Genomic DNA, 144,179 nt, shown 5'->3' with positions numbered 1-144,179 from the left:
AATGACAATAGTAGTGCATTTAATAAGAGAAATATTTCTATAATTAGATTAAAAAATAATTTGTGCAAACGCATGATGGAATTAAACAGATATCTTAGCTAGCAGAAATAAATATGTTGATCAACTAAATAAAAGGTTGATTGCAAAATTTTATAGTAAAAATAAAATATTTTTCTGTTTTTGGCTCAGCAGAAAATGATATAAATACTTAAATACTTTAATACCAAACAACCTTCTAACATACATGTTTATTGTCAAGTTTATTATTTCTTACGTACGTTAATGTCACTGTATATATTATAGACTAAGTTGATCTTCCATTGTATATAGGTTGATTTCGAAGAAAAATATGGTCGTCATGCTAATGAAAAACTTAAATACACCGAATAACTTATGTAATAGCACACAAATAGTATATAGAAGTTTTGATAATAACGTCACACATGCAAATTCGTGTGCTCGTCATGCTAATCATAATTTTTGCATGTGTGACGTTATTATCAAAACTTCTATAGACTATTTGTGTGCTATTACAAATTCGTGTGCCCGTCATGCTAATCATAATTTTTGCATGTGTGACGTTATTATCAAAACTTCTATATACTATTTGTGTGCTATTACATAAGTTATTCGGCGTATTTAAGTTTTTCATTAGCATGACGGGCATAGTTTTCTTCGAAATCAACCTATATACAATGGAAGATCAACTTAGTCTATAATATATACAGTGACATTAACGTACGTAAGAAATAATAAACTTGACAATAAATATGTATGGTAGAAGGTTGTTTGGTATTAAAGTATTTAAGTATTCTTCTTGGTAGTAATTATGTGTATCATTTTCTGCTGAGCCAAAAACAGAAAAATATTTTATTTTTACTATAAAATTTTGCAATCAACCTTTTATTTAGTTGATCAACATATTTATTTCTGCTAGCTAAGATATCTGTTTAATTCCATCATGCGTTTGCACAAATTATTTTTTAATCTAATTATAGAAATATTTCTCTTATTAAATGCACTAGTATTGTCATTGGGATTGATAATCAAGTGTTCATAAAGAACCAAATCATCTTTTATTGGATGCTCTTATTCTTTTCCTACACAAAGCAAGAAGACACTGAATACTGGATCTATTCTTACTTTATATTTCTTGTCAGTTGAATCTTTTCCATTTGAGGCCAGAAGTATAACTTTGACAAGCTAGATTTTACAGTCTCTGCTTTTGTCGATTTTGGAATTACTAGTATTACTTGACATAATTTACCTTCCAAATCATTAATTTTTTACTAAGTGGTTCATTAATGTCCAATATATCTCTAGAACTCCATTTGACACTTAGCCATAAGTGCTTAATCCCATGTAGAGGAAGCGTGTCAAGATAATAGAAGGAAAAGGATATTTAGGAGAGAAACAATAAATTGCATAAGACAAGACAAGACAAGATTTACGTGGTTCGGCAATTTTTGCCTACTCCACGGCCACACAAAGAATAGCTCTTTATTAATTGAAGAGAGAAAGAAGAAGTTTTGGGATGTTCTACAAATGAAAATGTAGACCCCTATTTATAGACATTTGAATGCCCTGCCGAGGTAAGCGCTTACATCATAAAATGCCGATGTAAGTGCTTACATCGTAAGAATGCTGAGGTAAGCGCTTACATCACAAGAATGTCGATGTAAACGCTTACATCATATTTTCATCTCTTTTTGATTTTTCTTTCTTTTGTTTTGTCTACTTTCACATACAATAATAGGTTTGGTCCTATCAATCTCCCCCTCAAACCTATGTTACATCAAGAAAGAAAATAAAGAAAGATTTGCTATTCTTTGGTGGCGCCTTCACTCTATCAGTCTTGAAGGCTAACTGAGGCAGTGCACAACCTCATTTTGTCAACACCGACAACTTTTGTCAACATGTCTGACGGGTTCTTTGATCCCGGTATCTTCTGTAGGGAAAAAGTTCCTTCATTTATCAACTCTCGTATATGATGATACCTCAACTGGATATGCTTCGATCTTGCATGAAACACTGGATTCTTGGCAAGATGAACTGCACTCTGGCTATCGCTGAAAAGCTCACAATTGTCCTGCTCTTTACCTAGCTTTTTAAGAAAATTCTTGAGCCAAATCATCTCTTTTCCAGCTTCTTAGATTGCCATGTACTTTGCTTTAGTGGTAGATAGAGAAACACTTTTCTGAAGTCTGGACATCCAACTAACAGCAGTACCACCCAAGGTGAACACGTAGCCCGTGGTACTTTTTCGACTATCCAGATCGCCGCCTAAATTTGCATCAGCAAAACCTTCTAAGATAATATTGCTCTTTTTAAAAACAAAGTGCCATACCTGAGGTGCCTTTGAGATATCGCAATATCCATTTTACACCTTCCCAATTCTCCTTTCCTGGATCTGACATGTATCTACTGACAACTCCAAATGCATGGGCTATGTCAGGTCTAGTACAAACCATAGCATACATCAAACTTCCTACTGCTGAAGCATACGGAACTTTGGACATGTACTTCCTTTCTTTATCTGTCTTAGGTGATTGGTCCTTTGACAGATTTAGATGGCTTCCAAGTGGAGTGCTACTGGCCTTTGCATCATGAAGACTGAAACTGCTTAGTACCTTCTGTATGTACTTTTCTTGAGACAACTTTAAGGTTCCTTCCGACCTATTTCTACTAATCCTCATCCCAAGAATTTGCTTAGCTGGTCCTAAGTCTTTCATTTCAAACTCCTCCGCCAGTTGTTGTTTAACCAAGTTGATCTCATTTATGCTAGATCCTGCAATTAGCATATCATCAACGTACAACAATAAAATGATGTAGGATTCATCAAGATTTTTGATATAACAGCAATGGTTCATCTCACATCGTGTGAAACCATTTTTATGCACGAATCCATCAAATTTCTTGTACCATTGTCGGGGAGCTTGTTTCAAACCATACAAACTCTTCTTTAACTTATACACAAGGTTTTCTTTACCAGAAACTTGAAAACCTTCAGGTTGTTTCATGTAGATGTCTTCTTCAAGGTCACCATGCAAAAAAGCAGTTTTAACATCTAGCTGCTCCAAATGCAAATTTTCTGCAGCTACGATACTTAGCACCAACCTGATAGTAGTTAATTTGACTACAGGAGAGAAGATCTCGGTGTAGTCAATTCCTTCCTTCTGCTGAAAGCCTTTTACTACTAATCATGCTTTGTATCTCTTCTTAACATCATGCTCTTCCTTGACTTTGTACACCCACTTGTTCTGCAATGTCTTCTTTCCTTTTGGTAACTCCGTAAGTATCCATGTTTTATTCTTTTGAAGAGAATTCATCTCTTCTTTCATGACTAGCTTCCACTTATCAGAGTCTATCACCTGCATTGCTTCAACAAAATGCTCTGGTTCTCCAGCATCAGTAAGAAGTAAATAGTGAAGAGAGAGAGTTAACCTATCTGGAGCATTCATGACTCTTTTAGATCTCCTCAATGTAGGTTCATGAGTAACAGAACCCGAATTTGATTTAGGTCCTGATTCCAAATTTGGTTCTGCATTTGATTCTATCTCTGGTTCCGGTTCTGGTTCTGATTCAGGTTCGGATTCTAGTTCTTCTTCAAATTCGGCTTCTGGTTCTTCATCTTCAATTTCAGAATCAGTTGTAATCCCTCTAGCCACTTCATTTTTTGAGATTTCTTCTAACTCAACTGTTTCAGACATTGTCTGTTTGCTGGTGTTGGTTGGTTCTACTTCAAGCTTGTCCTTGTACATCATATTTTCATTAAATGTGACATTTCTGTGTCTTAGGATCTTTCTATTCTCATCATCCCAAAACCGATAACCAAAATTATCATCACCATAGCCAATAAAGAAACATTTCTTTGCTTTAGGATCAAGCTTATCTCTATCATTAGAGTTTACATGCACATAAGCAACACAACCAAAAATTTCCAGATGTGAGAGAGTTACCTCCTTTCCTGTCCATACCTCCTCAGGAATTTCAAAATTCAGCGGTATAGAGGGTCCCCTATTTATGAGGTAAGCTGCCGTGTTAACAGCCTTAGCCCAAAAATACTTCGGCAATCCAGAATTTATTCTCATACTTCTGGCTCGTTCATTTAGGGTTCTGTTCATCCTCTCAGCAACACCATTTTGTTCTGGTGTTCTAGGAACTGTCTTGATCATTCTGATCCCATTCTCTGAGCAAAATGCTTTGAACTCTTGGATATCATACTCTCCTTTATTGTCAGACTTTAAACATTTTAACTTTAGACTTGTCTGATTTTCAACTTCAGCTTTCCATCTTTTAAAGGTAACAAACACATCAAATTTATTTTTCAGAAAATAAACCCATACCTTTCTTGTGGAATAATCAATGAAGGTGACATAATAGCGTGAGCCTCCTAGAGAAGTTACAGGAGCTGGTCCCCACACATCTGTATGCACTAGTTCCAGCTTCTGTTTCTTTGGCGTCCTTCCCACCTTTGAGAAACTAACTCTCTTTTGTTTCCCGTAAATGTAATCTTCGCACAAACCTAATTCAACATGTTTTAGGTTTGACAACTTCTTTTTGGATGCCAAAAGCTTCATTCCCTTCTCACTCATATGCCCGAGCCTCCGGTGCCACAATGTTGTATCACGACCATGATCAACTGTTGCTATAGTATCTCTTTCTATTGCAGTTGCATACAGTTTTCCCCTTTTAAAGCCTCGTGCTACAACCAAATTCCCTTTGGTTATCTTCCACGATCCGTTGCCGAATGTTGTTGTATATCCTTCATCGTCAATCTGACCCATAGATATCAGATATTTCTTGAGGCCAGGAACATGTCGTACATTTTGCAATTTCCATAGCATGCCTTGTGAAGTCTTTATATGAACTTCACCTTTTCCGGCAATGTCGAGAGGTTCGCCGTCTGCTAGATAAACTTTCCCAAATTTTCCAACAATAATTCTTTGCATGATGTAGAGTGAAAGGATGCACTTGAGTCCAAAATCCAAGATTTGACTGGACTGTCTGCATAACAAATTAGTGCATCACCGACTTGTTCAGCAATTACATTTGCTGAATTTTCTTCCTTCTTCTTCTTTGGTTCTCTACATTGACTACTGTAGTGACCCTTTTTATCGCAATTCCAACAAGTAATGTCCTTGCGATTTTTGGATTGTCCTCTTCTCCTTGACTTTGATCTGCCACGATCGTAACTCTGTCCTCTTTGGTTGATTCTCCCCCTGCTTTTGATATTAAAAGCAGATCCTGGGGAATCACTTGATCCTCTTCGGCGAATATCTTTGCTTAGAACCAAGTCTCTAATATCACTCAATTTGAGTTTGGTACTTCCTGATGAACTGCTAACTGCAGTTACTGTTGCAGACCAACTCTCCAGTAGAGATGATAATAGAATCAATGCCCTGATTTCGTCATCAATTGTTATATTAACAGAACTCAACTGAGTTAATATTGTATTAAACTCATTGATATGTTCCGTGACCGATCCACCTTCTGTCATTTTTAAGTTGAACAATCGACACATCAAATAGACTTTATTTGAAGCAGATGACTTCTCGTACATATTTGATAACGCCTTCATCAGGCTTGCAGTGGTCTTCTCGTTAATGATGTTAAACGCCACATTTCGTGTTAGTGTCAAACGAATCATACCAAGAGCTTGGTGATCTAATAGATCCCAATCCGCTTTGGACATAGTCTTCGGTTTTACCTCGGTCAGAGGTAAGTGTAATTTTTTCTGGTACAAATAGTCCTCTATTTGCATTTTCCAGAATCCAAAATCTTTGCCATTGAACTTGTCAATCTTAACCTTCCCTTCTTCCAATGCCATTTTTCACAAAAACAATTTATGTGAATAGTGCTTGTGAATAGTAACGATGATCAATAGTGTCGCATTATTCTTGTGAATAGTACCTGCACCAATACTGTACTTTTCTATCAGAATTACACTGTCTGTGCTCTGATACCAGTTGTAGAAGAAGCGTGTCAAGATAATAGAAGGAAAAGGATATTTAGAAACAATAAATTGCACAAGACAAGATTTACGTGGTTCAGCAATTTTTTGCCTACTCCACGGCCACACAAAGAATAGCTCTTTATTAATTGAAGAGAGAAAGAATAAGTTTTGGGATGTTCTACAAATGAAAATATAGACCCCTATTTATAGGCATTTGAATGTCCTGCCGAGGTAAGCGATTACATCATAAGAATGTCGATGTAAGCGCTTACATCATAAGAATGTCGATGTAAGCGTTTACATCATAAGAATGCTGAGGTAAGCGCTTACATCACAGAATGTCGATGTAAGCGCTTACATCATATTTTCATCTCTTTTTGATTTTTCTTTCTTTTATTTTGTCTACTTTCACATACAACAATAGGTTTGATTTTATCAATACTCATCCTTAATCAAGTCATACTTGAACACTTTGTCTGCAACACCATAGAGCTTAGCCAACTTAATTGGAGTTGTAGGATCCACATGTGAGGCGCCGTTGATGGTGTATCGACGTTTTCCATCGACATCCCCGACCGTGCTCACCAACCTGATCGTACGCGTGATGTTGATTTGGCCATAGTGGTAACTTCCTTGTGGATTAGGCCTAGCTGCACTTGCTGTCAAATTCCGACGGAATGATCAGAATTGGTTTAGAGACCATTCCCATCCTTCTGGGGCCTTTGGCAATTCGGCGAAGCAGGACCTTTACCTGTTGAAATATAGTATAATTAAGTAATTAAAATTATGTTATTTTAGATGTGGTTGTCACACATTTTCAACATTGTATTAGAGCAGGTATACAACATCCTAAATTCACGCTTTCACTGTCATCCAAAAGCAAAAAATATTTTGACGTGTTAGACTCACGGAAAAGAATTGAGTGTACACCTAAATGGACATATTGAGACATAATATAATTAAGTATTGGCAATGTCACAACTAGAAAACTTTGGATTTCCAACCAACGTCCTTGTTAGAAAGTAGTGGGTAATTTGGGATTCCTCGTGGCTATCCATTGGAAAATATTTCGACGGATTTTCTAAAAAATTCCATGGAAAAATTCACGTGTTTTTAGTAGTGTGTGTTCTCTCTAACATTTTAAGCTTTTATATGAGATGATCAGACAATTCAACATTACCATTGGTATAACGGATGGTGGCAGTGGAAACATGGGGCTCCTTAGTAAAGCGCGACGAAGCCACGAGGAAATAGTCCTTGGGTTCTTGATCTGCCGTAACAACAACAACAACCCAGTGTAATCTCACAAGTGGGGTCTGGGGAGGGTAATATGTACGCAGACCTTACCTCTACCCCGAGGGGCAGAGAGGCTGTTTCCAGGAGACCCTCGGCTCAAAGAGGCAACAAGAGACACTATATTAGTACTATCAATAGACTCATAATAAAACAACATAAAATACCATAAAATCCATAACATAACATAAATACCATAAAAACAAAGTAACAGCAATATAAGAGATATAGGAAATACGAAAATATGTAAGGTATTAATACACAGAAGATACAGCTCATCATCAGTAGTTGATCAATAGCATCCTAAGACTAATTCCTAACTGGCTAGTCTCACTCTAGCATGTAAAGAAGTAAAATGACAGTGAAAAATATTACTATAACATTTAGATATAATATGCTCAAACAATTAAGAAAATATCTTTCTGTGAGTAATATCTAAATCGAGTGGAGTTAGTTTGAGTATGAATGCATAGCATAATTATTTGAAAATGAGGTCCAGTTTAGAAAATAAAATGATAAAAATTATTTGAGTTTGAGATGAGATTGTTTTTTGAAAATATTACGTGAAGAATTAAAATGACAGTAAAAATATTATTACAATATTTAAAAATAATGTGATCAAGAAATTAAGAAATTTTTTTCTATGATTAAATAAATTTTAAAAATACAAAATAAATTTCTAATGTTGGTAATCTTAATGATGAAAATTAAAAATGAAATTTTATCTTATAGCTAAAAAAGAACAAAAATTTAACTGCATCTAATACAAAATTAATTATAATAGAACTCAATACATTCGGAACATGATAATCAAATAACTTATATATTAATATTTTATACTTATGATTAATATCTGAATCGAGTGCAGTTAGTTTGAGTTTAAATGCATAGCATAATTTTTAAAAAATATGGTTCAGTTTAGAAAATAAAATGATAAGAATTATTTGAGTTTGAGATGAATCTTTTTTTAAAAAAAAAACGGAAAAACATTGTCCCAAGTGAATATCCAATGATTCATACATGTTTTGAACTGTATGAGATCCTTCCATTTCTACCAATTTCATTGTATGGCCTTGGAATCTAACATTAATAGAATCCTTTATCCCAACATTGCAAAACCTATACCTATATGTCTCTCCTGAGACCATAGATAACATAGGCTCGTCCTTTCCATCTCCTTTGCCATTTTTACCGTTAATAATAATTCCTTCTGGCCTTCCTAGCGAACGTCCTTCATCTAAAATACTTCTCAATATTTTGTGACTTTTAGTATACCAATCACTAACAAAAACAGAGAATTCTTCCTCAGGGGAATCAAATGGGACGGGAATTAACAAGCGACTATGGATACTTATAGGACCATAGCCACCAGCCGCGCGATGTAACGCAGTGGTGGGGTAATAATAATAGATTCCAATTTGGTCCTTGACTTGGAAATGGTATGTGAAATTTTGTCCCGGGGGGATTGGACAATTTGTGCCTAAGGTGCTTTCTTGCCACGAGTTCTTCCTCTGTTGGATTCCGTTCCATGTGAGCAGGAATGGCTCGTCCAATTGGTTGAATACATTGACAACTATATTATTATTGGATGTGCAATTAATTTTAGGTCCGGGGAATTGACCGTTGATTAAAATGACTTGCTGAGGCACGCCAAGGGAGAAATAGTTCCATAAGTGACATTCCAATGGAAAAATAAGTATGGATCCTCTCCATGTACCTTCACCAAGCAAGAAAATAGCAAAAGAAGAACAAAATTTAGTTTATCCATGTTCTTCTTTTCTTGTAAATGTTCTCTCACTTTTTTCCTCGTTTGAGTCTAACATATAAAAACCATATAAAGTTTATATGTTGATGAGAGGAATTAAGGACAACCTAGGACAAGTACGTAGTTGACGTTTTATATTGGAAAAAAGACTGTTCTTTATATATGCGCTACGTTAGGTGACAAGAAAAAGACAGCCATCTAGTTTTCATGCGTAACCCGGAAGTACCGTTTGCTCTTGTTTGTTTTTTTTCAATTGCTCTTCTTGCGCTATGCCTTTCTTTATTGTTTATTTAAGAGCATAATATAATATTGGCTGGTCGGCCGAAATTAATTACATTTTCTAGCAAAAAAGTATATAAAATATGTATATTATATGTACATAATACACATATGCATAAAAATATATATTTGTCGGCTATTTTCTAGGAGTGACTAAAAATATAAATTTCTGCTTTTTTTTTTCTTAATCCTGGGGAGGATGCATATTGGAAGCTAAGGGTGAAGTCGGACATAGTTAATTTGATAAACTTCATATATGTGTTAAAGAAATCTATTAGATAAGTATAAATATTAAATTTTGAACCTTGATATCTCAAATGGTCATTGAGTTCCATGGCATTCCGATCCCACAAAAGTTCAAATCTTCATTACGCCTTTGATTACTGTCATACTAAAATTTAAAATTGAATTTTCCTTGCGTAAAAATAAAATCTATAATTACAAGGAAAAAAACAAAAGGTTGAATTTTGTACATTCAGAGCCTTGGTTATTTATCCGGGTTTTTGCAGAATGGAGGCTAATATGAGCACGATGATATGTTTAAATGAGAGCAATTATAATGTATGGAGAAGCATAACGAAAGCTTGTTGTTCGTGAAGAAGATGCATCTACCAGTTTTTGCAGCTCAAAAACCCGAGACTATATCTGATAAAGATTGAGATTTCGAGCACCAATAAGTATATGAATATATACGACAATGGGTTGAAGACAATGTTCGCAACCATATGGTGAATGAGACACATGCGAGATCGTTGTGGGAAAAGCTATAGATTCTTTATGCTTCAAAAACTAGTTGTTCCTACTAAAGCAATCGATGACCTTTAAATATAAGGAGGGAAGTCCTATCCTTGATCATATAAATAATTTTCAGGGCGTCCTTAATCAGCTGTCTAGAATGAGTGTTAATTTTGATGATGAGATACAATGACTTTGGCTTCTTAATACTCTGCCAGATTCTTGGGAAACTCTTCGTGTTTCTTTGACAAATTCATCTCCTGGTGGTAAGGTGACCATGGAATATGCCAAGAGTGGTGTGTTGGACGAGGAAGTAAGGAGAAAATCTCAGGGTTCATCCTCATGAGCAGATATCTTGATTACAGAAGACCGGGGGAGATAGAATAAGAGGTTCGAGGAATAGAGGTAAAAGCATAAGTAAGTCAAGGTCCAAATACCATAATATTACGTGCAATCACCGTGACAAGAAAGGTCATATCAAATGGTGTTGCCACAAGTTAAACCAAGACATTAGAGAAGGAAAAAAGTTGAAAGTAACGAAAATAATGTCGTTGCTATTGTTCGAGATGACCTTCTTTTTGCTTATGGTGAAAACGTCATCAATTTGGTATCCCATGAGACGAGCTGGATAATAGATTCTGGATCTACCTCATATGTCACACCAAAAAAAGATTTTTTCTCATCTTATACTCTTATTGATTCTGGAATGTTAAAAATGGGCAATGCCAGTGAAGTTAAGGTGTTTGGAATTGGCATAGTTTGTTTGAAAACTAATAATGGTTCAATGTTAGTTCTTCAAAATCAAATATGCTCTATGTCACACCTCCTTTTTCCGCGCCCGCGGGGCGCATGGGAGTTTTTTTTTTTCCAATTAAAGGACAATCGAAACGGGATTTATTTGTTTATTTCAGAGTCGCCACTTGGGAGATTTAGGGTGTCCCAAGTCACCAATTTTAATCCCGAATCGAGGAAAATAATGACTCTATATTACAGTCTGCGTACCAGAAATCTAGATAAGGAATTCTGTTAACCCGGGAGAAGGTGTTAGGCATTCCCGAGTTCCGTGGTTCTAGCACGGTCGCTCAACTGTTATATTTGGCTTATTTATCTGATTTTTTAATACACTATGAACTTATGTGCAAATTTATCTTTTAACCGCTTTACTATTATTGTTTTTAGGAGAATGTGAACATCGCTTAAAACACGTCTTTGGACTGCGTCACATGAAATGCACCCACAATCCGGAACGCGTTTTATTTGATGTTTTGAGATTTGGATTTGGGTCGCATGAAATGCACACCCGAGCTTAAGAAAGTAAATTATTAAACACGCGCCTAAAGAGACTATCGCGTTTATTATTTTTTTTGCGGAGGCCGCGAAATTCGCTAAACGGCCCTCCTGAATTCTAAGTAATTTTAAAACAAGTATTTACTGAGGGCCCCGCAATCTGTGTTTTTATTCGGCGAGGCTCATCTCATTCTTATTTTTAAAGGATATCCTATAGCAACTACGTTTCTTGTCGTGTTTGTCTCTATCAATCGAAAGCAGTAGATAATCCTAATTAATTAATGCTTGCAAGTTATTTTATGACAGAATTCGGAAATGCTAAAATCAGGAACAGGGCTGCGCGCACAGTCAGTCGAATAAGTAGTCATGGGCCCAAATTCGACCCATGCGTGATGGGCCAAACCTGGGCCACTGCTTGCTCGAAGCAGGCCGGCTAGGCCTGTTTTGGTCTGAACTCGACCTTTACGGGGTTGATATTGCAAGTTTGGTATTCTTTGTCTTAACAGGTGGTTTACTAGTTATATGAGACCATCAATCCGAAAAAGGAAGAACTTAATCCAGGATGTACAGTGTTCATACTTGGTATACATATCAACATATACTGCAAAGTAAACTAGAATCTGAAATGCAACATATCTCATTGAACATATTATCACCTATCAGCATACATATGTAAGCTACCATTTAGCTAACTTATATTAATATACATTAGGCATATAGGCTGCTTCGATTGTCAATACAAGAATGAAAATTATCATACAATACATGATATCTAATATAACAGTATATATATGAAAATCAACTTCAAGTCTTTTTCCTTTCTTTTGCATTCATGCTCAATGTTCTAATTACATTTGATAGTGCCTTGGTTGTGTACCTGATGTAGAGGAACAGAAGAAGAAGGAAAAGGGTCAGCTGAGTAGCACACAGCAAACAACAGCAATCAGCAGATTCACAGCAACAACACAGCAACAAACAACCAGCCAATAATGATGAAGCTCAGCAAAGAGTCGAACAACAAATGGACAATCCCAGTAAAACAGAGTAGGAAATAACAGCCCAGAATGTTGAATGTAACAGCAACAGAAATCCAATGACCACAAGAAAACTTGGCAAACGACAGAAAAAGCAAAGCCACGAAGACAACCTGATCAAACTGGATTCTTACACAGTTTCTTCTGGGCAATACTCCTTCACAATGTTCTGAAATTTATTCCTGTTTTTTCTTTTCCAGTTTTCTTACTCATAGACTCTCTCAAGACTCCAAAAATTAACCCCTTTTCTAACGGATGGTCTCCTCTTTTATAGCCTAACCTTCACACTTTACAGTCTGTTTTTCAACTCAAAATTACCCCCCCCCCCCATGTTGCTTTTCCACTCACTTGTTTTAAATAACCAAGCCCCCATGAAATCCCTGACAGCCCCTCTCTCTTTTTTGGTTGTTAAAGTGTACTGATCACTTGTTTGTTTAATCAAAGTATGGGCAGTAGGAATATAATCTGACAGCACATGCTGTCCGATTATTTTAATTCCTTAAAGCAGACCATACACATGCTGCCCACAGTCCAAACCAAATGGCGTTGTGTTTAAAAACCAAAATCTGAATCTGCCATTATAACCTTTCCCCCTAGATGTTCTTTTAATTTAATTTGAACAAAATCAATAGGCAATACAATTCAGTTCCTAATGGGACTCAAATAAGCAATACGAATCAAGTTGTTACCATTAACGATTGAAACTAATTGACGACATATATCGACTCGACTATATTAATCGTAACACATAACAATCAATCGTTCATATGAACAACACGTATAGAGTCCCGAATGACTTCAGACCAATTTGTTCAAACACTGGGAACTTATGTGAATTAAACTCGTTTGACGACTAATATATATCACAGGGTATATTCAGAACACAAACAGAAGACAATTGGCCAAATAAAAAGGCCTTTAACCGAGATGGAAGAAATCCGACTGAAAAATAACAAAATAACAAACAAACACAAAGAAATATGATGACAACTTAATTAGAACCAAACAAAGAGAAAAGGAAACTTACTGAAAAAGTTTGAAATCAAACGGACCCAAATCAAACTCGACTTCGAACTTTTGAGGCCGAACAAACTTTAATCAGGGTGTTCTCACATGAGAACACCTTGATTAAGGTCTATTAGACCTCAAACCTATGTCCAAACCGGCCGGATTCCCCAAGTGCATGTGTCCTAAAGTCTGGATATCCAGATCTGGATTTTTGGGAGTTGTGGGTAGATTCGGACCAAACCAAGTTTGGTTTGGTCACGAGGAAGGTCAGGGGAGTGTCTGGTATGAAGATGGGATGGTTTGGCATAGATCCGGGTTCGACTCAAATCTTCAAATGAAGATTCGAGACGAACGAAAGTGATTCGAGGCTCGTGGTTAGTGGATTCGTGTTCAGGTCAGTGAGGTGGTCCTAGGGTGTTCAGGAGGCGGCCATCGGCGTTCATGCCGCCGGCTTTAATGGCGAGGGATACTGGGGCGGCTGCTAGGGTTCGAGGATGAGAAGGGGTTGGGGAAGGAGATGACTGAAGGGGGGGTTCGGATAGGGGGTGCGGGGTAAAGGGCTGAGTTTATATATGGGGGGGTTGATTGGATCTGAGCCGTTGGATCATACGATCTCAACGGCTTGGATCTGAGGGTGAGAAACAAGACGGGGTCGTTCAGTAGTTAAACGGGGTCGTTTGGTTTAAATGAGGGGTTGGGTCGGATTGGTTATTGGGTCGGGTTTGAACACGGGTTGTTGAAAAAGGTCCTGAGCCGTTGGATTGGCCTGGACGGACGGCTCAGATCGAACGCCCTATACGGCGTCGTTTTGGGGGCGTGCCTGGGCAGGCCTGGTTTGGACTGGGTCTTGCCTTGGCTTTGGGCCTCATTTTGGGGCCCAATCCGATTTTCCCTTTTCTTCTCTTCTTTTTTTTTTCTTTTTCAAATCAACAAATTAAACTAAAAATTCCTAAAAATTATAAAAATTAAAATAAACTCACACACATATTGGTTAGCACCTATAACAATTAACACAAAATGAACAAAAATAAGAAAAAAAAAATAAAAATAAAAATGGTTAGCTCACAGCTGAGAATGAACGATGCACACATACACATTTTTGAATTTTCTTTTAACGACAGGCCCCTTTTTTTGTATTTTTGTTTGATAATGACTAGATGCAAAATGGACAGACTCACAAACGACTAACAAAACATGTCACGGAAAGACCGAAAAATTGTACAGCGAAGCCTTTTGCCACTATTTTTATTTTCTTTTGGAGCGATTGTCCGTGAAGCAAAAATCACGTGCTTACAGCTGCCCCTCTTTGCACGAAGACACGAAGGGTTTTCGCGCAAAGATAAAGCGAGCGATTTTTGCCCGTCCGAATACTCCGTGTGAAGCATTTTTTGAAAAAGATTTGACCGAACCTTTGCTTCAGGAGGTTTCCTACATATCCTGGGCTGAACAGGAATCAGGTCAATGTAGTTCGGGAAATTTTGGTAGCTGGGACTACCATGTGACTGTATTGCTTGCTGTTGTTGTGCGCTGTTGTATGCTGCTGTAGGATGCTACTGCTCAACCGATCTCCCTATTACATTGCTCTAAAAGGAAAACAAGAAGCTAAGTTAAACTGAGGATCCTGAAATTTCATCCATCTTCAACTTGTTCTTGTTGCCTTGCTTTCTTGTCGGCTAATGCTTTCCTCCGACGCCTTTATTTTGTGAACTTGGAGATGATGCTGGTCCTTCACCTTTTCTGAATGTCAGTTCTCATCAATTTGCTTGATTTGCTGGGGACACGGCTTTCTTCTTTAGATCTTCCAATGGTTTCTTCAGTGGTACGCCTTTTCATCAGAATTGTTATACTGGCATGCTACAACGTTCCCAAACTACTTCTTTTGAGACGCGTTCCTTCTTCCCTTTGAATGTGCGCTTGCTTTTGCAGTTGTCTGCTTCTTGGTGCTGGGGATTTCATTGTTTCCCGTTTGGGGATCTCTGTTGTACCCCTCCGTCTTCAGGTGGGGTGACTGATTCCAAAATCTAGAGCTGAATGTATTCCCGCATTATACTGGTGGGCGACCTAGAACTTAAAAGTATTCCCGCATTGTACTGGTGGGCGACCTAGAACTTAAATGCATTCCCGCATTATACTGGTGGGCGACCTAGAACTTAAATGTATTCCCGCATTATACTGGTGGGCGACCTAGAACTTAAATGTATTCTCGCATTGTACTGGTGGGCGACCTAGAACTTAAATGTATTCCCGCATTGTACTGGTGGGCGACCTAGAACTTAAATGTATTCCCGCATTGTACTGGTGGGCGACCTAGAACTTAAAAGTATTCCCGCATTGTACTGGTGGGCGACCTAGAACTTAAATGTATTCCCGCATTGTACTGGTGGGCGACCTAGAACTTAAATGTATTCCCGCATTGTACTGGTGGGCGACCTAGAACTTAAAAGTATTCCCGCATTATACTGGTGGGCGACCTAGAACTTAAATGTATTCCCGCATTATACTGGTGGGCGACCTAGAACTTAAACGTATTCCCGCATTATACTGGTGGGCGACCTAGAACTTAAAAGTATTGAAATTGTTTCCCCGTTCTTCCGAGAAAATTTTCGACAATCGGCAGAAAATTTTCTGCCCCGGTTTTTGGTAACTTCCATGGCATTGCATCTTGTTGCCGTCATCAATTCTTTGCTCTCCTGCAAAAGACAAAAGGATTTAGTCAGTTTTAATCGTGGTGGTAGAGGGTGCCTTTCTGGCGAGCAATTTTTCTCTCTTCCCCTTTTCTTGCTCTTTGTCCCCATAATTGGTTGGCAGGCAAAGTTGCCTGTTGGGGGTCTCTAGCCTGCTGGGGATTGGTTTTCAATTTATCCCCTTTTCTGCTTTCTCTTTAAACACATGATGTGGGAGTCTGCTTCTAACTCCCGAAACCACTCCCTTTTGGAGCTTACTTCTTCCAAAATTTCCGGGCACAATCCCTGCATTGCCTGGGACCGGCCTTTAAGACTGTTTGTATCATCCTGCATTGGATGAATTCTCCTTTGGTTTCTGGTAGTAAGCTTTGAAAAATCCTTTCAAGACACATTTTAGGAAAAGAAATAAAGACATGGAAAAAAGAAAAACTTTCTGAACCAATATTTTGTGGGAGGAGACAATCCAAAGAACTTATCTGGAGGACACAACTGGTCCCCGTGATCATGACGTGCACCATAGATTCCCGACCCAGTCTATTTGTATCAATCGATTTGTCCGACGGTCTGACTTGCTGGGGATGATAAATGGATGTTCATCTTGTTGCGAATGTGGTAGCTTTGCTGATCTGTTTCGTCGCCTCATAGTGCCCTTCGAGGGGTTTTCACTAATGAGACTCTCTCTTTTCTCTCATCTCCCGGCGCCTTATGGTGCCTGTGAAGGTTTTCACCAATAAGACTCTCTCATTTTATATCCCTCATCTTACATCGCCTCTCGGTGCCTGCGAAGGTTTTCACCGATGAGACTCTCTCATTTTATTTCTTTCGAGGAATCGGGGTGTTGTAGATACGACCCTCTTTTCTGGAGATTCCTTTGACTATCAATTCGTTCCCAATCTTACGATCCTCTTCTTTGCTGGGGCTTGGTGTATTATTCTCGGTCTTATTCGCCTGACTCGACATCTCTTGAACATTGATCGGGAGGTCTTTTGGACGTTGATGTTGGTTTTGGTGTGGGGTTAAAGAAAGGCTATGAGAGAAATGAAAATAATTTGATGGGTGATGTGCTACAACTTTTGGAATCGAACCTTTGTTGGAATTTTAAAACATAACTTCTGCCCCAGTTTTCTTGCTTGGGGAATTTATTATTTATACTTATGTTGCGCTATGTGCGTTACGCACGCTGTGCCTATTACGCACACTATGTACATTATGCATCGGATATCCCCTATGATGCATACTATGACCGAGCCGTGAGGCGCCTACGTATCCTCTTTGAGGAATCAGGTCAAACGTAGTTCCCACGGTTTTGTATTTCTTTATGATTTCATCTTCTTTTTCTTCTTCTTTTTTTTTTTTTTTTTTTTTTTTCATGTCCTTTCCATTAGTGATTCCAAAAGAGGGGTATGAAAGAATTACTTAAGGCTCAAAGGGGGAAGCAAGGGTTAAACAGTGTTTGGATAGAAGAAAGAATTGCCTCCGTCATCTCATTATCCATCAAATGCCAAATGCAAACAAATAAACCAAAAATTGCCATAATTAAAGAAATTACGCATAATATCTCTTGACTGCATCTGAATTGATAGCCATGTCGACACATCTACCCTCGATATCTGTCAAACACAGAGCGCCGTTGGACAATACTCTGGTCACGATATAAGGCCCTTGCCAATTTGGGGCGAATTTGCCTTTTGCTTCGACCTGATGTGGGAGGATCTTCTTTAATACCTGCTGCCCTACTTCAAACTTCCTGGGGCGCACCTTTTTATTATACGCTCTAGCCATTCTCTTCTGGTACAGCTGACCATGGCACACTGCTGCCAATCTTTTCTCATCTATCAGGCTCAACTGTTCCAAGCGAGCTTTGATCCATTCATCATCATCAATTCCGGCTTCAGCGACAATTCGGAGGGACGGAATTTCGACCTCCGCTGGTATCACGGCCTCAGTTCCGTATACCAACAAGTAAGGAGTTGTGCCTATGGAGGTCCGGACGGTAGTGCGGTACCCCAATAAAGCAAAGGGTAATTTCTCGTGCCACTGTCTGGACCCTTCCACCATTTTTCGCAGTATCTTCTTGATATTCTTATTGGCTGCTTCGACTGCTCCATTTGCCTTAGGACGATATGGGGTGGAATTGCGGTGTGTAATCTTAAATTGTTGGCATACCTCTCTCATCAAGCTGCTATTGAGATTCGCACCGTTATCCGTGATGATCACTTTTGGGATCCCAAATCTGCAGATGATATGGGAGTGAACAAAGTCCACCACTGCCTTCTTGGTTACCGACTTGAAGGTTTTAGCCTCAACCCATTTGGTGAAGTAATCAATGGTCACTAGAATGAACCTGTGACCGTTGGACGCTGCTGGCTCGATGGGCCCAATGACATCCATGCCCCAGGCCACAAACGGCCAAGGTGCTGACATCGTATGTAACTCTGTTGGCGGAGAATGAATTAAGTCTCCATGTATCTGGCACTGATGGCATTTCCTCACGAAAGTGATACAGTCGTGTTCCATGGTGAGCCAATAACACCCTGTTCGAAGGATTTTCCTTGCCAATACATATCCACTCATGTGCGGCCCACAAACTCCAGCATGTACTTCTGCCATAACCGTTGTTGCCTGTCCGGCATCTATGCATCTCAACAATCCCAAATCCGGGGTTCTTTTGTACAATACTCCTCCACTGAGGAAGAAACCATTCGACAAACGCCGAAGGGCTCTTTTTTGGTCTCCCGAGGCATGTTCTGGATATATCCCCATTCTGAGGTATTCCTTGATATCATGAAACCAGGGTTCGCCATCTGCTTCTTCTTCTATGGTATTGCAGTAGGCGTGCTGATCACGGACTTGGATATGCAGAGGATCAACATACATTTTGTCAGGGTGGTGCAGCATTGATGCTAAGGTGGCCAAGGCATCTGCAACCTCATTGTGAACTCTCGGGATGTGTTTGAACTTCACCGATCGAAATTGCTTGCTCAGATCATGCAAGCATTGTCGGTATGGTATGAGCTTTAGATCTCGTGTTTCCCATTCACCCTGAATTTGATGTACCAAGAGGTCCGAGTCTCCCAAGACCAAGACGTCTTGGACATCCATGTCAGCAGCCAAGCGCAGACCCAAAATGCAAGCCTCATATTCGGCCATATTGTTGGTGCAATAGAAGCGCAGTTGAGCCGTAACAGGATAATGCCGTCCTGTTTCAGAAATGAGTACTGCTCCTATTCCAACTCCTTTTGCGTTTGCAGCTCCATCGAAGAAAAGCTTCCAACCCGGTTCCTCAGGTAATTCCAAATCAGTCGTGTGCATCACCTCTTCGTCAGGAAAATACGTTCTTAAGGGCTCGTATTTTTCGTCAACGGGATTCTCTGCCAAATGGTCTGCCAGTGCCTGGGCTTTCATGGCCGTCCTCGTTACGTAGATGATATCAAACTCTGTGAGCAGAATTTGCCACTTTGCCAACCTTCCCGTGGGCATAGGTTTCTGAAAGATATACTTCAATGGGTCCAAGCGGGATATGAGATAAGTAGTATATGAAGACAGGTAGTGCTTCAACTTCTGAGCTACCCAAGTTAGGGCGCAGCATGTTTTCTCGAGTTGAGTGTACTTGACCTCATGCACTGTGAATTTCTTGCTAAGATAGTAGATGGCCTGCTCCTTCCTTCCTGTGTCATCATGTTGCCCCAGTACACAACCAAATGAATTTTCCAAGACTGTCAGGTAAAGGATTAGGGGTTTCCCGGGCTTAGGCGGGACCAACACGGGTGGATTAGACAGATACCCTTTGATTTGGTCGAAAGCCTCTTGACACTCTGTCGTCCAACCTTCTGCAGCATCCTTTCTCAGTAGCCGAAATATGGGCTCACAAGTTGCTGTGAGTTGAGCGATGAACCTGCTGATGTAATTGAGTCTACCCAGCAAACTCATTACCTCTGTTTTGTTCCTTGGCGGTGGCAAGTCTCGGATGGATTCAATTTTGGATGGGTCTAACTCAATCCCCCGTCGACTGACGATGAATCCTAGCAACTTTCCTGATGGAACCCCGAATGCGCATTTGGCCGGGTTAAGCTTGATATCATACCTCCGGAGTCTTTGGAAAAATCTCCTTAGGTCTGCCACATGGTCCTCCTGACGCCAAGATTTGATGATCACATCATCGACGTACACCTCTATTTCTTTGTGTATCATGTCATGAAACACAGCAGTCATTGCTCGCATGTACGTTGCCCCAGCGTTCTTTAAACCGAACGGCATTACCCGATAGCAGTAGGTTCCCCATGGCGTAATAAACGCTGTCTTCTCAGCATCCTCTTCGTCCATTAGGATCTGATGATAACCCGCATAGCAATCCACAAAGGATCCAATCTCGCGCCCAGCGCAATTATCGATCAGGATATGAATGTTGGGTAACGGGAAATTGTCCTTGGGACTTGCTTTGTTAAGGTTGCGGTAGTCGACGCACACCCTGATTTTTCCATCCTTCTTTGGGACTGGTACCACATTGGCCAACCACTCGGGATATCGAGTGACCCGAATGACCTTCGATTGCAACTGCTTAATCACTTCTTCTTTGATCTTTACACTCATTTCTGTTTTAAATTTCCTTAGTTTTTGCTTGACCGGAGGGTATGCCGGGTCAGTGGGCAATTTGTGAACCACTAAATCGGTGCTCAATCCAGGCATATCATCATATGACCATGCAAAAACATCTTTGAATTCCCTGAGAGTTTCGATCAATTCTGCTTTGACATTCGGCTCAATGTGGATGCTAATTTTGGTCTCTTGGATGATATCAGCGTCTCCTAGGTTCACAGCCTCAGTGTCGTTTAGGTTAGGCTTGGGTTTCTCTTCAAATTGGCACAGTTCTCGGTTTATTTCTTCGAAGGCTTCCCCTTCGTCACATTCGGATTCATCATCACAAAAGACCTCTTGTATCATTGAGTCAGATTCAGATTGATTTATTAGACTAGGTCGAAGATCCGCTGTGCATGCCATGTCATTAGGACCAGTAAAAAGAGAACTGTTCAGAAAGAAAAAGAACAAAACAAGAAATTAAAATGGGACAAAAGAAAAGAACTTTATTAAATTTGCAGGATAAAAAGGGTTCACACTTTTACAAAACGAAAGTAAAGTTGGGATTACACCCTTGAATAATCCGATCAAACAAACAAACAAACAAAACATTAATCAAAGCCTACTACCAAGACTCCCCTCGGACAGGAAGAGGAGTAACCGTCCAATTGTTGATCTTGGCCTCAGGCCCCACAAATTGTATCTCTGCTCTGCTGGAACCTTCTCCAGCTTCCACCATACTGACATCCGCAAATAGCCTCTCAAAACTCTGATTGAGGTCTTCATTTATACCGATCAAAGGTCCTCGAATCTTTGGGATCGCTGACCCCTTGGCACTTGCTTTAACAAAAGACCTTGAGAGGCGTGGCACTGGTTTAGGCAGAAACCAGACCCTCTTCTTCATTCTTCGCGCCTCCTTCCTGTCTGCTGCGGTTGGTTTGAACCCCAACCCGAAGGTTTCCAGATTCTTAGGAAGGGAAACAGGTTGGACTATCCCTTGAAGTTCAACTCCCAGGCCTTTTCCCGGCACAAATCCGTTGCCCAGCATCTCCGATACCATCATGACTGTTGCGGCAGCTACCCTAGGGTGCGGGATGATTTCTCCTTCAGAGATTTTGTTGGCCAACCCTGTATCGAGAATCTGGTAGACCCAAGGACCCTTGTCATCAGTGGTCTCTATGAAAGGCACAATGGTTCCGCCCATGGTGCATGTCGTATCCTCGCCGTGCAACACGACCTCTTGTCTTTCCCACTCGAACTTCACTGTCTGATGTAGGGTGGAAGGCACCGCTTTAGCTGCATGAATCCAAGGTCGTCCTAACAGCAAGTTGTAAGATACCGTGGCGTCCAATACCTGGAATTCCATGGTAAACAGGACCGGGCCAATGGTTAGTTCAAGTACAACATCCCCCACAGTGGCTGTTCCGTTTCCGTCAAACCCTCGGACACAGATGCTATTCTCCCGGATTCTTCCACGGTCAATCTTTAACTGGTCCAGGGTGGATAATGGACAAATATTGGCGCTTGAGCCGTTATCCACCAATACTCGGGTTACCACCGAGTCTTCACATTTGACAGCTAGGTATAGAGCTTTGTTATGCTCCGTACCTTCCACCGGCAGGTCATCATCTGAGAATGTCACTCTGTTCACCTCGAAAATCTTGCTAGCAATGGTTTCCAGGTGGTTTACAGAAATCTCACTGGGTACATGAGCCTCGTTCAATATCTTTAACAGGGCCCGACGATGTTCCTCGGAATGGAGGAGTAATGACAATAGTGAGATCTGGGCAGGTGTTTTTCTCAGCTGCTCAACCACAGAATAGTCTTGTACTTTCATCTTCCTCAGGAAGTCTTCAGCCTCTTCTTCTGACACTGGCTTCTTGGTTGCCACTGGGTTGGTTTTTCTTAACTCCGCCGGAGCAAAACATCGACCTGATCGAGTCAAACCTTGCGCTTCACAACTGACTTCTTCCACCTGTTTTCCTTGGTACGTTACCACTGCTTTTTCATATTTCCAGGGCACAGCCCTGCTGTCAAGCATAGGCAGTTGGACCACCGGCTTTATGGTCACCCGTTCTCTACATACCCCTTTCAACATGACTGCCGGTGTGGGCAGGATCCCTGGTATTACCAATTTGCTTGGCTCGGGTTTGCTTGTTATGACGGACGGGTTCTTCCCCCATATTACTACCGGCTTGACGCCTTCTCCCTGCGACTGTACCTTTGTTCCTCCACCGGTTAAGACTTCTTTTGGGGCAGCTTGGATCATCATCACTGTTTGTGAGGGTTTTCTTAATTCTCCTCCCTCACACACCAACTCAATCATGTGAGTTTCGTGGTGCGTTGGCAGTGGGTTTTGGTTGATGTTAGGAGCCTCCGGTGTCTGGACCTCGATCTTATTGGTGTCAATAAGATCCTGTATGGCATGCCTTAACTTCCAACACTTCTCGGTATCGTGCCCGAGCATCCCTGAACAGTATTCACAACTGATTGAACGATCCAAATTCTGAGGCGGGGGATTTGGTTCCCGAGTATGGACAGGACTAACCAAACCTAATTGCCGCAGCTTGTGGAACACAGCGGTGTAGGTTTCTCCCAGTTCGGTGAAGGTTCTTTGTTTCCGCAACCTGTCATTTCTAGCATCTGGATTTCCCCGGAAACCTGCCCCCGAAGGATTTCTATATGCCCTTGGTGGAGGGTAAGTGTTTTGTGGTGGTGCATATATGTTCTGGGGAGCCGGTGCGCGCCATTGTGGGCGAACCGGAGGCTGAGTGTATACCTGGGCTTGGTGTACGGAACAATGTGGTTCTCGAGGTGGATAGAAATTTTGTGGTGGGTTGTATGGGTAGTTTGACCTGTGAGGCCTGGGTTGGTTGTAGTGCGGCCTGCCAGCCCTGGACCAACTGCCTGCCTCGATCGTGGCAACCTCTTCTTTCTTTCTTCTTAGCGCACCTCCCGTGCCGCTTTGAATAGCCTGGGTTGTGGCCTTAAGTGCCGAATAGTTTAAGATCTTGTCCGACCTCAAACCTTCTTCTATCATGACCCCTATTTTGACCACCTCGTTGAAAGATTTTCCAACCGTTGTCACCAAGTGACCAAAGTAGGTTGGATCCAATGTCTGCAAAAAGTAGTCTACCATCTCTCCCTCTCTCATGGGAGGATCGACCCTAGCTGCTTGTTCTCTCCAGCGGAACCCGAACTCGCGAAAACTTTCCCCGGGTTTCTTCCCAGTTCTCAATAACGTGAGACGGTCAGGGACTATCTCTAGATTGTACTGGAAATGACCTGCAAAAGCCTGTGCCAGATCATCCCACGTGTACCACCTGCTGAAATCCTGCCTGGTATACCATTCCAGTGCAGATCCGCTCAGACTTTGGCCGAAGTAAGCTATCAAAAGCTCATCCTTGCCTCCTGCCCCTCTCATTTTGCTACAGAATCCCCGCAAATGTGCCATGGGATCACCGTGCCCTTCATATAAATCAAACTTGGGCATCTTGAACCCTGCCGGGAGTTGGACATCTGGGAAAGGGCACAGATCTTTGTATGCCACGCTGACTTGGTTGCCCAGCCCGTGTAAGTTCCTGAAGGATTGCTCCAGGCTTTTGAACTTTCTCAACACTTCATCCTGTTCAGGGGCCTTAACCGGCTTCTCAACCTCTGCCGGAACTTCCAAATGGGGATTGTAAGCCTGTGGTTCGGGTGCATGGAATGTAGGCTCAGGGGGATAGTATTGTGTATCGTGAGCCTGAAACAATGGCTCACTGGTCGTTCGCTGCAAAGGGGCTGATGCAGGTCCCACAAAAATGGGAATATTGGGTGTTGGGAGAGGTTGATGGGGTGGTGGAGCTTGGGAATCATGAGGGCTTCTTTCTTGATGATAGAGGGGATTTGGGCGGCTTGTGGAAGGGCCAGAGTGAGGGTACTCCGGCACGTGTCCCAGTGTCTCAGGGCTCTTTTGCGTTTTGGCCAGGGCTAGCTGCATTGCATGCATCTCTAGTCCCATCCTTTCAATCTTTTCCATTGCCTCTTTTAGCAACTGGCTCATCGGCCTTTCTTCCTCATTACTATTCTCAGAAGTGGTCATGCTTGTTGCTACCGGTCCTTTGGATCTGGTTTGGTATGAATGTGTTGCCAGAATTCTTTAACAACTAACTGTCTGGATATCAGACAACAACAAACTTTGTTAGTGTTAGAGCTTAACAGATTTGATCATAACACATAGAGGATGCAATGCACCTAGGCAGTTAACCGTTTCTACATGCTTTGCTTCAAACCACATGCGTCATCCCGGTTTGTTCATTCGTCTCTTTTTAGAGTATTCTGCGAAACCCCGCGTTTTATTTTATTTACATTTTCTTTTCTTTATTTATTAAAAGCGGTCGAATCTTATGGGGATTGCCTACGTATCACGTCCCCGCGTGAATCAGACCAGGCGTAGTTCTGCCCCAAAGTAAAGACACATAGAAATTCTTCCGGAGTCACTTAATTTCATTATCAAAATTTGCTATTACACATTGCTTCAAACAACATAGCAACAGTACAGACTCCACGGTTCTTTGACCCTATTTGATTGAAGGAAAAATGGAAAACAACATATGGGAAAACATCAAAGCTTAACTAAAACAAGACTCGACCAGAGGTTAATTTTCCAACTTAGGGACTCGCGAGGCATCGTTCGGCCTTTTCGCGGTTCTAGGTGCGAGATCCCTTTCGAGCTGCTCCAACTCGTGCATGGTCTGTTTGACATAACCCATCACTACTGGGAGAACGGTAACGCAGGTCATGTTTTCACACCGTCGACACCTTCTGATGATGGCATGGGCAATGGCCCTGATCTTGTCTCTGGTTTTTTTCTTCTCTATGAGTAGGTGTCTTATCTGATCACTGCACGTCTTGAATACCTGTGAGTCCTGTATATGCTGATCCCTCAGCTGCCGCACTTCTTCCTTCATTTGGGCCAACAAGTCGTAACAGTATCTACTCTCCGATTGGAAATCCCCGGCCTGCTTAACTGCTTTAAACTCGAGTGTAGCCATCTCCCTCTTTATTTTAGCAACAGTCTTCTCATGGTCGCTTTCCAATCGATTCAGGTACCTGCGATGCTTATCCGTTCTTGTATCCCACTGTGCTTTGAGCTCTGCTATGATGTTTTCAGATTTCTCCAAACCATCTCGCCATTCCCTGATTTCACCTTTTAGCCCTTTTATCAGCTGCTCGTCCGATCGACGCCTTGGTTGTCTATCTGCATCCAACCTTATCTGTTTGATCTGGGCTCTGAGCATTTCATTTTCTTGAATCAACCTGTTCCGCTCTCCCAGATCGGTAGCAACTTGCACGTTGTGTTCATATTTCAAGTTTTCCACTTGTTGCTTTAACCTGCTGATTTCGGTGCAATAGCCTCTTTCTTTTGTTAACCAATCCCACTGCTTTTGTGATGATTCGGTAAAATTCCGGATGTGGGGTCTCTTAGCTGGCCTTTCATGCTCGAGTTCCCTTCTGTACCATGCAAGGTAACCTGGCGCCGTTTCTCCTTTGGCTTGATCCCGCACGCAAGTATCTGATTTCAAATATTGACCCTCATTCCAGATTTGGCGAATCTTTGCTTCTGGGAACTGTCCGTTAGGACTTATCTCAATTGCTTGAGTGCTTAGATCTTCCTCATGAGGTACTGTCTGGCATTTTCCGAACTGTCTTAAAACTCGGCAGGGTGCGTAAGGTTGAATGCTCTTAAGCCCCATCAGCAAGAAATGAGTTTTAGCCGCTGACATATATAAGACCTCATCAACGGGCAACCATCCCAACTTCCATTGTATTTGGCTGGCAGTAAGAGCTTGAAAGAACGAGGTCCAAGCCAGGACTCCTTCGGGCAAACTGATCTCTTTGGCTCTCGCGTAAGATTCTTCTATGCGGGTCTTTTCCGGGGAACCATGGCTCAAAATCTCGGAATGATGGCAAAGGTGCTCGGTCATCCATATCTGCAAGAACAAGTTACAACCTTCGAAGAAATTTCCCCCAGCTTTACAAGCTGTGAGAGCTCGAAAGATGTCGGATACCACCATAGGCGCGAGAGTACTGTCACTTTGCGTGAGTAAAGTGCTGACGACCCCAGATATCTTCAAATCAATGTTTCCATCTTTCCTGGGAAATACCAGAAGACCCAGAAACGTTATCATGAACGCCACCCGTCTGTGCTCGTCCCACTTCTGACGAACTCCTTTGCTGCACAGTTTGTTGATTGGATTATTGAATCCCCCCTCGTGACCGTATCTATCATATATGAAGCATGGAGTACAGAATCCGGCTGCTAGATCCGGGTTGTGGACTGTTCTAGGTATTTTCAATGAATCCAGGAACCGATGTACCGTGACGACTCTTGGGGCGACCAAGTATTTTTCCCTCAACGGAAGTTCAGTATTCCCGATGTATCCGGCCATTTCTTCCAAAGTTGGGGTGAGCTCAAAATCAGAGAAATGGAAAACATTGTGCGCCGGGTCCCAATAGGTAACCAAAGCTCTTATGATATCTCCCCGAGGCTGGATTTCCAACAGACCCACAAGACCTTTCAGATTTTTCTTAACCTCATTTTGCCCTTCAACACCTAGATCATTCCACCATAGCCGTAACTTGATAGGGATTTTGGTCATTATTGAAAAATGTTCATTTTGCATCGTGCTCATCCTGCACATTTATTAAGGTGATTTTAACAAAAATGACTGACTCAAAATATTTTACAGAGGGGACCAAGCTTTGAACACGGCCTTTAAGCACTTCGGGGACGAAGATTTTAAGGCTGTGTGGGTCTAAAAATGCTAAGCAAAACCCAAAAGTGGCTATTTATGCAAAGTCAGCCTTCCGGCGTCCCTTTCGGGAACATTCGGCTATTCATGTCAAAACAGCATCACCTGACTTATTTATGACTCTTTAAAAATTTGAAACATATTTTTTTTGATTTTGGCTATTTTAGCAAAATGGGGGTTGAACCCGACGAGGGTTGCCTACGTATCTCACATCCGGTGAGAATCAAACCGGCGTAGTTCGGGGATATCGTAAAGTAGGGGAAAAAATCGAATAAACCTAGAAATCAAGAATGCGTATTTTTACATTTTTCGAAAAGAGATAAAGATTATGTTATATTTCTTTTTAGGAAAGTGATAAAAGAAAATTTTTATATTTTTTTTTTTTTTTTTTTTTTTAGGAACCGGTCGACATGCGGAATCGAAGCAAATAAATGCACAACACAGATAGGAATGCAGCATGATGGTCTTTTCCATTTCAGGTTGCCTGTCCTAGACGGACCCAACCCCTGTGTTGAGTCCCCTAAGTCAAATGCAATATGATGCAAATAAGCGTTCCTACTAGGGATCCGGCATGAAGTTTCGTTATACTAGGTTTAAACCTTGGTATTTGTTCTAGACTGTGTACCCGAGCGGACAACTCGAGTCGAGGAGGGGGCTACGTACCGGGGACCCGCGAGATCGTCCGGCTTTGTAACTTGTCCGTCCTCTTTCTTATTTTAGGTATTGACATTAACAGAATAGGGAGTCCCGACCAGCGAGCTTCTCCCCGGAAGTAAGAAGAGAAGGGTTTCGGCACAGTTTATATACAGTTCAGATAATATCAAAGCGGTAAAAGACAACATTTAGCACGTTATGCAAAAACATGTAATAAAGATCAGATAATAAAGCCAAATATAACAATTATTCTAAGCTCGAATTCTTGAACCCTGAACCGGAGGTTCTGGGTAAAAGGATCCCCAGCAGAGTCGCCAGAGCTGTCACACCTCCTTTTTCCGCGCCCGCGGGGCGCATGGGAGTTTTTTTTTTTCCAATTAAAGGACAATCGAAACGGGATTTATTTGTTTATTTCAGAGTCGCCACTTGGGAGATTTAGGGTGTCCCAAGTCACCAATTTTAATCCCGAATCGAGGAAAATAATGACTCTATATTACAGTCTGCGTACCAGAAATCTAGATAAGGAATTCTGTTAACCCGGGAGAAGGTGTTAGGCATTCCCGAGTTCCGTGGTTCTAGCACGGTCGCTCAACTGTTATATTTGGCTTATTTATCTGATTTTTAATACACTATGAACTTATGTGCAAATTTATCTTTTAACCGCTTTACTATTATTGTTTTTTAGGAGAATGTGAACATCGCTTAAAACACGTCTTTGGACTGCGTCACATGAAATGCACCCACAATCCGGAACGCGTTTTATTTGATGTTTTGAGATTTGGATTTGGGTCGCATGAAATGCACACCCGAGCTTAAGAAAGTAAATTATTAAACACGCGCCTAAAGAGACTATCGCGTTTATTATTTTTTTTGCGGAGGCCGCGAAATTCGCTAAACGGCCCTCCTGAATTCTAAGTAATTTTAAAACAAGTATTTACTGAGGGCCCCGCAATCTGTGTTTTTATTCGGCGAGGCTCATCTCATTCTTATTTTTAAAGGATATCCTATAGCAACTACGTTTCTTGTCGTGTTTGTCTCTATCAATCGAAAGCAGTAGATAATCCTAATTAATTAATGCTTGCAAGTTATTTTATGACAGAATTCGGAAATGCTAAAATCAGGAACAGGGCTGCGCGCACAGTCAGTCGAATAAGTAGTCATGGGCCCAAATTCGACCCATGCGTGATGGGCCAAACCTGGGCCACTGCTTGCTCGAAGCAGGCCGGCTAGGCCTGTTTTGGTCTGAACTCGACCTTTACGGGGTTGATATTGCAAGTTTGGTATTCTTTGTCTTAACAGGTGGTTTACTAGTTATATGAGACCATCAATCCGAAAAAGGAAGAACTTAATCCAGGATGTACAGTGTTCATACTTGGTATACATATCAACATATACTGCAAAGTAAACTAGAATCTGAAATGCAACATATCTCATTGAACATATTATCACCTATCAGCATACATATGTAAGCTACCATTTAGCTAACTTATATTAATATACATTAGGCATATAGGCTGCTTCGATTGTCAATACAAGAATGAAAATTATCATACAATACATGATATCTAATATAACAGTATATATATGAAAATCAACTTCAAGTCTTTTTCCTTTCTTTTGCATTCATGCTCAATGTTCTAATTACATTTGATAGTGCCTTGGTTGTGTACCTGATGTAGAGGAACAGAAGAAGAAGGAAAAGGGTCAGCTGAGTAGCACACAGCAAACAACAGCAATCAGCAGATTCACAGCAACAACACAGCAACAAACAACCAGCCAATAATGATGAAGCTCAGCAAAGAGTCGAACAACAAATGGACAATCCCAGTAAAACAGAGTAGGAAATAACAGCCCAGAATGTTGAATGTAACAGCAACAGAAATCCAATGACCACAAGAAAACTTGGCAAACGACAGAAAAAGCAAAGCCACGAAGACAACCTGATCAAACTGGATTCTTACACAGTTTCTTCTGGGCAATACTCCTTCACAATGTTCTGAAATTTATTCCTGTTTTTTCTTTTCCAGTTTTCTTACTCATAGACTCTCTCAAGACTCCAAAAATTAACCCCTTTTCTAACGGATGGTCTCCTCTTTTATAGCCTAACCTTCACACTTTACAGTCTGTTTTTCAACTCAAAATTACCCCCCCCCCCATGTTGCTTTTCCACTCACTTGTTTTAAATAACCAAGCCCCCATGAAATCCCTGACAGCCCCTCTCTCTTTTTTGGTTGTTAAAGTGTACTGATCACTTGTTTGTTTAATCAAAGTATGGGCAGTAGGAATATAATCTGACAGCACATGCTGTCCGATTATTTTAATTCCTTAAAGCAGACCATACACATGCTGCCCACAGTCCAAACCAAATGGCGTTGTGTTTAAAAACCAAAATCTGAATCTGCCATTATAACCTTTCCCCCTAGATGTTCTTTTAATTTAATTTGAACAAAATCAATAGGCAATACAATTCAGTTCCTAATGGGACTCAAATAAGCACAGCAGAAATAAGCAATACGAATCAAGTTGTTACCATTTAACGATTGAAACTAATTGACGACATATATCGACTCGACTATATTAATCGTAACACATAACAATCAATCGTTCATATGAACAACACGTATAGAGTCCCGAATGACTTCAGACCAATTTGTTCAAACACTGGGAACTTATGTGAATTAAACTCGTTTGACGACTAATATATATCACAGGGTATATTCAGAACACAAACAGAAGACAATTGGCCAAATAAAAAGGCCTTTAACCGAGATGGAAGAAATCCGACTGAAAAATAACAAAATAACAAACAAACACAAAGAAATATGATGACAACTTAATTAGAACCAAACAAAGAGAAAAGGAAACTTACTGAAAAAGTTTGAAATCAAACGGACCCAAATCAAACTCGACTTCGAACTTTTGAGGCCGAACAAACTTTAATCAGGGTGTTCTCACATGAGAACACCTTGATTAAGGTCTATTAGACCTCAAACCTATGTCCAAACCGGCCGGATTCCCCAAGTGCATGTGTCCTAAAGTCTGGATATCCAGATCTGGATTTTTGGGAGTTGTGGGTAGATTCGGACCAAACCAAGTTTGGTTTGGTCACGAGGAAGGTCAGGGGAGTGTCTGGTATGAAGATGGGATGGTTTGGCATAGATCCGGGTTCGACTCAAATCTTCAAATGAAGATTCGAGACGAACGAAAGTGATTCGAGGCTCGTGGTTAGTGGATTCGTGTTCAGGTCAGTGAGGTGGTCCTAGGGTGTTCAGGAGGCGGCCATCGGCGTTCATGCCGCCGGCTTTAATGGCGAGGGATACTGGGGCGGCTGCTAGGGTTCGAGGATGAGAAGGGGTTGGGGAAGGAGATGACTGAAGGGGGGGTTCGGATAGGGGGTGCGGGGTAAAGGGCTGAGTTTATATATGGGGGGGTTGATTGGATCTGAGCCGTTGGATCATACGATCTCAACGGCTTGGATCTGAGGGTGAGAAACAAGACGGGGTCGTTCAGTAGTTAAACGGGGTCGTTTGGTTTAAATGAGGGGTTGGGTCGGATTGGTTATTGGGTCGGGTTTGAACACGGGTTGTTGAAAAAGGTCCTGAGCCGTTGGATTGGCCTGGACGGACGGCTCAGATCGAACGCCCTATACGGCGTCGTTTTGGGGGCGTGCCTGGGCAGGCCTGGTTTGGACTGGGTCTTGCCTTGGCTTTGGGCCTCATTTTGGGGCCCAATCCGATTTTCCCTTTTCTTCTCTTCTTTTTTTTTTCTTTTTCAAATCAACAAATTAAACTAAAAATTCCTAAAAATTATAAAAATTAAAATAAACTCACACACATATTGGTTAGCACCTATAACAATTAACACAAAATGAACAAAAATAAGAAAAAAAAAATAAAAATAAAAATGGTTAGCTCACAGCTGAGAATGAACGATGCACACATACACATTTTTGAATTTTCTTTTAACGACAGGCCCCTTTTTTTTGTATTTTTGTTTGATAATGACTAGATGCAAAACGGACAGACTCACAAACGATTAACAAAACATGTCACGGAAAGACCGAAAAATTGTACAGCGAAGCCCTTTGCCGCTATTTTTATTTTCTTTTGGGAGCAATTGTCCGTGAAGCAAAAATCACGTGCTTACACTCTAGACTTTCCTTTTAATTTGATCTCCACCAGGAAGATTAGACGATGAAGGTTACCATAATACCCTCTTTAATGGCCAATGGAAGCTCACCAAGAGCTCATTAGTAGTGGATCGAGGAGTTAAGTCTTCTCATTTATATGTGACTTAGGGCTCTATTCTTCATGACTGCATAAATATGGTGGAAAGTGAGAATTTATCAGAATTGTGGCACAGAAGATTGAGTCATATGAGCGAGAGGGGGATTACATGCTTAGCTAAGAAAAGTTTGCTTTCTGTAGTAACACAAGCAAAGCGAAAAAGGTATATTCATTGTTTAGCTGTCAAACAGAAAAGAGTTTTCTTTCATAGCCATCCTCCTTCAAGAAATCTCAAATTATTAGAGCTAGTACACTCTGATTTATGTGGCCCTTTTAAAGTAAAGTTAAAAGGTGGTGCACTTTACTTTGTGACCTTCATTAATGATCATTCTCATAAGCTCTAAAGATCCTTTGAAATCTAAAGATCAAGCACTTGACGTGTTTAAGGAATTTTATGTCTTAGCCGAGAGACATATGGGGAAAAAATTTAAATGTATTTGCACAGACAATAGTGGTGAATATTGAATTTCCTTTGATAACTATTGCAAAGAAAAAGAAATTTGCCATCAGAAAGCTCCGCCCAAGACGCCTCAGTTGAATGGTTTGGCAGAGAGGATGAATAGAACTCTAGTTGAGAGAGTTAGATGCTTGCTTTCTGAGGCTAAACTTCCAAATATATGTTGGGCATAATTACTTAACACTGTTTTTTATGTTATCAATTCGTCTCCTGATGTTGCTTTGGATGGTGATTTCCCAGACAAAGTTTGGAATGCAAAAGATGTTTCTTATAATCACATGAGAGTTTTCTGGTGTTAAGCTTGTGTGCATGTTCCTAAAGATGATAGATCAAAACTGGATGTCAAAACTAAGCAATGCATCTTTATCAGTTATGGTCAAGGTGAGTTTGGGTATCATTTTTATGATCATGTTGACAATAAACTTATTAGAAGTCGTGATGCAATATTCTTTGAAGACAAGACTATTGAAGATATTGACAAAGCTGAAACGATAGAGTCTCAGAGTAATGAGAGCTTAGTTGATATTAATCCAGTTTCTATTGCTAAAGCATCCATTGCACATGAAGGAATCCAAGACAATAATAAAAATAGTGATCAGGATCAAATTGATTATCATTGTGTAGATGTTATGGATCCTCTAGTTGATGAAGTTGTGGTTGATCAACAACCAATTCCTGCTCAGGTAACTAATTCGAATGCTCCTGAAACCTCTCTTAGAAGATGTACAAAGGAGAAGCAAAAATCTATGTGCTATCCTCCTGATGAGTATGTACTCGTGACTGACATAGGAGGACCTGAGAATTATGATGAAACCATGCAAGATACTCAAAAAGATCAGTGGATAGAAGTCATCGAAGATGAAATGAAGTCATCCATAAGAATAGCAAATATGAGTTAATGAAATTGTCGAAATATAAGAGAGTTTTATCAAACAAATGGATATTTAGAGTAAAGCAAGATATCTATACCTTTGCGCCTAGGTACAAGGCGAGGTTAGTTGTTAAAGGTTTTGACTAGAAGAAGGGAGTTTACTTGATGAAATTTTCTCCCATGTTGTGAAGATGTCTTCTATTAGTGTGGTTCTAGACTTAGCCACGAGTCTAGATTTAGAGGTTGAGCAGATGGATGTCAAGATTGCTTTTATTCATGGTGATTTAGATGATGAGATTTATATGGAGCAACTTGAGGATTTTGTAATTAAGGGAAAAGAAAACTATGTCTGCAAATTGAAAAAGAATCTGTATGGATTGAAACAAGTTCCAAGGCAATGGTATTGAAGTTTGAATCTATCACAGAAAAATAAGGCTACAAGAAAACTTTTTCAGAGCAATATGTATTCTTCCAGAAGTTCTTTAATGATAATTTTATTATCTTATTGCTTTATGTGGATGATATGCTTATTGTCGGCAAGAATAAATTCAGAATTGCAGTCCTTAAGAAGCAATTGAGTAGATCATTTGCGACGAAGGACTTGGGGCCAACAAAGAAAATATTGGGCATTCAAATCCACCGACATTTGTTAGCAAATAAAGGAGTTATTTTTGTCCCAAATGCAATACATTGAGAAGGTAATCAAAAGGTTCAATATGACAGATACAAAAGTGGTTAGTATTCCTCTTGTTAAATACTTTAAACTAAGTATTAGTCAGAGTCCACGTACTGATGAAGAGAAAAAGGAGATATTTCGTATTCCTTACTCTTCTATCGTTGGTAGCTTGATATATGCTATAGTTTGCACCAGATCAGATATTGCACATGTCATTGGTACTGCTAGTAAATTTCTTTTTAATCCTAGAAAGGAATATTCGGATGCGGTAAAATAGATATTAAGGTATCTAAAAGGTATTGTAGATTTGAAGTTGTGCTTTAGCAGTGGCAAGCCTGAACTTGTTTGTTACACAGACTCTTGTTTAGGAGGTAGTCTTGATAATTCAAGATTCACTTCCGGTTATTTGATCACTTTTGCAGGGGGAGCTGTTTCTTAGCAATCTAGACTACAAAAGTGCATAGCTCTATCCACCACAGAAGTCGAATATATTGTTGTCATAGAAGGTGCCAAAGAACTATTATGGATGGAGGAGTTTATTAATGATCTTGGCTTTGAGCAACCAAGGTACATCTTATTTTGTGATAATCAGAGTGTTATCTATCTCACCAGGCACTTCACTTTTCATTCTAAGACCATATATATAAATAGAAAGTATCATTGGATAAGAATGACCGTGGAAGAGAAATTATTTGAGGTTGAGAAGATACATACTGATGAAAATCTTTCGGATATGCTGACAAAAGGTGGTTGCAGATAAGCATGCTTTTTGTAAAAAATTGGCAGGCATGAAGCCTATCAATAGTTCCTCTACTCGAAGACATAATTGACCCTTTGGCCGGAGGGGGAGTTTGTTGGGCCTATGCCCATGTTGTCCAGCCAAAGTTCCAATGGCGTAATCCTATTCTCTTTTGGTTTTCATTCCTATTCGGAATTGGATTCGATTTTTATTCCTATTTAGAGTTGATTTTGGCTTTAAGGAAAGCACAACTCGTTATCTATAAATAAGACAACCTTGGAGAATTGTTCTATATATGCTCATTGACATAAGTCTTTGAAAGACTTTAGCACATAAGAGTGATTTTTAAGAGAGCTTTCATCAAGAGAGAAGAGATAAGAAAAAGTGTTTGTCTTGCTGTAGATATTTTCCGACCAGCCAATTACAAATTATATTTTTCGATTCGTTAACCGTTGGATCGGGCTGAAATTTTAACTAAATATTTCTAACATCGGTATATTTTATTTGAACGGTGAGAACGGATTTAAAGGCCTTTAGCATCCTATTTCAAGCCCCCGAACAGCAGCTTTATTTTTGTGACTTCTCCTCTTTCTTCAATTGATTTGTTGTTGTTATTGTTGCTCCGTGTTTGGCACTTATTATGTAGTCAATTTGAAGAACCTTTGTAAACTTCTAATTGTTATAGTGGAGCTTTTTGGATCCTTGTGATCACATATTTTTACTTTGATTTGAAGGTTTTCCACGTTAAAACTTGGTGTTCTTTATCTTCTTTATTTTTGGGATTGCCACTTCCTTGACCTAACAATGGTATTAGAGCCAGCTTCGAGCAAGTTCAAGACATGTTCATTTTGGCGAGTTTAGTTCTAGCCGCAACCTATTTGATGGTAATCGTAATTTTTATCTGAGAAATTTGACTGGAGTGCTACTCACATTGAGATAAATTTTGTGGTGGAGATTTGGAGACGCGACATGTTGAAGGTTATGTGAAGTGGGTGGATCAAGTTTATTTTGGCAGAAAATTCAGGCCAAGAGGGAGAATTGTTAGGTGTTTGTCCTAATTTCCTTACCATATTTGGTTTTCCTATCTGTTGAAGGAATGACAACATATTTACCATAACTATTTTTTTTCCTTTTTAAGAAAAGAAAAATATAATTCTTCCCTATTTAGCTAGTCCTTTTTCTTGGAGGAAAAGATTTTGACTTTATAAGTTAAGAGTACTTCCTTCTCATTCAGTAGTATCCACAATATAGCCATATGGGATTTGAGAGACTTGTGTAGGGGAAGAACTTTTCGGGACAAGTGTTAGTGTGTCACTTGTATTTGCCTCTTTGTGAGGTTATTCTCTCAATATTTTTGTACTCTTTTTTATATAGTGGATTGATCATCACTAACGTGGATACATGTCAATTGATCGAACCACATTAAATGTTTGTATCTCTTTTGGTATTTTTATATTGTTATATAATTTATCATCGTTCAAGGTTTGCTTTGCTTGCTTCTGCATGACACCTGATTATTTCAATCCTAACAAGTGGTATCAGAGCGAGGTTCAAGACAAGTTCATCTTGGCGAGTTTACTTCTAGCCGCAACCTATTTGACGGTAATTATGATTTTTGTCTGACAAATTTGACCAGAGTGCTACTTACGTTGAGACAAACTTTGTGGTGGAGATTTGGAGATGTGACCTATTGAAGATTATGTGAAGAAGGTGAATCAAGTTTATTTTATCAGAAAATTCAGGCCAGGGGAAGAATTGTTTGGTGTTGTCCTAATTTTCTTACCATATGTAGTTTTCCTATCTTTTGAAGGAGAGGACAACATATTTACCATAATTGAGTTTGTCTTTTCTTGGAAGGAAATTATAAATCTCTCATATTTGGCTAGTCCCTTTTCTCGGAGAAAAAGGCTTTATACTTTTATAAATTGAGGATCCTTCCTTCTCATTTAGTAGCATCCACAATATAGCCATAAGGGGTTTGAGAGTCTTATTTAGGGGAGAACTTTACGGGACAAGTGTTAGAATCACTTGTATTTGCCTCTTCGTGAAGTTGTTCCCTTAATATTTTGTACTCTCTTTTATATAGTGTCACGACCCGGATTTTCCACCCCCGAGAGTCGTGATGGCGCCTACTCGTAGAAGCTAGGCAAGCCATGAAATTTAGAAAATTCTTTACTTCTTTGTTTTAATCCTTTTAACAACTTGCTTTAACAGGTGATAAACATTTAAATAATAGCGGAATATGAGATTAAGCGGAAGACTTAAACAAAATAAACCAAAATAATACGGAAATCAACATATGCCTCTACCCAGAAATCGGTGTCACAACATTCACGGACTATCTATGATTACTACATACAAATGTTTGAAAGAAGGAACACTGTCTATCTCGGATACAATAATAATAGAACAAAATAACTGATAGAAGAGACGTCAGGCCTGCGAAACGCCTGCAAGACTACCTCGAAATCTCGGTGGACTAAAGGTTGGCTCCCAAGCTACTACTGCTGACCCAGTGCTGCTCCGATATCTGCACATAAGTGCAGAGTGTAGCATCAGCACAACCGACCCCATGTGCTGGTAAGTGTGTGGCCTAACCCTGGTGAGGTAGTGACGAGACTAGGACCAGACTCCAAATAAACCTGTGCAATTATATATATATATACAACGGAAAAATAAACTAGAACAAACAAATTAAAGCTGGAAAGGGGAAACATGCTCCGGGGAATGACAGATAAAACAGAATCTTAAAAGAATTTTAAGGACCAAAAATCCAACTTTTAACCAGAATAAGAAAACAAAACAAAGACATATTTAACTTTCGATTCGCATCTTGTTGCAGGCGTGCAACCCGATCCCATCTCTCAAGTCCTGTGGTAGGCATACCACCCACTCCCATTTCATTTTATCTTGTGGTAGGTGTACCACCCATTCCCATTTCACGCATCTTGTGGTAGGTGTACCACCCGTTCCCATTTCATCATATCTCTTGGTAGGCGTACCACCTGTTCCCATTTCATGCTTCTTGTGGTAGGCGTACCACCCGTTCCCATTTCATTACATCTTGTGGTAGGCGTACCACCTGCTCCCATTTTATTTTATCTTATTGTAGGAGTGCAACCTGATCCCATCTCGCAAATCCTGTGGTAGGCGTACCACCTGCTCCCATTTACAAGCCAACACAAAATCACAAGGAATCCCGGCAAGGGAACAAAAGCAATATAATAACTTTCCAGCAAGGGAACAACAATATCAAAACAAACATCCCGGCAAGGGAGAATCAACTATAACAAATCCTAACTCAATTTCTACTCAGCTCAATTCATACCAATACTCAATCATAAATGAAATACACGAGAACAACTAACTTTGTGCCCAATATCGAGAATCATCAACTAAAGCATCCGTAGTAACATTTAAGAACACGACAACTATCAATTTAAGACTTACAGTCATGCTTGACACCAACGTATAGATACTCGTCACCATGCCTATATGTCGTACTCAACAAGAAGCAATTAGAAAATAGGACACAACTCCTAATCCCTCAAGCTAAGGTTAGACCGGACACTTACCTCGATGCCTCGAACACAACTCAAGTTTCAATTATAGCTTTACCTTTTGATTCCTCCACCAATTCGCTCGTATATAGCCACAAATTACTTAATTACATCAATAAACGCTAAATGAATCAATTTGAATGCATGAAAATGAGTTTTTCAAAGTTTTACCCAAAAAGTCAAAATCGCCCTCGGGCCCACGTGGTCAAAACCCGAGGTTCGAACCAAAACACGATTACACATTCCCCCACGAGCTCAAATATGTAATTTGTTTTGAAATCGGACCTCAAATCGAGGTTCAAATCCCCAATTTTTGAAGAACCTAGGTTCTACCCAAAACACCCAATTTCCCCCATGAAAGTCATTGATTTGAAGTTGAAATCATGTTAAAAGATGTTAATGATTGAAGAAAACTAGTTAAAAATGACTTACAATTGATTTGGAGAAGAAAGGTTGTTTGAAAAATTGTCTCTTATGTTTTGGGGGTCTTAAAAATGAAAAATAACTGAAAATCCCGTATAAATATACTGCACTCAGATGTCCTGTGCGTACCGCACAAAATCAACCACGGTCGCACAGGCTTCCTGTGTTCTACAGTGATAGGTCTTAGTATTTTGGTCAACTTTCCCTACAGATTTCCAAATTATTATTTCTTTATTTTTCTGGAAACTAGACACAAAGAGCTAAAACTTTTGTTTTTAAATCATCTCAAAATTCCTTGTAGATCAAAAGATGTAGGCTTTCAAAGTCGGACCAGTGAATTGTTCTTCACCGCGGACCGCACCAAAACTAGTGCGGCCACACAGGCCTCTCCGCGGCACCAGTCCATATCATGCGGACCACACTAGCCTGTTTAGAGGTCCTCCACCTCTCTGAGCCTGCAACAACTCTGTTTTTAAGCCTAAGACACCCCAGAACCTACCCGAAACTCACCCGAGACCTCAGAACTCCAAACCAAGTGTACACAAAACCTCAAAAATATCCTACGGACTTATTCGTGTAATCAAATCATCAAAATAACATCATGAACATCAAATTAAATCTCGATATCAATGAATTTTTTTCAAAACTTCTTTAAACATCAATTTTGCAATTTAAGTCCGAATCACGTCAAATGACATCCGTTTTTCACCAAATTGCACAGAAACGTCTTAAATCATATATAAGACATGTACCGGGTGCCAGAACAAAAATATGGGCCCGATACCATTATGTTCTAAGCCAATTTCATTTCAAATTTCTTTAAACAATTTCAGAAAATAATTTTTCTTTAAAAATTCATTTATCGGGCTTGGGACCTCGGAATCCGATTCCGAGCATACGCCCAAGTCCCATATTTTCCTACGGACCCTCCGGGACTGTCAAATCACGGGTCCGGGTCTGTTTACCCAAAGCAATGGCCGAAGTCAAATTTATTCATTTTATAGTCAAGACTTATCATTTTTCAAAGATTTTCACATTTTCCGGCTACGCGCCCGGACTGCGCACGCAAATGGAGGGGTGATAAGGGAGGTTTTTAAGGCCTCGGAACATAGAATTTCATTGCAACACAAGTGATGACCCAAAAGGTCATCACATTCTCCACCTCTAAAACAGTCGTTCGTCCTCGAACATACAGAAGAAGGAAGTACCTGAGTTGGGGAAAAGATGGGGATAACGGCTCCGCATATCGGACTCGGACTCCCAGGTCGATGCCTCAGGAGGCTGACCTCTCCACTGAACATAAACAGAAGGAAAACTCTTCGATCTCAACTGACGAACCTACCGGTCTAGAATAGCCACCGGCTCCTCCTCATAAGATAAGTCCTTGTCCAACTGGACAGTGCTGAAATCTAACACGTGGGATGGATCGTTGTGATACTTCCGAAGCATGGACATATGAAACACTAGATGCACGGCTGATAAGCTCGGCGGCAAAGCAAGTCTATAAGCCACCTCTCCCACTCGATCAAGAATCTCAAACGGGCTGATGAACCTAGGGCTAAGCTTGCCCTTCTTCCCAAATCTTATCGCCCTTCATAGGCGACACTCGAAGCAATACCCGCTCACCGACCATAAAATTCACATCTCGAACCTTGCGGTCTGCATAACTCTTTTGCCTGGACTGAGCTGTACGAAGCCTATCCTGCATAATCCTAACCTTGTCCAAGGCCTCCTGAACCAAATCTGTACCCAACAACCGAGCCTCCCCCTGCTCAAACCATCCAACCGGAGACCGACACCGCCTACCATATAAAGCCTCATAAGGATCCATCTCAATACTCGACTGGTAACTGTTGTTGTAGGCAAACTCTGCTAAAGGAAAAAACTAGTCCCACGAGCCTCCAAAGTCAATGACACAAGCTTGGAGCATATCCTCCAAAATCTGAATAGTCCGCTTGGACTCCCCATCCGTCTGAGGATGAAATGTTGTGCTCAACTCGACCCACGTGCCCAACTCTCGCTGAACTGCTCTCCAGGAACGTGAGGTAAACTACGTACCTCGATTAGAAATGATAGACACAGGCACGCCATGAAGACGAACAATCTCTCGGATATAGATCTCAGCTAACCTCTCGGATGAATAGGAGACTGCCACAGGAATGAAATGCGCTGAATTTATCAGCCTATCAACAATGACCCATACTGCGTCGAACTTCCTCCGAGACTGCGGAGTCCAATAACGAAATCCATAGTGACCTGCTCCCACTTCCACTCGGGAAGCTCAATCCTCTGAAATAAACCATCAGGCCTCTGATGCTCGTACTTAACTTGCTGACAATTCAAACACTGAGCCACATATGCAACAATATCCTTCTTTATTCTACGCCACCAATAATACTACTACAAATCCTGATACATCTTCATGGTGCCCGGATGAATAGAGTACTAGGAGCTATGAGCCTCTTCTAAAATCAACTCCCGAGGCCTATCTACATTAGGCACACAAACTCGACCCTGCAATCTCAAAACTCTATCATCATCTAAGGTAACCTGCTTGGCACCTCCGCGCTGCACCGTGTCTCTAAGGACATACAAATGGGGATCATCATACTGCCGATCACGGATACGCTCCAATAAAGAAGAACGAGCGACCATGAAAGCTAATACCCGACTAGGCTCAAAAATATCCAACCTCACGAACCGATTGGCCAAGGCCTGAACATCCAAAACAAGTGGCCTCTCACCGACCGAAATATAAGTAAGACTGCCCATGTTGGCTGACTTCCTACTCAAGGAATCGGCCACCACATTGGCCTTTCCCGGTAATATAAGATAGTGATAGCATAATCCTTCAAAAACTCCAACCACCTTCTCTGCCTCAAATTCAACTCCTTTTGCTTGAACAAATACTGAAGACTCTTGTGATCCGTGAACACCTCACATGCCACGCCATATAGATAATGCCTCCAAATATTCAATGCGTGAACAATGGCTGCCAACTCCAAATCATGAACCAGATAGTTCTTCTCATGAATCTTCAATTGCTGCGAAGCATAAGCAATGACCTTGCCGTCCTACATCAACACTACACCAAGCCCAACACGAGATACATCACAATAAACTGTATAAGGCCTTGAACCTGTGGGCAAAACCAACACCGGTTCCGTAGTCAGAGCTGTCTTGAGCTTCTGAAAGCTCGCCTCACACTCGTCCGACCATCTGAACTGGGCACCCTTCTCGATCAACCTGGTCATCGAGGATGTAATAGATGAAAACCCCTTTACGAACCGACGATAATAGCCTGCCAATCCCAAGAACACTGAATCTCTATAGCTGATGTTGGTCTAGGCCAGTTCTTGACTGCCTCAATCTTCTTCGGATTAACCTGAATACCCTCTGCTGACACAACATGACCCAGGAATGCAACTGAACCCAACCAGAACTCACATTTCGAGAACTTAGCATATAACTGACTATCCCTCAGAGTCTGAAGAACCACTCTGAGATGCTGCTCGTGCTCCTCCTGGCTGCAGGAATATATCAAAATATCATCATTGAAGACTATCACGAACGAATCCAAATAAGGTCTGAACACTCGGTCCATCAAATCCATACAAGCTACTAAGGCATTAGTCAACCCAAATGGTATAACCAAGAACTCATAATGCTCGTACCGAGTACGGAAAGCTGTCTTAGGGACATCAGATGCCCTAGTCCTCAACTGATGGTAGCCAAATCTCAAGTCGATCTTTGAAAATACTTTGGCACCCTGAAGCCAATCAAACAAATCATGAATCCTCGGCAATGGATACTTATTCTTGATTATAACCTTGTTCAACTGCCGATAATCAATACATATTCTCTTCGACCCATTCTTCTTCTTAACAAACAGCACTGGCGCACCCCAAGGAAAAACACTTGGTCTAATGAAACCCTTCTCAAGCAAGCCTTGTAAATGTTCCTTCAACTCTTTTAACTTAGGCGGGGCCATACGATACGGCGGGATAGAAATGGGCTGAGTGCCCGAAGACAAATCAATGCAGAAATCAATATCCCTATCTGGTGGCATACCCGACAGGTTTGAAGGTAAAATCTCAGGAAACTCACGAACAATGGGCACAGAATCAATAGAAGGAACCTCGGCACTAGAATCACGATCATATGCCAAATAGGTCAAACACCCCTTCTCGACCATACGACGAGCCTTCACATAAGAGATAACACTACAGGTAGAATGACCAGGAGCCCCTCTCCACTCTAAATGAGGCAAACCCGGTAAAGCTAAGGTCACAGTCTTGGCATGACAGTCCAAGATAGCATGGTAAGGTGATAACCAGCCCATCCCCAATATAACATCGAAATCGACCATATCTAAAAGTAATAAATCTACACGAGTCTCAAGACTCCCAATCACCACAATATAAGAACGATGGACTCGATCAACTATAATAGAATCACCCACCGATATAGACACATAAACAGGAACACTCAATGAATCACTAGGCGTGATCAGATACGGTGCAAAATAAGATGGCACATACGAGTATGTAGACCCTGGATCAAACAACACTGAAACATCTCTATCATAAACCAGAACCGTACATGTAATAACTACATCTGAAGCCTCAGACTCGGGCCTGGCTGGGAGAGCATAACATTGGGGTTGGGCCTCACCACCCTGAACTACATCTCTGGGACGGCCTACAGCTGGCTGGCCTCCACCTCTAGCGGCCTGAGCTCCACCTCTAGCACCTCTACCTCCACCTCTAGCACCTCTACCCCCACCTCTAGCTGACTGGGTGGCCTATGGGATACCTGGTGCCTGATCCATAGCACGGGAACCCTGATGCGGAGAACTGCTCAAAGCTCTAGGGCAATACCTAGCAATGTGCCTCGTGTTACCACAAGTAAAACAAGCCTTTGGCTGCTGGGGTTGACGACTGTGGAAACTCTGAAGTGGTGGTGCACTGATAGGTGTTGGTGGTGCACTGTAGGATTGCTAATCAGAATAATGCATTTGAGGACCACAACTACCTGAAGCACCGTGAGAAACCTGAAGTGCTGACTGGAAAGGACTAGGGGGATGACCTCTACCATATGAATCTCTACCTCCAGACGAGGTACCACTGAATCTACCTGAATAATGGGGCCTCTTATCCGACCCATGACCATCTACTTGTGAAAGAACCATCTCCACTCTCCTGGCCACATTGGCCACCTCCTGGAAAGATATCTCACTCCCAGTCTCCCTAGCCATCTGAAGACGAATCGGCTGAATAAGACCATCAATAAACCTCCTCACCCTCTATCTCTCTCAGTAGGAAGTATGACAAGAGAATGATGAGCTAAGTCAATGAACTTGGTCTCACACTGGGTAACAGTCATGGAATCCTACTAGAGGTGCTCAAACTGCCTCTGATACGCCTCTCTCTGATTAATGGAGTGAAATTTCTCCAGAAATAGCTGTGTAAACTGCTCCCAAGTCAAGGCTGGCGATCCGGCTGGCCTGGCCAAATAGAAATCCCTCCACCAAGTCTTGGCGGATCCAAACAAGCAAAATGTAGCAAAATCGACCCCATTGGTCTCAACAATCCCCATGTTCCTGAGAACCTCGTGACAGCTGTATAGATAATCCTGGGGATCCTCAGAAAAAGCACCGCTGAAAGTAGTAGTGAAGAGCTTGGTGAACCTATCCAGCCTTCACAAAGCATCGCCAGACATAGCCGCTCCATCACTGGTCTGAGCTACCACACCCGGCTGAACTGCTCCAACTGGTTGGACCGCTGGAGTCTGAATTTGGGGAGCTACCTGCTCCAGAGTGCGAGTAGTAGGAGTCTGGGCTCCTCCTCCAGCCTGAGAGATGGTTGGTGCTATAAGAAGCAAGCCTGCTCGGGTGACACTCTCCATGAGGCCCACTAATCGGACCAGAGCATCCTGAAGAACTGGGGTAGCAATAAACCCCTCTAAGACCTGAGCTGGGCTCACCGGAACTGCTGGGGCCGGAACCTCGTAATCAAAATCAACCTGAGGCTCCGCCACTAGGGCTGCTGCACGGGGCTGAGCTCTGCCCCTACCTCAGCCTTTGGCACGGCCTCGGCCTCGCCCTCTTCCCCTCGTGGGAGCTGCTGCTGGGGGCTCGGGCGACTAAGTGGTGGATGAAGAAGTGCGTGTTCTCGCCATCTACAAAAGAACAGAGTAGAAAAGCAATTAGTATTGAGAAGCAAAACCGCACGATAAGAAAGAACAAATGTGAAGTTTTTCCTAACTCTGTAGCCTCTGAGGGATAAATACAGACGTCTCTGTACCGATCCCTCAAACTTTGCTGAGCTTGTTCGTGAATTGTGAGACCTATGTAACCTAGAGCTCCGATACTAACTTGTCACGGCCCGAATTTCCCACCATCGGGAGTCGTGATGGCGCCTACTCGTAGAAGCTAGGCAAGCCACGAAATTTAGAAAATTCTTTACTTCTTTGTTTTAATCCTTTTAACAACTTGCTTTAACATGTGACAAACATTTAAATAATAGCGGAATATGAGATTAAGCGGAAGACTTAAACAAAATAAACCAAAATAATACGGAAATCAACATATGCCTCTACCTGGAAACTGGTATCACAACATTCACGGACTATCTATGATTACTACATACAAACGTTTGAAAGAAGGAACATTGTCTGTCTCGGATACAATGATAACAGAACAAAATAACTAATAGAAGAGACGTCGGGCCTGCAAACGCCTGCAGGACTACCTCGAACTCTCGGTGGACTGATGGCTGGCTCCCAAGCTACTGCTGCTGACCCAGTGCTGCTCCGGTATCTGCAAATAAGTGTAGAGTGTAGCATCAGCACAACCAACCCCATGTGCTGGTAAGTGTCTGGCCTAACCCCGGCGAGGTAGTAACGAGGCTAGTACCAGACGCCAAATAAACCTGTGCAATTATATATATATATATATATATATATATATATATATATATATATATATATATATATATATATATACAGCAGAAAAATAAACTGGAATAAACAAATTAAAGCTGGGAAGGGGAAACATACTCCGAGGAATGACAGATAAAACAGAATCTTAAGAGAATTTTAAGGAAACCAAAAATCCAACTATTAACTAGAATAAGAAAACAAAACAAAGACATAGTTTACTTTCGATTCGCATCTTGTTGCAGGCGTGAAACCCGATCCCATCTCTCAAGTCCCGTGGTAGGCATACCACCCGTTCCCATTTATAAGCCAACACAAAATCACAAGGAATCCCGGCAAGGAAACAAAAGCAATATAATAACTTCCTGGCAAGGGAACAACAATATCAAAACAAACATCCCAGCAAGGGAGAATCAGCTATAACCAATCCTAACTCAATTTCTACTCAGCTCAATTCATACCAATACTCAATAATAAATGAAATCCACGAGAACAACTAACTTTGTGCCCAATATCGAGAATCATCAACTAAAGCATCCGTAGTAACATTTAAGAACATAACAACTATCAATTTAAGACTCACGGTCATGCTCGACACCAACGTATAGATACTCGTCACCATGCCTATACGTTGTACTCAACAAGCAACAATTAGCAAATAGGACACAACTCCTAATCCCTCAAGCTAAGGTTAGACCGGACACTTACCTCGATGCCTCGAACACAACTCAAGTTTCAATTATAGCTTTACCCCTTGATTCCTCCGCCAATTCGCTCGTATCTAGCCACAAGTTACTTAATTTCATCAATAAACGCTAAATGAATCAATTTGAATGCATGAAAATGAGTTTTCTAAAGTTTTACCCAAAACGTCAAAATCGCCCTCGGGCCCACGTGGTCAAAACCCGAGGTTCAAACCAAAACCCGATTACCCATTCCCCCACGAGTTCAAATATGTAATTTATTTTGAAATCGGACCTCAAATCGAGGTCCAAATCCCCAATTTTTGAAAAATCTAGGTTCTACCCAAAACACCTAATTTCCCCCATGAAAATCATTGATTTGAAGTTGAAATCATGTTAAAAATGTCAATGATTGAAGAAAACTAGTTAAAAACGACTTACAATTGATTTGGAGAAGAAAGGTTGTTTGAAAAATCGCCTCTTATATTTTTGGGGTCTTAAAAAATGAAAAATAACTAAAAATCCCGTCTAAATATACTGCCCTCAGATGCCCTGTGCGTACCACACAAAATCAACTACGGTCGCACAGGCTTCCTATGTTCTGCAGTGATATATCTTAGTATTTTGGCCATAACTTTATCTACATATGTCCAAATTGTGATTTCCTTATCGTTCTGGAAACTAGACACGAAGAGCTACAACTTTTGTTTTTGAATCATCTCAACATTCCTTGTAGATTAAAAGATATAGGCTTCCGCAGTCGGACCAGTGAATTGTTCTTCACTGCGGACCGCACCAAAACTAGTGCGGCCGCACAGCCCTCTCCGCGGCAGCAGTCCATATCGTGCGGACTGCACTGGCCTGTTCAGAGGTCCTCCACCTCTCTGAGCCTGTAACAGCTCTGTTTTTAAGCCTAAGACACCCCGGAACCTACCCGAAACTCACCCGAGCCCTCAGAACTCCAAACCAAGTTTACACAAAACCTCAAAAACATCCTACAGACTTATTCGTGTAATCAGATCATCAAAATAACATCATGAACATCCAATTAAATCTCGAGATCAATAAAATTTTCTCAAAACTTTTTTAAACATCAATTTTGTAATTTAAGTCCGAATCATGTCAAATGACATTCGTTTTTCACCAAATTCCACAGAAACGTCTTAAATCATATATAAGACCTGTATCGGGCGCCGGAACCAAAATACGGGCCCGATACCATCATGTTCTAAGCAAATGTCATTTCAAATTTCTTTAAACAATTCAGAAAATAATTTTTCTTTAAAAATCCATTTCCCGGGCTTGGGACCTCAGAATCCGATTCCGGGCATACGTCCAAGTCCCATATTTTCGGGTCTGTTTACCCAAAGCGTTGACCGAAGTCAAATTTATTCATTTTATAGTCAAAACTTATCATTTTTCATAGATTTTTACATTTAAGCTTTCCAGCTACGCGCCCGGACTGCACACGCAAATTGAGGTGGTGCTAAAGGAGGTTTTTATGGCCTTGGAACGTAGAATTTCATTGCAACACAAGTGATGACTTTTTGGGTCATCACATATAGTGGATTGCTCATCTCCATCCGTGGACGTAGGTCAATTGACCAAACCACGTTAAATATTTATGTCTCTTTTGGTATATTTTTCTTCTGTTATTCGATTTATCGTCATTTAAGTGTGACTTTACTAGCTTCCACATGGCACTTGATTATTTCGATCCTAACAAACTATATAAAATTTTGAAAACATTGATTATACTATTGAAATTATGCATCCGAAATAAAGTTATTCTGAGCTACAACTTTTTCACTCCAACGTCATGTTACTTTCTTGTTTTCACTATGTGCAAATTAGGGATGTACAATAAAAATAGATAAATCACACCAAATCGATAATTCGGGTCAAATCGAAAATAAAAACTCGATTGTGGTTTTAGTTTAATTTGGTTTGGTATTGAAAAAAACCCAATCGTAATTGGTTTTTGGCTTGGTTTTAACTAAAAATGTCAAACCGAAACCAAACCAATCCAATAGTACGTTTTTAGAATTTTTAAAAATACTTTATATATATAAATATTTATTATAATGTAATTTATAAACATTTCTTAAACTTTTTCACAATTTTATATTTTAACGTATTATTTCAAGTTTGGACTTAACATTATTGAATGGTAAATAAATGAGAAATTTTCATAAAGCACTATCTTTTAGCAGTAATTAGACATCTATAGATACCATTTGTTATATTACGGATTATAGATACATTTTCTGTGGTTATAAGATGTATTTGATGTATTTAAGATATTGTATTCACGAATACAGTAGCAAAAATAGACTTGAATTAGGGAAGTCTAGCTAATCAATTGTTGTATTCAAGTGTATTCGATTGTATTCATAGAGTGAAACATGGGATTACAGCTGGATAGATTATTGTATTCAACTGTATTTACGACGTGAAATAGGGGATTACACTATTTTTAAAACAGAAAGTGAATCAATTAACATAATGGACTCCTAATATAACTCAACAAACTCAATTATAACACATAAATTTTATATTTCCAGTTATAAAAAAGATTCTCAACCGAAAAATACCCCAAAAACATAGCAATCTTCAGAGAAATTATATAATACATCTGAATACATAAATTATATTAATTAAAAAAACATATGAATACATTCATGGCATATAGCGAGACAATGAATACAATGAAATACATAAAATACAGCGGGATACATTGAAATACAATGAGAAAAAAGACGGTGAATACAATGAAATACATGGAATACAACGAGATACATTGAATTACAATAAATAAAAAAGGACAATGAATACAATGAAATACATGAAAATACAACGTGATAGGTTGAAAATACATTGAAATATATTAACATAAAATCAAGTTGCTCAGCCCCAAAATCTATCGTCTTTGTTCAAGAACAAACCCTAATTTTCGACGAATCTGTCGTCAAGCAAAACCCTGAATCTCACTATTCCCACGCATCCTGTAAAACTATTAAACAGAAGAATTCAGCAAAAAGAAAAAAAGCCCAACATGGAGACTTACAGCAAAATTCAAGAGTCGATAAAAAAGATTCCAACTTGACAAATAGATTCTGTTGCACTCAACCCCCTTTCTTTCTGGACATGTGAATTATATTGACTTCAACTTTTTCTCTCTCAGAAGCAAAGTTGTATTACTGATTCCTTTAGCTGATATACTTCGAGTTTTTGACCTTTCTCCCTGTTGCCTTATTTTCAGAAGTGGTTGTAAGCCCTTAGCTTTGATTCGATTCGCAATTGCCTTTGCGGTTAAGAAATCGTTTTTCCCCATTTTTGAATTTGGGAATTGAGATAACCAAGTTCAAATCTGACAAAAAATCTAGGAGATAAAAGGAGAGAGAGAGAGCCGTATAACTGGATTTCGCCGGAGAGGAGGAGGTTCCCAAATCCCAGCCAAGAGAAGTGGTGGTCGGTCAATGAATCCGGTATTATTTGGAAGAGAAAATGACATGTATCAAATTAGAGAGAAAAAAAAATAGTGTAACTGAATAGCGTATTTAGTAGCTTAGGCCTTAGGGGTAGGATGTACCAAAATTAGATATTTTGCTATAAACAGTAAAAGGTATCTATAGAATATAATTATTTTTTAAATGATATTTATTTAAAATAAATAAGGTGTTAACTTTTGCTATAGGAGGTAAAAATTCCTAAATAAATTTTATAGCCCATAAATATAGTAACTCAAACAAAGTTCAAATTAATATTAATTCTAACAAAAGAAATTCAATTCAACACTAGGAATGATGATAGTATTGGATATTTATTTCTTTGTTTAGCATTGATTTATAATGAAAATGCATAACTTAATTTATCTTTTTTTTAGTGCTTAGTTATGTAATTAATAGTACTTATTAGCTATACTTATTTTAGCATGACCTATATAGTATTTTTAGATTATGTTAATTTTTGTTATGCCTTATTAATTAGCAATATTTTCTTATGCAATTTTATTATCTTTGTTATAGAATATTTTATAATGCTATGACTTATCTCATATTATTGTGTTATTTTTTCGAAAATACATCATATAGTTGTATCTTACTAGGACTAAAGAAATATTTAGAGCACAAGTTACATATTTTGTGCTATGAAAACTTTACCGAAAAAATCCGAAAATCCGAAAACCCAAGAAAAACCGAGACTGAAAAACCCGACTTTGTTGGTTTGGTTTGGTTTATACATTTAAAAATCCGACACCATTAGTTTGGTTTGATAATTGAATAATCCGAACCAACCCGACATATGTACACCGCTGGTGCAAATAATAGATGATGCCAAAGAAATTAACAAAAGAAAACAAGAATATAATCAAGTTTTTGTCTTTAAATTATTTAAGAACTGCAAATTAGTCTGTATTGAAGTTACTCTTTCTATTTAGAATCAAGTTATATATTGAACGTAATGTCTTGTTTTATCTTGTAAAAGTTGAACTTAATGCATATTGATAAAGGTTATTGATGTAGGTCTCGAATCTCAGCAAAATCCTTCATCTTTTCCCCATTTCCCTTTCTCGCTTAGCTCATTCTGACTCCATAAGAAAATAAAATAAAAATTCATGGTCATACAAGTCCAAAAAATTTCAAATTGTGTTATTAATATTTGGATACATAAATTGCATCGATCTATAATATATTAAGTATGATTTAGTTTTTAAAGTGTCTAAGAAATAAATATTTTTCTTGATCTATCAATCCGACCAGAAGTGGATCCAGAAATTAAACTCTATGGGTTCAACTTTTAAAAATTTTAATATTGAACCCATTATATTTTTAAAGTTATGGGTTCAAATCTATTAATTTTTACAATTTTAATGAATTTTTATACATAAATTTCTACTCCGCGTCGAAAATTATGAGTTTAATTGAACTCGTAGCTACCACATTGCATCTGACTCCAAGATAGTATACATTTATAAGAAACAAACTTACTTGCCCATTATTACACCATACCATAGTAATTTATTATGATAAAACGATAAAATTAAGGTAAAATTTGCATTAATTAATCATGTTAAGGATAAAAATGCATATAAATAACACACTTGTAACTTATTCGTTGGTGTAAATACGGAATATTGTATCACAAAAAGTAGTGAAGTAATAAATATTACTCAATTTTTAATTAGAGGTTTCAAGTTCGAACCAGAAAATGAAGTCACATCTATAAGGAGTACTTTATATCAAAAGTGAAACTTTTTCGCATGAATCTAGATTAATCCTCCTCAAATCAGGGTACTGGACGGAAAACAAAAATATGTGAAATCTTTACACAAATAGCAAATCAGGGTACCAGACGAGAAGCAAAAAAAATGTATGATCCTTACACAAATAGCCGGACTGGTTCATTGTTTACTTTTTTTAACTAGTATTTATAGATTATGCATTTATTATACACAATTATACATATATTATTTATTTGCCGGTTATTTTTAATTTATGCAATTGGGTGAGCGACTATTGATTCTTAATAAAAAATGGAATGTTGTGGTGCATGTTGTACCGTTCAATATACAATGGCTAACAGAGACAAAAAGAGGTTGTTAGGTAAGTACCTAACTCCAGCTATAACTACACATTTTCTCAATCCCAACCCACCCCCAACTTTCCAAAATCCCCCAAGTTCACTTACTTATGCCTAGTTTAGCTGTGTAAGGAACAAGAATATCACAAATTTGCTATCTTGGGATCAATCTAATTTCTAAAACCACTACAAAAAGGCCTTATTTGAGTACATTATCTGTAGTTGTAAAACATGGAGAAAAAAGCAGGAAAAGAAGAAGCAGTTGAGCTACTAGGAAAAACAGTGGAGAACAAGCAAATCATATTCAAAGGATACATAGAAGGAATACCAGAGGAAACTGACATGGAGTTGAGAATTGGAAAAAAGTTGCAGCTAGAGAAAGTCCCAAAAGGGTCAGGTGGGTTATTGGTCAAGAATTTGTACTTGTCCTGTGACCCTTTTATGCGTGGACGAATGCGCAATTTCACTGGCTCTTACATCCCTCCTTTCACTCCTGGAGAGGTATACACCGATAGCATCATAAAAAATTTTTTTAGACAGTGTAATTTAACTTGCTTTAGTAAGTACTCCTTTATACTTAACCAGAGGACTCGGGTTCGAGTCCCTGGGTATGGAGTCGCATTTGTTAGTGAGCGCTTTACCCCAGAGTGGGATTGTCCGGCGCGAATCCGAATTTAGTCGGGCCCCAATTGGATACCGGACACCGGATTGGAAACAAAAAAAAGTCGCCCGCCTTATTTTCTGTGTTGTTGATTCCACTTTCTATGTGAAGTTACTTGTAATTATCTTTTAGGTGACATGACGTTTGACAAATTGCTAACTACTGTACTATATCTTATAACTTGCTTTACAACAACTGCTACGCCTCAAAAAAAAAGGCAGCCCGGTGCACTAAGCTCCCGTTATGCGCAGGGTCGGGGCAAGAGCCGGACAACAAGGGTCTATTGTATGCACCCTTACCCTACATTTCTGTAAGATGCTGTTTCCACGGTTCGAAACCGTGACTTCCTGGTCACATGACATCAACTTTACCAGTTACGTGAAGACTCCTCTTCAACAACTGCTATGCCTCAATCCCAAGAAAATTGGTGTTTGCTATATGAATGAATACTCACAATCCATATCGCTCTATTTAAGCCCGTTTTGGTCCATTATTATAAAAGACTAGTTTTTCTAGAACCGGAAGTTCTCTACATTTGTTAGTGGCATTGGAGGCATCTTGTTAATTGATTTAATTGGAATATTTTGGTTATGTTTAATGTTGCTTATTTTATAAGTTGTGATGATCTCCCTTTTTTTGCTGTAGTTATTAAGATCCTTCTGTCTCTTAATTTAACCAATCCTCAATCTCAAACTAGTTGAGGTTGGCTGCATGAATACTTTATGTTCAGAGGAGTCATCGTAATTTAAGTATTTTTACGCAACCCTCCTTTGTCCGGATTTTGAGATTGGCTATGCTCGTTATCTAATATTTGTAATATCACCTATTTCTGCAAAAATTCACCTGTCCTTAAATTGTGTTTATTATTGGTTCAATAGTGAGTCTTTATTGCCTCCATTGTCATCACAATTTCTTTGGTTCTGAAAAGGTTAAAATGCTTTCCGTTTCCTGTGAAAGTAGATGCTTAGCGTACTCATGCTTAATTGCTCATACAAACTTTTCTAAGTTCAATTATGTTTATCTAACGGATAGATTTGATGGTGGCAAATTGAATCTTTATTTTCTTGAACATTGCCGTAGCATCATAGTTCCTTTGTTTCATGAAAAGAAAACTACATATTGTATTGATATGCTATCCGTGTCATAAGTTCAACAAAGTTGTCTAACAAATATATTTGATGGTGGCAAACTACAAATCGCAGAACAATAAAACTGCTCTTTTGAAAACATCATATGCAGCCGGTGCATAAAAAACAAAATCTAATGAATTCCCTCTGGCTAATCCTAACTTGCACCACACAAGAAGAAACACAAAAATCAGTTCTAGCAAGTTGCATTTATAGTTGAACTTTGTCTTGGCCATAAACTATTGCAATGAGGCTTAACTGTAAACGTTTGGAAAGGTAATTGAAGGATTTGGTGTGTCCAAAGTTTTAGACTCAGATAATCCAGACTTCAAGCCGGGTGATATAATCTCAGGGTTCACTGGTTGGGAAGAGTACAGCTTAATTTACAAAACCGAGCAGCTGAGAAAAATTCAGGCTGATGATATACCTCTCTCATATCATGTCGGTCTTCTTGGTAGGTTAATCTTAACCTAAAGTCTCTTAACTTTTTATTAGCACCATAGCATCCATACTTTTAGTTTGTGTTTCTTCCTATTAGCCTTGTTCAAGCTTGTTTTCACCTCTTTAGCATCAGATTCGTTTATCACCAAACTAGTATTTGTTGAGTTCAGTCAGTGAACTTAACAAATTATAAATGATTTATATATTTCCTTATCGGAATTAATCGAATCTGAAGTATATGCAGTTTTTACTTTTCTGCAACAAAATTTCTTGATCTGTACTGGTCCATCACAGCAAAGTTACTTATCAAAAAATAAATAATTGAAAAGAAAAAAACGTCATAAAGTTAGACTTCCTCTTCTATGAGATTTTAAGACCTTGTATCTCTCAAGTTGAATGCTGGTTATGGAACTCTCTTTCCATTTTGTGTTTCATGACTGCTGTACTTTCGCATTTGGAGGTCTTAGACATTGTCTTTTAAGTTATATTACTCTGAACATTTTCTTCGATATGCTAGATCCCACCCCAAGTCCCCGAAATCAGGAGCGCAAAAGTGGCCCTTTTCCACTATGCTCTCTTGGTGATCGAATAATTCTGTCACCTTACCCTGCTATTTTAAGTTTGCTATTACTAAAAATCTTTAGTTAATTTTTAAGTCGATCTACTTTTGTTGTCCGTTATGGCAATTGTTAGACGTGATTTTCCAGTTATTTTTCAATGTCTGGTCGCTTCTTCAAGAGTCTGATGAATGTGGACTTCATCCAGGCATGCCGGGTTTTACAGCTTATGCTGGATTTTATGAGGTTTGCACACCTAAAAGAGGGGAATATGTTTTTGTATCTGCTGCCTCAGGAGCAGTTGGCCAGCTTGTTGGGCAACTAGCTAAGTTACATGGATGCTATGTTGTAGGAAGTGCCGGGTCGAAACAAAAGGTAAGTCTCTCGCCGCAGATTGTAAGGTCTCTTAGAAATTGCATTGTTAATTTCATGTTATTGACTGCAAATTCAACCTCATACTATTAGGTTGACATATTAAAAGATAAGCTTGGATTCGATGGATCATTCAACTACAAGGAAGAAGCAGACCTTGATAAAGCTCTTAAAAGGTGAGGATAATGTCTAAACAAACTTTAACTGTCGAAAAGTGGAATAACTTAGAGCCAGAGGTGGATATAGAGCGGATTTTGTGAGCTCAAATGGATTCATTGTTTTCCTGTCGAACTATGCATATGGCAAAAAAATTAAAATATATACATATAATAAGATCACACTTATTCTTAACCCACTGAGTCTAATCCTGGATTCGCCTTCGCCTCTGCTTAGAGCATTATAAAGATGAATAGAGTCCATTTTCATAATAACAATCAAATCTAACTCTTGTTTTAACTTTGCTTGATAGTCACTTTCCTGAGGGCATCGACATTTACTTTGACAACATAGGTGGATCCATGCTAGATGCGGCATTGATCAACATGAGGATTAACGGCCGAATTGCCATCTGTGGGATGGTATCTCAGCAAAGTTTTTCTGATCGGCAAGGGATACACAACTTGATTCAACTCATCACGAAGCGTGTTAAGATGCAGGGCTTTCTCCAAAGTGATTATCTTCATTTATTTCCGCGCTTTCTTGAAGATGTTACTAGTTTGTGCAAGGAGGGAAAGATTACATATTTAGAAGACATGAATGAAGGCCTTGAGAGTGGTCCATCAGCTTTTGTTGGGCTATTTTCTGGAAAGAACATAGGTAAACAGGTCATCCGTGTGGCGCACAATTGACCTTAATCAGACCCCTCAATTTGTTCTAGAGAGATAAAGATCTTACTGCTACCTCCGCGCTTGACAATCTAGTGTTCCATTCTTTATTTAACAACTAAATAAAGGAACCAGGTTGTTTAGATCTTTGTGCTAGTCTTCTATTAGGCAAGTCTTTTGTTATTTTTTTTTTTTTTGTCACCGCTTTTTATATGTTCTACAGAATAATGTTAAGATTTAAGATTGCATTTATAAAAGATACTACTATTATTTTTCTTGTATCATTGGCATATTTGATGAAGAATAATCACCTTTTTGGTATCATGCATGAGAGTTCATGGCATAGCCCAAGGACGCTTGGAATTTTTATGCACATAAGCCACCTGGCAAGAATATGACTACCATTATTAAGTATCCGACAAAATGGAAATCGTTGGTTGGGTTGGTCTGACCAAGAAAGGCATGAGACATTTGGCTCTTGCTTGGGATGAGATGATGAGTAGCACCCCTTCCCTGCGCGATTTGATCTTTCTCCGATGTTAGTTGGCAATCAATCAAAGACAAGAAGGATGAATGCCTATACGACTTTAGGTCCAACATGATCATCCCGACGGAACCATGATATAGCCTTGAGCAAGTATTTAAGGAGAACAAGGAAAAGGGCAAGTGGTATACTAAATATATTAATAGGAAATCGTGTAACAAAATTATTTTTCTTATATTTTAAAACAAAGAAGTGATTCAACTATTGAAAATGGTGAACAAAAGTATACTCCTTAGCTGGAAAATATATATTTGGTAACAATTTAATGACATGGCACACGACCCGTCTTACATTGAAAAAAAAAAGATGGGTTCGTACTCTTGACAATTCATGTTTCTGAGAAATTGGTCATACATAAATCATGTCTCTTACTTGTTTTCCTTGTATGAACTTTAATGGTAGAGATCAGCATAACGGATGTAGCAATTGATAATGCAGTAATGGAGATTACAATGATTTGAAGATAGTACTATTAAGAAATTGCTGGCACACATGTTGTCCGTCAAAACTTGTGGTCAACATAGAATAGTCCCCTCGGAGGTATGGGTAGGACGCAAGGCAAGTTTTGGTGAAAATAGCACGGGCTAACTAGTTTTCGGACCGATAATCGAAAAATAACCAGCATTTGTAAAATTATTGAAAAATAGCCACTATTTTGCTGCAATACGAAAAGTTCTAGCATAATATATTGGAGATTGATGCACCTGTGTATGAACTTCCAACATATTATGCTCCAACTCCAGCACACGGAAAGTTCCAGCATAATATATCGGAGATTGGAACACCTATATATGAACTTCCAGCATATTATGTTGGACCAGTATATTATGCTGAAACTCCAGTATATTATGCTAGAAGTTCACATGTAAAAAATTCGAACTCCAATATATTATGCTGGAATATATTCCGGATTTTGAACAATGTTTTCGTTCAGATTTATCTTTACATGAAACGTGGCTAAATTTCGATTACTTTTGAAACTGTGGCTATTTTTCAGTTACCACTTGTAAATCTGGCTATTTTTGAATTTCACCCCAAGTTTTGCGGAAGAAATTCAAAAATAGCCAGATTTACAAGTGGTCATTCAAAAATAGCTACAGTTTCAAAAGTAATCGAAATTTAGCCACTTTTCATGTAAAGATAAATCTGAACAAAAATACTCCAATATAATATACTAGAATTCCAGCATAAATATACTGGAACTCCTGTATAATATACTGGGGTTTCATTATAATATACCGGTCCAACATAATATACTGAAACTTTCCGTGTGTTGGAGTTACAGCATAATATGTTGGAAGTTCATACACAGGTGCACCTATCTCCAGTATATTATGCTGGAACTTTTCGTGATGCAGCAAAATAGTGGCTATTTTTTAATGACTTTGCAAACTCTGGTTATTTTTGAATGACCAATCCGAAAACTGGCTAGTCCGTGCTAATTTTACCAAGTGTTGCCCATATATCGGAACTTAGTGTCGAAATTCTTGACCCGCAAATTATTTTTGCAAAACTTCTTAAGACAAATATGCAATTATTTTATTTTTATTATCAATAAGAAATGTCATATGAATTATTTTCAATATATTAAAAAAGACTAAATACAATTGCAAAAGGTATTATTCAATCGCTATATTTTGATTAATCTACTCTTTCTTCATTTTGGAGTGAGATTTCTTTCTTCGTTCAAGCACATAACCATATGCATCTAAGTATTTTCTTTTATGGAAGTAAAAGTAAAATTATAATGGAATTGCTTATCGTTAAAGGATTCTAAAAGGACTATATTAATCTATGAGCGAAAAATATGGAGCTTATGTTAAAAAAAGGTTACACCCTTAAACAAATTATATTCTTAGTTACCCCCAAGTCGGCCATTTGATAGTTGTTACTCCTGGACATTGATGTGGTTAAGTGCATGGATATATACACTCTCCTTTAGCCATGTGAAGAAAAATTTAAAAATCAACTTTCAGATATAATATTTTTCAATCATTAATATAATTGCTTATTTGTTAGAATATAATTGTGTATTTCTTCTTACTTTATCTTGATATATAATGCAAACTTTATCTAACTTTGTATTTTAATTTCTTTTTAAAATACAGTGGCTATTTGATCCAATTGTATATTTTATTTTTTGGGGGCTAAATTTGTAAAAACTTAGCTGCAGTTTCACCATAAATAAAAATAATTTTTGCTAAGATAATAAAGTACTAATTGTGTATTATTTTTTGGTAGATGCAAATGACTATTTTTTTAATTGTGTAATTTAATTTCGGCTCAAATCCATAAAAGAAAAGTTGTCTAGAGCTTTATTATTTTCTTGCTTAACTAAAAGGTGTAGCCAAAACAATGGAGTTGCCATTGTTTTAAAAAATTCATAACATTTTTTATATGTTTAAAGCCACCTACTACGTTTGAAGGTGTTGGTTTATGCTTAGTCAATAATGGCATGCCAATTGGAAGAGTTGGTGGAAAGAGTTGGTGTGGATGCTAGGAGGAAGCTTCCTCCTTTGATGTCACCCATGACATCAAGAGGAGGTAGTTTGATGTCACCAATGACATCAAGAGGAGGTCTTTACCTCTATAAATAGATGCACTCCTTCATTTGTAGAAACCATCCCAAAAATAATACAACACATTGTAGTGAGTAGAGAGTTAAGAGAGAAATTCTCTTAAGTGTAATTGGGAACTCTCCCCTTCCTTTGTTAATATTAAAAAGGCAACTGTTCTCTGGTGGACGTAGGATTATTTTGATCCGAACCACGTTAAATCTTGTGTTCTTTCTTTTACGTTTCCGCTAACAATTGGTATCAGAGCAACAAGATTCTTTAACGATCCAAGGAGGAAGAACAAGCAAAGATGAGTTCCATGAAGTTTGAAATTGATAGATTCAGTGGACGCAACAACTTCAATATCTGGAAGATCCAGATGATGGCGTTACTGCGGAGGGAAGGTTCAATCCATGCTATTGACGGAAAGTATCCTAAGGATATATCAGCTCCCGACAAGGAGAAGATTGAAGGGGATGCATTGAGTGCAATCCAACTATCCCTTGCACCTAACGTGCTTTGTGAAGTGAGTACGGGTACCGAAGAGACGGCCAAACAGTTATGGAAAAAGCTAGAAGGGCTATACCAAGACCGATCAGTGACAACAAGGATGTTGTTACAATGACGTCTTCACACATTTAAGATGGGGTCAGGTACTTCGTTACAAGATTGTTTAGATGTGTTCAATAAACTTATCATGGACTTATAGATTGCAGGAATTAAAAAGGAGGAGGAGACGCTTGCATGTTCTTTGTTATTTTCATTGATTTCAGGATATCGTGATATTGAGAATTCAATTATGTATAGCAAGGAGCCTATCAAGCTTGAGCAAGTGCGGTAGACACTTAACTCTAGTGATGTGCGGAGGCACATTGAAGGAGATAGAGATGACCAGGCAAGTGGGCTCTTTGTGAGAGGCCGGACTAGCCAACAGGGAAAGAGCAAAACAAAGCACAGATCAAAGTCTCGTGTGAACAAGAAGAATACAGAGTGTTGAGGTTGTGGCAAGAAGGGGCACTTTGAACGAGACTGCCCAATGTCAAAGTCCAAGGAAAAGGCGAGTGCATCCACAGTTGAACAGGTACATGATTTTGATAATGATTATGTACTAACAACATCGTGTAATAATAATAGTAGTTATGGAAACAAATGGGTGTTAGACTCTGCTTGCACTCTGCATATGACGTTCCGAAAAGACTGGTTTAGCAGCTATGAGAAAAGTGGAGGAACCGTAGTAATGGGCAATAATGCAACTTGTGCAATAGTTGGCATTGGCTCAGTTCGGGTTCGCTGCCATGATGGAGTCGTGAGGACTATTACACAAGTCCGTCATGTTCCTGATCTGAAGAAGAATTTGATCTCCCTGAGTACTCTGGATGAACAAGGCTACAGGTACATGAGCGAAGCAGGAACTATAAAGGTGACTAAAGGTTCTTTAGTCATGCTGAAAGGCAAGCTGGAGAACGGCCTTTACACATTGGCCGGAAGCACCATTGTTGGCTCTGCAAATGCATCTACAGTGCAGTTATCTAATGATGACAAGGCAAGACTATGGCACATGAGACTGGGTCATATGAGCGCACGTGGACTGGAGATGTTGAGCAATCGTAAACTTTTGGAAGGTGAGAAGATCAGCACGCTTGACTTCTGTGAGCACTGCGTTCTAGGGAAGCAGAAGAAGGTCAGCTTCAGCACTGGCAAACACAAGACAAGAGGAGTGCTAGACTACATCCATTCAGATTTATGGGGTCCTTCTAAACTTCCATCGAAGGGCGGAAAGAGGTATCTTCTCATTTTTATTGATGATTTCTCACGAAAGGTTTGGGTGTATTTTTTGAAGGCAAAAAGTGATGCTTTTGAAGCATTTAAAGAGTGGAAGATTTTGGTTGAAAATCAAATGGAGCGGAAAATCAAGTATCTTCGCACAGACAATGGCTTGGAGTTTTGCAATGAAGAGTTTAATGAATTCTGCAAGGTTCATGGGATCTCAAGACATAGGACTGTCAGGCATACCCCACAGCAGAATGGAGTTGCCGAGAGAATGAACAGAACTCTTCTTGAAAAGGCTCGTTGTATGCTCCTACAAGCCAAAATGTCCAAAGTATTTTGGGCTGAAGCAGTTCACACTGCTGCTCATATTGTCAATCGATCTCCAGCATCGGCAATTGACTTTAAGACTCCGAATGAGGTATGGTCAGGTGAACCCTCTAACTATTCATACTTACGAGTATTTGGGTGTCCAGCTTATTATCACGTTAATGAAGGAAAGCTTGAACCAAGGGCTAAGAAGGCCATATTCGTAGGGTATGTGGATGGAGTAAAAGGGTACAAACTTTGGTGTTTGTCTTTACTCAAATTTATAGTTAGTAGAGATGTCACCTTTGATGAATCCTCTATACTTGATCCCCGTAAAGTTTCCGTGGAGTTTTCAGGAAACAAGAACGACGAGCAGGTGGAGCTTCCGGTGGAGCTTGCCAAGGAAAAGGATCAAGAGACTCAGGTTAAAGATGAGTCAGAAGATGTAGACCTTGAAGAACTTGTTGTCAATGAACCATACACAATTGCAAAGGGGAGGGAGAAGAGGCAGACAAGAGAACCGGAACGCCTTATAGATCAAGCAAACTTGATTGCATATGCGTTCGTAGCTGCACAAGAAGAGATTAAGGATCTGGAGCCCTCCTCGTATATTGAAGCAACTTCTTGCAAGGATGTTGTACAATGGCGGTTAGCCATGACTGAAGAGATGGAGTCTCTTCACAAGAATCAGACATGGGTCTTAGTGAAAAGACAAAAGGGGAAGAGGACAGTTGGATGCAAGTGGGTCTACCGAAAGAAAGAGGGAATTTCTGAAGTGGAAGATGTTAGGTTCAAGGCGAGATTGGTTGCAAAAGGTTTCAGCCAAAAGGAGGGAATTGACTACAATGAGATTTTCTCTCCGGTCGTGAAGCATAGCTCAATTCGCGTGCTACTAGCATTGGTTGCCCAATTTGACTTGGAGCTTCAACAGCTTGATGTCAAAACTGCTTTCTTACACGGTGATCTAGAAGAGACAATCTATATGGATCAGCCTGAAGGTTTCCTAGCTGAGGGAAAAGAAGATCACGTATGCCAACTAAAGAAGTCTTTGTATGGTTTGAAGCAATCCCCTAGACAGTGGTACAAGAGGTTTGATGCATTCATGACTACACATGAATTCTCAAGGAGTGCATTTGATAGCTGTGTGTATCACAAGAAGATGTCTGGTAACTCAATGATTTATTTACTGTTGTATGTTGATGATATGCTTATTGCTGCTAACAACATTACAGAGATAAATGCTTTGAAGAAACTGTTGAGTAAGGAATTTGACATGAAGGATTTAGGAGCTGCAAAGAAAATCCTTGGTATGGAGATTTCAAGAGAAGACGGTGTTGTACATCTTTCTCAGAAGAGGTATATTGAAAGGGTTCTCAAGAGATTCAATATGCATACGTGCAAGCCTGTAAGTACACCATTAGCTCCTCATTTTAAACTTTCAGAGTTACAAATGCCTCAGTCCGAGGATGAGGTGGAGCATATGTCAAAGATTCCTTATGCCAGTGCAGTTGGTAGCATTATGTATGCTATGGTATGCACACGTCCAGATATTGCTCAATCTGTAAGTGTGGTAAGTAGATACATGTCCAGCCCAGGAAAGAGGCATTGGGAAGCTGTCAAGTGGATATTGAGATATCTCAAAGGAGCTTCTGGTGTTGGTCTGACCTTTCGAAAAAGTGGTGGAGGTATTTCAATTCTCGGTTATGTAGATTCTGACTATGCAGGAGATCTTGACAGAAGAAGGTCCACAACTGGATACATCTTTACCCTCGTTGGCAGTGCCGTTAGTTGGAAGTCGACTCTGCAGTCGATTGCCGCTTTGTCTACGACAGAAGCAGAATACATGGCAGCAGCGGAGGCGGTGAAGGAAGCTATCTGGTTGAAAGGTTTAGTAGCGGAATTGAGTTTGGTTCAGCTGGAATCAACTCTTAGATGTGATAGTCAGAGTGCTATTCATCTAATGAAAAATCAGAGATTTCATGAGCGCACTAAACACATTGATGTCAGATTTCATTTTATTCGAGATGTTGTTGAAGAGGGAACTATCAAGGTCGTGAAGGTTATCACAGACGATAATGCTGCAGATATGTTGACCAAGATAGTCCCACTCGCTAAGTTTGCACACTGCAAGGACTTGGCGGGGGTGTGCATCAACTGATGCAACTCCGAAGAGAACAGTTGTTAGGTGTGTTCAACAATGGTTTGATTCTTCTTGTTTCTTACAACGGGGTTGCCCAGTAAGCTTAGAAGTTTTGGCCAGAGTTGTTCACACGTACACTCGAAACACAAACCAAGGTGGAGATTGAAGGTGTTGGTTTATGTTTAGTCAATAATGGCATGCCAATTGGAAGAGTTGGTGGAAAGAGTTGGTGTGGATGCTAGGAGGAAGCTTCCTCCTTTGATGTCACCCACGACATCAAGAGGAGGTAGTTTGATGTCACCAATGACAACAAGATGAGGTCTTTACCTCTATAAAGAGATGCACTCCTTCATTTGTAGAAACCATCCCAAAAATAATACAACACATTGTAGTGAGTAGAGAGTTAAGAGAGAAATTCTCTTAAGTGTAATTTGGAACTCTCCCCTTCCTTTGTTAATATTAAAAAGACAATTGTTCTCTGGTGGACGTAGGATAATTTTTATCCGAACCACGTTAAATCTTGTATTCTTTCTTTTATGTTTCCGCTAACAACGTTGTTTAAGTAAATAGAACAATTATTATAGTATATTTTTTATTTCTTTGACAGGCACACACATTCTTCCTTTTCCAAAAAAACAAATATTTTTTCAAAACTTGAATAACAAATCGTATTGTGTGGCGAAAGACTTGTAGAGTCATTTAATGACGGTTGTTCTGGAAGTTTTGAAAAACAATTTTTTAATAAAGTCTTAATAATTAGAAAATTATTTACATTGCATTTTAATTAAATTTAAAGTCTTAATAATTAGAAAATTATTTACATTGCATTTTATTCAATATGAAATTTATTTTTAAGGGATTTTTTTTTTAATTATTTACTATTTAATATGATTATATAAGGCATCAAATAATCATTTTGGGTGCTTATTTGAACATGGATTAAATATTTTATTTGACTAAAATAAGAATATTTAAAATGCATATTTGGTTGTTTCGCGTTAAAACAATTTTAGTTTAGATCGTTATTATATTAAATACTTTTAATTTAATATGTGATTTTAAGTTCCAATATTTTAAGTTTTTGATTGCAAATCAATTGAAGTTACCATACAAGAACGTTCACATCAAAAAGGATTTATGTTCAATTAGTACAACTTATATAAGGTAAAATATTTATTGATTTAAATTCCTAAATATTAGGTTTTCTTACCTAATTTAATAAGGAAAGGTTTAATATGCAAAAGTTTAATTGATTTCAAAATCCTAAATGTTAGGAAAGTAACTTAAATTACAATTTTGTTTATCATAAAAATTATTTTTAAAGGATAAAAAAGGTGAACGACATTTCGGTAAGGGCCTTCATATTTTTAATATAGTATAGATATAGAAGATATATAAATATAGATATAGATAAAGATTTTTATGTGACGGTGTAATTTTTTTTATTTTATAGAATCGTACTCTTAATTTTGTGACCATAAAAATACTTCATATTTCCTTATATAATGTCATTCTCTTGGCTTTTGTCCAATCACAATACTTTATTCATCCAAGATTCGAAATCAATAATATCATGGTTCCAATTTTATGGGATGGCCCCAAAAGGACCAAATCAAGAATATAAGGAAAACCAAAATATTGCACAATCTAAGAGCAAATATTTATACACCCCCTCCCCCGCCCCCACCCCCCCCCCTTTTTTTTTTTTTGATATATAAACCGTTAAACTTAAACCCCTCCTCCCCTTAAATTCCATAGCTTTGCGCCTGCAATCTTCTTCCCCTAACATCTTCAGGTTTCTTCTCCCCTCTTTCCCCTTAAAAATCATATAATGCCACTAAAATCTTGCGGTATATAAATAAACTATTTTTAAAAAGTTTATCGTTGTAATGTACTGCATCGTCACTCTCTAATTTTGAGTTATAAATTCTGAATGCGTCTCTACTAGTTCTGAAGTTTAAAGTTTTAACAATCTCTAATTATGTCTTGTTTCAGGTCGCATTGATCACTAAAATCAGCGGTTGATTTGACTGTTCAGTTGTAACGGTCTCAGTTAACAAAAGTTGTCGCCTTTTCTTTGCCGCCGGCGAAGACGTCCGTTAATTCCGTCGACGGCTTGCTGGTGAGATTTCTTATTCAGTGTTTTGTTACTAAAAGATTTTTCTTTTAATTAATAGGTTCCAGTTTTTAAACTTGTGAGGGAAGTTATTGTACTTTTACACGTCATAGTTCTTTTCATATCACTTGTGTCAGGTAGACACTAATTTTAATATTTAATACTAAAAGATATTACTCTTTCCATTCCAATTTGTGTAATGGTATTTGACTTGACATGAAGTTTAAGAAAAAAAGAAATACCTTTGAAATTTGTGGTCTAAAACAAGCCATAGACCTTTTCCTTTTGATAACGGTGGTGTCATTGCTAGCTTGCGCGTGTTGAAGTTTGGCAAAATGCCAAAGTCCCACATCGGTTGGGAGTTAAGTTTGGGGGGGGGGGTTCCCCATATAAAAGAAGGCCTAATGTTTAGGATTTAAACACACCTCTCATTTGCCTTCTCATCTGTTTAAGGCATTTGTATCTTCTCTCTTTAGTATTATTTCACTTGTATTTTTGGAGTGGAATAAAATATTGGTTGTGTCCGAGGAGTAGGCAAAATTAGCCGAACCTCGTAAATTCTGGTGTTCCCTTTATTGTTGCTTTATTGTCTTATTTATTATTTGGTGGCTGTCATAATTTTTGGTATAGTAGTTGTGACTTATTCACACTATATACATTTGGCTTCCGCAACAATTGGTATCAGAGCCAAGGTACTGTCTAAGTATGCTCTGTGGTTGCAGCATAGTCTGATCTTCCACATCAGAAAAGATTTATCTTGGTAACTGAGTCAAGGTTCTGTCTGAGTATGCTCTGTGGTTGCAGCTTAGTCTGATCTTCTACATCAGAAAGGAAATAATCTTGATTTGTGTCGTCAGCTATTAAATAATATTTGTGTCAAATATGGGAGACAATAAACAAGAAGAATCTACATCAAGTGTCAACAATACGTCATCATTGGCATCTTCGCTTATGACAAGAATTGTGTCAAATGCGAAATTTGCGGTAGAAATTTTTGACGGGTCCGGGCATTTTGGGATGTGGCAAGGCGAGGTTCTAGATGTCCTTTTTCAACAAGGGCTAGATCTGGCCATTGAAGAAAAGAAACCAGATGTTATTGGAGAAGAAGATTGGAAGATTCTCAACCGTGTTGCTTGCGGTACCATTCGATCCTTCCTTGCTAGAGAGCAGAAATATCCATACACAAGAAACTTCTGCAAGTAAATTATGGAAAGCACTGGAGGATAAATTTTTGAAGAAAAACAGTCAAAATAAATTGTACATGAAGAAGAGACTGTTTCACTTCACCTATGTTCCTGGTACCACGATGAATGAACATATCACCAGTTTCAATAAGTTGGTCACAGATTTGCAAAATATGGATACAACTTATGATGATGGTGACTTGGCCTTGATGTTGTTGGCGTCACTTCCTGATGAGTACGAGCACCTTGAAACTACTCTACTCCATGGAAATGACGAAGTTTCTCTTAGAGAAGTTTGTTCGGCTTTGTACAGCTATGAACAAAGAAAGCGAGAAAAACAGAAGGGCGGAGAAGGAGAAGCACTATTTGTGAGGGGTCGTCCTCAAAGTCAAACGAGGACAAAGAAGGGAAGATCCAAGTCAAGATCCAGACCCAGCAAAGATGAATGTGCCTTTTGTCGAGAAAAAGGGCACTGGAAGAAAGACTGTCCGAAGTTGAAGAATAAGGCCAAACATAACAATGGAAAGGCCATTATGGATTCAAATGTAGCTGATTGTGATGATTCAGATTTCTCATTAGTTACAACAGAGTCATCAACATCATCAGACATATGGTTGATGGACTCGGCTTGTAGCTATCATATGTGTCCCAACAGGGACTGGTTCGTGGAATTTCAAGAAGGAGAATATGGAGTCGTCCACACAGCGGATAACAACCCTCTTACCTCATATGACATTGGTTCAATACGATTAAGGAACCATGATGGAATGATCAGAACATTAACAGATGTTCGATATGTACCGGATTTGAAGAAGAATCTCATCTCTGTGGGAGCCCTGGAATCAAAAGGGTTTAAAATCATTGCAGAAAATGGAGTGATGAGAGTATGTTCCGGTGCACTAGTGGTAATGAAGGCTAATCGGAAGAATAATAATATGTACCGCTATTGTGGCAATACAGTTATTGGGACAGCGACAGTGACATCCAGTGACGACAAAGAGGCAGAAGCAACTAAGCTATGGCACATGCGCTTGGGACATGCTGGAGGAAAATCCTTGAAAACTCTATCAGATCAAGGATTGTTAAAAGGAGTCAAGGCTTGCAACTTGGAGTTTTGTGAGCATTGTGTTAAAGGGAAACAGACAAGGGTTAAATTTGGTACAGCGATCCATAATACTAAAGGCATTTTGGATTATGTACACTCTGATGTTTGGGGTCCTTCCAAAACACCTTCATTGGGTGGGAAACACTATTTTGTAACCTTTGTTGATGATTTTTCCCAAAGAGTATGGGTGTATACAATGAAGAACAAAGATGAAGTGCTGGGAATTTTTCTCAAATGGAAGACGATGGTGGAGAATCAAACAGGCAGGAGGATCAAGTGTATTCGCACAGACAATGGAGGTGAATACAAAAATGATCATTTCAATAAGGTCTGTGAAAATGATGGCATCGTCCGACACTTCACTGTTAGACATACACCACAACAGAATGGAGTGGCAGAACGTATGAACCGGACCTTGCTGGAGAAGGTACGGTGTATGTTGTCCAATGCTGGCTTGGGCAAAGAATTTTGGGCTGAGGCAATTACATATGCATGCCACCTCATTAATCGTCTACCATCTGCTGCTATTGATGGCAAGACACCATTTGAAAAATGGTATGGAAAACCTGCTGTAGATTATAACTCTTTGCACGTGTTTGGCTCAACTGCATATTATCATGTGACGGAGTCAAAATTGGATCCAAGGGCAAAGAAGGCTATTTTTATGGGAATTACTTCTGGAGTCAAAGGATATCGCTTATGGTGTCCTATGACAAAGAAAGTAATATTCAGCAGAGATGTTACCTTTGATGAATCTGCTATGGTAAATAAGGTAACAGAAGACACCAAACAAAATAAAGGTGCTTCTAAGCAGGTGGAGTTTGAGGGAAAATTTATTTTTCCTACACAAGAAGCAGATGAGGAAACAAATGAAGATTACCCTCTGGAAGGAGAGCCAGTAGAGGAGATTCCAACTCAGGAACCTCAACAACAACTTGAATCAATAGCAACCAGCAGGCCAAAAAGAACAATAACGAAACCTGTTCGTCTCATAGAGACGGTTGCTTGTGCAACCTCAATTGTAGCTGATGATGTTCCTACTACTTATAAAGACGCTGTCCAAAGTTCAGAAGAAGATAAGTGGAGGATTGCCATGAATGATGAAATACAGTCCCTTCATCAGAATCATACATGGAGATTGGCCAATCTCCCGAAGGGAAAGAAAGCAATTGGGTGCAAATGGGTATTTGCAAAGAAGGAAGGATTTCCTAACCAAGTAGATGTTCGCTACAAAGCAAGATTGGTGGCCAAAGGATATGCTCAAAAGGAGGGAATTGATTACAATGAAGTGTTTTCTCCAGTTGTAAAACATTCCTCCATTAGAATTATGTTGGCTTTGGTAGCACAATTGGATTTGGAACTAGTTCAGATGGATGTAAAAACTGCGTTTTTACATGGAAACTTGGAGGAGGAAATCTACATGACTCAGCCAGAAGGATTCAAAGTTGCTGGAAAAGAAAATATGGTGTGCAAACTTGAAAAATCGTTGTACGGATTGAAACAATCTTCTAGACAATGGTACAAGCGATTTGACGAGTTTATGTTGCGGCAAGGGTACAAGAGAAGCAAATACGATCATTGTGTGTATTTGCACAAGCTTAAAGATGGTTCCTTTGTATATCTTCTCCTATATGTTGATGATATGTTGATAGCTTCCAAGAATTTGGAAGAAATTGATAAGTTGAAGATTCAACTGAAGAAGGAGTTCGAGATGAAGGATCTGGGTGAGGCAAAGAAAATTCTTGGCATGGAGATAATTAGAGATAGACGTTCAAAGAAACTCTGTTTATCTCAGAAAGAATATTTGAAGAGAGTACTACAACGTTTTGGCATAGATGACAAGACTAAGCCAGTTAGTACTCCACTTGCTCCCCATTTTAAGCTAAGTACTACTATGTCGCCAATGGATGAAGCTGAACGAGAGTATATGTCAAAGGTACCATACGCAAATGTTGTTGGTAGCTTGATGTATGCAATGGTTTGCACAAGGCCTGACATTTCACAAGCTGTTGGAGTTATTAGCAGATATATGCACAATCCAGGGAAGGAGCATTGGCAAGCTGTGAAGTGGATTCTACGGTATATTCATAATACTGTAGATGTCGGGTTAGTTTTTGAGCAGGAAGACAATCAGTCTGTAGTTGGATATTGTGACTCAGATTTTGCGGGTGATCTGGACAAACGAAGATCAACTACTGGTTATGTGTTTACTTTTGCAAAAGCACAAGTTAGTTGGAAGTCTACTTTGCAGTCAACAGTTGCTTTGTCTACAACAGAGGCAGAGTACATGGCTATTACAGAGGCTGTGAAGGAGGCAATTTGGCTTCAAGGATTGCTAAAGGAGCTTGGTGTTGAACAAAAAGGTATCACAATTTTTTGTGATAGTCAAAGTGCTATTCAATTAGCGAAGAACCAAGTTTATCATGCAAGGACGAAGCATATTGATGTTCGGTATCATTTCGTACGAGAAATCATAGAAGAAGGAGGAGTCACAGTGAAGAAAATTCATACTACGGAGAATCCTGCTGATATGCTAACTAAGGTGGTGACTGCGATCAAGTTTCAACATTGTTTGGATTTGATCAACATTGTTGAACACTGAAGATTGAAGATGAAGACACAACCAAAATTTGTTATTGAGAGAGAATTGAAAATGTGGAATTTTGCCAAGGTGGAGATTTGTTGAAGTTTGGCAAAATGCCAAAGTCCCACATCGGTTGGGAGTTAAGTTTGGGGGGAGGGGTTTTCCCCTATAAAAGAAGGCTTAATGTTTAGGATTGAAACACACCTCTCATTTGCCTTCTCATCTGTTTAAGGCATTTGTATCTTCTCTCTTTAGTATTATTTCACTTGTATTTTTGGAGTGGAATAAAATATTGGTTGTGTCCGAGGAGTAGGCAAAATTAGCCGAACCTCGTAAATTCTGGTGTTCCCTTTATTGTTGCTTTATTGTCTTATTTATTATTTGGTGGCTGTCATAATTTTTGGTATAGTAGTTGTGACTTATTCACACTATATACATTTGGCTTCCGCAACAATTGGTATCAGAGCCAAGGTACTGTCTAAGTATGCTCTGTGGTTGCAGCATAGTCTGATCTTCCACATCAGAAAAGATTGTAAGGATCACCTAGTTTTTTTTGTCTTTGCTAGGATTTAAACATGAGACTTCCTAGTTCTCAACCCAATTCGTTAACTACTAGGCCACACCCTTGGGTGCAATAAGGCATAGACTTTGTGTGATTATAAATCATCTCATTTAAGTGTAAAATCAAAAGTTTTTTAAAGTTAAATTATTTCTAAATATAGAAATGTGCTTTTTTCTTGGAACAAACTAAAAAGGAAAATGTACCACGTAAAATAGGACATAGTAAGTATTATCAATGCATTTTTTGGTACTTCATGGGTGATCCTCCTTTTTTAAAAGGATTGCCACATGTTACTTTATACGAAAGCAACTACTTGAAAAATGATCCCGTAAATGATTCTACAAAGTAAAATATTTGTCGTGGAAAACATTTTCGCTCATATCAAATGCACATGGTGTATCTCTCTTGTTTTCTGTGTGAGATCAAGTGGTCTTGGGACAGAGGTTTTTCCATTTTTCTGACTTGGGATTTTTTAATATAGGTGGGAAATTTGTTTAGTAATTGATGGCAGCTCCAGTGGGACCTAGACCAGGGAATATACCACCCAATTACAATCCTAATGCACTTCCTGATGGAATGCAAAATTTGCAAATTCATAGACCCAATCGCCCGCCTTCAAACCCCAGTGGTAGTCCTAGGCCTAGTGCAACACCTTCTGGACAGAAGCCACCCCCTTTTGCTGGTGTGCCACCTGCAAGTCGTCCAGGACCTCCTCCACCTGGCGCATTCCAAAGGGGTCCTACGCAAGCTACATTGCCTCCCAATTTAATTTCTAGACCATCTGGCCCTCCTGTGGGTCAACCTACACCACCCTTTGCATCTAGGCCACCTCCTGCTGGTGCAGTGCCTCCTTCTGTGGGTGGTACTGCCATTCGCCTGCCACCTAGTGCTTTGCCTTCTGCACAAGGTGCTCATGCTGGCCCACCAGGACCTTTTGCCGCTTCAGCAAGCCCTCTTGTGCCGCCTTCTGGTGTTTCTAGTTCAGCTAGTAATGGTCCACCTGCACTTGGTCCGGGGACAATGCAGAATGGACCACATTTTTCTCCGGCAAGCAATACAATGAGGCCACCAGCTGGAGCTCCTCCATCAGCAATGTTATCATCTGGAACTCCTTCTCACCCTCCAAGGATGCGTTCACCCTTTGGAAGTCCACCTGCCAGCACAACATCAGTTACTGCACAACCGCCACCTCCATTTCCGGGATCAGCTCACAATGTGCCACCTCCTTCAGGTTCCTTCCCCTTTGCATCACCAGTCCCAGCCATGCCTCCTCCTATGAGTGCTGCTTATGGAATGCAGACATGGCACACACAGCCTCATCAGGTAAAATATGCTTACCATATTGTCATTGTACTTTTAAGGTAATATGTTTCGACTTTCCTGAAATTAGTGTAACAGTTGTGCGCATATCCTATTTAAGGAAAAATACAATATAGTTTGCATCCATGATAACAGAGAATTTACAGCTAGTTTATTTGCCAAGTGTAGTAGCATGACATATGAAACTTAAGAGTTGTGAATGGCAAGTTATGGGATACTTAGTGCTCCATTATTCGCACTAGTAAAAGTCAACAATTCATTGCAAAGAGATTACAGCTCAAGGGAGTTAAGAAAATATGTATAAGTTGTCTACACCACTTACATTTTTTTGTTTGATCAGTAAGTCACAGGAGAATTACGAGTTTAATGAGTTCTGTAAACATAAAATTAGCTGCTTCTTGGTTCTGGCTGCAGAAACAGCCTCAAGGCTTCAGTAAGCCTAATGATACAAGAGATTCTCACTGACTTAATTGATAGAAAGAATCTATCATGTTGAGAATCATGAAGCCTTTTGATGCTGTTTACCAGTAACTTAGCAATACCTTGCTTCTGTATTGGACTGTTAGTAAAAGGGCAGCCTGGTGTTTAAGGCATCCCGCGTTCACGCAGGGTCGGAGAAGGGACCGCACCCAAGGGGTATGATGTAGACTGCCTAACCTAATGCAAGCATTAGTGGCTGCTTCCACGGCTCAAACCCGTGACATATTGGGCTGTTAGTATCGACAAGAAATGGATTTTTGAAGTAGTAGCTCTGTTTTAAAAGGCAGAATTGGGACTCTCCCGGGGCTCGCCCTGGGGTGGAGCACTCGTAAAACGCCCCTGGGCTTATGTGTGGGGCTTAGTTTTGTAAGACTTACGCCTCGGTTGTCAGGGCTTACGCCCCGGACACGCCCAACGCTTAGTGTACTGGGCTTGCCTAATAGAACTTTATGCAATTGTGTATAACTAACCTTATAAATCCTCAAATTTTCTTAATAAATCGTTGACTATTCAAAATTACGTTTTTCTTAATCATAAATCATTAAGTTGAGAGTATTTTATGTCATATTTAAAATAAAAATTATTGCATGTTATCCACTAAGACTGCTATGATAGTAGATTTTAAATAAATCTTTCACTTAAAAGTATTTATTTATTAACTTTTGTTATGTCTTTATTATATTAGTCCATGATTTTTTTATAATTATTTTCCTAAATATTTGTTTTTCACGTTTACGAGATACAATACTTATTAATTTAATAGCTCAGTATTAGCTAGTAACTATCTACAAATAATTAGTTATCATGATATAGTATGGTGAATTATGTGTCGCTTTATTAACTTGTTGAAACTTAAAAATAAATGATGCTAGAGAATCATATTTAAATTTTGAATTATATTTTATATAAATTCTCTTTCAAATAGAAAGCATATTAAATAAAAAGAGTATTTTAAAAAAATAAATAAATATCGAAATTCTTTCAAGATTCATTACTCCTTAAGAGATACATATAAGATTTTGCATCGAATACATTACTTTTGATGTTTGAGTTGTAACGACGTTGCAACTAATTTGAATATTATGATGTATGTCATACCTTTTGTATGACAAGAGGGGTTGCTCTGATGGTAAGCAACCCCCACTTCCAACCGAGAGGTTGTGAGTTCGAGTCTCCCCAAGAGCAAGGTGGGAAGTTCTTGGAGGGAAGGATGTCGGGGGTCTATTTGGAAACAGTCTCTCTACCCTAGGGTAGGGGTAAGGTCTGCGTACACACTACCCTCCCCAGACCCCACTAAGTGGGATTATACTGGGTTGTTGTTGTTGTTGTTGTTGTTGTTGTCATACCTTTTGTATTATTCATAGTTGAAGTATAATTTATAAATATTTTAAATAGATTATTTGTTATAATTTTATAATTTTAACGTAATTTTTATAATTATTTTTTATTTTATATTATCTTAAAATTTTTGAAATTAGTAAAATTTAAAAATCCCTAGGACTTACGCCCCATGTCTCAGGGCTTACGCGTTGCCTCGTTAGAGGTAAAGCGCCTCGCCTCAAGCCCTCGCCTTTTAAAACATTGAGTAGTAGGGCCTTAAAATGGAGAAAGCAGTTTTAAGACCTTACCATGAGGTAAAGGGCATAAAGTGAAGAAAAGTAGAGAAGAAGAAATTAGTTATTTTGAGTTGAATGGCTTAGAAGTCCCTTTAGATAAGGTTTCATTCATTAGATAAGTACCTTCATAATCTTCATGAACTTGAGATGAGATAACCAGAGACTTTACATTGATGATCATGAGTTATTAAGTTCGTTCACTGTCTATGCTTGACAATTGTGCTTCAAACCAATAACCTTATAAAACAAATTAGCAACATTGCTAGCTTGTGGAAGTATTTTCTTAATTTTTAACAGGAGTAAATTCAATAAAAGATAATTCAAATTTTGATATACTATATAGTTTCTATACACTCACTTCACCTGGATGATGTAACTCATTTATGGTGTTGTGAAGTTAATGTCATAAGATTGCTCATTGATGCATGGTGATGCTTAGATCAGTAGCTTCTTGGAATTCCTGTAGCTGCTCCCTTGACCATCTCTTTACCTATATCTAATGAAAAAATGTGTATCCTACTTGGTGTGACATTTCAACATTAACCTTTGACTCCAAAAGCTTACTCATTCTAGGGGTCGATTTTTTTGGAAAATCCTTTGGGCTTTTGATGCTTATAGTTTGTGATTGTAATTCTTGTAGATTCATAATATTGTTCTTCAGTATAGGTAGGTTAATTTCCTTATTATTTCATGTGAATGAAGATGTCCTTTAGGTAGAAGCATACTACTGGCAGATCTTTTTTCTGTTTGTGTCTAGCCTGTTAAGAGTGAGAACCAGCATGTTTGGCTATGTTTTCTACTGTCCTCCAGAAATTGGCAGAATACACAAGCAACAGTATGCTTTGTTAAGGGAGAAGTAAAGAATCTTTCCTCTAATCTAATTAGGAAACTCTATAAATTCTCAAGCTTCTTGTCAATCTTTACTTCAAGACCATAACATACGCCAAGTCGCGTGCAAAATCCTTTAGTCAAGTCTTCTGCTATCAATTACCATGAATAAAGAATGACGTGTATGCTTTGATCAACCCAGATCTTTTCTATGGAAAAAGAGATTCATGCTCTCTTCCAAACTCACCTTTGTTATTTTCGGTTAGAGTAACTCTGGGCCATTCCTTTTATATGAAAAAGAGTGTAGAGTAACACTGAAAAAGTTGGATTTTCTTCTTTCGAATTTTCAGAAATGTTGAAGTGTGTGGGAATCACATCTAAATGCTTAAACTGTTAGAGAGAGCACATATTTTCTACTTAATTATGTGGTCAACACGACCCCTCACGTATTGTCCTGATTCTTTTCAATGGGCCAGGTACATGGAAATTCTTTTGCTTAAGTGGGTGGCTGTGAGTCAGACTTGAACTTAAGACCTCTTCCTGCTTTGGTATCATTTTGAAGTGTGTGATCATTTCATCTAAATGCTTAAGTTTTTAGAGAGAGAAAATTGATGCTATATGGAATAAAAAAATCAACCTGTCCTGTTTGCAATTGGAATTGGCATACTGATCTTCTGCCAAAAAAAAAAAGCAACACCTATGAACATGGTGCTTATAAAAGTACTTTTCTTCCTTGTTCCTTGAAATCCTACAACCATGATGACTAAGTTATTGGATCAACTAGATTCAAGTATGCCTTTTGTACTTGGTCCTGCTTTTTGTATGCTTCTTGTATTATATTTCCACTTCATTTGAGGTATTTATGATGAATTTACTGGTTTCATAGGTTGCTCCACCTTCTGCTGTACCTGCTTCAGTGCAACCGCCTAGGATGTTTGGGATGATGCCGCCACTTTCAAATCAAGCAGAGGCTGCAATAACTCCTTCTATGGGTTATGCTGGATCTGCATTAACTGGGCAATCAAAAATTGATTCCGATAATGTCCCGCGCCCAATTCCAAATTCTGCAGTAATCCTGCACGCAACTCGTCAAGGCAACCAAGCCAACCCCCCTCCGGTAAATTATATCTTAGTTGCAGGAAAGAAATTGTTTTGCTTCAAAGTATTGTTTATGGTTTCCAGGGATTGTGTTTATTGCCTTATGAGCTGTGCTTTTCCGTAAATAATAATCCTAGTGTATTGTAAAGGTTCATATAAATTTACTATAAGAAAAACGAAGCAAAGGTTCATATCAATTGAAGTTTCTTTTCCTTATTCTTTTTCTAATGTCCTTCTATTTCTCCTGTCTCTCTTGAAGCCTGCTACCAGTGACTACATCGTTAGGGATAATGGAAATTGCAGCCCACGGTACATGAGGTGTACTATTAATCAGGTGCATTATCTTCACTATATTTTTGTGTATCTGTACATTACCATTCCATCTAATGGATTTTGTGTATTTATACCTTCTCTTGTTCCTTGGGAAGTGGATGCTTGTTGACCAAAAAATTCTGACCATGGGAACTGATAGTAGATGATTGGTCCTTGTTGTTTGTTCAACAGATTCCATGCACCGTTGACCTTTTGACGACCTCTGCAATGCAGTTGGCTTTGTTGGTCCAACCTTTTGCTCTTCCTCATCCGTGTGAAGAGCCCATTGAAGTAATTCACCCTTTCTCCTTGTGAACATTTTTCTTGCCAGACATTTCATATTTATCTTGTTTCCTTTTGTTAGGCTTCTAGCATATTATTTCCTCGATATTTGAGTCTCATATGTAAGTTTTCAAGTTCCTTCTATGCTGATCAAAGCCTATCCATCCATGCTAAAAGAACATTAACATGTGTTGAAAGAGTTAATTAGTTATTCAACATTAGTTGTTGCATTTGATATGTCAGCCCTAGTGTTTAGTGCTATTAGGCGGGAAGAAATTGCTTGAAGCAGGTGGTAGGACTAAAGATGCATCTTATGCTATACGGGCAAAGAACTGTAGTTAGTCAAAGAGTTAAAAGTCTTGATCTATTGGCAGTGGGAAGAAGGCTGGGGAAATGCTCATATATCACAGCAAGAGAGAGGAGAGCTGAAATAAGACACTTAACATGACAATTAACTAGTCTGTAACATTGCTGGAACTAAAGAAACACCTTTTAGTTTAAGTTTTTGCTTATATGAGATGGTAGTGAAATCTGTGGATGATGCTAGTTTGGTGGATGATTAGTTTGATCTCTTTGGTTTTGGTTGGCATACTTGACTAGGTTTACGATATATTTCATATATTGTGTCGATGAAAATCCTCCTAGGTGCTGGTGGGATGCTTTTTCCCATGTTCTTTTTGTGACTATAACCGGTATAAAATTGAATAGCAGGTAGACCTTATGGAATTGTGTGAAGTATCAACTGAATTTTGTATGCTTCTTATATATTTTGGTTTATGGCTACTCCTTATTGTGACCATTAGGAGGAAAACAGCTGTTATTGGGTTCTCGTTGCTTAAGTTAAGTGAGAAAATACTTGTGTTGCTGTCTTTACTTTGTTCTCACATGACATGTTGCATTGTTTGATAGGTTGTTGATTTTGGCCAAGGTGGTCCTGTTCGCTGCTTTCGTTGCAAAGGCTACATAAATCCTTTTGTGAAGTTCATTGATCAGGGAAGACGTTTCACTTGTAACTTATGTGGTACGAATGAATTCTTTTCTGCCAAACTTAATACTTGGAGTTCAGAGCATGCTTCTTGATAGCCTCTAGGATATCATAATTGAAGTCCTAGGGGGCGTGGACACAGACTCGGACAAGGATACGAGTCTGACATGTGTGCATGACAACATGTAAGAAATATAGGATATGGAACGGCTAACATTGAAACATAGAATTTTCTTGTCCTAAGTTCTGCTCGAATTAGTCTTATTAATAAATTAGCTTTCTAAAGAACATTCTTCTTTATCAATTGACCTCACGTGAATCATCATTCTTTGCATTTCACGAGAGACAAAAGAGAGTAAAGTATCCTGAAATATAATGTACTTTGCTGACACACTTGAGGCATATTAATGGGTCCCACTGCAGTAGTCATACCAAGGAGGAACTTTTTGGGCACTTGTCTTGTATTAGAAGATTGATTCTCGTGTTAAGCACTTAAGCATACATTTGACCAAATTTTTGAGCCGAGGGTCTCCTGGAAACAGCCTCTCTACCCTTCGGGGTAGGGGTAAGGTCTGCGTACATATTACCCTCCCCAGACCCCACTTGTGGGATTATACTGGGTTGTTGTTGTTGTTGTTGTTGTAATAAATTGGCAGCAGAAGTTTATAGATTCAACAGCTGGTTTGATGTTTGAGGCTATGTTGCGCAGACTCTCTAAAATGATGCCACACCTGTGTTGGATCCTCCAAAAATATACTACTTTTGGAGGATCCGACACGTACCCGACGAAATTTTCTAAGTGTCCGAGCAACATAGGTTTGAGGATTATTTGGTGGCTGGATTGGTGCAAAACTTAATGGGCTGATTGTTTCTGTATTGGTGCGAGTTATTAAAGTATTATTCTGGGCTGGGTGAACAGTATTGCAGTACCCTGAACATCACAATGGCTGATTCCCTGTGTTGTTGCTATGATGTAGTGGCATAACAGCCATATAGGAAAAGTGATGTAGTGGTAGAAGGAAAAAATTGGATTTCAAGGACTGGGGGAACAGAGGCTGGACATGGTCTACCCTTAGATAAAGAATGAGCAATTCAGCAGCAGAGAACTGGAGAACAGGGATAAGGAAAATGTCTAAGAAATCCACCTAAACTTCTCTTGGATACCACAGCAAGGCTGCATAAAGCAGTAGAAATGAAACAACAAAAGCTTAATCAAGAGGACAATAGAAGTTGGACATAATTGCTCCAAACTCTTGAATCAAAAGTGTATTTCCTACTACGGTTACAACTAAAGAAAAAGAAAAACTCTAATGCCTCCTGTTTTGGGTTTCTAGTGAGTTTCTCTTGCTTCCACTCAATTAACAGTGCAAGATGTATCTTATTTCCAAACTCACTTTTCCTTTTAGATAAGTATGACTCCAACATAGCAGGAAACCATCGAATTTCATGATTAAAGACTGGCATTGTGCTTTTCATAGTGCAATCAATCCTAAAAGATAAGAAACATGCTAAATAGCTGCACCTGATAAAATTAAGACAGAATCTGAACATGAAAACTCTTAGCAATTCCCAATATTGAAGTTTGAATGAAATTCTGAAGTTTAATTTCCATACACTTGACATCTTTTTTTGCAGGATATACCAATGAAACTCCACGTGATTATCACTGCAACTTAGGTCCAGATGGCAGGCGTAGAGATGCTGATGAAAAGCCAGAACTATGCCGAGGAACTGTTGAATTTGTAGCTACTAAGGAATATACGGTTGGTGACCTTTTGTTGGATTTTGATATGGTGGTATGATTGAATAAGTTTATTGATGTAGAGTTATTTGAAATTTACATTCCAAGCTTGCACACCTTGATTAGTGGCATGGTTGGATGAGTTTATTGAAGTAGAACCGTCTTTAAAATGAATTCCAAGCAAAGGGTTATCATTCACTTAAGAGAGCAAAGAGCTTTCAACTGCTATCTAGATTTGTTTTGATATTTAGGGAAGTTTGCATGTCACCTAGTGCTTATATCCATTGGAAATGTTTGCTAACGTATGGTTTTTCAGTAGTAGTTCATTAGTATGTATGTGCTGTTCTATTGCTAGTTTAACCTATTTAAGAGGAATGGAGGATTATATCGATAGTCATCTTGAACTTCTTATCTTCTTCAATAGGCTTGAGGAGGAAACAGTTCTGCTCTAATAATTCTTTAAGTAATACATACTCAGATTTAAACTAATGCAAATAATTATGTGAAGAGCGAAAAGAGGAAGGTAGGGAGAAGGCAAAGGGATATACTACATTGTGGCTGATTTGTCAAGTTGCTGGTCCGAGATGCAAGATCTGTGGACAGCAAAAGGGATTGGTGGTGGTGGTGATGGGTTGAACACATTTAATTCTATTTTGACAGAGATGTTTATTGATAGACAATCAATCATGCTTTTAGCTCAAGACTACTCTTTGTTTATGGTTTTTCAATCAGCTTGCAATTATGAATGCACTTCTTGTTGTTGGTGCAGTGATTTTCCTTGATATAGGCTGGTAATGTTTTTGATTTTTCAAGTGATAACTTGGAAATTTTGTTTCAGCTGCGCGATCCGATGCCTGTTGTATATTTCTTCCTTATTGATGTCTCCATGAACGCGATACAAACTGGTGCAACTGCAGCTGCTTGCAGTGCAATAAGCCAAGTTATTTCTTATCTTCCTGTAAGTCTGTTGATTTATTATTGGTAATTTAGTTCATTAATTGACAATGTCTTTACATTAAGGACAGATTAGGATATGCGTTCCTGTCTTTTTGAGTGGAAATCCTTTTGAAACAACTTCATTATCATACTAAATTTGTTGAAGTGGCTGGAAGTTCAGTGTTAATATAATCATGTACAAGCTACTAGTTTTTCCGTTCTATCCTTTGAGATGCTGATATCGGATTCTGAGCTTTTTGACTTGAGGAAATTCAAGTTTGTCTTAAGTCCTTTATGATATGGTGCGGTGAACCTCGATTTATTGGGCAGAATGTGTAATTGAGGTCTGCATTGATTGCGTTTCTATGAGGGAGAGGTGTTTCAGCAAAGTATTGCCTCGTGAGTACGTGATATTAATGATAGTTGGATAATTCAGGACGATAGGTAAGTATAGTTGACTCATCATTTTTGAGGGATAATAGCAGCTGGCACCAAGAGCCATTGGCTGCTCCAGCGACAGCCCCAAGCTCAGAACGTGGGAAGAGTGATAGTTGAGATAAGCATGGATTTAAATTCACCCAGTTTGTGATCAAGTCAAGTTATGCGTCCTAGTTGAATTCACTGGAACATGATTTCATAAAAAGGAGCTACATCAATCTAATGTAAATCATGAGGGAAGATATTAGTCAGGTGGTTAGACATTGCCTTTTACTTGTCAAAGGATGGGTTAACTGGGTCTATGGAAGTTAGTGATCATGATACTCTGCTATTTGAGCTATCTTGCACTATTGTGGTTGGTTTGATTTTTAATGTACATCATTTATCGGGAGAATATATGAGCTGTCTCTGATGTTGACAACTTGTTATTGCAGGAAGGTCCTCGAACATTGGTTGGGATTGCTACATTTGACTCGACTATCCATTTTTACAATCTAAAACGAGCACTGCAGCAGGTTTTACACACTGGCAATGCATCTACTCTGCTAGATATAGCTTCTGTTCCAATTAAATAAAAAGTGCTTTTTCAAAATCACCAAATACTTATTGTCTTTTTTCTTTTTTCTGTGTATGATGACTCACAGTTTCTCTCAGATGGAAAATTAAATGTAGAAACTAGACATCTGGATACAATGTTTGCGCAGCTTTCTAAAAGTTATTTCCTGTTAGATTCTATGTAAATGTAGCCAAAGGCTTTAGTTGAATACATTTCCCATTTTCTCGGGTAAATTATAAATGAAATAAAAATTTATAGATTGTGAGGGCGTGGAGTAGTTTCAGAAAAAGGAACAAAATGACTTTTATTTCATTTTCCTTTTGTCTGGTCTGTTGGTAATTGATAATTCATTGTTTTAATATGAGAAAGAATATTTGCCAGTATACAGGAAAGAGTTATTCCTCAGCTGCTATAGTCTCCCTTTATTGGTAGTCCTGCTCCATTGTACTTGATTTTGCAGTTTTGTGTTTATTCTTTTTGGAATATCTGCAGTCTATTTCCCTTCTAGTTGTTTCTGATATGATGATGTTCTTTTATTTAATCTATTTTAATTTCTTTTGCTTCTTACTTTTAAATACAGCTTGAAGTGGGTTCTCTTATTGGTATGCATAAACTAATTTACTTTGTAAAAGAAATGATGGTACTTTTTTTAAATTTGAGATTGATACCAATGTGCAAATTAAGATTGTGGCAAGTTGTTTGATGTACTTTGAAGTAAAAGTGCATGCTCATTTGATCACAAATCTATGTTTTTGATCCCGATTCTGTGTTTGCAGCCATTGATGCTTATTGTCCCTGATGTCCAAGATGTTTACATTCCCCTTCAGAGCGATGTTATTGTGCGACTCTCAGAGGTTGGTCCTGCAAAATGTTGACTTTCTGTTTATTTTCTTTCTCCTTTTTCTGGAAGAAAATGGCTAAAGCATATAAGTTGTGCCCAGTGAAAGTGGTTATATCTTTGCATTCCAGTGTCGTCAACATCTAGAGCTTCTCCTAGAAAACATCCCAACATTGTTCGAACATAACAGGACTGCTGATTCAGCTTTTGGTGCTGCAGTCAAGGTATGATACTTTACATGATAAACTTGGGAAAATCCATAGATAATTGCTGTCAACAAACTTAAAGAGACAGGACACAGATCATTCACCAATAATCTGTTAATGCCATTGGTCACTCTCCTACCGCATGGTAAGAGGATACCTCCTAGCTTTCCTTGGGCATCCGCAGATAACCATTGACCATACTACTCGATAATCCTGGAACCATTTCAGTGGCAGTTTTCTACAGTGCTTTTAAAAGCAATAGCTTTGTTGCATAAATTTCAGAGTGATGTAAAGCCACAAACTTGTTTGGGATAAAATATTTTAATGTTTAATGATTTATTATCTACTTTCTGTTACTAAGTACTTTGCTCCACTGGTTATCAAAAACCAAGTACTTCGTTCAATTATCCTTTTATATTGAAAAAAGTGTTCTCCCACTCTCCTTAAAGTTAGCTATTAACTTCTTGGCTTTGAAGATACATAGAGCTCGCTTGAATGGCAGATATTCTATTTGCAATGCACATGTCATTTAGTAGTTTAGACAAAAGCAATGGTTTAGACAAAAGCAATAGTTTTCGTGCATGCAGATTGGAGTAAAGAAGATTTAAGGCTAGGGAATGATATATAGACATTGAAAGTTTGAGTTATGCATTATTGTGTTACTGCATGCAGGTGAGTAATTTAAGTCAAGTCAGTGTTGGAATAATACGTTTGTTGTTTTTGTTATTTGCTTGTTACTTTAGGCTTCTTTCTTGGCAATGAAAAGCACCGGAGGGAAACTACTTGTATTTCAATCAGGTAAATCACTAAATATATTGATTATTCATAGGCAACATGCACAGTATGGATACACTGCTTCAATATTGTCATGTTCCTTATGTAAGATACAAAGTAGGTAGTATGTTCTACCGTCTCAAGTGGAGTAGCTTACCCTCGCTTGTTCCTCTCCTATCCAAACCAACTGGAAGCGAAAAAAATCACTTTTGTTCCTCCCAACCCTTAGTTTTAAAACCGGTCCCACCTGGGCAAGGGAGTATATGAGTGAGCAGAACCAAGGAAGCAGGGAAGCTTGCCATAGAATTCTTTGTTTACGCATTTACACTTAACCTTCGCATAGGGAATTGATAGTATTGTGCTGGGTCTCTTGTTAAACTGGCTTCTGTAGTAGGTTTCTTGCTTAAATGAATCGACATTTGGGGATGATTGTTCATTTGGAACTCTTCTATTTTTGTTTTGACTTAATGGATTCACCACTCTAGAGTCTAACCATTGGACCTGTAGAGCCCCTTAGTTAATATAACTCTTATAGTTCAGGGTTATGCTTTCAACTAGTAGCTGTTCCATTGATGCTGCTTTTCTTGCTTCACGTAAAGGTGGAAAAGTAAAAAAGCGCTCATAGTGTGGATGTAATCTAAGATAAGTTGGTATGAGATATCAGTACCCTCGCTGAACAAATAGGAGGTCTGGGCCATAGGTGAACACCCATCATAAAGATGCAAACACCTCCACGTGAGAGATTCATCTTTTTGGAGCTTTTTAGCATTTGAAGTCCAGAATATGTCTTCCTATGCACACTTCAGTTCAATAGAATACTGTCTTTGATCATGTTCTATTTTAGCATGTATCGCTGCTTCCTCGTTCCTTTTGTTGGGTTAGGCACCTGCAAGTCAATTCTGAAGAATGATGAGACTTTGTACTGAAACATTGTTGTTTCTATCTATATTAGACAGTGCATGAAGTGTTTAAAAATTATTTAAGCAGCATATTTGTAGTGTTTCTATAATTTTGTTTACAACCTAACGACCAATTGCATGGATCACAGTCTGGAGATCTAGCAACTATTTGCAGGGAACTTTAAGTGCCTCTTTTGTCCCTGCTCCTTCACCCTTGATTGTATCTTGCATGTGCTAGGTATTTACTATCTGTGTAAATTGTTGTATAATATCATTTCTCCATACTTGCTCTATGTTACAGTCTTGCCTTCTACCGGTATTGGAGCCCTTTCTGCTAGAGAGGCTGAAGGAAGAAGCAACATATCAGCTGCTGAAAAGGTAAAATTGTTACATTTTCTGTTTTGGACTTTCTCCTCTTAGGCAATAAGGCTGCTTGTTTAGACGATCAAAGCTGTTTCTCTTCTATATTGTTCATCACTTGACATACACTCTTTTCACTTGAGTAGTCTTGAATTTTAGTTCATGTAATGTGTTCACCGTTTCTTAAAGAAAGCCGATAACTGCATTCCACTAGTTATCCCTGCTGCCCATCATCCTCTGACAATCATGTAGTGTAGGAGTCAAATGGGTAATGTCTGATACAGGTGTTAGAGTCTGTTGCCTGCTAAGCTATTGACATAGTAATAGTTATGACTGTTGGAGACTTGGAGTTGCATGGCCATCTCATCTAAAAGCTTAAAGAGAGCACACTTTTAATTACATAATTATATTATGTCTCAACACAACCCCTCACGTGCTGCCATGAGTCGTTTCATGAGCCAAGCACGTGAAAATTCTTTTTGATATGGGTGGCGCTGAGGCTCGAACCTAGGACCTCTTCCTGTTCTGCTACCAAATGAGATGGCACATAACTCCATCATGGTATCCGAGCAGGTAGAGGTCATGGGTTTGAGTCTCACTGTCAGCCATATAAAATAGAAGTAGGCCCGCATGTTAGGAGGTGTTAAGACATAATATAATTAAGTAATTTAAAAGTGTGCTCTCTAACATGGAGGGCCTGATTTTTATTTTCTTTAGATAGTTATTTTGCTGCAGGTTCGATTGATACAAACTAGTTTCATCCTGTTTTGCTTATTTAGGATGGAGTAATTGTTCATGGACTGAGGATGCCACTTACGCATAGAAAATGATTGAGTAATAAGAGGTATTTGGTAGTTTGTGTGTGGACAAGGTAATCAGTTACTGGGAGGGAGAAAAATGATAGACCAAGATTCATGTGCCCACCTGGCAACTATTAGACAAATAATGATTTTTATTTCCACTTACCTAGACTTCTGTGGAACTGACTCTTATTCACTTTGCTGTGTATGACATTGATGTATGATAGCTCAAAAGTTGCATGATTCCTTTTTTCGACAGCACGTTGGAACTATCCCTTCTCAAAATCAAATAGTGTATTTGTTGTCACAGTAGTTAGTAGACTTCTCAATCACATTAAACCAGCATTTATCCAGAAGACTTTTGCATATAAATGGAATTTCAGGAGGCTCATAAATTACTCCAACCGGCAGACAAAACCTTGAAGACTATGGCTGTCGAGTTTGCTGAGTATCAGGTGAGCTTTCACCTTCTGCCTCGGAACACTTCTCCAGTACTAGAATTTTTGAATGCAGTTAGATCTTCTTAATTCATTTGCCTACCCCCATTGATTGATTAGATCTCAACTCCTACAGGTCTGTGTTGATTTGTTTCTTACAACACAATCATATGTGGACATTGCCTCCATATGCGTCTTTCCTAGAACTACTGGAGGGAATGTAAGTTTTAAGTTACATACAATCCTGCGTTGTCCTTCTCCAGAAGGTTCTTAACACGATAAACATTTCTAATAGTTGACATATGTATGTTCTCGATGACTTTTCATCTCATGCTCCTTAATTTTTTTGTTATGTCTTGTTTTGGACCTTAAATTTTCCACTTATTTCAGGTGTACTACTATTTCCCTTTCTCTGCTATTTCTGATACTGCCAAGCTCTACAATGATCTTCGATGGAACATTACTAGGCCCCACGGGTTTGAGGCTGTAATGCGTGTAAGATGCAGTCAGGTATTCTTCCCTGTTTTCTCTATTCATCTGTGCTCCTCCCTAGAAGATATGTGTCAACATAATGCATTAATGACTACAGAAGTGCAACATTCATGCTGGATTTGTTTCTTTTGCAGGGTCTTCAAGTTCACGAATACTTTGGAAATTATTCTAGACGAATTCCAACAGATGTTGATCTACCTGCGGTTTGTTTTCTCTCTTTCTCTACCTCCTTTCTCCTGGAAAGACTTTTATGCACTTTCTGAGAAAAAGGCGAAAAACAATTGGCATGGTTGGACAATGATAAATAAAGTAGACACATGAAAAAAGGATTAAATTAGTTTACCAGGTCTTTTGAGCTCGTCCGGACTTCCATAAGCATTTGACAATACCTGATTCTGAGTACAAACATGAGCCACTATCTGTAATTATATTTTATGGCGATTCTACTGTTCCTTCCCTGCCTGATTTACTCAGTGAGGTTCTACCAACTCTCTCACCCAGCTAGCATTTGATAGTCTTTGTTTTTCTTTGGGGTGGGGGGTTGGAGGGGAGACACAAAGAGGCTGATAAATCTGTATTCTTGTGGTATTCCTAAGTGCAGATCTTAACAGTCTTCTGCGTGTCATTTCATACTGAAAACTGTTTTGCAGATATTGGGAATAATGCTCATAGTGCTTACAACTTTATTTATTTATTGGTAAATGGGTGACGGAAGGGTTGGCTATAATAGGTTTTAAAATGGGCTTGTAACATTAAAATTTCGAAGAAGTAATTTTCAAAGTCATATTGCACGCTTTTTCCTCATTACAACTTTACTATATCTTGTATAGGCTCATAAGTAATACCAGTATCCCGCTTTTATCTTGTTTATCACCCAAAAATAAACCTCTAGACTTTTCTTTATGGGCCGTTATGTTATTAGGTTCTAATAGACTAAGGAAGGACCTCAACCGTATTCTACATATTAATAACTTGCATTGACTTCTCATCAATTTCAAATCAGTCGGGGCTGGCTGTATGAAATATGTTCATTAGGCTCTATTCAGGTCATAATTTCAACAGTATGAGTTTTTCTATAGAAAAAGTAGAAATACTGAAAACCTCCTTTTTCTGCTGCTTATTTTTATACTATAGTTTAACAGCTTGCAGTTTTGCCTTTTCTTTTGGGTGCGCATAGCTTATATGTTCCTTCGTCAATTACTATTGCAAGCTTGTGTGACTGATTTCTTAATTTAATGTGTTCATACCTTAAAAATTTCTACTGTGCAGATTGACTGTGACAAAACTATAATGGTAACATTAAAGCACGATGACAAATTGCAGGATGGTTCTGAATGTTCTTTTCAGGTAAAATTGGTGCTCTGTCTTCTACAATGCATTGGACAGTCCTCATTTCTTGAGCTACTTTTGGGGCTGAGTTAGTTCTAAAGTCCATTTTCTTAACTTGGTATTAGAGTTGGACCCATCCTTGTTGTTGTGTTACCTGGTGTTGGGCTCCATATGTTATTATTCATGCTCCAGATATCTAGACCTGGGTGTGTGTGTGTGGGGGGGGGGGGGTTGCTAGAGTCTCCTACATTGGTTGAAGGAATGAATTGTAGTTTCTTTATTTGGTCCTAGACACCCTCACATCTTGAGTTAGCTTTTGGGGTTAAGTTAGATTCAAGGTTCATTTTTCTTAACAAAGGGTGGTTGGTCTATCTTATATTGCTCTGTTCGTAGTCTCCTATTCCCCATCCCCACTTTCTTGCCCCTTTTCCCAGATACAGTTTGATGGCCATTTACAATTGTTTTTTTCCCATGTCTCCAGTGTGCTCTCCTTTACACCACCATCTATGGCCAAAGAAGAATCAGGGTTTCTACTTTATCTCTGCCTTGCACCACTGTGTTGGGTAATCTGTTTCTATCAGCTGACTTGGATACCCAATTTACTTGCATCTTGAAGCAAGGTAATGATACTATGTCACAAAGCACACGTTTTTCTTAAGTACAATTTCCTCTTTTCTTCTAAATCTATCTTTTCCCTTTTGTGAAAGAAGGCTGGTTGTGCATCTACCTATACATTAAAGGCCTTTGTGCATGTTCATGCGGTCCTCCACCTTTTCCGTACTTAGTGCAAGAAATTTTTTCACACCAGGGTTCTCCCAAAATTAATGTCTTTATCTACTGCCAAAAGGTAGGTTAACCTGTGTTTGCTATGCACGTCCGGAAATTTTTAAAGATTATCCATTGAAACCTTTCCCAGTCAACTGAATCATATGTTTGGCCTTAGGTGCAAATTTGGTATCATGATTTCTACTATGGTGCTTTCTTTGTTGATTCTTGTTCCCTGTTTTGAATGGTTATGGCTGTTACCTCTTTTTTGAAAAGGTAGGGGTAGGGTGGGGGTGGGGGTGCTTTTGGGAAATCCATGCTGAACAAAATACTCAGAGACTAAAGGAAACAAAGAAAAAAGAGATATGTTGATATTGTTTGGATAAGCAGAAACCTGATGTTTTCCGTGTTTTCATTCTGTGACTTTGGCTTCTTGCTTCTTTTGTTTGATATTTGCTTGTGTTCTTCTTTGATTGGTAATATGATAAACAAGATTGACAAATCTGCACTTAATTTAGAATTGTAGATCAGTAATTTAATTCGGTGGAGCATCCTATGACAATCTGGTGGCGTGTTAGAATAATTGTTTTCTTAAGGAAAGTAGTGACTATATTAGATATTCATGGAGAACGCCAGTTATTTATGAGCATCACATGTGCCTCCCCCTACCCTCACTTTTCTGTATTAAAGTTAACCTACTCACTATAGCCTAATGCTTTAATTGCATGAAATTCTTCTTTACTCTCTGCTTCTTTTTCGTTTAAATCTAATCATGCAGATGCTTTTTTTCTCCCATGCAGTGGCCAGTGAAGTTGCAACAGCTCCTCTTCCACAAATCCGAGAGCATGTGACAAACCATTGCATCAACATTCTACACTCTTATCGTAAATTTTGTGCCACTGTCTCTTCCTCATCACATCTTGTTCTTCCCGAGGCACTTAAAATTCTTCCTCTTTACACACTAGGTATGTCTTGCATTGCTTTTTAGCCAGGCCTTTCATTTTCCAATGATTTGATGGAGTCGGTTTATCCATATAGTCAATTATCAATTAACACTCTTCTGAAGTTTGCTGTTTTTATTGTCTATTAGTATAAGCAAAAGCTGATATTCCACATGATCCTCCTTTTCTATTCCACCTTAGTTTTCATTTACTGCTATTCAAATCGGAGGAGCGATTAGTTCTCTTTGTTATTTCTCTTAGTATATTAAAAACAAAGGAGATATTCAAAGTTGTGCAAACTATCGTATTAAACTTATGAGTCATATGACGGAACTCTAGGAAATAGTGATAGAGCGTACTAAGTATACTACAAGAGTGGCTGAGAATCAGTTTGATTTTATGCTCGGTAGATGTACAAAGGAAACTATCTTCTTGTCGCTAAGAAGATTGATGGAAATTTATTGTGAGAGGAAGAAAGATCTACACAGAGTGTTCATTGACCTGGCGAAAAAGCATATGATAGAGTACCAAGAAAGATTGTATAATGGGTGTTGGAGAATAAGGGAATTCATATTAAATATAAATGTTATAAAAGACATGTATGTAGGAGCTATCACTACCGTGAGAACAGTAGTAGGAGATACACATGATTTTTCCATAACCGCGGGTTTACAACAGGGATCGTAATTGAGCCCATACTTGTTTAGCTTAGTTATGGATGAGCTAACCAACATAGTACAAGGTGAAATTTTATGGTGTCATTTGGTGACGATATTGTGTTAATTGATGACCAACGAGGGTGTCAACCAAAAGTTTGAATTATGGAGAAGCACGCTATAGAGTAAGGGGTCGTTTGGTTCATGGGATAAGGGATAACAATCTCAGAATAAAATGTGGGACTATTTAATCCCGTGTTTGATTGAATTTTTGTTTTCGGTAAGCAATCACAAGATTTGTTATAACTCAATTTTGTATTATTTTTATACCACATTCAATGGAGGATAATAACTCGGGATAGCCAATCCCAAGATAAACAACCAAATAACAAAAGTTCCCTTCTCAAAAGCTCTTCTTCCAAATTTCTTTAGTCAAGGGTAAAATTGGAAATGAAATTATATCCAAGTTTTTTTGTTATAAAACCAAACACATATTTTATATTATGCTCGGCATATCCCATTCTTAATCCAATGAACCAAATATCTTCCAAAAAAGTGTATCCACTAAATAATCTCGTTATAACTTCATTCTTCATATGCCGAGTGAACTTGCGTTATATATATTCAATCTTACTTCTTGCGTTATATATATTCAATCTTACTTCTACTTATTTGGATTATATGCAATCAAGTTCACTCGGCATATGAAGAATGAAGTTAAAGTGAGATTATGTGGATTTTTGTGCCTAAATGCAAACAATTCAGATATATTTAGGCTCATTCCGGGAGAATTGAATGATAGGTCAAAAAACAACACATGGAATCAAGTTCGGATGTTTGAAATGAATAAGTGCTACCGGAGTATTATGTGGTAGGAGGATTCTTTTCAAATGAAAGGTAAGTTCTATAGGATAGTTACAAGACTAAAAATTTTATGTGGGAATCAATGATGGGCCGTTAAAATCCACGTAGATGTGCAGATGCTAAGATAAATATTCGATCATACAAATGCAAGATTAGAAATGAGCACATTTACTAGAAGGTGCAAGTAGCACATATTGAGGATAAAATGAAAGTAGGTCACTTGAGGTGCAAGTAGCACGTATTGTAGTTATAGCTAATGTTAATGGTGGCAACTGACAAAGGTAATGATTACTTTTAGTTGGACACAGTGAAGAGTTATCTTGTTTTATCATTATGCACATTTAGCTTGTACATACTTTTTTATGTTTTGTTACATCTTGAGCTGTTGAGCATGGTTACCTTTACTGCTGCAAAGACATTCTCGAAAGAAGTATGATAATATTAAATGAATCTACTCACACAAATCCTCCTGATATTCAGCTCTGGTTAAAAGCACTGGATTGCGAACTGATGGACTGATTGATAATAGGTCCTTCTGGATTAATTATGTTTCCCCACTGTCTGTTCCATTGGCTATCTCTTGGGTACACCCTAGATTGATAGCCATTCATAAATACAATATAGAGGTATGGATTATTCTTGTATTTATGGACCGTATGTATTTCCTTTGCTTTTTTGCTTTTCCACAAGTTTTCACTGTTGATTCATTCTTGATTCATTCAAGATTTATTTTCCGTTTTCATTTCTAACATCTCGCTTTGTTCTCTGGACTTGCAGGAGGGCGAGGAATCTATTATTCCTCCTCCTATTCCACTTTCCAATGAACAGATTAGTGACAACGGTATCTATCTTCTGGAGAATGGCGAGGACTGTTTAATTTATGTTGGAAACTCTGCAGATCCTGGTGTTATGCGTCAACTTCTGGGCATTTTATCTGTTGAAGAAGTTCCTGCACAGGTAATTTGACATACCTTCCCTGTTAAGATGTAACATTATCGTAAATTAATGTTGAGGTAAACTATGTATTATCATTTTAATATAGGAGCCTGCGAAAGGTACATTAAATATGTATTTTCTTAGTTAATGCCAGTCAAACTATATGTACTATACTACTATATATGTTTGGCATGTTCCGTTGGTTATGGAAATTGAAGGATGAAGTCATGCAGCCGAAACCTCTCCCAATTTGAGTGTTTGATTTTGCGCAATTCCATGCCATAACTGTTTGCATCTAGAAAGGAAGGCTGGTCTAGTTGGTTTCTCCTCCATAGGTCCGAGATGGATAGCAGCTGAGTGTCTGTACTTGTTCTCGTAACTTATTTTCCTCATAATGCATTAAGCTCGTTGTTGTTGTATGGATCAAAAACAGCAAACTTTTCTCCCTTGGTGGACCAAAGTGATTACCTAAATGTAATAAAAGCGATTATCTGTCTATCAAATCTGACACATTGCCTCTGTTTTTTCTGTAGTTTGTTCTGCAGCAGTATGACAATCCACTCTCTAAGAAGCTCAATGATATCATTAATGATATTAGAAGCCAAAGGCGTAACTACCTCCGGTATGATGTTTCGTTTTCTGCGTGCATGCACTTTTTTCACTTCTGTTATTTTAGGAGATGGTTTGTTATTTAAATTTTGATTACTTGTAAATCAGAGCGGGCATTCACGTGATTAGTCTATGTTATCACTTCGTTTGCCATATTTCTGATGTGTTTTTTATTTGATCTTGCCAGCTTAAAAATATGCAGAAAAGGAGATTCATCAGGTTTGTAATACATTAACCCATATTTATCCTCTCTCACAGCGCCTCCAGTTAAAATGAGGTTTAGGATAGGTCTGAAAGAAGGGGAATTCGGTGGAATGACCATATCATGTGGATGATCTACATAGATTTTCGTCCCTTTTCAAGTCAATTTTGCACCGTCTTACCCTTGGATGCACAGATACATCATATGAGATCATACAATGATGAATTAGCCTCCAGATATTCTCAAACCTAGATTTTATTTTATGTTACTTAGCCATCAGGGTTAAAAAGGCACTGCTTAAACTGCATTTCCGTAAACTCATTTTTACCAACAGACTTTTACATATGTCAGATTGGTACGGAATGCAGGAAGCTCAAAGTATTGTGTTTGATATATTTTGTTGATTGTGTTATTCATCTTTGGTCATCTCCAATTGTTTTCTTATGTTTGGAAAATCTCTATTCAGGTATGTTGTTTTTCTCCAACATGGTAGAAGACAAGACATCACTTGGGCTTGCATATGTAGACTTTCTGGTACATATCCATGGGCAAATTAAAAGCAAAATGGCATGAGAAAACATCCTTTTTTGTTCATAAATTTTGACTATAGAGAATGGGGTACAGAAGAGTTCAAGTTGATGAAGAAGCAGATAATTGGTTTTACCTGCATTACAGAAATGGTCACATTCGTGATATTTTGTAGGATAGCAGCATAGTTTAGAAGTCAGAGGTTTTCACTAAAACATTGTAGAGCACATTTGAAAAAGAATGACAAAAAGCAGGGTTTCACGTTTTCATTTTTCAGCCTGTGCATACCTTGATTATTGCACCGGTACTTGTTACCCACAGATAGTGATTCTACTTAGTATACTTGACGTGCTATGTAATGTCAAAGTGCATAACAAGTTTTGTTGATTGAAGTATTAGGAATTACTTCTAGAGCAAATTTTGTCTGTTTGTTGTTCAAATGACTAAATGAAGAGGTGTATCAAAAACTAATGATACTGAGAATAACGTTGGTAGAGATTCAGAAAATATAGCATCATGCGCACTGCATTCTTGCAATAATGATATATCAATTTTGATACTTATGCATAATAATAATTTAAAAACAAACTTTAGAAGTTTATGCTACTAGTTGATGTTTTAAAAAAAAATAAAAAATAATTTGCATCTCGCAACAAACCATGTGAAATAACCATGAGTCACAAGTGAAAGAGATGATACATATGAATTAATCATGATTAGATGAAAAAAAAATGGACAGTCCAATGCATTAAGCTCTTGCTATGCGCGGTGTCGGGGGAAGGGTCGGTCCACAAGGGTCTATTGTACGCAGTCTTATCCTGCATTTCTCAAGAGGCTGTTTCCATGGCTTGAACCCATAACTTGATCTCATGGCAGTAACTTTACCAGTTACACCAAGACTCCCCTTCTAATCATGATTAGATGATAAAGTTGTGTAAAAGACACCTGTTATTAAGAGTCACAAATGAAATGATAACACATACCATGAATTAGCCACAATTAAATGATAAAAAAATTGTGTCACAAGACACCTTTTTTTATATTTTTTAATCTGATGCAAAAACACATTTCCCAAATCACCTGCTGCCCTAAGTAAAAAGAAAAAACAAAAAGGGGAAAAATATAAAAGTAAGGACATATGGATCCTACATAGTCAATAGCCGTTACACCGCCAACAATTTTGTATATTTTCCCTTTTCCCAACGGTCTTATTCCCACCAGCCTCAGATTTCAAATATGACCGTTAAAACCTCCTCGTACTCTCAAAAACCCACTCTATATATACAAAATACTTCTCTGTATTCTCCTCACTTCACTTCTCTGCATCAAATATCAAAACCCCACTAGCCAAAATCTCCCAAGGAATCATCAAAAATCCAATTTTTCAGAAAAAAACCAAGAAAAGGAAATGGGATTCAACAATTACTCAGATTCAACTGATTCCCATCACCGAACTCACAAAATCTTTCTCTTTGTTAACTACATTCTTCTTGGTGCAGCTTCTAGCTGCATTTTCTTGACTCTTTCGCTCCGATTAATCCCATCCCTTTGCGGGTTCTTCTTCATCCTTCTCCATATTCTCACTATTGGTGGCGCTGTCTTTGGCTGCGCCACCGTATCAGCTACCTCAGGTGCTGGAAAATCATATGGAGCTCACATGGTATCCACTGTTCTAACTGCAATATTTCAAGGTTCTGTTTTCGTGTTGATTTTCACGAAAACGGGGGATTTTCTTGGGAATTTGAAGTCTTATGTGAGAGAAGAAGATGCTGTGATGATTTTGAGATTGGCTGGTGGATTATGTGCACTCATCTTTTGCCTTGAATGGGTAGTTCTGACTCTTGCATTTTTCTTGAAATACTATGCTTATGTTGAAGGCAGTGGAAATGTTGCAATGAAGAGTAGCTCTAGGGTTCAAGATGAGGAAAACATCAAGCATTGGCAGCCTTTTCAAGTCTAAGTAAAAAATGGTTATTTTTGCAAATGTCAACTACTAGTAGTATATGTTTAATTTCTTTCTTCTTATTAGTTAATTCATTCATTTATTTGATTTGTTGTTGTAACTTGATAGGACCTTCGTTTGTATTGTCATGGAAGGTTCATATAAAGATATGTACTAATGAGGAAATTGAAGTTATGGAACATTTGGTACTAGTTTTATAAGCTGATATTTTTAATTATTAATATGATGTGTTCAGTGGCGGAGGCAGGATCTCTACGAAGGGGGTTCAAAAAAAAAATTATATCTAGTGGGAATTGAACTCATGACCTTATGTAGATTTTGAACCCCCTTGACCACTAAACTACACTTTTGGATTGTGTTAAGGGGGTTCAAAACTTAATATATAGAGGTAAAAAACAGATTTTGCCTTATATATACAGCGTATTTTTTCGTCGAAGGGGGTTCGGGTGAACCCCCTTGCGCCCTCCTAAATCCGCCCCTGGATGTGTTACCTATTGAGAAGGGAATACTACAAGATTATTTGGAAAGAAAGTAAAAAAAGTTCTTTTTATAGCGAACACCTTTATGCTCAAAAGACATAACAAATCTACTGAGCATGTTGAGTAATATGGTACAAAGAAAATGAATTAGTAAAGAAAATGAACACCTAATGTGTTAATTCATACTTCTAAGACAAAAAAGGAAAGAAAAAGGTTTATTGGAATTTTATTGAACGTTATATAGCAGACACAAGGAGAGTGAGAGTAATAGAGACAAAACCAAAATGGGTCCGGATCTCCTGCGGGAATGATTTGGAAGATCCGAAACCGAAAATAGTGGTATTGCTAGCAACAACATAATGGTGGCAGTCACTCAATATAGATTTATCCGAAATCTGATTCAAATTCAATATAAGAAATGTATTGAATCGATTCTTTTTAATGAATAGATCCGATCGCAACTTCGAATATGGAATTCAAAAGGATCAAATAGGAAAGGATACTCTAAATCATACTATAATGAAATATACGATCAACCAATATTTATCGAATTTGAAAAAGAGTCAGAAGAAATGGTTCGAGCCTCTTATTTTGATTTCTCGAACCGAGAGATCCATGAACCGAGAGATGCATAAATGGTCCAATAGGAGCAAGAATTTTCCAGGAACATTTGGAACAGTCCGTTTCGGAGCAGAAGAGCCGTTTTCAAGTAGTGTTCGATCGATTACGTATTAATCAATATTCAATTGATTGGCTTATCGACAAAAAAGATTTGTCTAAGCCACTTCGTTGTCTTTCTATCTTACCTTGAAGAGGTCCGACTTTCTGGTAGCGACCTTAATGGCTCGAGCATGTGCCTTCACGAAAGCATACAAGCATAGCAAATGAATCAATAGAGTTAGGTGGTAAGTTATGGTACCATATCATAGCACCCTTCGATAGAGTCTCCCCGAATTTCTTAAGCAACACGAATTCGATCTCATTATCTTCCAAGTCATTTCCCTTGATGGTGCATGTATATGAGGTGACGTGTTCATTTGGATCCGTTCTGCCGTTATACTTCGAAATCTCGGGCATACAAAAATTCTTTGGGATTGGCTTCGGAGCTGCACTTGGGGGGAAAGGCTTTTGGACAAACTTTTTGGAATCAAGTCCTTTCAATACTGGTGGTGCCCCCAGGATTTGATCGACCCTAGAGTTATAAGTCTTCACTTTCTTATCATTTTCTTCGATCTTCTTTTCCCTTGTCTCGATTCGCTTCGTATGTAAGTTCCTCGAGCATTTTTACGATAGCAGGATTGATCTCCGATTTTGCTCCATTCGATCTCTTCGCCACCGATTCGGCTCTATGAACAATTTCTTGTGATGGATCAACCTCGATCCTGCTCGGTGTGCGGTTCTGATTTTGGAGTTGCGCTATCGCGCCTTGCTAGGCCTGCAATATTTCGAATATCATTCGAAGGCTAATCCCGCCTTCTTCACCGCCTTGTGCTTTCTAATAGGCTGTTCGAGCATCCCTACGGACTCTATTTTCAGGATCGACGCTCAAATTTCCATTAATGCCAATGTGAGAACTGACATCGATTGGATCCACGGTCGGAGCTCCATCGGGGTTGACTGGAGGTACCCCGTTCCCTGGGGCGGTAATGTTATCGTTCTCGCCGTGGACCAAGGCCATTATTTGTGTGTGTGGGTGTTACTTGAGAGATTGATATATTGATCCTGGAATCAAAGAAACTTCAAAGAACAAGCATAACATTATGTGTGTTACGAAAATTGCGCCAGGCAATCACTATTATCCTTAGCTCCACGGTAGGCGCCAAACTATTTACCCTTAAAATAGAATAACAATTAAACTTATAAGTGGTTTTAAGGATATGTAATTTCACTTGACACAAAATGATAAATATAAGAACCAATTATAGAAATTACAGTAGAATAAAGCAAACCAATATGATGAACAGTTATGACCCTCGAGATAACTGCCCTCGAACCAACTGAACAAGTTAATGAAAGTATGAACTGAACAACAAAGCCTGCAAGGAATAAAATGTGATATATTTCTTTGATATGCATGAGTGTGAAGTAGTTTACAAAATGATTAGAACACTCTTTATATAGTAGAGGAATCCTATCTATGGTACAATTCTAATTACAGATATAAATCCCGTGATTAGCTAAACAACCGCCCTTGATTTGATTTGTTCCGAGATTTTCGCCATAATCTCCAACCAGTCATGGGTATCTCGCCTTTTCGTTATTATGCTATCTTCGGTCTTGTTCAATGACTGTCCCGTTCGACTTCGATCATTACTGTTTCGATCTTGCTAGGTACCTCGAATCCCGAACTCTGTGTAAATATCCAGAAGCACCAAAATTCCCAGCAGCCTACGCTACCCTGGGCGCTAGGTGCTGGGAAAGTGTCCTACCTCACCCGAAACAAGGTTATATCGACCCAAGATGCCCCAATTCGTATAAAAACAAGTTTAAACCTGTGATGACCCAAAAGGTCATCTCGTATTTTAGAACCCAATTCGGGGTTCCAAGGCCTTCAAAACCTCATCTTACTTCTCTTTGATTTGCGTGTGCAGTCCGAGCGCATTTCCGGAAAGCCTTTATGTGAAAATTTGAGAAAATAATAAGTTTTTCCTTTAAAAGTGATTTTAGTTGACTTCGGTCAATATTTTGAGTGAACGGACCCAGACCCATGTTTTGATGGTCCCGGGGGGTCCGTAGTAAAATATGGGACTTGGGCATATGCCCGAAATCGAATTCCGAGGTCCCTAGCCCGAGTAACAAAATTTTTGTTAAAAAAATTATTAAATTGAAAATCTAAGGATTTAAAGAAATTGAATAATATTTGATCTTGTTGGTATCGGGCCCATATTTTTATTTCGGAGCCCGTTACATTGTTAATATAATATTTACGTCATGTATGTGAAATTTGGTGAGAAACAGGACTGATTTGACGTGATTCGGACGTCCGGTTGTGAAAATAGGAATTTTAAGTGTTCTTAAATATTTCATGTATTTTGATGTTAAATCTGTAGTTTTAGATGTTATTTTGGCGATTTGATCGCACGAGCAAGTTCACATGATGTTGTAATACTTGTGTGCATGTTTGGTTTGGATCCCCGAGGGCTTGGGTGAGTTTCGGATATGCTACAGAATGATTTGGAACTTAGAAATTATTACTAGTATAGCTGAACTTTTTGCAGGCCTCAAACCTCGCATATGCAAGGTCAAGGTTCGCATTTGCGACTATGGATGAGGTCGCATTTGCAAGCTTCTCATCGCAAATGCGAAGAGAAGCTGGGCCAGCCCATGTTCGCAAATGCGAATAGCCCTTCGCATTTGCGAAGTGAGTCTGGGGGAGGGACCTTCGCATTTGCGACCAAATGAACGCATTTGCGATAGCAGCAGAAATGCGACAAGTTCGCATTTGCGATGCCTTTCTCGCATTTGCGAGCATCGCAGCTACGACATCTGTAGCTGATAAGTTTTGGACTTAGACGGGATTTTGATTCATTTCCCAAATTTTCAAAACCTAAACTTCAAGAGGCGATCTTCCAAGAGGCTAATTCTTCCCCAAATCATAGGTAAATAATTTCTAACTCATTTCTTTCAATATATTACATCTTTTTACAAGATTTCATCCTAGAATTTAGGGTTTTTTCATGGTGGAATTGAGTGTTTTTAGGTAGAACTTAGAAATTTCAAAATTTGGTGATTTAGACCTCAAATTAGGGTCAGATTCCAAAACCAATTGTATATTCGGGCTCGAGGTGAATGGGTAATCAGGTTTTGGCCCGAACTTTGAGTTTTGACCAAGGAGATCGGGGGTCAATTTTTGACTTTTTGGGAAAAATATTAGGAAACCTATAATTATGTATGGGAATTGATTTCTTTAGCAATAATTGATGTTATTAATTTAACTATGACTAGATACGAGTGGTTCGGAGGTGGAATCTAGAAGAAAAGCGGTGATTGAGGCTTGATTTTGGCCGTAGAATCGAGGTAAGTGTTGTGGTTAACCTTAGCTTGAGATATTAGGTATTGTTGCCTTATCTGCTTTGTGTTTGGTTGTTGAGTACGACGTATAGGTGAGGTGACGAGTACCTATACGTTGACGTCGAGTCGTAGCATGCGAGTGAGTCTTATACTTGTGACTATTGTATTCTTTATTCGTACTGTTCATGCTTAAACTGGTTATTCTTCATGTCAAACAAATCTTATCATGTTTCCTGGAATTATATATTGGTTGAGTATTGACTCAAGTTGAGATTTATATTGTAAAATTAAATATTGAAACGAGGTTGGTTATTGACAATACCCTTTCCAGTTTGATATTGTTCTGTTGTTTGGGTGAGGAAGAGTGTAAAGCATGAAGGGTGACGCCGTGCTATGTTTTGTGAGAGAGTGATAATGCACGAAGGGTGATGTCGTGCCATATTATATGAGTGATAATGCACGAAAGGTGATGTCATACCATACTATGAGAAAGTTAAAGCACAAAGGGTGATGTCGTGCCATGTTATGAGAGAGTTAATGCACGAAGGGTGATGCAGTGCAGTTTCTACTGTTTCTTATGGTGAGAATGATAGTAAAAGCACGAAGGGTTATGCCGTGCACTTGTTTTCTATGTTGTTACTTTCGTTGGTGTAAAGCATGATATTTACTATGTTTCTTTAATGTACTATTTTCAGGATTTGATATCCCCCACAACATACCGTTATTATCTCCTAAATTTCCATTGTTGTTATTTTCTCGTTTATGATTTAACTATACGGATTCATGTTATTATCGTGTCCTAGCCTCGTCACTACTTCGTCGAGGTTAGGTTAGGCGCTTACTAGTACATGGGGTCGGTTGTACTAATACTACACTCTACAATTTCTATGTAGATTTCGGTACTGGACCTCATTAATTAGTATTGGGTTGCTGCCTTCAGTCCATCAGGAGACCCAAGGTAGATTTGCAGGCGTTCGCAAACCCTGGAGTCCTCTTCCATCTATCTTAGTTTTCCTGTTTTCTTTTATTTCGAGAAAAGATGTATTTTCTTTAAACCAGTATTTGTAGTAACTCATAGAAGTTTGTGGATTGTGACACCAGATTTTGGGTAGTGTGTATTAGAATTTAGATTGTTACAAATTTCCGCACTTCCTTACTTTATTTTGGTTTAAACTATTGTTATTTACTGTTTTGGATAACGGTTAGCGTATTAGATCTTTATCTTATGGCTTACCTAGCATCCTAAAAGTTAGATGCCATCACGATCCTGACGGTGGGAAATTCGGGTCATGCCAAAACCTATTTTGGATTGGGAGACACCACTTTGAGTGGAAAATACAAACAAGGAACACTCGGAAACAAGGATTCTTAATATTTCTTCATCTTTCTTAGTATTTTCAACTATTCAACATGACTTTGAAATTGTTTGACTTTATCATCAATGGCTAAAACCTATAAGTTCTAGGTTTGTAATTTAGCCATAAATATTGTTGTTTGAAGTTGACTTGACCTTGATTATAATTCTCTAATATATTGTTATTTCTTCAATTCTGTAATTAATTGCTTAATTGTCTAGCCAACAGTTAGGTTCTATTTACTATTTATGATATGCTTGGGAAAGCTACATCTAGACTAGAGAAGAATTAAAGAGGGCATGATCTTAACTCTGAGTGGGGGCGGATTTGTGGTTAGGATAGGAATATACCTAGTGACCATGATCAATTGAATATCGTAATCTTGATGTGTTCTTAATAAATTGGTTTCATAAGAATATAAGTGTCAATCTGTTTTGAATAGGCGAGTAGTAATTCGGGAGATTGCTACAAGGGTAATTACTCGATTAATTAGCAACCATTAGCGAATTGTATGAAAGAGAGAGTTAATTAGAATATAATAGGATTGGTGAATCTATCACAACCCTAGAATATTCATCTCTACTGAATACACAACGACTATGTTCTGCTTGTTTAACTAGTTAGTTGTTACATCTAATGCTTAGTATAGTCACACTTTTAAACTCTGATTGACTTGACTGAGTAACAATCGTGGTGAAATTAGTGGGTAGTTAATACAAGTTTATGTGGGTCCGACACTCGATTTATCATTTTATTACCTTTACGATCACGTATACTTGGGTGTGCGTTTGGGAGCAACAATAAACATTGACAAAACCGTTAGTTAATAGTGAAAGATGCATGCCCCTTGAGGCCTAGCTTATATTAATCATTGAAAAACAAAATAATTTAAGAGAAGTATACATGATTCTTGGACAATAATTCCAACAAAAAGCCAACGGTTAAGGACCAAGTTAAGAAAAGAATAATTTGACGAAATCGAGTGTGTAAAAGAATGCTAAAATTAAGATGCATAAGCTATTTGAAAGATAAGCCTTTTGCAACTTGCATATATGGTACGTACGTTCATGCACACAACAACGTACAATCATATATGTACATGCACGCTAGTAGTTGGCTGTGGGATATTCAAAAGAAATCAGATGAGTGTTGGGCTTAAACTCCTTAAACTAACCCAAAGATATTTAACACGGTATGATATTATTCGCTTTGGACTAATCTCTACATTTTTTTCCAAATTGCCTCATACTATTAAAAGTATCCAACTCATATGATGTGTATGCATTTTGAAGCTACGGGTAAAAGTATTAAACTAGCCCATTGAGGGGGGAAAATACTAAACCGGACCCAAAACCATCATTTTGCCATCGTTATACTCTTAATATAGTGAGATATTATCCATTTTGGACAAGTCTGTACGGTTTTTCCCAAGACCTCATACCATTAAGAGTATCTAACTCCATATAAATAATTTCTTCTTTTTTCTACTTTTCATATGTGTCACGACCTAAAATCCAACTAGTCGTGATGACGCCTAACCCCACCCGCTAGGTAAGACAATTAACAACTATATATTCAATTCTAATGAAATTTAATAAGACAAATAAGTAAAGAAAATATCTGAATCTTATACATTTTCCAAGGGCTGGTAGTACAAATTATGAGCTTCTAAGATAAGAATTTACAACGCTAGTGTGAAATAAAAATATATAATCTGTCCGAATAATACATAAATAGATTTTTCATAAGTCTAGAGCTACCATGAACAAGAGGCAGCTATAACCGGAATGCAGGTACATCTTCAAATCCAGCTCTCGTCGATCACAACAACGTCAGTAGCCAACCTCTGCACGCAAGGTGCAGAAGTATAGTATAAGTACAACCGACCCCATGTACTCAATAAGTAACAAATCTAACCTTAGGTTGAAAGTATTGATGAGCTAGAACAAAGGTCCGAGTCCAACACCAATAGCCAACAACAATTCATAACAATATAATGAAAGTAATAAAAGTAGTAACTCAAAGATAAATTGCTCAGCTCGTTCGCAGTTCCAGAAAATAGGTTTATTTTTCAAGTATATTAGTGAAAACCCAAATCTTTTACCCAAATCGCCAAAAATATAAGTAAGTTTGAAAACTGTGATTTTCTCAAAAATTCTTTCAACAATAAATAAGATGTTTCGTTTTCCAGATAGCAAGAGTAAAATACATCTATATGCCTATACGTCAATATGTGTGAGAAGTCATGAATGACGTGATACCGTACAACATGAGAAAAATGCATTTATATGCCTGTATGTCAAGTGTGCATATCAAATGCAATGTATCTCAGAGATGAACTCATGTACTCACACTCTCAGAGTACTCAACCTCACTGTCTCACACTTTATACTCATCATGCTCAACCACTCGACATGCTCAGTCACTAAGTATTGTATATGGTCAATCCAGCCCAGGGAAGATCCATCCCGAATATATACATCGCAACTGACAGTCAGTCACTAGTACTATATAAGGCCAATCCAGCCCTGGGAAGATCCATCCCCAAATATAAATGATTCGGTCAAGATCCATGTCCAAGGAAGACCCATCCCTCAACATAAATCAACCGCACTCACTAGGGGTGTGTACAGACTCCGAAGGGGCTCCTTCAGCCCAAACTCCATAATAAGCCAGGTCCAGACATAAATCAATATAACATGTTGCGGCGTGCAGCCCGATCCCACAAAATCACTCACACCCAGGCCTTCAGCCTCACTCAGTCATCAATCTCTCTAGTCTCTCAGGCTCACAATACTATGAAATTAGCCCAAAATAATAATATGATGTGTCAATAAATAGCAACAGAGACTGAGATATGATATGAAATGAATGAACTTGACTGAGTGTGAAATAACAATTTAAACAAGTAATTCAACATCAATATGACATTATGGGTCCTAACAGAATAAGTGTGAAGCCTAGACATGGTTTCTAACATAGATCACAGCTCAATAGCTCTAGTGCGTAAAAATTTCATGGTTACAGAAAATTAGGTAACTACACAGTACCACAGGAATAATGGAGTCACAATTCACACGGTGCACTTCTACACGCCCGTCGCCTAGCATGTGCGTCACCTCAACACCACATACATAACACGTAATTTGGGGTTTCATATACTCAGCACCAAGTTTAGAAGTGTTACTTACCTCGAACAAGCCAAATCCAATACCCAGCAAGCCAAACGATGCTCCAAAAATGTTATCCTGCACGTACCAACCTCCAAATGGCTCGAAACTAGTCAAAGGAAACTCAAATACATCAAATAATGCCAAAGGAAACAAACTCAATTGATAAAGGTTGAATCTTTAATCAAAATGCCAAAATCAACTAAAAAGACAAATCCAGGCCTACACCTCGAAACCCGACAAAACTCACAAAATCCGATAACCCATTAAATTATGAGTCCAACCATACTAGTTTCTTTCAAATCCGACTCCAAATCGTTGTTCAAAACTCAAAAATTCATTTTATGAAATTTTAGACAAAACCCCCAAGTTTCACTTTGAAATCATCAATCAAATGCCCAAAACAAAGATGGATTCATGAAATATAACCAAAATTGAGTATAGAACACTTACCCCAATCTATATGGTGAAAATTGCCTCCAAAAATTATCCATATCCGATCTCCCCAACTCAAAATATGATCAAATGAACAAACCTTTGATATTAAGTATTTTTGTCCATCTTTTCTGCCTCATTTTGTGTGCCCAACAATCAAGAAACTCATTTGTGATGTCTCCAATGGATTCCTTGTGAAATTTCATTCAAGTTAGGCTTTTTAATCACTCCATTTGACCTTATAATGAAGGAGATATGTTGGTTTCAATATTTCGAAATAGTGCAGATTTTTAAATACGTAGCCAGTGTCAATTTTGTAATTAATCTGAAAAATCTAGCAACCAAATTCTTAGTAAAATGACCATAAAATTCTCATACGATGTCTAAATTCTACGATTCCTTTTGTTATGGCTCCATAATTACGATATAGATCTATTGTTTCAATCAAAACAGAGATCGAAGCTCATTTGTTTAATGTGGTACCATTTATGCTTGAAGAAACAATGTCGAAACATAAGAAAAGCGAGCGCAATACAACCCAAACTTATCCGAAACTCACTAGGGCCCCTCGGGACCCCATCCGAACATACCAACAAGTACCATAATATAATACGGGCCTACTCGAGGCCTTAATTCACGCATAACAACATCAAAAGGACGAATCACTCCTTAAATCAAACTTAATGAGCTTTTGAACTTTCGACTTCCAAAAACTCGCGCCGAAATATATCAAATCAACTCGAAATGAACTCAAATTTTGCACACAAGTCCTAATACATCATACGGAGGTACTCGTTCCCCCAAACTATCGAGCAAAGTGCAAATGCTCAAAATCGAATTGTTACAATATGGGACTTTGTTCACACATCCAATAATATAGACCATTTGGAAAGCATGAGATCTATTAAAAATAGAGTGCAATATAAAGATTTTTGTTGAATAAAAAAAAGCCAACTACGTTAGAGTTGCTTATGGATATGTGTATAATTCTTAGCCACACTTTATGCTCCAAAGAATCTGTCATTTCTGAACTAATGATATTAATTCACTCATCACCCTCAAAGGAAACAGTAGGAGTTCATAATTACTCTGTCTGTTTAAATAGGTTTACCAAATATAGTTACAAAATTAGTGAATATTGGTCAACATTAAGTAAAAAGGTAGAATTTAAGTTATATACACAATCAATGTAGTTTAATCTAATTATAAATATGTTTTTTACTATCATCTAATTAATGCTTATTTTAGAGTTGTACTTCTAAATTCTTATAAATATTCTGATGGTGTAAATATTACACTTATCACGATCCAAAACTCAACTTGTCATGATGGCGCCTATCATGGTACTAGGCAAGCCGACAACTCAGACACTTCCAACCCTTTAAAATATAAAATATACCATAACATGTTTTAAATAAGTAAGAGATTTCATAAACACCGGATAAACCGTCACAACTCGATACATAAGTTTTCCCAAAATCAGGTCACTGAGTACATGAACATCTGTACATATACAAATTCTGAAACACTGTCTAAGAAACTGAAACTGAACAAGCAAAACCGAGGGATAGGGGAGGAGATTCAAGGTTTGTGGGCGCCAGGGCAACTACCTTTATAATCTCCGAATGACTGAACTCTGAGAATCAGCAACCGCCGTAACCAAAAACATCTGTATTTGCACACGAAGTGCAGAGTGCAGCGTGAGTACAACCAACTCAATGAGTAACAAATCTATCCTTTAGACTGAAAGTAGTGACGAGTTCGAATATTACAGCCCACATACAATATTAACAGTACAAAAAATAATTCAACACAATGTATCTAGCCTAAATGCAAATATATCCAGGGCAGATCCATCCCGCTTGTAATAAATCCAGGGCAGATCCAGCACAATGCAAGTAAATCAATAGAAACTGCACTCAATGTGGATGTGCATACCCGAAGGGGCAGATCCATCCCAAGCGCTATAATAAGCCAATCCTGGCATGAATTAATAATGCACCCATAAATATCACTCACAATAGGCCCTCAGTCTCACTCAATCATTAATCTCTCCAGTCCCTCGGGCTCACAACACTCATGCTAAGCAGCCTTAATCAATGTGAGATGTGACCGTATACGATAACAAATACTACGATATGATACGAAATGATGAATATGACTGAGTACATAATTGCAATTAAGTAAATAGTTCAACAACAAAGAATGACCACTATGGGTCCCAATAGTACCAACATATAACATAAACATAATTTCTAGCATGAATTATAGCTCAAGTGCTCTAACATATAGAGTAGCGTAAAACTGTTCAGATATGATGGCTAAGCAGTTCCATGGAATTGACTAAATCATAATTACTACGGTTCACGCTCACATGCCCGTCACCTAACATGTGCGTCACCTCAATATCAATCACATAGCACGCAATTTTGGATTTTATACCCTCAGAACTAAGTTTAGAAGTGTTACCTCAAACTGTGCAAATCCCTACTCCAACAAGCCCCTACCTCGCGAAATGGCCTTTGAATGCCTCAAATCTATCCGCAAACAATTCGATACAATCAACGCAAGTTATAGGAATCAATTCTATATGAAAATGCTAAGTTCTTAATCAAAAGTCAAAAACTCAATTCCAAATCGACCCTCAGGACCACGTCTCGGAATCCGATAAAAGTCACAAAATCTCAAAATCCATTCAACCACGATTCCAACCATACCAAATTTACCAAATTCTGACACTGAATCGTCACCCAAATCCCTAGCCTCAAACTCCCAAAATTCCACCTCAAAACACACAAACTAGTTGAGAAATTCAATGGGGAAATAAGATTATTGAATAAAAATGGTCACAAGTGACTTACCTCAAGAAACCCTTCAAAATTCCTCTCAAAAATCGCCTAAGCCCGAGCTTGAAATGTCCAAAAATGATTAAAACCTCGGAACCCTTCGAATTTAAACACAGCCTAGAGATCCTACTTCTATGATCCAAAAGTCCATTTCTGCAGTACCTCTTTTGCAGTTTAAAATTCGCATATGCGGAGGTCACTTAAGGAACGACCAACCGCTTCTGCGGTCCAAAATCCTGCTCTTGCGGGTGCACTTTTGCGCAAAGCCATCCGCTTCAACGTACAAACCACTCCAAGCCCATTTCCGCTTCTGCGACCAACCTCCATATCTGCGAGATCGCAGGTGCAGAATTTTCCTTCACACCTGTGCAATCACCTCAACTCACCTAGATCCGCATCTGCGACCCTATGGCCGCTTCTGCTCTCCGTACCTGCTATGACGACCCAACCAGTTGTCTCATGAGTTACCGCTCTATTTTCCCCATTTCTACTTCTTATTGCATTGTCTATCAATTCTATATGTGATCGGGTTGGTTGGCTTGGGTTCGGAAAAGATTTGGTAAAGTTTGAGACACTTAGTCTCTTTTGAGGAAGCTTAAGTTGGAAAAATCAATTGGATATTGACTAATGTGTTAGAGGGCTTGGATGTGAGTTCTGATGGTTTGAATAGCTTTGGGAGGTGATTTGGGACTTAGGAGCGTAATGAGTTTTGGAGGTTCGGAGTAGATTTAGGCTTGAATTAGCAAAATTGAATTTTTGGCATTTTCCGGTTGATAGGTGAGATTTTGATATAGGGGTCAGAATGGCATTTCGAGAGTTGCAGTAGTTCCATTAGGTCATTTGGGATGTGTGTGCAAAATTTCAGGTCATTCAGACGTAGTTTGTTTGCATTTTTGATCAAAAGCGCAATTCGGAAGATTTTTGAAAACTTAGGCTTGAATCCGATGTGTTTTGGTTGATTCAATGTTATTTGAGGTGTTTTGAAGATTTGTATGATTTTGAATAAGGTTATGGGATATGTTTGTGCTTTTGGTTGAGGTTCCGGGGACCTCAGGGTGATTTCGGATGGTTGACGGAGAGTTTGGGAGTTTGGAGGAGCTGCAGATTTTCTGCTTCTGGTGTTTCCGCACCTGCGGATTGGGGACCGTAGGTGTGATGCCGCAGATGCAATAAAAGGGACCGCAGAAGCGGAAATGAGCTAGGAAGGTTGTGACCGCAGAAGCGATTGTTAAACCGCCCCTGCGATGGTGCATGTGCGGCTTGTGCATCGCAGATGCGGAATTTAGTGGTTTAAGTGAAAACCGCAGAAGCGTTTCAAGGACCGCAAATGCGGTACCGCAGAAGCGGGATTTTTGTCGCAGATGCAAAATCCATGGGCCAGAAGGTATAAATTGTTTCCTTCGCGATTTTTGAGCTATTCCACCATTTCTAAGACGACTTTGGAGCTTTTTGGACGATTTTGAAGAAGGATTTCAAAGGGACTTCATTGAGGTAAGGATTTTGGACCTAAAACTCATTCCTATGGTATTATTTCACGGATTAGAACTATAATTAATGGAATTTAAGGGTTAAAAATTAGGGAAACTAGGGATTGGTATTGGAGACCTAGACTTGAGGATTTGAGGGACCATTTGTGGTCGAATTTTGGTACTTTTGATATGTATGAACTTGTGGGGAGATAAGAAAACTATTGATGTAAATTTTATTGAATTCAGAGACGTGGTCCGGGGTTCGGGTTATGGTAATTTTGGGATTTTTGTTGTAAATTGATTATTTTCGTTTGGGCTTCGTTCCCGTAGCATATTTTGACGTCGTGATTCTGATTTTGGATAGATTCGACATGAGTGAAGGTCGATTCGAGGGGCAAAGGCGTCGCGGGATAGAGTTTGGACCGGATTGAGGTGAGTAATGATTGTAAATATTGTCCCGAGGGTATGAAACCCCAGGTTTGCACATCGTTATACTATAATGAGGTGACGCACACGCTAGATGACGTCCGTGGGGTCGTGCACTGTTGGATATTGTGACTTAGTCCATTCCGAATGACTATTTCACTACGTATTTGACTGGAAACTATTTGCTATCATCATGTTTTGGGCTAAATGCCATATTTGGGCCTCGTTCCAACAATTTGAACCCTTAGGGGATTTTTATTGATATTTCCTCACTGTTTGACTTTATACTTGAACTCAGACATGCTATATTCTACTGTTTTTCATAACTTAGCCATGTTTACTATGCTTTAACACTTATATGATATTTTGGGCTGAGCATTATGTTTTACTATTGCCCGAGGGGCTGTGAGATTCTGACAGAGTGAGCCGAGGGCCTATGTTGTGAGGAAACACTGATTATGATTATGAGGCCGAGGGCCTAAGATATGTATACCGTGAGGTGGCTTGTGAATATGAGGCCGAGAGCCTAGTGATGACACCACGATATGGCTTGATATTGCACTTGGGCCATAAGGGGCCCCTCTAGGAGGCTGCACACCCCCAGTGAGTGCGGGTACCCATTGTGATGTGAGATATAGTCCGAGGGGCTGGTATTCTTTCTGAGCTATTGCCCGAGGGGCGGATTTGTGACACTGTGCCTGAGGGGCGATCCTTTATGTGTTTATCTTTCCAATTGCCTGTCATTTACTAGCTTAATTGTTAAAAAGCATTTTTTAAAGTTTAAACTGAACTAAAGTGATTTTTGCATATTTTCACTGTTTTCCTTATTTTCTTTTTTTACTGGCTTTTACTGCTTCATTATAGCCTGTAATATGCCTTACATGATTTCTTACATCTCGGTCTTTATTTATGATTATTACTCACTGAGTTGTAGTATTCACTTTACTCCCTGTACCCCGTGTGCAGATTCAGGTGTTGCTGATCCTACTTGCAAGGGTTGAGAGCTCCCGGCAGATTTCGGAGTCCATGAGGTAGCTGCTCGATGTTCGCAGCCTCGTGCCTCCCCCCCTTTATCTCATTTCTTTCTTCTTCTCAGTTTTTCTGTAGTAGCTTGGTTGACATTTCAGACTTGTGGTGTATTGATAGTGCTCATGACTGGTGACACCCCAGTATCGGGTTGTGTTGGGTTTTATTTCCCCAAACTGTAATGTTCATTGCTTGCGTTGGAATTATTTATTACATTTTAGATATAATTCTTATTATTTAATTGCTTAAAACTGAATTGGGAAAGTGTCGGTTGGCCTTGTCTTCATGAGAGGCGCCATCACGACCGGGTCTGCGTTTAGGGTCTTGACAAGTTAGTATCAGAGCCTAGGTTACATAGGTCTTAGAGTCATGAGCAGGTTTAGTAGAGTCTTGCGGATTGGTACGGAGTCGTCTGTATTTATCCTCGAGAGGCTACAGAACCTTTAGGAAAAACTTTATATTCTTGAAATTCTTGTCGTGCGAATTTGTTAATCTGAGTACTAAACTTCTGATATTCTATTCTGTCACAGATAGTGAGGACATGCGCTACCGGTCAGGATTGACGACCACCAGTACCACCAGTTATGGCCACTAGAGGCCAAGGATGTGGTCGTGGTCGCAGTAGGGGCAGAGGTGTGGCCCGCAAATAGCTAGGGCAACAGCTATAGATCCACTAGCCGCCCCAATTCAGGATCAGGTCCCAGTTGTGGACACTCTAGCAGCACCAGCTCAAGCACCAGCTGTGCCCATTGTGATTTCGGGTCTTTAGGAGGCCTTGGCTCATATTCTATCAGTTTGCACTGCCTAGCTCAGGCGGTCTCAATTACTACATCTGCAGCTACTTCTTAGGCCGGGGGAGGCACTCAGACTCCCGTCGCTCGCACACCTGAGCAGGTCGTGCAAGGACTTCAGACACCCGAGGCACATCCAGCCCAGCCGGTTGCAGTTGCTCAAGACTATGTAGTTCCTGCCATGCCAAAGAATGAGCAGCATAGGTTGGAGAGGTTTGGTAGACTTCAGCCTCCGACTTTTAGTGGTGCAGAGGGCGAGGATTCCCAGGGTTTCTTGGATAAGTGTTAGAGGATGCTTCATACAGCGGGTATTCTGAAGACCAGCGGGATCGCTTTCACTACTTGTCAGTTTTCTGGAGCTGCCTTCACTTGGTGGGAGGCTTTTGAGAGGCGTAGGCCTGTTGGTGCAGCACCCCTTACCTAGCAGCAGTTCTCCATTCTCTTTCTGGAGAAGTATGTGCCGCAGTCTCGCAGAGAGGAGCTGCACAGGTAGTTTGAGTGGTTGCGTCAGGAAGTGATGATTGTGGCGCATTATGAGATGAGATTTTCAGAGTTAGCTCGTCATGCTATTTGGTTGGTTCCAATAGATAGATAGAGGATTATGAGGTTTGTTGATGGCCTCACTTATCATCTTCGCATTCTCATGACCAGGGAGAGGGTGACTGGTGCTACCTTTTAGGAGGTTGTAGATATTGCTCGTGAGATTGAGTCTATTTGTCGCCAGGAGTGAGAGGAGAGGGAGGCCAACATGCCTCAAGGATCTGGTAGTTATAGTGGTGCTCATTCGAGAGGTCAGTTTCAGCACGACAGAGGCCGTCCATTCAGGCATGCTCAGCCAGCTCGCCCAGGTTATCGTGGGGCGTCATCTGGTCATGGTTCTTACAGTTCTCATCACGGCTAGTCATCACCCCTTCCAGCTCAGAGTTCGTCTCGTGCTCCATCAGTTTAAGGCTCTTCTATGCGGAGTGCATCTGCTAGTCATTCCGGTGCTAGGGGTTCTCTTTAGTCCCCTTCTCTAGCACTTGGGAGTTGCTATGAGTGTGGAGAGATGGGTTATATGTAGAGGCAGTGTCCTCGTCGTCTCGTGGGTTCGTCTCAATAGAGGAGTCAGCTATCGGCTTCAGCGCCGGTTACTTCACTACCACTCGCCCAGCCAGCTAGGGGTGGAGGTTAGTCAGCTAGGGGTATCCCTAGAGGGGGAGGTCAATCAGGTAGCGGTCAGGCCCGTTTCTATGCACTTCTAGCTAGACATGATGCTATTGCTTCCAATGCTATTATCACATGTATTGTTTCAGTCTGCCATAGAGATGCCTCTGTATTATTTGATCCCAGTTCCACCTTTTCTTATGTGTTACCATACTTTTCTCGTTATTTGGATACGCCCCGTGAGTCTCTTGTTTCCCTTGTTCATGTATTTACCCCGGTGGGCGATACTGTTGTTTTAGACCATGTGTACTGGTCGTGTGTTGTGACTATTGGGGGTCTGGATACCTGAGTGGATCTTTTATTATTGTGTATGATGGATTTCGATGTTATTTTGGGAATGGATTGGCTATCTCCGTGTTGTGCTATTCTAGACTGTCATGCTAAGACAGTCATATTGGCTACCACGGATTGAGTGGTGAGGTTTGACTGATTATGTTCCTAGTAGAGTGATCTCATTCTTGAAGGCCCAACGTATGGTTGGGAAGGGTTGTCTTTTGTATCTAGCCTTTGTGAGGGATGTCGGTGTTGAGAATCCCTGTATTGATTCTATTCCAGTTGTGGGGGATTTTCTCGATGTGTTTCCTGCAGACCTGCTAGGCATGCCATCAGACAAGGATATTGATTTTGGTATTGACCTGGTGCCAGGCACTCAGCCCATCTCTATTCCGTCGTATCGTATGGCACCAGCGGAGTTGAAGGAGTTAAAAGAGCAGCTTTAGGAACTCCTTGATAAGGGGTTCATTCGGCCTAGTGTGTCACCTTGGGGAGCGCCGGTTCTATTTGCGAAGAAGAATGATGGCACCATGAGAATGTGCATTGATTATAGGGAATTGAACAAAGTAACAGTTAAGAACAAGTATCACTTGCCTAACATTGATGATCTGTTCGACCAGCTTCAGGGAGCTAGAGTGTTCTCCAAGATTGATCTCCGTTCAAGTTATCACTAGTTGAAAATCAGGGACTCAGATATTCTTAAGACGGCTTTCAGGACCCGATATGGTCATTATGAGTTCTTGGTGATGTCTTTTAGGCTGACCAATGCCCCAGCAGCGTTCATGCATTTGATGAACAGCGTATTCCTGCCTTATCTCGACTCGTTTGTCATAATCTTCATTGATGATATTCTAGTGTATTCGCGTAGTCAGGAGGAGCACGCGGAGCATTTGAGAGTTGTGTTGCAGAGATTGAAGGAGGAGAAGCTTTATGCAAAATTCTCCAAGTGTGAGTTTTGGCTCAGTTCAGTGTCTTTCTTGGGGTACATGGTGTCCAGCGAGGGTATTCAAGTTGATCCGAAGAAGATAGAGGCAGTTCAGAGTTGGCCCAGACTGTCCTCAGCCATAGAGATTCGCAACTTTCTTGGTTTGGCAGGTTACTATCGCCGGTTTGTTCAGGGATTCTCGTCTATCGCATCGCCCTTGACCAAGTTGACTCAGAAGAGTGCTTCATTTGTATGGTCGGATGAGTGTGAGGAGAGCTTTCAGAAGCTCAAGACAGTTTTGACCATGACTCCAGTGTTAGTTTTTCCATCAGCTTCAAGTTCATATACCGTGTATTGTGATGCTTCGAGAGTTGGTATTGGTTGTGTTTTAATGCATGAGGGTAGAGTTATTGCTTATGCTTCTCGTCAGTTGAAGTCCCATAAGAAGAACTACCCCGTTCATGATTTGGAGTTGGCTGCCATAGTTCACTCGTTGAAGATTTGAAGGCATTATTTGTATTGTGTGTCTTGTGAGGTGTTTACTGATCATCGTAGCCTCCAGCACTTGTTTAAGCAGAAGGATCTTAATTTGAGGCAGCGGAGATGGTTGGAGTTTCTAAAGGATTATGATATCACTATATTGTACCATCCGGGGAAGGCCAATGTGGTGGCCGATGCTTTGAGCCGAAAGACGGTGAGTATGGGAGAGTTTGGCATATATTCCAGTTGGGGAGAGACCTCTTGCAGTTGATGTTCAGTCCTTGGCCAATCGGTTCATGAGGTTAGATATTTCGATGCCCAGTTGGGTATTAGCTTGTGTGATTTCTCGGTCTTCCTTATATGATCGCATCAAAGAGAACTAGTATGATGATCCACATTTGCTAGTCCTTAAGAACAGAGTTCAACACGATGATGTCAAAGATGTGACTATTGGTGATGATGGGGTGTTTAGGATGCAGGGCTGGATATATGTCCCAATGTAGATGGGCTTCGGGAGTTGATTCTGGAGGAGGCCCATAGCTCGCGGTATTCCATTCATCCGGGGTGCCGCGAAGATGTATCAGGATCTGAGGCAACAATGGTGGAGAAGAATGAAGAAAGACATTGTGGGATTTGTAGCTCGGTGTCTCAATTTCCAGCAGGTGAAATATGAGCATCAACGACTGTCACACCTCCTTTTTCCTACCCTCATAAGGGCATAAGAGTTAATTTTGGGGCAGTGGGGATTTGGGCTCAAGGGCTAGTCCGAAATTGGGCCATTTTCTTGCCCAAAATTGAGCTAAAATTGTCTTGAATTAACTAACAATTGGGCTTCTTAGAAGATCTGGATTTCATTAACTAAGGGCTTAAGTTTTCCTTATTTAAAATAGTATAAAGCATTTAAAAAATGTAAGACTACTCCCAATTAATTAAAACAAACTATTAAAGATAAACCATAAATGAAACTGTTTTCTTTTTGGTATTTTTCAAGATAAAAAATGACTACAAACCATTAATGAAACTATTTTTTTGTAATTTTTATTTTCTTGAAATAAAATAAAGTAAAAGAGTAAAATTAGTTGAAATATCTATATTAGGCCTAAAGTAAATATTCACATGCTAAAATATAAAAAGTCAGACAAAGTTTCAGACACATATCTACAGTTGCCCCTCTTTGACTAGAAATATGAAGTATTTTCAGACAAAGAACGACTAGACAAGTTTTTTTGACCCGACCCTTATTTGGAGAGACTAAAACTAAGAGAGAAAGGAGAATATGACCGAGCCCTGGTATCTGAGCTGCCTATATATCTTTGGCTATGAAGGAATCAGGCCACGTGTAGTTCAGAAGTGAGTGAGATAATGGAGTGTACTGAGGTGGAGAGCCGGTCGAGATGCCGTTCTGCCGAGGTTCCGGTCTCATTATTACATCAAAAATAAAAAAAATGAAAAAGACTAGCTAAGCCTGTCAACTATGAGTTACAAGATTCCTATTTATAAGTCTTCTGAAGCTTTATCTTGAGTTTTGAATGGCTCTTCATGCAGACTCTACATTTGAACCTTGACGCTTGTTAGTTGCAGGTGCTAGCTCGCTCTTCTTCAGCTTTTCGGATCAAGATCAGACATGTGCTTGTGACTTCAACCACGTCTTGAGCAGTTCACATCTTTCTCTGCTTCTGTATTTTGGATTCACTTCTCTTTTTTTCTTTTCCCCCTCTTTTTTTATATTATGGATTGAGACTACTTATGTTGATCATCTCGGACTGTTAACCCGCATTCTTGCGACGAGCTTCTTTTATTGCTGACTTGAACTGCATTCTGAAGTGTTTTCCTTGTTCTCGAGGTGGGTGCCTGATTGCTGAAACTCAAACTGATTTCCTTGTTCTCCAGGTGGGTGCCTGATTGCCAAAACTTGAACTGTATCCCCTTGCTCTCCGGTGGGCGCCCGATTGCCAAAAGTTTAACTGTATCCCCTTGCTCTCCAGGTGGGCGCATAATTGCCAAAACTTTAATTGTATTCCTTTGCTCTCCAGGTGGGTGCCTGATTGACAAAACTTTAACTGTATTCCTTTGCTCTCCAGGTAGGCGCCTGATTGCCAAAAACATTAACTGTACTCCCTTGCTCTCCAGGTGGGCGCTTGATTGCCGATACTTTAACTGTACTCCCTTGCTCTCCAGGTGGGCACCTGATTGCCAAAACTTTAACTGTACTCCCTTGCTCTCCAGGTGGGCGCCTGATTGTCGAAAGTGTAACTGTATTCCCTTGATCTCCGAGTGGGCTCCTGATTTCCAACACTTGAACTACTTTCCCTTTGTTCTCTAGGTGGGCTCCTCATTTCCAACACTTGAACTGCTTTCCCTTTGTTCTCCAGGTGGGCTCCTGATTTCCAACACTTAAACTGCTTTTCCTTTGTTCTCCAGGTGGGCTCCTGATTTCCAACACTTGAACTACTTTCCCTTTGTTCTCCAGGTGGGCTACTGATTTCCAACAAAACAGACAAAATAAAAGAATTTTTTCTACCGTAGTTTGATATTGGGAACATCTGTGAGTGTTAATCGAATCTTGTTATCAAAAGAGCTATATGAACTTAAAAGCTAAATCCCATTGTCCAGGAGGGTCCTGAAAATTTCAAATTAAATCTCATCTTAAGAGTGAAAACTTTAAAGTTAAGCTATATTTCCTAAAGGTAGAGTTTACACTAAATCTTGTTAACTATTAAGATCTTAAAATTTAACTAGGTCTCATTATCCAGGAAGGTCCTGAGAACTTTAAATTAAATCCCATTATCCAGGAGGGTCCTGAAAATTTTAAATTAAGTTCCATTATCCAAGAAGGTCCTGAGAAGCCGAGAGTGAACTTACCTGAGGCATGCTCTCTTCCTGGAGGATCTCTACAGAACGAACAAAATTCTTTGCCCCTGAGCCATGCTTTTCCTCATGGAGGGTTGCTACAGATTGAACAAATTTTTCTTTCCCCTTCTCAAACCGCCTTTGTGCTGACAAAATTTGGGCACGACACTTGAAAAAAAATTCAAACTTCCAAGCTTTGATTTGGACACAATTTTCGTCCCTGTTTCAAACAAAGAAAACTTGTAAGTTTATAGATATGGTGGTTGGTTTGTGGCCTTGACTTTGAGGGTTATTGCTCCTTCACTTCCCATGATAACTTTGATTTCAACTCGAAAGACCTTGCTTGTTTATTGAGTAACCACTTTCTCTGCCACCCTTTTCACAGAAAATACCTCTGATCCGTTCAAACCCAACATCCTCTACCTGTTGCATTTTTCTTATGAATTGACATATACCGAACCATTGTGCTTCACATGAATCCCAAAGCACGTTGATTGTTACCAACTCAATGCGCACGCTGTTCTTTCCTGACTTATGCCACTTTGATGTGCTAGCCAAATCCTGTTTTGTGTAATTAGAAAGTTGGTGAAAATTTTTGAAGTCATTTCTCACTTGTTTTGCCCAAATAGACTCAGGAAGAGGAAGTAAACAGGACAAAAGGAACAAAGTAAAGGACAATGGAAAGAGATGATTCCTAACAAGAAAACTGCAAAGTAGAAACTTATCAGATGTAGAACCAACTCTATTGACCATGACATGAACCTTTGGACTAAGTGGCATAATCTATCAAGCAAGTCTGATGTTCAACTCTTGTTATACCCCTAAACCATGAAATTGGGCTTCAATGCTCCGATTATCCAATCTGATTCACGATCCTTATTCGACTTGTAGTGCCCGAAGGATTTTCACCATCAATCCTCTCTCAGTTTGTTCTTTTTCTCAACTTACCATCGCCTTATGGTGCCTGTGAAGGTTTTCACCGATAAGACTCTCTCATTTTGTTCTTTTCTTCTTATTTCCTCGGATTCGACAGATGACAAGGCATTAACCATGGTAAAAACATCATATACTCTTGGCATGTCTAAACTCAACACTCTCAAAGATTATCCGGGAGGTCTTTTTTTGGACTGTAATGTGGCTTTTGGACAGGGATAGAAAGAAAAAATATCATAAAGGCTCAAAATAACTAAGACAACAGGGTTAATTTATCTACAACCTTTGGAATCCATTTCAACACTTTGCCCCAATTTCTAAAACAAGAGAATTTGATTCTTTTTTTTTCTTTTTCTTTTGATGGAGTTACTAAGAAAGACTGCCTCACTCTCGACTTTGTGGGATTATGAAATATTTTATTTGGTATAATCGAATCGTAAGGCTGCCTACGTATCTTGGTGACAAGAATCAGGTCAAACGTAGTTCACAGAGATACGTTTTGTTGTTGCTATTTTTCTTTTTTTCCTTTTTTTTCTTTTCCTTTTTTTCTTCTTCTTTTTCTTTATCTCTACTTTTATCTTCTTTTTTTTTTGAATTTTCTTTTTGGAATGAACTTTCTAAAATAAACCTATGGGGACATGAACTTTTTTTTATTTGTATAACTCTAACTTGATTCCAAAAGAGGGGAGGTCAAAGAAATCAGTATAGGCTCAAAAGGGTATCAAATGGTATAAGTGTTTGGGTAGCTGAAAGAGGGCCTCTGAATCCCTGAAAATGCCAAATGCAACATATGAAACTTGAGGATAAAAAATTGAAGATCATGCACAATATTTCTTTTGCGGCTTCAGCATTTATATCACTGATGTTCCTTCCACTTTTCTTTAGTGCCTTGTCAAGTACAGAACCCTCGTTGGGTGACTCCCTCTTCACAATGGATATCCTCCATCAATTCGGAGAGAACTTTCTTGACTTTATCTTGTAACTTGAGATGCACTTGAACTCAAAGTTGCTTGCTTCAAATTGTTCGGGATGCACTCTCCTTTAATGAATTCTTGTCACCCTATTAACTTCCCAAATTATCTGCCCCAGTTTCACATGGTTCGGGCTTCATGATCTCAAAATGTCCAAATCTGTACTTATTTCCCTCAAGTGTCCCTATCATCTTCAAAATTGTTTCATGACTAAACTAACTCTTAAGACCAGGCCTAGAATTATGCGTGAATGTTATGTCACTAGAATTGACATGAAAAGAACTATAAAAGAAAAAGAGGACTAAACAAAAAAATGATTAGAAATAACAGAAAACAGAAAATTGTATTAGACAGACGGTGAAAGGGTTTGAACAATGAAACAAGCAAACTAAACTGGGGTTGCAACCCTGGAACAAACCTAGATAACACTAAACGAGTTACTATGACTAAAAGAACTAGACAAAATAAAAGGATAGAAGGATTTGAGCCACAAGATAATATCGGGATTACAACCCTGAAATAAACTGGACAACATAAAAAATAAACCACCAAGACTCCTCCTCAGCTAGCCAAGAGATGGAGCATTTTTCCAATTACCAAGCACGGCATCTTGGCCACTGAGTTCCACATCAATATTAACATGACCACTACCAATTTCAATATCATTAACTTCACCAAGTGGCTCATTGACTCCTTTGACCAACCATTTGTCATTGCGAACCATCTCAACAATCTGTGTGTTGTCATGTACCTGTAGAGGATTATGTGTGACACTTGGGGTATTACTGCCTTGTACCACAATTATTCCTTCTTGAATCATTCTTTCTATTTCCCTTTTCAAAGCACGACAATCTTTAATGCTATGCCTTTGGACATTAGAGTGGTACATGCATCGTACAGTAGGATCAAATCCTTTTGCATATGGGTCCGACATATAGACGAGGAGCGGCTCGATCAGGCCAGAATGTTTTAACTTTTCATACAAGTTTGTGTAGGATTCTCCGATTGGCGTGAAATTATCTTTTTGCCTTTGTTTCCTTCCATGCCCTAGTTTTCTAGGATTGTTGGATGCTCGAAAATGTTGTGAAGGCGCATGAGAATTTTGGGATACTGGTGCTCGCCCTAGGGAGTGACCTAGTGGTTGGGCAAATGGCTGGATGTTGTTCGAAGGATAATACTGTGGTGGATTATGTGGAGTTTGGGGATGTTCATGGGGTCGACATTGAGGTTGAAAACGTTTAGCAGGAATGCCCACTGGATCCTGTCGTTCGCGGGGCTCAGCAATATCTTTTCTATCAATGGGAGGACTGTCCTGAGCAACTTGTTCGTTCCATCTGAACCAAAATCCCCTAAAACTTTCCTTGGGTTTCTTTTCCATCTGAGATAGGGAGGAACGGTTTGGGACAATGTCTGTATTGTATTGAAAGTGTCGCACAAAATCTTGAGCCATGTCATCCCATGCATGCCACTTATTGACATCTTGACGAATATACCATTCCAAAGTTGTCCCAGTCAAGTTCTCATTGAAATACACCATCAACAAATCATCTTTCCCGCCAACACTTCTCATTTCATTGCAGTAACCCCTCAGATGGGCTACTGGATCTCCACGCCCATCATATAAATTAAGCTTTGGTGTTTTAGACCCTTTCAGCTTTCTGGATAGCTCATTTTTCTCCACTGTCTTAGTAGGCTTTGTAGTCTCACCTGGAGGCTCAAAATGAGGAGCGTAAGAATATGGACCCGAGGCCTTGAAAATTGGTTCTGGAGCACAACGTTGGGCATCTGGGATTTTGAACATAGTCTCATTAGAGGATCGAGGAAAAGTAGCTGGAGAAAGATCTACAAGAGCATGAGTGGCCAAAAGAGCGGATATGAGGTGGTTTTGGTGGTTAGAGTGTAAAAAGGTTGTGGGGAGATATTAGCAGTAGTGGGAATCTGAATTTGTGGTAGTGATGGAATAGTTGCAGGGTTTTCAGTGTAGTTAGCGGGGAATAAAGGTGGAGGATGCCCCCTGACCCAAGACTGATACATTTCTGCCATCTGTCGTTTCAACCTTTGGACCTCCTCTTTCAATTCAGACTCCGACTACTACTCGACGGGTCAACAACTCTTGTATCCAGGTCTTTGCTAGTCATGGCTACCTTGCTCTCTGACCTTATGTTGTATGGATGAGTTACCTTAAGAACCACAAACCAACCACCCTTCTCTTATAATGAGGATAACAAAGAGGAACAAAATGAAGTAATCATGTTAGCTTTAGGGCATTTAACAGCTAAAAATATCACATTACGTGCAATGAAATGCACCTAGCAACAATTAACGGTTCAAGAATGACTTCGAGGGTCACAAGGTCACTTGGAATCATCCCAATTTATTCATTTCAATCTTCTCTTTTCTTTCCTTTTCTAGCACTTGCTTGCTCATTTTCCTTCCTTTTTATTTTCTAATTACCACTCTTTTCTTTCCTCTCATTTCTCACATCCCATAACTTCATCTCTTTTTTCTTTTTTTTTTTCTTCCTTTTTTTTTCTTTTTTTCTTTTTCTTTTAATAATAAAAAAATGATTCGATCGAACCCTATGTAGGTTTCCTACATATCGTGACGCCGCATGAATCAGATCTTTACGTAGTTCGGGAAGATCGGGAATAAAGTAAACAAAGTAACGTTCTCTTTTTCTTTTTCTTTGTTTTTCTTTTTTACTTTAATGATTACCCTAATGAGAAAAGAGAAATAAAGAAGCAAAATCTTTTTTGAATTTTCTAGACTTAATGCTCTATATCCTATTCTTAACTCTAGCTTAATGAGCATGTATTTGTTTTCTCTTTTTTTTTTTTGAAACAATCACTCAATGGGAAAATATTAAGAAAAAAACCCTACAAGTGAAAAATATTTTTGATTCTTTTTTTTAGGAAGGAAATATAAAAATAAACCAAAGAAAAATATTTTGAATTTTGTTTGATATCCTGAAAGAAAGATTTCGAACCAAAAACTGAAAAAGATTAAAATATTTTTGGATTTCAATTTGACTACCTATGGGAAAAACTTTGAAAATAAACCCAAGATAAAATATGTTATTTTTTTTTCTCTTCTATGTACAATGTCCTAAAGTTCTAGTAAAAAAATTTCTATTCATTTTTCATTAATTTCCCAAAGAAGAACCTCAAAAGAAAATCTTTTTGGATTTTTGGAATTAATATCTTAAAAAAAACTTTTAAAGAGGTACTAAAAGAAAATTCTCTTTTTTTGTTTTTTGAATTTTTAGTCTTAATTTACTAAAGGAAATATAAAAGTAATTTTTATTTTGAGTTCTAGATATTAATTTCCTAAAGGAAAACCACCTCAAAAGGTTTTTTTTATTTCTAGAATTAGTATTCTAAGAAAACTTCTAACAGAAATATAAAATGCAAAACCTCTTTTTTTGGATTTTTGAGTTACAACACACTTTTTCAAATACAAATTACAAAGTACAATAACAAAAGACTCGACATTACTGTACAAAACTAGAAAGTAAAAGACAACATAAAATGAAGAACAAACTCAAAACATAAAAAATAAAAAAAAATATCCTTAAGCAACTCCTGAATGAGCGATCCTGACTGGATGGTCCCGGGGTGTCTATATCATGCTCAAACTCCGGTAAGTAGACCCACACTTGTATAAGAAAATTAAGACCAAATAAGTTAAAGATCTGAACGCTATGTGAAACAATAACACTTCCTATTGGACACATGCAAGACATGATCGTGACTAAAAGTGGCTAAACATGCCAGATTTGGCTACGACCCCGCGAAATCAAGAACCTAAGACTCACTTGGAAGAATGGACCCTATGTGGGTTGCCTAAGTATCACGCCCTTAAAGACGAGAATCAGGTATACGTAGTTCGGGCAAATTGGATACGAGCGAGAAATATAAAAAAATAACTAATTCAGAGAAAATATATTTTTTGTCCTTTTTTTTTAAAAAAAAAAGATGAAACATGTAAACTTCTTTTTTTTTTGGATTTTCTTTTCCCCTTTTTTTTGTTTTTTTTTATTTTTGGAAAATGATGAAAAAGTGCAATATTTTTTTTGAAATTTTCATGTGTTTTTTTTCTTTTTCTTAACAAAAATGTGACAGAAAACATAACTGGGTCCTACTTGCTTTATTTTCACACTTCACCCTCTTTTTTTCTTTTTCTTTTTTTCATTTGCCATCAACTATTATTGGTCCGCCAAATGACCCTTTTACCCTTGAAAAAATGCAACATGTAGCACATAGGATGCATCAAGATGGTCTGTTATTTTGGGTACACTTGTCCTAGACGGACCCAACCCTTGTGTTAAGTCCCCAAAGTCAAATGCACATGATGCAACAAACGTTTCTACTAGAGATCCAGCATGAGGCTATGTTATTCTAGGTTTAAAAACCTGGATTTATTTGTTATAGACCTGGCTTACCCGAGCGGACAGCTCGGGCCGAGGGGAGGCAACATACCAGGAATACAGAAGCTTCACCGGCTTTGCAACTTGTTCGAACCTCATTATAAAGAATATGACTCTAACAGAAAAGAAGTCACACGAAGTGCACACTTCCCAGATAATTTAGAAGACTCAGAGAGAGGAGGGTTTCGTAACAATTTATATACAGTCCAACAATATCAAAGCGGTAAAAAGCGATAATTAGCACATTAGGCTCAAACATATAAAAATCAGATAAAAAATAAAAGCCAACTATAATAGTTATTCTAAGATCGAATTCTGAACCCTGAATCAGAAGTTCTGGGTTCTTATCCCCAGCAGAGTCGCCAGAGCTGTCACACCTCCTTTTTTGTACCCCCATAAGGGCATAAGAGTTAATTTTGGGGCAATGGGGATTTGGGCTAAAGGACTAGTCCGAAATTGGACCATTTTCTTGCCCAAAATTAAGCTAAAATTGTCTTGAATTAACTAACAATTGGGCTTCTTAGAAGATCTGGATTTCATTAACTAAGGGCCTAAGTTTTCCTTATTTAAAATAGTATAAAGCATTTAAAAAATGTAAGACTACTCCCAATTAATTAAAATAGACTATTAAAGATAAACCATAAATGAAACTGTTTTCTTTTTGGTATTTTCAAGATTAAAAATGACTACAAAACATTAATGAAACTATTTTATTTGTAATTTTTATTTTCTTGTAATAAAATAAAGTAAAATAGTAAATTAGTTGAAATAGCTATATTAGGCCTAAATTAAATCTTTACATGCTAAAATATAAAAAATCTTAGGGAGGGTCAAAAATCACATGTCTACAACGACCGGGTGGCTTGCTTCAGCGAATGGATATTCTAGAGTGGAAGTTGGAGCGGATCACTATGGACTTCGTAGTTGGACTTCCACGAACTTTGAAGAAGTTTGATGCTATTTAGATGATTATGGATCGGCTGACCAAGTCTGCGCAATTCATTCCTGTGTGTACTACTTATTCTTCAGAGCGGTTGGCAGAGATCTATATCCGGGAGATTGTTCGTTTGCATGGTGTCCCAATTTCCATCATCTCTGATAGGGACACTCAGTTTACTTCGCAGTTTTGGAGGTCTGTGCAGCAAAAGTTAGGTACTCAGGCTGAGTTGAGCACGAATTTTCACCCTCAGACGGACGGGCAGTCCGAGCGCACTATTCACATATTGGAGGACATGTTGCGTGATTGTGTCATTGATTTCGGAGGGTCATGGGATCAGTTTCTATCGCTTGTAGAGTTTGCTTATAACAATAGCTACCAGTCGAGTATTCAGATGGCTCCATATGAGGCTTTTTATGGGAGGCGGTGTAGATCTCTAGTTGGTTGGTTCGAGCTGGGTGAGGCTAGGCTATTGGGGACAGACTTGGTGCAGGATGCTTTAGAAAAGGTAAAGGTAATTCAGGAGAGGCTTCGTACAGCGCAGTCGAGGCAAAAGAGCTATATTAACAGGAAGGTTCGAGATGTATCCTACATGGTTGGTGAGAAGGTTCCGTTGAAGGTTTCGCCCATAAAGGGTGTCATGAGATTTGGGAAGAAGGGTAAATTGAGTCCTCGGTTCATTGGGCCTTTTGAGGTGCTTCAGAGGATTGGGGAGGTAGCTTATGAGATTGCTTTTCCACCCAGCTTGTCGAATGTCCATCCGGTATTTCATATTTCTATGCTCCAGAAGTATATTGGGGATCCGTCTCATGTTCTGGATTTCAGCACGGTTTAGTTGGATGGTGATTTGACTTATGATGTGGAGCCAGTAGCTATTTTGGAGTGTTAGGTTCGAAAGTTGAGACCAAAGGATATAGCGTCAGTGAAAGTGTAGTGGAGAGGTCGGCCCGTGGAGGAGGCTACCTGGGAGAGCGAGTGGGAGATGCGGAGCAGATATCCTCACCTGTTTGAGGCTTCAGGTATGTTTCTTGACTCGTTCGAGGATGAACATTTGTTTAAGAGGGGGAGGATGTGATGACCCAGCCAGTCGTCTCATGAGTAACCACTCCGTTTCCCCCATTTCTGCTTTTTATTGCTTTGTCTATCGATTCTATATGTGATTGGATTGGTTAGCTCGGGTTCGAAAAGGATTTGGTAAGGTTTGAGACACTTAGGCTCTTTTGAGGAAGCTTTAGTTGAAAAAGTCAACAGGATGTTGACTTATGTGTTAAAGGGCTCGGATGTGAGTTCTGATGGTTCAGATAGCTTCGGGAGGTGATTTGGGACTTAGGAGCGTGATCGAAATGAGTTTTGGAGGTTCGGAGTAGATTTAGGCTTGAATTGGCGAAATTAGATTTTTGGCATTTTCCGGTTGATAGGTGAGATTTTGATATATGGGTCGGAATGGAATTCCGACAGTAGTAATAGTTCCATTGGTTCATTTGGGATGTGCGTACAAAATTTCAGGTCATTCAGATGTGGTTTAGTAGGGTTTTTTTATCAAAAGCGTAATTCAGAAGATTTTTGGAAACTTAGGCTTGAATCCGATGTGTTTTGGTTGATTCGATGTTGTTTGAGGTGTTTTGAATATTGGTATAAGTTTGAATAAGGTTATGGGATATGTTTGTGCTTTTGGTTGAAGTCCCGGGAGCCTTAGGGTGATTTCGGATGGTTGACGGAGAGTTTGGGAGTTTGGAGCAACAACAAATTTTCTACTTCTGGTGTTTCCGCACATGCGGATTGGGGACCGCAGGTGCGATGCCGTAGATGCGATGAAAGGGACTGCAGAAGCGGAAAGGAGCTAGGAAGGCTGTGACCACAGAAGCGGTTGGTGAACCGCACCTTCGATGACGCAGGTGCGGCTTGTGCATCGCAGATGCGGAATTTTGTGGTTTAAGTGAAAACCACAGAAGCGTTTCAAGGACCGCAAATGTTGTACCGCACAAGTGGGATTTTGACTGCAGATGCGAAATCCGTGGGCCAGAAGGTATGAATTCGCGATTTTTGAGCTATTCCACCATTTCTAAGTCGGCTTTGGAGCTTTTTGGACGATTTTGAAGAAGGATTTCAAGGGGACTTCATTGAGGTAAGGATTTTGGACCTAAAACACGTTCCTATGGTATTATTTTACGGATTAGAACTATAATTAATGGAGTTTAAGGGTTAAAAATTGGGAAAACTAGGGCTTGGTATTAGAGACCTAGACTTGAGGATTTGAGGGATCATTTGTGGTTGGATTTTGGTACTTTTGATATGTATGAACTCGTGAGGAGATAAGGAATCTATTGATGTGAATTTTATCGAATTTCGAGACGTGGGCCCAGGGGTCGGGTTATGGTAATTTCAGGATTTATATTATAAATTGATTATTTACACTTGGGCTTCGTTCCCTTAGCATATTTTGACGTCGTGATTCTGATTTTGGATAGATTCGACGCGAGTGGAGGCCAATTCAAGGGGCAAAGGCATCGCAGGCTAGAGTTTGGATCAGATTAAGGTGAGTAATGATTGTAAATATTGTCCTGAGGGTATGAAACCCCTGGTTTGCACATCATTTTGCTATATTGAGGTGACGCACATGCTAGATGACGAGCGTGGGGTCGTGCACTGTTGGGGATTGTGACTTAGTCCGTCCCAACTGACTCTTTTACCTTGTATTTGACTGGAAACTATTTGCTATCATCATGTTTTGGGCTGAATGCCATATTTGGGCCTCGTGCCAACTATTTGAACCCTTAGGGAATTTTTATTGATATTTCCTCACTGTTTTGACTTTATACTTGAACTCAGCCATGCTATATTCTACTATTTTTCATAACTCAGCCATGTTTACTCTACTTTAACACTTATATGATATTTTTAATGATATTTTGGGCTGAGCACTATGTTTTACTATTACTCGAGTGGCTGTGAGATTCTGACTGAGTGAGGCCGAGGGCCTATATTGTGAGGAAACATTGATTATGATTATGAGACCGAGGGCCTGAGATATGTACGCTACGAGGTGACTTGTTGATATGAGGCAGAGAGCCTAGTGATGATGCCACGAGATGGCTTGATATTGCGCTTGGGCCGTAAGGGGTCCCTCCAGGAGTCTGCACACCCTCAGTGAGCGCGGATACCTATTGTGATGTGAGACATAGCTCGAGGGGCTGGTATTGTTTCTGAGATATTGCCCGAGGGGCGGATTTGTGACACTGTGCCCGTGGGGCGATCCTTTATGTGTTTATCTTTTTAATTGCCTGTCATTTACTTGCTTAATTGTTAAAAGGGCATTTTATGAAGTTTAAAGTTAACTAAAGTGAATTTTGCATATTTTCACTGTTTTCCTTATTTTCTTTTTTTACTAGCTTTTACTGCTTCATTATAGCTTGTAATGTGCCTTACGTGATTTCTTACATCTCAGTCTTTATTTATGATTATTACTCACTGAGTTGGAGTACTCACTTTACTCCCTGCACCATGTGTGTAGATTCAGGCGCTGCTGATCCTGCTTGCGAGGGTTGAGAGCTCCCGGTAGATTTCGGAGTCCACGAGATAGCTGCTCGGCGTTCGCAGCCCCGTGACTCTCCCCCTTTATCTCATTTCTTTCTTCTTTTCAGTTATTCTGTAATAGCTTGGTAGACATTTCAAACTTGTAGTGTATTGATAGATGCTCATGACTGGTGACATCCCGGTATCAGGCTGTGTTGGGTTTTATTTCCGCAAACTATAATGTTCACTGCTTACTTTGGAATTATTTATTACGTTTTAGACTTAATTCTTATTGTTTAATTGTTTAAAACTGAAATCGGAAAGTGTCAGCTGACCTTGTCTTCATGAGAGGCGCCATCATGATCGGGTTCGGGTTTAGGGTCGTTACACCTGCGGCCTACCCCTAGCAGGTGTGGTTGCACCAGACCTGATCACACCAACTCCTCCAAAACTCACAAATCCAATCTGATTTCAATTCGAATCACTCTCGAAGACCCCATGACCTCATCTAAACTTTCCACCATGTCCCAAAACACGATACAAACTTAGTCGAGGCCTCAAATCACATCAAACAACATCAAAACATAAATCGCACCTCAATTCATCCCTAAAGCGAACTAAGAAATTCCAACTTCAACAATTGATGCTGAAACCTATCAAATCACGTCCGATTGACCTCAAATTTTGCACACAAGTCATAAATTGCACATCAGACCTACTCCAACTCCCAAAACTAAAATTCAAGCCCGGTAACCACAAAGTCAACTCTCGGTCAAACTCTTCAATTTCCAAAACTTCAAATTTTTCAACTTTCGTCATTTGAAGCCTAAATCAACTACGGACCTCCAAATTACTATCCTGATACACTCCAAAGTCCAAATCACCCAACAGAGCTATTAGAACTTCATTCCGGAGTCGTTTACACATAAGTCAATATCCGGTCAACCATTTTAATTTATGCTGCCAACCTTGAGACGAAATGTCTCAACTTATTTCGAAACCTCCCCGGAACCGAACCAACTATCCCGACAATTCACATAGCAACTACTAAGCATAAAATGAGTAGTAAATGGGGGAACGAGGCTACAATACTTAAAACGACTGATCGGGTCGTTACAACACTATTAGTACGCAAAACTGGTTAACAAATACAGAGTATGCTAGCGTAATATCTTGAAAACGTTGACAAAACCAATAGATAGTGAAAGATGCATGCTCCTAGCTTAGATCAATAATTGAAAAAGGAAATCATTTAAGAGAAGTATACATGATTCTTGGAGAAGAAGAATTCCAACAAAAAACCAATGGTTAAGTTAAGAAAAGAATAATTTGAAGAAATCGAGTGTGTAAAAGAATGGTAAAAGATTCAAAAGCTATTGGGAAGATAAGCCTTTTGCAACTTGCATGGTACGAGCATGCACCCCAAACATTTATATATTGTATACTACTCTCTGCCTTCCTTTCTCTTGTTCAAGCTAAAGCTCAGTCTGTTAGCTCAAGTTGCAAGTCAAATAGTGTCGATCCAATGAGATGCAGAAGTAACGATAATAAGAAGGAATCTCAAAAAGGCATTTTCCAAGCCAGGGCACTTACGCCATGAGGCGTTAGACTTAGTTATACGGGAGAAGTTGATGAAATTTGCATCTTTTACACTCTTGTAAGTTCTCTAATTTATTCTTTAATTTTCAGTTCTCTAAGTTTCTTTGAAGTACCTGATCTGCTTAAATTCATTGCATTAGGCAGCTTCTTTCTTTTTTCAATTTATAAACTCTAGGTTATGGTGGTATGGGTCTAGCCCAAATGATCCAAATATAAGATAATACATCGTCTGGTTAGTATCCTCATTGCTCCTCTGATATTTTCTCTATTTGTATACGCTGAATAGAGAACTGGTAGCATGATAATCTGTATTCTTTTTCCTCAACTGATCTGTATGCCTTTACTTGAAGTGATGGTAACCTTAGAGAAACTACTAGAAGAAGCCATAACCTTTTGACTTGGGATTAGATGATGTGACATTCTTTCATATATTAATCAGGATTTCTTGGTTTATGTTAGTGGGGTGGGGTACAGCTTGCACGTATCTCTATTACTTTTCGATACCTATTATATCTCACCAATCAACACGCAAATTAATCGAGTAACTCTCTCCGTCAAGCTTAGGCACAAGGAAAGTAATCACTTACCCATTTTTATTTTTTGCTAGGACTAGTCTATGGATGATTTCTCATTATTGACTGTTAAGCCACATTCTTAAGTGTTAAATTTTAATTAGGTGAAACCTTGAGTGTTGAATGATTTTGGGCTAACTACTAGCGTTTTAATGTTTTCTATTGGGAAAAAGATAAGGTTACGAATGCAGAACAGTAAAATATACAAGGGCACATTAAGTGTTTTGGCATCGGGTGCATTTGATCCCAATATGTTTGACGCAAAATATAAATTCTTATGTAAAAACCTACAAAACTTTTAACAAATATAAGATCTGAACTCATAATTTTAAAAGTACAATAAGTTTAGTACTAAGAAGGCCATATCCTTCAAATTAAAATCATGAATTCGCAACTGAATTTATGTACCAAAATTAATCTAAAATGCTTAAAGAATTTTAAGCATATATCTGGTTCATATATATATAATCTGGTTCATTGGTTGACCAGTAGTGATATCATTGGTTTGAGCTTGTCCTGTAGTCACTGCTGAATTTTAAGGAATCATTTTAGATTGTTACTGCTCCAACCTAATGCCAAAAGATTATGGATTGTGGGGGTGCCCTGTAACTTGCAGTTTTTATCTATGAAAAGTTACTGAGCAGAAGTTACCTTTGTTTTTTTTTTTTTTTGGGGGTGGGGAGGTTAACTTTTTGTCATACTAAAGACAACTGATGAAAGTAATTGGTTTTTTAATTCATTAAAATGTTCATGGAAAGAATAAAATTGGATTGACAAAATAGATTTTTTATTCGATATCTGAAATTCATTGATCCAGTTAATTTAGTTTTGCATCAATTAGACGTACGGAAGAGGTAAAATACTCCCTGATAAAAGATTCTCCATTCACGAAACATGAACATCGAAACTTCTAAATAAAGGTAGAGGCATTTCAACCATATACCACATCCTTACGTGTGATAAAAGGAGTTGCTTAAATCAAATCGATAGAAGTTGAAAAAACAAAGAAAGATTTGCAGAACTTGAATTAGCTCTAAATTAGTGTTCTTCTTTGTCAACTAAGAGATTGTTTAATTCACGGACTAATTATGCAAGATATTTTTTATGCAGTGAACAATAATGAAAGAATTATTATATAGGGACTAATTATTTGAATTCCTTTATTCAGTTAATCTTTTTTATTTATAACTAACACATATATTCTAATTCCATATTTTATCCCTCATGAAATAATATACATATTTCAGCATACTTTATTTGGGATATTTTAGGGGCAGATCTAGAGTTTAACATATAGGTTCACGGGAACTCTGTCGATTTTGCTTAAATTTTGTTTATATATTAAGAAATCCATAAATATCTATAAATATGGTAAAAATAGCATGGTATAGCCAGTTTTCGGACTGGTCATTCAAAAATAGCCAGCGTTTATCAAGTCAATAAAAATAGTCACTATTTTGCTGCAACAGAGACCGGTCCAGCATAATATACTGGAGTTCGCTGCAACTGTGTATGAACTCCAACATATTATGCTGGACCGGTATACTTTGCTGGGTCCAGTATAATATACTGGAGACTGGAGCACGGTGCTCCAAACTCCAGTATATTATGTTGGACCGGTATACTTGTTAGAACTCCAGTATATTATGCTGGAGTTCTAGGTACTTATGTTGGAACTCCATCATATTATGCTGGAGTTCCAACATACTTATCGTGGATCTCCAGTATAATATGCTGGAGTTCACGTATATTTATGCTGGAACTCCAGCATAATATACTGGCGTATTTTTCGGGTTTTGAACAGTATTTTCGTTCAGATTTATCTTTATATGAAAAGTGGCTAAATTTCGATTACTTTTAAAACTGGGCTATTTTTGAACGACCAGTTATAAATCTGGCTATTTTTGAATTTGCCCCATAAATACGTGATTGTGAATCAGTTATTATTGTAAATTTATTTGAAATCGAAAAGTCCCTAAAGTATATATGCTTTCAATGGACCATGGACCATGGACTGGTTGGTACGGATATTCCAGCAACCACAAAGATTTAGTGAGTGCTCTTTCTTTAGGAATTATCTCGTTTTCATGAATTTTCTCAATTTGTTATTATCTTCAAAAGTCAAATCCAATTTCTTATACTATTGGAGAATATACATTTTTCACATCTTTCTTGTACGACACAAGCAATCTTTATAGGAAAAGAGAAAAATAAAAGTACGGTAGTTGGTTAAGAATATATGCTTTTCGTTAGCGCTACAACTCAATGTATTATTTTAAGATTTAACTTGTATATATTGATTGCGTAAAAATTTTTACACTGTTAGAAATCGTGTGTATAAGAATAATAATTGAATAAGATGTATAGTAATGTTGGGATTAGTAACATCGAGATTAATTATGATGGAATTAATTATATTGAGATTATTTTTTATCGATTGTTTGATTTGATGTATTAAATGTTTAGAAATGGTAGTCATATCTTTATACATGCTTATCCATGTATTAAAAATTATGGTATTGCTAATTCATGATTTGCTATGTATAAGAATAGTACTGAATATGTTGTGTAACTAAAACAAGTATTAGTTATATATAGGTCAAAAACCACTACCAAAAAAGGGATTAATAATACCAAAGCTAATACATGTATTATTTTTCTTAATATATTGATCAAGCTCAACTCTAGTCCTAAAAAGGATAAGCGGTCGCTGACAATATAATCCGTTCTAAAAGTTTAGAGTCGAATCCAACAGAGAACTAATGTTTAGCTACAACTGTTCACTATCACCAGAAAGACAACATTAAACAATTCGTAAGTTATAAATATTAAGATTCTTATGTCTAACTAATTAACTAACAAATTAAAATAGTAAATTAACAACTAAAAGTACTAAGGGTTGGAGACAAGATTAAGGGGGTCTAGAGTTATGATTTCTCCAATTGTCGGAATTCTTCCCGATACATATCCTATAATTTTGCCTAATTATTCTCTACTGATCGTGAGCACTTCAGGTGTCGTATTTCTCTCCAGAGCAACTATAATAATTTACTAGACATATTCTCCCGAACTACACTAGCTGACACAATCTTACCGCTCATTTTAACCACGTCAAGGCTTTGTTATTCCTAAACCCACATTTAAATCTGCCATATTGATTCCTCATATACATTAGGAGTGACGTTGTTCCACAACTACCTAAATATACACATTTCCCTAAGCAATACATAGTAAATAGGCACAGTCAATTAATGTTCATTCAATCAACAGAAATAAGCACGTAGTTGAACACGTAAAGAAATTCAAAGGCTAAATTATATTCAAATTTAACAAGAATTCACCCTCCAAAAGGTTTCCATCAAAACCCTAAATAATAAATTAGCTACTCATAGTAGTATGTGAAAATACAATAATAAAATTCATAACCAACAAAAGAGAACAGGAAGAACAAAGGAAAAACTCGTGATTAAATCTTCCTCATTGCTTCTAGTGTATTCTTGCCTCCAAAGATGTTGTGTAACCCTAAAGTAGTGTCTCCTCCTCCAAAATTATGTAAAAATTTATATTTAGAGAGTATTTATATGACCTAGGTAGGGTGGAGGTTCGTCCAATGCAATCCAAAATCGGATAGGGGAATCAGAGGGCACGTCAACTTTTGTGCAGCGCGCGACCACAGACGAATTGCCAGCTCTTTTAGTTTTATTTCGCGATAATTCTTGTTCTTTTACTCTACTTTCATATGAACTCGTTCCTACACATAAAAATACATAATGAGCATATTTCACTTTAAAACCATGTAACTTCCCTCAATCACACAAGAAATGGTATGTAAACATACTAAAAAACATGCACTATCCATCATTTATCACCACCCAAACTCTTGCTCGTCCTCGAGCAACTTAAAATTAAGCACGTCGGCAAGAAATACCTTTCAAAACATACTCAAACATCACACCAATGATAATGGTGTATATCAACGCTTAGAACCCAACTCTTCATACATTTCCTCAAGTTTTAAACTCATGCCAAGATTATTTAAAATATTCATGTGATTCTTTCTAACATCCTTGCCTCAAAACTTGACTCCAATGCATTCTACATTATGACTCGCTCCATGTGCCAACTTAAAAATCAAGGGTTCTACCAATCCTTTGCAAATCATGTGCCCTCACCAATAAATTACATAGAAAAAGTAGTCCACACACTCAAATATAAGTTCAAGTATACTTTAAGAACTCTCAGATCGGAAGAATTTGCTCACTCTCATAAAGAAACTCTTATGCCACCCAAGTTCGTTCCATAGGTTTTCCCGTAGTGTAATACTTGACTAATCTAAGCTTGCAAAATCTAGGATCAAGCAGGACTTTTTAGGTTGTAATATAGGCAAAGGGACGGGTAGGATATATTTGAGAAAATAGTGATTAACCATCCTAAGCACTTTAATACACTATGCTTCACTTTTAAGAACCTTCTTGTCATGACCACTTCATTAGCTTGCCATGAAACCATACACATTTCGGCCCTTCTTCATTATGCACAACAATATTGGTACTTACTAGCGCAGACAAAGATACGGGAGGTGTTATTCCTTTTCCCCTTTTTTTTTATACTCTCTTTAATTTGATATTTTCAGCTAGTAACTTTTGTTGCTTATACATAAGTGCACCTTGTCAGCCTTTCTATGGTTCCACTCAAAAGCTACCCAATATCTTTCTTTACTCTTCTAGCTACTTAAGTTCTTACGGAGGTAAAGGTTTAACAAAATTTAATTAAGAACAAAGGAGATTCAGCTTGTAATGTGGTTACCAAAAAAAAGGTCTACAGGCTCAACATGAGTGACTACGGATAATAATAGCAGTAGTAGGTAAATAGGCTAAATGGTCAATCAAAGAAAGCCCATATTATTTCCCAAACTTACAAGACTTAGTTATTTCGCTTTGACTCACACACTGGAAAAGTTCTAGACTATCAAGGATGACACAGAGTACACTAAAATCTCACCTCACACAATGCATAAGACTCATTCAGGGCGGCTTGGACTCGACTCTCAAGTTAAAGCAACTAGCATGGTCATCATAAAATTTAAGCACATGGAAATTAATCACAAGAGTAGAAAGATGAGCATCGGTGTCAAAAGAAAGCCACACATATTTTCTAGACATGTAATTACAAAGATCATGAAGAAAGTACTTATTTCTAATGCTCCGGACCTAAGCCCCAATATAAAACATATCAAAAATTCATAGATACTCAAGTTATCCCTATTTTATTATCAATTCAAAAGATTATTATTTTTTTTTTTTGTATTTTACTTTGGACTTTAAGCCCTCTAGAAAACTGTATAGGAAGTACATCGTCAGGAATAGTACAAAACTTTTTAAAAATTCTACCTACAAGAAAATAATTACTACCTGGTTCAAAGAGTCATCCCTTGGAAAGAATCGTGGCCATAAAAAAAACCAAGAGGGATTATTTCTACCTAAATATTTTTTTTGTTTTTTTGGCTCTCGACCGAGGAGTGTCACTTTGCCTAGGCGGTCTTGAAAATTTCAAAATACAAGGCTCATGTACCTCTTTGTTGGACTCCTTTTTATGCTCGTAAGGATCCATTCTCATTGCACCATACAAACATAATGTAGAGAAGTGTTTGGAATAAAGTCCAACGTGCTCAAATGCATGAACTTCAAGATTTTCGACATCCACAACACCAATTACGCTAGAGTCAATTAAATTTGTATCCTCAGTATCTTTGGTTGACTATATTATTACTTCTTCAACATAGGCATCCTCAAATTCTAGCCGGTTAGAGTGTTGGTGTTCTACTTTGGACCCCTCCATTGGAACCTCAATTTCCATCTCTAATGCACACTTCTCCTGGCTACTATCCATGATACTAATATGTTGAGCATTAAAAGTTTCAATTAGTTGACTCACTTGAGCCTCCAAGTCGCAAATATTTGCATCTTGCCTTTGTATCCACAATTGTGTATCATCATTTTTTTTCCACAAGGAACCGCAGCATATCATTGATCTCTTTCAAGTCGTCGTCTCCGAGTTCTTTGTTCCCGTTAACCTCACAAGAAAAAGTAGAACCATCATACTAAGGGATTGGGGGAGGATAAGAAATGTAAGCACAACCATGAAAGTGATCATCTTGACCACCAGTCCACCACACATATCACACACATTCCACACATAAGATTAAGTTGGTGAACATAACTCGCTTTCGGAAATATTTTAATAATTTTTTCATATGTAGTTTCCTCCACAATATGCATAAGGAGGATCAAAAGTAGAAGCACCAACATCAAAACACTTGTAATTCCAAGATACCATGTTTCTCAAATCAACAAGTAAAACAAAAATAAAAAAAATCAAATACTAGAAAACACGATAAAAGTTCAAACTTGAAACCTAGCAATATGTGCACCTACAGCTACACCGTCAGTTCTCCGGCAACGACACCAAAATTTGATCACACCCAACTCTAACCCTAAGAAGGATAAGCGATCGCTGCAAATATAACCCGGGTCTAAAAATTCAGAGTCGAATCCTACAGAGAACTAAGTTTTAGCTAAAACTATTCACTATCACCAGTGCCACGACCCGAAAATTCCACCCTACTGTTCACTATCACCAGTACCACGACCCGAAAATTTCACCCTCAGGGCTGTGATGGCGTCTAATATTTGACTTGCTAGGCAAGCCAACGTTAGAATAATTTATCCATTTTAAGCAGTTCAAATTAAATAATAATAATAAAGGAACCGAAATAACTAAAATAACTCTTGAAGTAAAAATAGGAAAATATAACAACTGAAATCTCTAATACAGCTCGAATCTGGTGTCACAAGTGCACGAGCTACTAGAAGTTCTGCACAAGAAGTGGAGAGTGTAGTATGAGTACAACTGACCCCATGTACTGTGTAAGTGTAAAGTCTAACCTCGACGAATTAGTGACAAGATTAAGACGAGTCACTTACAATATAACATGTACGCAGTATAAAATAATGATAGGAAAGGAAAATACGAAAACGAAATAAGGTAGTTAACTTAAGAAAATAACTCAATCTTCAAAGAAAATCCGTGAATGTGCAGAAATACAAATCCTTAGGGTCTTGTATGAAAGTGTCGAAGCCAATACAACAAAATAAGGAATAGGAACGCATAAATTGTTGCGGCGCGCAACCCGATCCCATCTTACAACACTATCCTCCCTTATTCCACCATATAAATATAAATAATAACAATTAAATATATGTTGAGGCGCGCAAACCGATCCCATTATATAATTAGAATCTTTATCATAATTCACTCTTATCTCACCACATCAATCCACCTTTATTCACCTGTTGTAGACGTAACCCGATCAAACCATATCAATATACATTCACCCTTATTTTACCAAGTCAATCCACCCTTATTTCACCTGTTGCGGCACGCGATATCAATATAAATAAATTAATGATTTCAATCAAATTAACAACCCGAATAACACGAATCTCTACGATTAACGAATATGAAGCAAAACCAGAAAGGAAATCTCGTGCCAAATTGAGGATTCACTATAATCAATGTTAAGCAGTAGGAAAAGTCAAGTAAATGACAATTAAAAGGTGGAAGTAAGTCAATTAAGGCAAGAAGCACTCAATCATGGAAATATGGGAGGATCTAACATTTTTAACACTAGAGTAATATATGGCAGGTGGCAAGTAGAGGCATGGGAAGCATTTAAAGCATACAACATTGAAGACATGGAATAAAAAGATTTACAAAATACGAAAAAACAAAGAAACAAGTAATTTGGCGGCATATATATACTCGTCACCTCGCATATACACCGCTACACATGAATTTCACATAGTACATAGCTCAAGGGTTCCTAGATCCCTCGAATCAAGGTTAAACCCAACACTTGCCTCACTCCTCAATCCACTCAAAATTCAATCACCGACTTGCCTTTAGAACAAACCTTTAAACCAACCAAATCTAGCAAATTATCAACCAAACAATTCAAATTAAGCTTTAGAAACTACTCACAAATGAAAGAGGTTAATTTAGATTATTATTGAAAAAGTCAACAAAAGTCAACCCCAGGCTCGCTTAGTCAAAACCCGATCATCCACTCACTCCCGAATTCGGTTATATAATTTGTTTCAAAATCCGACCTCAATTTGAGATCTAAATTCTAGTTTTACAAAATCCCTAATTCTACCAAATCCCCAATTTCTACCATGAAAATCCTAGATTTAAGGTTGAAATCTTATGAAATGTAGTGGGTAATTGAATGAAAGTAGGTAAGAGTCACTTACCAATGAATTGAGGAAGAAAAGCTCTTGGAAATTCGCCTCTAGGATGTTTAGGGTTGAAAATTTGAGAGAATAGGGCTATTTCAGCCTTAGACCAGGCATATAGCAAATTGCGAACCCCGCAAATGCGAGACATACTTCACAAATACGAAGAAGATCTGTATTTGTTATCATCGCATTTGCGATAATTTGTTCGCAAATGCGAACATTGGCTTCCGAAAATGCTACCTTTTGATTGAAAATGTGATCCCTTACTGACCCGGTCATTCTTCGCAAATGCGAGCAAGTGGTTCACAAATGCAAACCTGATAGGGATTTGGAAGTTCGCAAATGCGAACATTGACCTCGCAATTGTGAGATTAGAGACTGCACTAGAACCAGATTTTTACTATCTATTTTTCTTAAGTCCCCAGCAGGTCAGCTGGAAACCCACAAACAACTGGTACTGAATCCATAGATGGAACCTCTACACTACAATCACGAACATAGGCTAATAGGCTAGACACCCCTTCTCGACCATACGCCGAGCCTTCACATAAGAAATGACTCTGATAGTATAGCAGCCATGAGTCCCCCTCCACTCTAATCGAGGCAACCCTGGGATGGCTAAGGTCACCATCTTGGCATGACAGTCCAATATAGCATGATAAGGTGACAACCAATCCATACCCAAGATGACATCGAACTCTACCATATTTAGAAGTAGAAGGTTTATACTAGTCTCAAGACTACTAATAGTAGCCGCACATGAGTGACAGACATGATCTACAAGAAACCAATGAATCACGGGGCACAACCAGATATGCAGCAAAATAGGATGACATATAACAGTAAGTAGATCTCGGATTAAATAGAACTAAAGCATCTCTATGACAAACGGGAACAATACCTGTGATAACGGCGTCAGATGACTTGGCCTAAGGCCTAGCTGGGAAAGCATAACATCGGGTCTAGGCCCACCACTCTGAACTACATATCTGGGACGGCCTCTAGCTGGTTGGCCCCCACCTCTAACGTCCTGACCTCTACCTCTAACGACAGTACCCTCGCCTCTGGCGGACCGACCCCTTCCCCTGGTTGGCTAAGCGGGCGGTGGAGCAACCAGTGTTGGAACTATGGCATGAGAACTCTACTGTGGCATGCCACCCAATAACCTCAGACATGACCTCCTCATATACCCAAAACCATCACACTCCAAACATCCATCCTGCTGTCATGGCTCCTAGAACTAAAGCTGACCCGAATGGGCTAGATAACCACGGTGATAGCTTTGACTCAGAGGCGCACTAATAAGAGCTGATGGTGCACTAGGTTGGCTGTCCAAAATAAGGCATATAAGGACTACGACCCCAGAAGCACTGTGAGATGCCTGAAGCGCTTAATGAAATGGCCTGGAAGGATGGCCTCTGCCAAAAGCACCCCTGCCTCCAGATGAGGCACCGCTGAAACTACCGGAATGATAGGGCCTCTTATCTGACACCAGCCCCCTCTCTTGAACATGAACCAACTCGATTCGTCTAGCAATATCAACGACCGTCTGGAAGGAAATATCACTCCCTGTCTCCTTGGCCATTTGAATCTTGAGAGTGTAAGTGAGCCCATCAATAAATCTCTAACTCACTCCTTCTCAATAGGAAGCAAGATAGTGGCATGACAAGCTAAGTCCATAAATCGAGTCTCGTACTGGGTGACAGTCATACCACCCTACTAAAGTCGCTCAAACTGCCTATGATACTCCTCTCTCAGGGTGACCGGGATGAACTTCTCTAGAAATAGCTACGAGAACTAATCCTAGGTAAGTGCGGGTGACCCAACTGGTCTAGTCAACATATAATCCCTCCATCATAATCGGGCAGAACTAGTCATCTGAAATGCGACAAAATCGACCCCATTAGTCTCAACTATACCCATGCTCCACAGCATCTCCTGGTAATGGTCTAGAAAATCCTGTGGGTCCTCAAAAAGTGCGCCACTGAAATGAACGGAAAAGAGCTTGGTGAACTCATCCAGCCTCAACATAGCCTCAGAAGACAAAGCGGGCCTATCACCGGCCTGTGCCACAACAACCGGCTAAACTATCCCAACCGGTGAGACTATTGGAGTCTGAAACTGGGGAGCCACCCGCTCCAGAGTGTGAGTAGCGGGAGTCTATGCTCCTTCCCCAGCCCAAGAGACGGCTGGTGCCATCGGAAAGGTACCAGTCTAGGCCACACTCTCCATAAGGCCCACCAAACGGACTAGAGCGTCTTGAAGCACTGGGACCTGAGCTGGTCCAAGAGGTACAATCTGGGTTGGAACCTCCTCATCAAAATCTACCTAAGGTTCTACTATTGGTGCTGCTGCTTGAGCTCTAGGCTGAGTTTTGCCTCTGCCTATGCCTTGGCCTCTGGCGCGACCTCGACTTTAACCTCTGCCCCTAGTTGTAGCTGCCACAGAGGGCTCCGACTCCTATCTGGCGGTAGATGTAGTGCGTGTTCTCGCCATCTGTGAGAGAACAAGAATAAAAGGGTTCAATCATCAATGATAGAATAAATTTGCATGACAGAGTAAGAAGAAGTGACATGTTTCCTAAACTCCATAGCCTTTGGAAGATAAGTACAAACGTCTCCGTAATGATCCTCCAAACATACTAAGCTTGCTCGTGACTCATGAGACCTATGCAACTTAATGCCCTGATACCAACTGATCATGACCCGGAAACCTTTGGGACCGTGATGACGCCTAACATTTTACTTGCTAGACAAGCCAACGGTAGAATAATTTATCCATTTTTAGTAGTTCAAATTAAATAATAATAATAAAGGAACCAAAATAACTGAAATAAATTCTGAAGTAAAGAGCAGAAAATATAACAGCTGAAATCTCTAATACAGCTTGAATCTAGTGTCACAAGTGCACGATCTATTAGAAGTTCTACAAATAGAGTTTGAAATAAATACATTTGTTTCCGATGAAATGAATAACAAAAAAATGAAAGAGGAAGGGGACTTCAAGGTCTGCGGATGTCAGCTGATCTACCTCAAGTTTCAATGATAATCCGAGCTGGTAACCTCACGTACAGCTGGAATCGGTACCAAAATCTCCACAAAAGTGCAGAGTATAGTATGAATACAACCGACCCCATACTCTATAAGTGTCGAGCCTAACCTCGACGAAGTAGTGACGAGGCTAAGGCGGGTCACTTACAATATAACATATACGCAATATAAAATAATGACAGGAAAGGAAATACGGAAACGAAATAAGGCAGTTAACTTAAGAAATAACTCAATCCTCAAAAAAAAATCAGTGAATGCCAGAAATACCAATTCTTAGGGTCTTGTATGAAAGTGTCGAAGCCAACATAACAAAATAAGGAATAGGAACACATAAACTGTTGCGGTGTACAACCCAATCCCACCGTAAAACACTATCCTCCCTTATTCCATCATATAGATATCAGTACTTATAAATAAATATATGCTGTAGCGTGCAACCCGATCCCACCATATAATCAGAATCATTATTGTAATTCACCCTTATTTCACCACATCAATCCACCCTTATTTCACCTATTGCGGCACGTAACCCGATCCCACCATATCAATATACATTCATCCTTATTTTACCATATCAATGCATCCTTATTTCACCTATTGCGACGTGCAACCCGATCTCACCATATCAATATAAATAAATTAATGAGTGCAATCAAATTAACAACTCGAATCACAAGAATCTCTACGATTAATGAATATGAAGCAAAACCAGAAAGGAAATCCGTGCCAAATTGAGAATTCACTATAATCAATTTTAAGAAATAGGACAAGTCAAGTAAATGACAATTAAAGGGTGCAAGTAAGTCAATTAAGGCAAGTAGCAAAATCATGAAAACATGGGAGGATCTAACATTTTTAACACTAGAGTAATAAATGGCAGGTAGCAAGTAGAGGCATGGGAAGCATTTAAGGATATAACAGTTAAGACATGGAATGAAAAGATTAATGAAATACGAAAAAGCAAAGTAACAAGTATTTTGGCAGCGTATATACACTCGTCACCTTGATATACGTTGCTACACAGGAATTGCACATAGCTTATAGCTCAAGGTTTCCTAGTTCTTTCAAATCAAGGTTAAACCCAACACTTATCTCGCTCCGCAATCTACTCAAAATTCAATCACGGCTTTACCTTTTGAGAAAGCCTCCAAACCAACTAAATCTAGCAAATTATTAGCCAAACGATTCAAACTAAGCCTTAGAAACTACTCACAAATAAAAAAGGCTCAATTTAGATCATTATTGGAAAAGTCAACCCCCAGGCCCGCTTGGTCAAAACCCGAGGTTCGGACTAAAACGCAATTATCCATTCACCCTCGAGCCCGTTTATGCAATTTGTTTCGAAATCCGACCTCAATTCGAGGTCTAAATTCTAAATTTACAAAAATTCCTAATTCTACCCAAATTCCCAATTTCTACCATGGAAATCTTAGATTTAAGGTTGAAATATTATGAAATATTATGGGTAATTGAATGAAAGTAGGTTAGAGTCATTTACCAATGAATTGAGGAAGAAAAGGTCTTGGAAAAATCGCCTATCGGGTGTTTAGGGTTGAAAAATTGAGAGAATGAGCTAAAATTCTGTCTATCTCAGCTTTTGACCAGGTGCACATGTCGCAATTGCGACCTGGGGTTCGCAACTGCAAACCATGCAAATGCGAGACATACTTCGCAAATGCGAAGAAGCTCCATCACTGCTACCATCGCATTTGCTATGATTCGTTCGCAAATTCGAACATTGGCCCTTCGCAAATGCGACCTTTTGATCGCAAATGTGATCCCTTGCTGACCTAGGCATTCTTCCCAAATGCGAGGAAGTAATTTGCAAATGCGAACCAGACAGGGATAATGAAGTTTGCGAATGCGAACATTGACCTCACAATTGTGAGATCAGAGGTTGCACCAGAACCAGATAGTTTTCTTAAGTCCAAACCACTCTGAAGCCAATCTGAAACTCACCCGAGCCCTCGAGGCAGTAAACCGAACATACATACAAGTTCAAAAATATCATACGAACTCTCTCGCGTGATCAAAATACAAAAATAACACCTAAAACTACGAATCGGACACGAAAACGAATGAATTTTCCAAAGAAACTTAAGAACTTCATTTTAACAGCCAGACATCTGAATCACGTCAAATCAACTCCGTTCGCACTAAATTTTACAGATAAGTCATAAGTACAGTAATGAACTTATACCAAGTTCCGGAACTATAATCCGGACCTGGTAGCAATAAAGTCAAACTTCGGTCAACTTACTAATTCTTTAAACCTTTAAACTTCTAGGTTTTAACAAATTGCGATAATTCGAGCTAGGGACTTCCGAATTTGATTCCAGGGATATGCCCAAGTTCCAATTATGATACGAACCCACTGGAACCGTCAAAATATTGATCAAGATCCATTTGCTGAAAACATTGACCGAAGTCAACTCAAATGAGTTTTTAAGGCACGATTTCACATTTTCGTCAAGTTTTCACATAAAAACCTTTTGGAACAAGATACAGACTACGCACGTAAATCGAAGAAGGCTAAACGAAGCTATTCGAGGTTTCAAAATATAGAATTTAAGTTTAAAACAATAAATTACCTATCATAATCATGTCATAGACAAGAAAACGACATGGATTCTATTATGAACCTAGTCATCTACCCGTATTACCCCATAAAACATGTATCTACCCGTCCTTTCTCTCTCTAGCTGCGATGAACAGTAGCGACGCAACAGTTCACCGACCATAACTCCATATTCCGGCAGTGGAAATTCACCAAATTGGTATCAAAAGAAGCGTCTTCTCATTGTGCACAATCCCCA

The 144,179-nt window shown here is 38.8% G+C and overlaps 3 protein-coding genes and 1 pseudogene across 6 annotated transcripts; 3 read left to right on the top strand and 1 right to left on the bottom strand.

The window, feature by feature from the left end:
- Positions 1 to 8,094: 8,094 nt before the first annotated feature.
- LOC104236606 (L-ascorbate oxidase homolog) lies at positions 8,095 to 9,129 on the bottom strand (annotated as a pseudogene).
- Positions 9,130 to 52,318: 43,189 nt separating this feature from the next.
- Positions 52,319 to 56,547, top strand: LOC104236607 (2-alkenal reductase (NADP(+)-dependent)). Of its 2 annotated transcripts, none has more exons than XM_070174327.1 (5): positions 52,319 to 52,681; positions 54,425 to 54,526; positions 55,279 to 55,445; positions 55,536 to 55,618; positions 55,912 to 56,547. In XM_070174327.1, exons 1-5 carry the CDS (start codon positions 52,516 to 52,518, stop codon positions 56,288 to 56,290), a joined length of 897 nt encoding a protein of 298 aa, XP_070030428.1. In that variant the 5' UTR covers positions 52,319 to 52,515; the 3' UTR covers positions 56,291 to 56,547. The 2 variants fall into 2 exon arrangements, with proteins under 2 accessions (XP_070030428.1, XP_009788864.1); XM_009790562.2 differs by having other exon boundaries at positions 52,321 to 52,785; positions 54,349 to 54,526.
- An 8,758-nt stretch (positions 56,548 to 65,305) lies between these two features.
- On the top strand, positions 65,306 to 93,634 carry LOC104236608 (protein transport protein SEC24 C-like). 3 transcript variants are annotated; one of them, XM_070174325.1, is made up of 26 exons: positions 65,306 to 65,376; positions 65,577 to 65,703; positions 71,614 to 72,455; positions 76,263 to 76,493; positions 76,734 to 76,808; positions 76,979 to 77,077; positions 77,978 to 78,089; positions 79,689 to 79,816; positions 80,633 to 80,752; positions 81,603 to 81,683; positions 82,501 to 82,578; positions 82,694 to 82,786; positions 83,512 to 83,566; positions 84,743 to 84,819; positions 85,985 to 86,056; positions 86,175 to 86,258; positions 86,429 to 86,548; positions 86,665 to 86,733; positions 87,800 to 87,877; positions 88,341 to 88,479; positions 89,425 to 89,589; positions 91,566 to 91,711; positions 91,863 to 92,042; positions 92,555 to 92,643; positions 92,818 to 92,849; positions 93,299 to 93,634. In XM_070174325.1, the coding sequence occupies exons 3-26, from the start codon at positions 71,637 to 71,639 to the stop codon at positions 93,403 to 93,405; spliced, it is 3,249 nt and encodes a 1,082-aa protein (XP_070030426.1). In that variant the 5' UTR covers positions 65,306 to 65,376; positions 65,577 to 65,703; positions 71,614 to 71,636; the 3' UTR covers positions 93,406 to 93,634. The 3 variants fall into 3 exon arrangements, with proteins under 3 accessions (XP_070030426.1, XP_070030427.1, XP_009788868.1); XM_070174326.1 differs by lacking the exon at positions 65,306 to 65,376 and adding an exon at positions 65,381 to 65,431; XM_009790566.2 differs by lacking the exons at positions 65,306 to 65,376; positions 65,577 to 65,703; positions 71,614 to 72,455 and adding an exon at positions 75,975 to 76,166.
- A 1,023-nt stretch (positions 93,635 to 94,657) lies between these two features.
- Positions 94,658 to 95,523, top strand: LOC104236609 (uncharacterized). Its single transcript, XM_009790567.2, has one exon. It carries the CDS (start codon positions 94,769 to 94,771, stop codon positions 95,318 to 95,320), a length of 552 nt encoding a protein of 183 aa, XP_009788869.1. The 5' UTR covers positions 94,658 to 94,768; the 3' UTR covers positions 95,321 to 95,523.
- Positions 95,524 to 144,179: the final 48,656 nt, after the last annotated feature.

Source organism: Nicotiana sylvestris, chromosome 5 (assembly GCF_000393655.2).
Source record: "Nicotiana sylvestris chromosome 5, ASM39365v2, whole genome shotgun sequence".
In the NCBI taxonomy this organism is placed as follows: domain Eukaryota; kingdom Viridiplantae; phylum Streptophyta; class Magnoliopsida; order Solanales; family Solanaceae; genus Nicotiana; species Nicotiana sylvestris.
Note: the sequence above shows the minus strand (reverse complement) of the source record. Positions and strands in the feature narration are given on the sequence as shown.

Excerpts from the sequence above, each read along its gene's own strand:
- LOC104236608 (XM_070174325.1), top strand. The coding sequence starts at position 71,637 with ATGGCAGCTCCAGTGGGACCTAGACCAGGGAATATACCACCCAATTAC. Across the intron at positions 76,809-76,978 it reads TGAGGTGTACTATTAATCAG|ATTCCATGCACCGTTGACCT; the intron begins GTGCATTATCTT and ends TTTGTTCAACAG. Across the intron at positions 92,644-92,817 it reads CAAAGGCGTAACTACCTCCG|CTTAAAAATATGCAGAAAAG; the intron begins GTATGATGTTTC and ends TGATCTTGCCAG.
- LOC104236607 (XM_009790562.2), top strand. The coding sequence starts at position 52,516 with ATGGAGAAAAAAGCAGGAAAAGAAGAAGCAGTTGAGCTACTAGGAAAA. Across the intron at positions 52,786-54,348 it reads CTCCTTTCACTCCTGGAGAG|GTAATTGAAGGATTTGGTGT; the intron begins GTATACACCGAT and ends ACGTTTGGAAAG. Across the intron at positions 55,446-55,535 it reads GTGCCGGGTCGAAACAAAAG|GTTGACATATTAAAAGATAA; the intron begins GTAAGTCTCTCG and ends TCATACTATTAG.
- LOC104236609 (XM_009790567.2), top strand. The coding sequence starts at position 94,769 with ATGGGATTCAACAATTACTCAGATTCAACTGATTCCCATCACCGAACT.